General features: G+C 45.1%; 3 protein-coding genes and 2 pseudogenes across 3 annotated transcripts; 2 read left to right on the top strand and 3 right to left on the bottom strand.

Annotated features, from left to right (window-relative positions):
• Positions 1–11,590: 11,590 nt before the first annotated feature.
• LOC129356636 (neurogenin-1-like) lies at positions 11,591–12,235 on the bottom strand (annotated as a pseudogene).
• Positions 12,236–33,520: 21,285 nt separating this feature from the next.
• Positions 33,521–40,125, bottom strand: LOC129356632 (polyadenylate-binding protein-interacting protein 2-like). Its single transcript, XM_055026215.1, has 4 exons — positions 39,991–40,125; positions 39,689–39,830; positions 33,670–33,864; positions 33,521–33,598 (listed from the first exon to the last, which is right to left on the bottom strand). The coding sequence occupies exons 2-4, from the start codon at positions 39,824–39,826 to the stop codon at positions 33,533–33,535; spliced, it is 399 nt and encodes a 132-aa protein (XP_054882190.1). The 5' UTR covers positions 39,827–39,830; positions 39,991–40,125; the 3' UTR covers positions 33,521–33,532.
• On the top strand, positions 35,561–35,925 carry LOC129356633 (40S ribosomal protein S28-like). The gene has a single exon (XM_055026216.1). The coding sequence runs from the start codon at positions 35,602–35,604 to the stop codon at positions 35,809–35,811; it is 210 nt and encodes a 69-aa protein (XP_054882191.1). The 5' UTR covers positions 35,561–35,601; the 3' UTR covers positions 35,812–35,925.
• Positions 40,126–40,422: 297 nt separating the features above from the next.
• Positions 40,423–60,391, top strand: LOC129356638 (matrin-3-like). The gene is given in 25 exon segments (XM_055026220.1): positions 40,423–40,756; positions 42,979–43,314; positions 43,316–43,663; positions 44,011–44,072; positions 48,813–48,839; positions 48,923–49,005; positions 49,076–49,116; positions 49,188–49,304; positions 49,385–49,510; positions 49,584–49,761; positions 51,148–51,271; positions 51,338–51,398; positions 51,400–51,612; positions 52,572–52,688; positions 52,756–52,846; positions 52,938–52,954; positions 53,041–53,162; positions 53,230–53,389; positions 56,359–56,565; positions 57,236–57,364; positions 57,430–57,560; positions 58,112–58,388; positions 58,771–58,876; positions 58,949–59,064; positions 60,199–60,391. Coding segments are annotated over 24 exon segments (3,192 nt in total). The 5' UTR covers positions 40,423–40,756; positions 42,979–43,038; the 3' UTR covers positions 60,262–60,391.
• Positions 60,387–69,122, bottom strand: LOC129356631 (matrin-3-like; annotated as a pseudogene).
• Between the last annotated feature and the right edge of the window lie 55,835 nt (positions 69,123–124,957).

Genomic DNA, 124,957 nt, shown 5'->3' with positions numbered 1-124,957 from the left:
TCTGGCGCAGTGGGTAGCGCTGTTCGATTCCCTTGCACATGCTTTTCCTCCCGGGTCCCTTCCTCCAACAGTCCACAAACATGACAGTTGGGTTGATTGGTCTTTCCACATTCTCCCTAGAACGACCCGTCCGGAACGCAGCTGGAGAGGCAGCAGCTCCTCCCGACCCCGTTAGGGAGAAGGCTGATCAGATGACGGATGTGTTGCAGACTCTGGGTCTGGATCAGCAGCGTTCAGTGTGAATCTTGCATGAAACCTCCATGAGGCGAGCAGCTGGTAGAACCCGGCCTCTGGTGGAACCCGGGCTTCTGGTGGAACCCGGCCTCTGGTGGAACCCGGGCCTTTGGTGGAACCCGGGCCTTTGGTGGAACCCGGGCCTTTGGTGGAACCCGGGCCTTTGGTGGAACCCGGGCCTTTGGTGGAACCCGGCCTCTGGTGGAACCCAGGCCTTTGGTGGAACCCGGCCTCTGGTGGAACCCAGGCCTTTGGTGGAACCCGGCCTCTGATGGAACCCGGGCCTGGTGGAACCCGGGCCTTTGGTGGAACCCGGGCCTCTGGTAGAACCCGGCCTCTGGTGGAACCCGGCCTCTGGTGGAACCCAGGCCTTTGGTGGAACCCGGCCTCTGGTGGAACCCAGGCCTTTGGTGGAACCCGGCCTCTGGTGGAACCCGGCCTCTGATGGAACCCGGGCCTGGTGGAACCCGGGCCTGGTGGAACCCGGGCCTCTGGTAGAACCCGGCCTCTGGTGGAATCCGGGCTTCTGGTGGAACCCGGGCCTTTGGTGGAACCCGGGCCTTTGGTGGAACCCGGCCTCTGGTGGAACCCGGGCCTCTGGTGGAACCCGGGCCTCTGATGGAACCCGGGCCTTTGGTGGAACCCGGCCTCTGGTAGAACCCGGGCCTCTGGTGGAACCCGGGCCTCTGGTAGAACCCGGCTCTGGTGGAATCCGGGCTTCTGGTGGAACCCGGGCCTTTGTGGAACCCGGGCCTTTGGTGGAACCCGGCCTCTGGTGGAAACCCGGGCCTCTGGTAGAACCCGGGCCTCTGGTGGAACCCGGGCCTTTGGTGGAACCCGGGCCTTTGGTGGAACCCGGGCCTTTGGTGGAACCCGGGCCTCTGGTGGAACCCGGGCCTGGTGGAACCCGGGCCTCTGGTGGAACCCGGGCCTTTGGTAGAACCCGGGCCTCTGGTGGAACCCGGGCCTCTGGTGGAACCCGGGCTTCTGGTGGAACCCGGCCTTTGGTAGAACCCGGGCCTGGTAGAACCCGGGCCTGGTGGAACCCGGGCCTGGTGGAACCCGGGCCTCTGGTAGAACCCGGGCCTTTGGTAGAACCCGGGCCTCTGGTGGAACCCGGGCCTCTGGTGGAACCCGGGCTTCTGGTGGAACCCGGCCTTTGGTAGAACCCCGGGCCTTTGGTAAACCCGGCCTTTGGTGGAACCCGGGCCTTTGGTGGAACCCGGCCTCTGGTGGAACCCGGCCTTTGGAAGCAGCGTTCCAACAATCAATAAAACTCTCGCCTGAGTGTTTCAGTGGAAACCAGGAATGTCTGGATTTAAAGATCTCAGCAGCTTTGCAGTTTTCTGGAAGTTTATTCCAGATCTGTGGAGAATAGAAGCTGCTTCTCCCTGTGGATCCACGCCGAGGCTTGGTTTCCACAGCAACATGCTGCTCTGGGTTCTGCTGGTTCTGAGCGGCCCCAACAGAACCTGGAGGGAATGTGTTGGGGAAGTTCTGGTTCTGGTTCTTTGCAGCTTTGGACCACATTGTGTGGCTGGCGGCCCTCGTTGTCATGGAAATGGTTTATCGCTCTGGAAATTGTTCCAGTCTTTTCGGAGCGGCGGAGGTCAAAGGTCGACCCGGGACACAGCGGGCTGACCTGAACTCTGAAGCCGTCCAGCAGCGGGTTGGGGAGGGGCAGCCAGAAGCCCCTCGCCCTCCGGACGACTCGGCGCTGCAACGAGGAGAATGAGCATGTAAGACCGGGGGGTTGAAAGGCAGCGTTGACCTCTGACCCGACAACACCCCACCACCTCGGTGAGGAGGAGGAGGAGGAGGATGAAGGTCATGGAAGCAACAAAGTCCTCAGATCAGAGAATCGTCAGCTGATGGATTTTATGGCACCTCATTATTGCCGTCGGGGGCTTGCCGTACCGGTTCCCCGACCAACGGCTGTTGGTTTGGCAGAGTGCCTTGCTCAAGGGTCACCGAGCTCTCAGCCTAACGATGCCGGGCCATAAACTGGCCCTGAAGTTATCTCAATAAACGATAATCTTATTTATTAGGAGATTATTGATCTTTAAGAACAGGTTCTCAAAGATCAATGAACTTTAGACTCTAAGGAATATTTAACACTTCAAGATATTTTAAATATTCAAAATAAACAAGAGAAAGAAAGAATGAATGAATGAATGAATGATTGAATGAATAAATGATTGAATAAATGAATGAATGAATAAATGATTGAATAAATGAATGAATAAATGAATGAATGAATAAATGATTGAATGAATAAATGATTGAATGAATAAATGAATGAATGAATAAATGAATGAATAAATGATTGAATGAATGAATAAATGATTGAATGAATGAATAAATGATTGAATGAATAAATGAATGAATGAATAAATGAATGAATAAATGATTGAATGAATGAATAAATGATTGAATGAATGAATAAATGATTGAATGAATGAATAAATGATTGAATGAATAAATGAATGAATAAATGATTGAATGAATGAATAAATGATTGAATGAATAAATGAATGAATGAATAAATGATTGAATGAATAAATGAATGAATAAATGAATGAATGAATAAATGATTGAATAAATGAATGAATAAATGATTGAATGAATGAATGAATAAATAAATGAATGAATAAATGATTGAATGAATGAATGAATAAATGAATGAATAAATGATTGAATGAATGAATGAATAAATGATTGAATGAATGAATGAATGAATAATTGAATGAATAAATGAATGAATAAATGATTGAATAAATGATTGAATAAATGATTGAATGAATGAATGAATAAATAATGAATGAATAAATGAATGAATAAATAAATAAATGATTGAATAAATGAATGAATAAATGAATGAATAAATAAATCAATGATTGAATAAATGAATGAATAAATGATTGAATGAATGAATGAATAAATGAATGAATAAATAAATGAATGAATAAATGATTGAATAAATGAATGAATGATTGAAATGAATGAATAAATGAATGAATGAATAAATGATTGATAAATAAATGAATGAATAAATGAATGAATGAATGAATGAATGAATAAATGAATGAATAAATGAATAAATGAATGAATGAATGAATAAATGAATGAATGAATAAATGATTGAATAAATGAATGAATAAATGATTGAATAAATGAATGAATGAATAAATGATTGAATGAATGAATAAATGATTGAATGAATGAATAAATGAATGAATTAATAAATGATTGAATAAATGAATGAATGAATAAATGATTGAATGAATAAATGAATGAATGAATAAATGATTGATAAATCAATGAATGAATAAATGAATGAATAAATGATTGAATGAATGAATAAATGATTGAATGAATAAATGAATGAATGAATAAATGAATGAATAAATGATTGAATGAATAAATGAATGAATTAATAAATGATTGAATAAATGAATGAATGAATAAATGAATGAATGAATAAATGAATGAATGAATAAATGATTGAATAAATGAATGAATGAATAAATGAATGAATAAATGATTGAATGAATGAATAAATGATTGAATGAATAAATGAATGAATAAATGATTGAATGAATAAATGAATGAATAAATGAATGAATGAATAAATGATTGAATAAATGAATGAATAAATGATTGAATGAATGAATGAATAAATGAATGAATAAATGATTGAATGAATGAATGAATAAATGATTGAATGAATGAATGAATGAATAATTGAATGAATAAATGAATGAATAAATGATTGAATAAATGATTGAATAAATGATTGAATGAATGAATGAATAAATAAATGAATGAATAAATGAATGAATAAATAAATAAATGATTGAATAAATGAATGAATAAATGAATGAATAAATAAATCAATGATTGATAAATGAATGAATAAATGATTGAATAAATGATTGAATGAATGAATGAATAAATGAATGAATAAATAAATGAATGAATAAATGATTGAATAAATGAATGAATGATTGAATGAATGAATAATGAATGAATGAATAAATGATTGAATAAATAAATGAATGAATAAATGATTGAATGAATGAATGAATGAATAAATGAATGAATAAATGAATAAATGAATGAATGAATGAATAAATGAATGAATGAATAAATGATTGAATAAATGAATGAATAAATGATTGAATAAATGAATGAATGAATAAATGATTGAATGAATGAATAAATGATTGAATGAATGAATAAATGAATGAATTAATAAATGATTGAATAAATGAATGAATGAATAAATGATTGAATGAAATAAATGAATGAATGAATAAATGATTGAATAAATCAATGAATGAATAAATGAATGAATAAATGATTGAATGAATGAATAAATGATTGAATGAATAAATGAATGAATGAATAAATGAATGAATAAATGATTGAATGAATAAATGAATGAATTAATAAATGATTGAATAAATGAATGAATGAATAAATGATTGAATGAATAAATGAATGAATGAATAAATGATTGAATAAATGAATGAATGAATAAATGAATGAATAAATGATTGAATGAATGAATAAATGATTGAATGAATAAATGAATGAATGAATAAATGATTGAATGAATAAATGAATGAATAAATGAATGAATGAATAAATGATTGAATAAATGAATGAATAAATGATTGAATGAATGAATGAATAAATGAATGAATAAATGATTGAATGAATGAATGAATAAATGATTGAATGAATGAATGAATGAATAATTGAATGAATAAATGAATGAATAAATGATTGAATAAATGATTGAATAAATGATTGAATGAATGAATGAATAAATAAATGAATGAATAAATGAATGAATAAATAAATAAATGATTGAATAAATGAATGAATAAATGAATGAATAAATAAATAAATGATTGAATAAATGAATGAATAAATGATTGAATAAATGATTGAATGAATGAATGAATAAATGAATGAATAAATAAATGAATGAATAAATGATTGAATAAATGAATGAATGATTGAATGAATGAATAAATGAATGAATGAATGAATGAATGAATAAATAAATGAATGAATAAATGATTGAATGAATGAATGAATAAATAAATGAATGAATAAATGATTGAATGAATGAATGAATAAATGAATGAATAATAAATGAATGAATAAATGATTGAATGAATGAATGAATAAATAAATGAATGAATAAATGATTGAATGAATGAATGAATGAATAAATGAATGAATAAATGATTTGAATAAATGAATGAATAAATGAATGAATAAATAAATGAATGAATGAATAATGAATGAATGATTGAATGAATAAATGAAATGAATAAATGAATGAATGAATAAATGATTGAATAAATGAATGAATAAATGATTGAATGAATGAATGAATAAATAAATGAATGAATAAATGATTGAATGAATGAATGAATAAATGAATGAATAAATGATTGAATGAATGAATGAATAAATGATTGAATGAATGAATGAATGAATAATTGAATGAATAAATGAATGAATAAATGATTGAATAAATGATTGAATAAATGATTGAATGAATGAATGAATAAATAAATGAATGAATAAATGAATGAATAAATAAATAAATGATTGAATAAATGAATGAATAAATGAATGAATAAATAAATCAATGATTGAATAAATGAATGAATAAATGATTGAATAAATGATTGAATGAATGAATGAATAAATGAATGAATAAATAAATGAATGAATAAATGATTGAATAAATGAATGAATGATTGAATGAATGAATAAATGAATGAATGAATAAATGATTGAATAAATAAATGAATGAATAAATGAATGAATAAATAAATGAATGAATAAATGAATGAATAAATGAATAAATGAATGAATGAATGAATAAATGAATGAATGAATAAATGATTGAATAAATGAATGAATAAATGATTGAATAAATGAATGAATGAATAAATGATTGAATGAATGAATAAATGATTGAATGAATGAATAAATGAATGAATTAATAAATGATTGAATAAATGAATGAATGAATAAATGATTGAATGAATAAATGAATGAATGAATAAATGATTGATAAATCAATGAATGAATAAATGATGAATGAATAAATGATTGAATGAAATGAATAAATGATTGAATGATATGAATAATAAATGAATAAATGATTTGAATGAATGAATGAATAAATGATTGAATGAATGAATGAATGAATAATTGAATGAATAAATGAATGAATAAATGATTGAATAAATGATTGAATAAATGATTGAATGAATGAATGAATGATTGAATGAATAAATGAATGATGAATAAAGAATGAATAAATGATTGAATGAATAAATGAATGAATTAATAAATGATTGAATAAATGAATGAATGAATAAATGATTGAATGAATAATGAATGAATGAATAAATGATTGAATGAATAAATGAATGAATAAATGAATGAATGAATAAATGATTGAATAAATGAATGAATAAATGATTGAATGAATGAATGAATAAATGATGAATGAATGATTGATGAATGAATGAATAAATGATTGAATGAATGAATGAATGAATAATTGAATGAATAAATGAATGAATAAATGATTGAATAAATGATGAATAAATGATTGAATGAATGAATGAATAAATAAAATGAATAATGAATGAATAATAAATAAATGATTGAATAAATGAATGAATAAATGATTGAATAAATGATTGAATGAATGAATGAATAAATGAATGAATAATAAATGATGAATAAATGATTGAATAAATGAATGATTGAATGAATGAATAAATGAATGAATGAATAAATATTGAATAAATAAATGAATGAATAAATGATTGAATGAAATGAATAAAATGAATGAATAAATGATTGAATGAATGAATATAAATGAATGAATAAATAATGAATGAATAAATATTGAATGAATGAATGAATAAAAATGAATGAATAAATGATTGAATGAATGAATGAATGAAATGAATGATAAATGATTGAATAAATGAATGAATAAATGATGAATAAATAATGAATGAATGAATAAATGAATGAATGTTTGAATGAATGAATAATGAATGAGTGAATGAATGAATAAATGTTGAATAAATAAATGAATGAATGAATGAATGAATGAATGAATGAATGAACAAACTCTGGAGATAAAGTTAAAAAAATAATCAGCTGATGAGACTGAAAACTTTTAACTTTGGTAGAAAGAGAAATGATTAATAAAAAAATAGAAATTATTGATCTGGTTTTAATTAATCATTATTTATTTATTGATATGCAGATCTCGTTACCGGTCCGCTGTGACCCATCAACCCATGGTACCAGAACCAGTTTGAAATGCAGAACTCAGTAAGACTGGCTAACAGGTGCAGCATGAACAGAGGTGTGGGGGTCAAAGGTTATCTGGAAGGCAGGACCTCCATCAGTTTACCTGAGCAGCAGCAGGTTCAGGTTCCTGATCGGTATCTGGGGTCGTTAGCATCGTTAGCATTGCTAGCATCACTAGCAGCGCTAGATAACAGGAGCTGCTTGGTCATGGCTGCTGATGCTTCCTCCATATTTGGTCCATGATGCCTTCAGGGTCCATCACTGACATGCTGATGATGTCATCAGCTGTATTGATCAGGGATATCTCTGCTGAGTCCAGGTTGGGATGAGATCGTGAGCAGCAGATAGGAACCGACTGTCCTGTTGGTCTGACTGGTTCCACTGGTTCTGGACCAGTTTACCAACACAGTCACAGAGAGTGAATTTATTGGGCCTGACGGTTCTGTTTGCAGTTTGCACAAAAATCATTTATCACCTTTGTCAATTTTACATGTCATTACAAATACCAAAGAAATACTTTAATCTCATAGGTGAAAATGGATCAACAGGATGTTTCCTTCTGGAGCCCACAGCAAAGTTACACAATAAAAAACTAATCATAATAATTTGGACATTCATTTCTAATCATAATCTTACCAAGTTATTTATTCACTATAAATGTCACCGTTCAAACTAAGCTTCAAATAATATGTAGCTCAAGTAAATGACATAACTGATTTAGACGTACAAGTTACAAGTTAGCATGCTACCTAAATATTTAGCTTGCTATCTAAAACTGAAATTCTGATTAACTAAAACATCTTGTTGTGTGTGTGTACTGTGTGTGTGTGTGTGTGCGTGTCTGTGTGTGTGTGTGTGTGTGTGTGTGCGTGTGCTTCTGTGTGTGTGTGTGTGTGTGTGTGTGCGTCTGTGTGTGTGTGTGCGTGCGTGTGTGTGTGTGCGTCTGTTTGCGTCTGTGTGTGTGTGTGTGTGTGTGTGTGCGTGCGTGTGTGTGTGTGCGTCTGTGTGCGTCTGTGTGTGTGTGTGTGTGCGTCTGTGTGAGTCGTGTGTGTGTGTGCGTCTGTGTGTGCGTGTGTGTGTGTGTGTGTGTGTGTGTGTGTGGTGTGTGTGTGTGTGTGTGCGTCTGTGTGCGTCTGTGTGTGTGTGTGTGTGTGTGTGTGTGTGTGCGTCTGTGTGGTGTGTGTCTGTGTGTGTGTGTGTGTGGTGTGTGTGTGTGTGTGTGTGTGTGTGTGTGTGTGCGTCTGTGTGTGTGTGTGTGCGTCTGTGTGTGTATGTGTGTGTGTGTGTGTCTGTGTGTGTGCGTCTGTGTGTGTGTGTGTATGTGTGTGTGTGTGTGTGTGCTGCTTCGTGCTCTCCTGATTGACACTTTCCTGTGATTCTCTGTTCTGCCCTGTGGCCTCTTAAACTACCCTCTTTGCCCCAGGCAGGACAATCTTACCCCCTCTGCTCCTCTTCATCTCTACCTGTCGTGAGGCATTCAGGCAGCGTCAGATATTTCCTGCGGGGCTTTGAGCCCTGAACTCTAACAGCAGTGTCCCAATGTGAGAATGGTCATGATGCGTTTACTGACCTGCTGATCTGTAAATCTTCTCTTATTAGTTTTGGTTTCATGACTTATGAGCTGGACTTCCTGCCAGTTTCAGGACGTTTCTGTAACGTCATCTGGAGCGTTTTGGTTCTGAATGAAGATCATGAAGCGTCTCCTTCATCTGAATCTATTTGCTGCTTTGAGGCTCTTCTGTCGATCATTCATGATTCTCAGTTCTTCTCCTCTTCCTGGGAAATGAGGTGATGAGGAATCCCTGTGATTCTTGGGTCAGTCGGCCTCCGGATGGCGCTGCTCCTCTCTTCGCCTCTTTTCGTGGTTTCTTCTCGTTCTGTCTCTCGTTACCTTCATGTAAATCTTGACTCCTGGTTGACTTCAGGTCTGGCTCTCTTCCTCTGAAGATTAGCTCCGCCCACAAACACAATTACAGAATAATTGACCAAGTGGGCGGAGTTAAGACCAAACCATTATTATTATCATTTTTTAAACTGACTGGCGCCAAAGTTAGCACCTATTTCCTGCTAGCGGTTACAGCATGTGACTCACCAAGCGCTCCTCTTCCTCCTCCTCTTCCTCCTCTTCCTCCTTTTCCTCCTCCTCTTCCTGGATGTTCAGGAGGAGGAGAGGAGGAGGAGGAGGAGCAAACTGCAGAGATCTTCAGTCTTCCAAACTGAAAAGAGAGGAGGAACCCCATCCGTCTGCTGCTGGCTCTGGTTCTGATTTCGGTTCTGGTTCCTTTGGGAATCAAACTCCACCAAAAGTGACGCTTTAATTTGAAACCGTTTCTGTTTTCACGGCCTCCCGGCCACGTGACCAGAGCTTGGCGCGCATCCGGCAGCCAATCAGCTGCAGCTGGTTTGGTTCAAAGACGTCCAATGAAAGTCTCTGCAGCTCGTGATGCTGCAGCTGCAGGTGCTGCAGGCGCTGCGGCCGCCTGCCGGACGGCGGTTAATCCCGCTCAATTAGCGCACGCTCCGCGCACAACCACAATGCGGGGCGCGGGAATCGGGAGCGCGCAGGGCCTCCGCGACCAACAGCAAACAGCAATAAACAGAAATTTTAATATTGGAGCAAATTTCTGTTTAAAACAGGAGAGAATGATAATAATTATAATAACTATTATTATTATAACCACAACAATAATGATAATAATAATAACTATTATTATCATTGTTATTATTATTATAATAACAACAATAATATAAATAATAACAGTGACACAGACGAGTCTTTGAGGCTCGATTGGATCCATTCTTCAATGATTAATAAATAAGTAAATTTACCAATACATTTTTTAAAATAATTTTCTTTGAATATTATTGTGACATAATTACATTTTAATGATCTGTAAAAACAGAAAATCTGCAGAAATCCTTTTGCTGTTCATCTTAGTACATTTTTAGCTTTCTGAATTATTAATCAGCGTTTTTTGATAATCCTCTGATATTTCACTGTTTTGGTATTTTGTGATTTTCTGCAGTGAATCAAAGTTTGTTTTATTTTGGGATTAATTATTCAAACTTTTTAATTTGGACTATTCATAATGAAAACAGAATGATAAAGTTATTGGAAAATTAACTTTGTTTCAAAAAGTTTTTACACTATTAGAAAATATTTTTTATTTTAGACCAACATTTATTTATAGTTAATAAATCGGCAGAATTTTTCATGAACAGTAAAACGAACCGATATTAATACTAATGATCATAAATGCTGGTGAAGGCGCGTGCACGTCCGGAGGCCTGTGATTGGCTATAGAAACAGAAACACGTGACTTTTTAATAGAAACGTTAAAACTTTATTCATTCAATAGAAAAACCACAAAACTTCCAGTAAATAGAATAAAAATCTGTTTATGTACAAAATACAAGTTTTGATGTGAGGAATGCAAATAAATACAAACAACAGGTGGGGGAGGGGGGGTGTTCTGTGAAGGGAGGGCATGGGGGGAGGAGGGGGAGGAGGGGGGGGTTCTTTCAACTTTTGTCAGAGCGAAGAAACTGGATTTCCACGCTCAGTTTTCTGCTTCAGCGCTTTACTAATTATAAAGTTGACTCTTCACCTCCAGGAGGAGGAGGAGGAGGAAGAGGAGGAGGAAGAGGAGGACGAGGAGGAGGAAGAGGAGGACGAGGAGGAGGAAGAGGAGGAGGAGGAGAAGAAAGAGGAAGAGGAGGAGGAGGAAGAGGAGGAGGAGAAGAAAGAGGAAGAGGAGGAGGAGAAGGAGGAGGAGGAGGAAGAGGAGGAGGAGGAGGAGGAATAGGAGGAGGAGGAGGAAGAGGAGGAAGAGGAGGAGGAGGTCTGACTGGAATCTGCTCACTGGAGGTTTAAGGGGGGAAAGTGCAAAGATGTTTAGAGTGAAACGCAAAGTGAGACAAATAAAGAAGAAGAACGTTCTTCTCATCCAGTTCAGTTCAGTAAGGCAAAATGCTGCTCCGCTGCGGGACAGGTCTGTCTGCAGGTGTGTCCAGGTGGACAGGTCTGTCTGCAGGTGTGTCCAGGTGTCCTCAGTAGATGCCCGTAGCGAAGCTACGGAAGCCGAACAGCGCGTCCCGCTGCAGCAGGTCGTCCGGCGCGGCGGGACTGCCCGGGCTGGGAGGCGCAGTAGGCCGGGGAGGAGGAGGACAGAGCCGCCGGAGCTCCAGCAGCGGCCTGCGCTGCCGTCGCTGGCCGGGCTGGGGGCGGCCCGCAGTGGGAGCGGCTCCCCGCCGCGGCCCGCCTGCAGGTCCGCGATGCGGATGGTTTCGGACAAAGCCCAGATGTAGTTGTGCGCAAAGCGCAGAGTCTCGATCTTGGTGAGTTTGGTCTCGTCCGGGAATGCGGGCAGCGCCCGCAGCGCGTCCAGCGCGTCGTCAGGTTGTGCATGCGGTTTCCGCTCCGGTCGTTGGCCTTCAGCCGCCGGCTCTCTTCACCCACCTGCGCGCTGGCGTCAGTGCGACCGCGGCCGCGCCGCCGCTTCTTCTGCAGCGGCGGCGACTGGTGGGGCGGCGGGGACGCGCCGCGCATGCTGCCGCCCCGCACGCTATCCTCATCGTCAGTGTGCGGGAACAGGTCGCAGCTGGTATCGGTGTCGGAGAACACGGAGTCCATCTGGGATTCGGTTCGGTTTGAGGAGCGACAGCAGAGTTACATGCAGGTCCTGGTCGTGCGGGTTGCAACAGGAAAGCGCGTTGCGCTGACTCACCTGGTGAGATGAGGAGGGTTGGGTTCCGACCCAGCAGAACCGGGTCTGGATCAGGACTGTTGGCACGCGCCTTTGCTGCACTGGATCAGCTCGTGAGCCTGGCAACGCCCGGCCTCAGCCCGCTTATATACCGGGCCGGACAATGACCGCCCCCCCCAGGTTTCCCCCCAGCGGCAGGTCGGCCCCGTGCCAACCGCCTCATCTGCATAATGACGCCGCAGCGCCCGCACGGAGAAGCGTGCCGCCGGACAGCGGCAGCCAATCAGAGGAGGAGCAGAGCCACGCGAGCGACACGCACAGACCCGCTTCTCCCCCCCACCACCACACACACACACACACACACACACACACACACACACACACACACACACACACACACACACACACACACACTAAAATCTTGACCTGCTTTAAGAGAGAAACTCAAGTCCAGAACCTTTCAGAAGAACCAGAACAGAACCAGCTGAGCTGTTCTGGTTCTGTTCTGTTCTTCTTTTTAATTGGTTTATTAAGTGTATTGATAACGTTTCAATAAACTGATTGATTGATTCAGTTGTGAATTAAAAGGCAAATAAAGTTTGACAAAGATTTCCTAAAGGTGGAACAGCAAGTTGGTTCTGATTGGACCTTCTGCCTGTCTGGACTCCTGACTCCTGACAGAACCGCCAGCTGGACCGGTACCGGTTCGGATCACTCTGGGCAAGGCACATGATGAAGGAAGCTGAAGTCTAACCCGCAACCTTCCTTTGCTCCAACAGGCGGTTTCCTGGTCCTCCAGAACCATGTCTTGTTCTGGACGCACGCAGCCTGGTCATTTTGATTTGTAAAACTGAAATATTTTTTTCTCTTATGTTAGGGTTATTATATATAATAATATATCATTTCTGAACTCAGCAGAACCTTTCTACGGGAACCAAGCCGTTCGGAACCGGACCGTTCTGCTCCGGTCCGGTTCCTCTGGATCAGCTCCAAGAGTTTCAAGAAGAAACAAGAAAAAAGATTGAAAAAAATCCTCTGAGAACCAACAGAACCGGATCCGGTTGATGTGATCTGGGCTGAACTCGCGCACTGTGCGCGCGCGCGCACATTGCGCACTGTGTGCGCGCGCGCGTCCTGTGAAGACATCTTTATGAGACTTTTCCATCAATTATTCCATTTAGATTCGCGGAGCAGCAGAAACCTGCAGAGTCTTTCTGCAGCTTTATCCGGGGGCTCATTTATAAATAATTACACAATGTTTAGAGTCTTCAGGCATGTAAATATATCAAGCGATTATGAGGTGAATTTTCCATTGTGGCGCTGCGCCTCTTTTCACCGCGCTCGCTCGTCCCGCTCCAGATTCGCCTCTTTGTGCCGCTTTCTTTCTGCCTGCGCTTCTCTATTGGGCTTTTCTTATTCTAATGGCCCAGCGGGACAAAACAGAGCCGAGCTGCACACAAAACCAGAGCCGGCCGCACACAAATCATCTCCGGCCGCCCGGCAGGCCGCAGGGCCGGCACAAGCCCCGCGGGGCCCGGGGCAGTGACCCGCATGACCCCAAATCCAACATAGCACTTTATATCAAGAAAAACTAACAAAAAATCTTCATATTTTAATTCAGAAAATGTAAATGTTTAAAATTGTAAATTGCGTTTGATCTTATTTTATTTTCATTTGAACTCCACAAATCTCGTTGGTTTCTATTTCATTTTCAAAAATCTGACAGCCACAGAGGACAGCGGCCTTGAATCTATGTTCTCCATTTTTCTGATTCTTTTCAGGTTTTTCAAAGTGTAGAAGAAGAGCCACTGCTGCTTGTTGTGAATGTGGAGCGCATCACTGCCCCCTATCAGAGACATATGGTACTTTCTGCGTCACTTCACAGATCAGAGATTCAAGATCGGACACATATTTTAATAAATCAGACTGTGTAGAACATGTGTAATTAAACAAACACATTGTTTAAATACTATAAAAAAATACTTTATCTGACTTATTCATGTATTGAACAAGGGATGTGTAAGTTCTGCCATTTTGAACATAAAAAATGTTAACAATAATAAAGACATTTAAATTAGACTCTCTTATTGTTATCAGCTTCTGTTTTATTTCTCATGTACATTTAAAAACAAAATATAAAATCCACCCAGTCCAAAGTTCTGCAACACAGAAAGTCTGAAAACATTCAGACTGGAAACATTCCTCAGTGTTTTGTGTGTGTGTGCATGTGCGTGCGTGTGTGTGTGTGTGCATGTGCGTGCGTGTGTGTGTGCATGTGCGTGTGAGTGCAAGAAGAGGAGATGTGGGTGCTGAGTAAATCGCCCTCTGATTGGTGGAAGCAGCTGCTGTTCTCCTCCTGATCTTCAGGTGGCGCTGATCTGAAATCATCAGAGTCTGAGCCCAAGCTTCCAGCTGGTTTTGGACTCTACTGGACCAGAACCAGCATGGAGATGAAGGACGTCGTCTCTGAAGCATCCCAGGGTTTCCAGAACAACCATCAGTCTCTACATCCCACCTGGTTGTTTGGGAGAAGCTCTCTCTCTCTACTGCCATCACAGACAGAACCAATACTAGAACTGTAACCAAACCCCAACTGGATCTGTTCTCTGTTAGCAGGGTGGAGGATGCATGGTGCTATGGGCCTGTTTCTCTTCTGAAGGTCCTGGTTCAGCTGTAGGAGAACTGGCTCAGTATCTGTTTCATGATCCAGAGCATCAGGTTTCTTTTAGCTTTGGGTCTCAGGTTCTAGACCAGAAACTCAAACTTGTTCTGGAACCAGACCCAGAATCCATCCTGATCTTCCAGGTGCCGCCTTCTCCTCCTCCAGGTATCACCTGCTGAGAAACATCGTCCCTCCAGCGTGTCCTGGTTTCCTCTCCTCCTGGAGGAACATGAACTCCTCACAGGGATCCTCCATCCTGACCAGAAGCCTCACCTGGATCCTCTCAACGTGAAGGAGCAGCGGCTCTAGTCTGAGTCCCTCTAGGATGACTCAGCTTCTGTCTTTAAGGGAGAGCCCAGCCACTCTACGGAAAAAATACATTTCGGCCGCTTATCCGCCATTTTTATCTTTCGCTCACGACCCAAAGCTCATGAGCATAGATGAGGGCAGGAACGTAGATCGATGGGTAAATCGAGATCTTTGCTTTTTGGCTCAACTCTCTCTTCATCGGCGCCGCCGCTTCACGGCGGACGCTGCTCCAATACGCCTGTCGATCTTCATCTCCCTTCTTCCCTCATTCATGAACCCAGAGGTACTTGAACTCCTCCACTGGAGGCAGGACTAGTCAAATTGCTGAATTTTTGCATATTTTCATTAAAATGCTCAGAAGTGCAGCAGGTGAGGCAGCAGGAAGCCGAGCCTCACCTGGACTGATCAGCGTCTCACTAACTGCACTGGCTGCCTGTCGATAGCAGCTCCTCCTGTCTGAACGGCGCCAATTAAATGGCTAAAAAACATTTAATGTATCAACTGATTTTACATCATTTAGCTCAGCTGTGGAGCTAGCCATGGAGTTAGCCATGGAGCTAGTCATGAAGCTAGCCATGGAGCTAGTCATGAAGCTAGTCATGGAGCTAGCCATGGAGCTAGTCATGGAGCTAGCAATGGAGCTAGTCATGAAGCTAGCCATGGAGCTAGTCATGAAGCTAGTCATGGAGCTAGCCATGGAGCTAGTCATGGAGCTAGCCATGGAGCTAGTCATGAAGCTAGTCATGGAGCTAGCCATGGAGCTAGTCATGGAGCTAGCCATGGAGCTAGTCATGAAGCTAGCCATGGAGCTAGTCATGAAGCTAGTCATGGAGCTAGCCATGGAGCTAGTCATGGAGCTAGCCATGGAGCTAGCCATGGAGCTAGCCATGGAGCTAGTCATGGAGCTAGCCATTGAGCTAGTCATGAAGCTAGTCATGGAGCTAGTCATGGAGCTAGTCATGGAGCTAGCAATGGAGCTAGTCATGAAGCTAGCCATGGAGCTAGTCATGAAGCTAGTCATGGAGCTAGCCATGGAGCTAGTCATGAAGCTAGTCATGGAGCTAGCCATGGAGCTAGTCATGGAGCTAGCCATGGAGCTAGTCATGAAGCTAGTCATGGAGCTAGCCAAGGAGCTAGTCATGGAGCTAGCCATGGAGCTAGTCATGAAGCTAGCCATGGAGCTAGTCATGAAGCTAGTCATGGAGCTAGCCATGGAGCTAGTCATGGAGCTAGCCATGGAGCTAGTCATGAAGCTAGTCATGGAGCTAGCCATGGAGCTAGTCATGGAGCTAGCAATGGAGCTCATGAAGCTAGCCATGGAGCTAGTCATGAAGCTAGTCATGGAGCTAGCCATGGAGCTAGTCATGGAGCTAGCCATGGAGCTAGTCATGAAGCTAGTCATGGAGCTAGCCATGGAGCTAGTCATGGAGCTAGCCATGGAGCTAGTCATGAAGCTAGCCATGGAGCTAGTCATGAAGCTAGTCATGGAGATAGCCATGGAGCTAGTCATGGAGCTAGCCATGGAGCTAGCCATGGAGCTAGCCATGGAGCTAGTCATGGAGCTAGCCATTGAGCTAGTCATGAAGCTAGTCATGGAGCTAGTCATGGAGCTAGCCATGGAGCTAGTCATGGAGCTAGCCATGGAGCTAGTCATGGAGCTAGCCATGGAGCTAGCCATGGAGCTAGTCATGGAGCTAGCCATGGAGCTAGTCATGGAGCTAGTCATGGAGCTAGCCATGGAGCTAGTCATGGAGCTAGCCATGGAGCTAGTCATGGAGCTAGCCATGGAGCTAGTCATGAAGCTAGTCATGGAGCTAGCCATGGAGCTAGTCATGGAGCTAGCCATGGAGCTAGCCATGGAGCTAGCCATGGAGCTAGTCATGGAGCTAGCCATTGAGCTAGTCATGAAGCTAGTCATGGAGCTAGTCATGGAGCTAGTCATGGAGCTAGCCATGGAGCTAGCCATGGAGCTAGTCATGGAGCTAGCCATGGAGCTAGTCATGGAGCTAGCCATGTAGCTAGTCATGGAGCTAGTCATGGAGCTAGCCATGGAGCTAGTCATGGAGCTAGTCATGGAGCTAGCCATGGAGCTAGCCATGGAGCTACCATGGAGCTAGTCATGGAGCTAGTCATGGAGCTAGCCATTGAGCTAGTCATGAAGCTAGTCATGGAGCTAGTCATGGAGCTAGTCATGGAGCTAGCCATGGAGCTAGCCATGGAGATAGTCATGGAGCTAGCCATGGAGCTAGTCATGGAGCTAGCCATTGAGCTAGTCATGAAGCTAGTCATGGAGCTAGTCATGGAGCTAGTCATGGAGCTAGCCATGGAGCTAGCTGGAGCTAGCATGGAGCTAGCTAGCATGGAGCTAGCCATGGAGCTAGTCATGGAGCTAGTCATGGAGCTAGCCATGGAGCTAGTCATGGAGCTAGCCATGGAGCTAGTCATGGAGCTAGTCATGGAGCTAGTCATGGAGCTAGTCATGGAGCTAGCCATGGAGCTAGCCATGGAGCTAGTCATGCTAGCCATGGAGCTAGTCATGGAGCTAGCCATGGAGCTAGCCATGTAGCTAGTCATGGAGCTAGCCATGGAGCTAGTCATGAAGCTAGCCATGGAGCTAGTCATGAAGCTAGTCATGGAGCTAGCCATGGAGCTAGCCATGGAGCTAGTCATGAAGCTAGCCATGGAGCTAGTCATGAAGCTAGTCATGGAGCTAGCCATGGAGCTAGTCATGAAGCTAGCCATGGAGCTAGTCATGGAGCTAGTCATGGAGCTAGCTATACAGTGAAGGGCAGCAATATATTTAGTTTCTCCTCTTGTCACATCAATCACTCATTAATAATTGCAAAACAGACATTAAGCCAAAACCAAACTGCTGCAACAGACTGAATGTTCTGCTCTGTGTTTTTGTTTGTTTTGTTGTTGTCAGTTGTTATGCCAACGAGTGCGTTGTATCTGCGTTGACAGAGTGAGAAAGGAAAGGTTTTGAGTTGGACTTTAACGGTGTAGTGGCTAAAATCCTATTTTTCAGGCTGCTGGTGGTTCTGTCTGAAAGTGTGTGTTTTACATGCGCTCAGATTCAGGATGCTTTTAGTTTGACTTATCATGAAATCATTTATTATTCAAACGTTTTCCACTGTTTTACTATTGTCATAGAAATCCATACAAACTCGATATCAAACCTAAACCACGCACAGAAGAAAACGGTTTCCTCTTCTCTTTAAAAACAGCAGGTTATTTAAGGTCAATCATGATTGACCTTAAATAACCTGGTGGGATAAAAACAAGAAAGTATAAATGGCTCTACAATGGATTTCTCAGAATAAAATTAATAATATCGACATGTTCATGTTTGACTGAGTTATTGGAGTTATTCTTTTTGCTCTCCATCGTTATACATTTGTATGTATATATATATATACACATATATGTGTGTGTGTGTGTGTGTGTGTGTGTGTGTGTGTGTGTGTGTGTGTGTGTGTGTGTGTGTGTGTGTGTGTGTGTGTGTAGAGAGGGAGGGATTTGTTTGTTCCTGTTCAGGCTGATTTTCTGACGGGATTAAAAACTCAACGAGATGTGACTGAATTTTAATGAAGTGAAACATGTGAGAAAGTAAGATGAACACCCGACACACACACACACACACACACACACACACACACACACACACACACACACACACACACACACACACACACACACACACGCCCCAGGCTGCTGGTGGAGGGTGATCTGATTTGAAGGAAGAAGTTTAATCTGCTTAGCCTCTGATTAACGGCCTGGTAATCCTGCAGCCCAACGATCTGACAGCAGCACCCCCCCTCATGGAAGGCCTCACCAAGATGGCAGGTGATGAAGATGAGGATGATGATGGTTCCATCATCAGTTCACTGTGAAGTCCTGATCCAGTCCAGGATTATTCTCGCTCTGTCTGGTTCTCCGGGTTTTCCTTCAGTTCTTCAGGATCCAGAGTCTCATTTCTCTGTCCTGGTTCTGACCCAGAACCGGATCAGGGCCAGAGCCAGAACCAGAATCAGAACCAGAAACGTGGATCTGGTCCGTCATCAAACCAAAACCACATTGTTGAAAAAAATAAATTTAATGTGACAAATAAAGTTTTTCAGTTTCAACAATGTAAATCATTTAGGAGAAAATAAAAACTAAAAATAATTTCTGACTGAAGTTAAGCTGTAAAAATGAAAACAAACATTTGTCTGCTAAGCTAATGAAGTCGATTTTATGAATAAACTCAGAACTTTCATCTGCATGATAGTAAATAGATGGAAATATTCTAATGATTCATTTTCACTCAAATTGTCAGATTGTGAATTTAATCCATTTGTGATGAACAGATTTCAAATGAATCATTTTAAAATGATTTTGGAAGAAACGTGTCAGATTCTGTAAAATACTTTTATAAAATATGAAGATGAGAAATGACAAAGATGAGAGCAGATTGTGTGGATTGTTCATTCAGGAGCAAATAAAAGTATTTTCTGAGGCAGATCCGAGAAAATATGATTCAAAAATCAAATCAGAACCTGAGTCTGAAGTATTGATCTGTATCAATATTGTCAATAATTTGATCGATCTCCATTTCTTCATGAGGAACGCCTCAAAATCTGGATCAATGTTTGACTCACCGAAGAACCGGTTCTGACCCGAAGGGTTCTTTCCTTCCTCTGAACGTCGTTTGGATCTCTTCCTCTAAGGTGAAAACATCCGGCCCGGTTCCGGCCCGGTTCCGGCTCCAGGACGGGTCGCTCCGGTTCGGTTCCGGTTCCTTTCTGGCCGTGGCGTTGCCATGGCGCCGGGCCTTTGTGGCGCTAATGTCGGCAAACTGGAGGTAAATTACGAGGCTGAGCAAACAGCCGCTCAGAGAAAGGAAGACGGATGGAGCCGCTGCGTTACATTAAAACCTTCCTGAAGCGGCGGCGGAAACATATCGATAACAGCCGACAGACGAACAATAAACTATTTGATCACCGCGGTCTGTGTGCAGAGCTGAGGAAGAGGAGGAGGAGGAGGAAGAGGAGGACATGGAGGAGGACATGGAGGAGGACATCAGATCGAGATGCTTCTGCTGTTCATGCTGCAAACTTTCAGGACACAAAACAAACTAGAAGTTTAGCATTTCCTGTGGAGCGCAGAGCGAATCCTGGAGCCTGAAGCTAACAGCAGAAACAGGTCAGAACAGAGCAGGTTCATTAATATGAGTATCAGTAGCTAACTCAGTTAGCAGTTAGCTTCTGACTGCTAACTCAGAACGTTAGCAGTTAGCTAGTTCGCAGTCAGTAGCTAACTGCTAACTCCAGTCAGCCGGAGCAGTGACTCTCCAGGCGGTGGGTAAATCTGGACCTGCGGGTTCGGTCTCACACCACCTTACAAAGTCAAATGAGCCAAAAGCTAAAGCTAGCTGAAATATTGACAGTCATGCTAAGGATAGCATGCTGGCCAGCATTAGCATGTCACCCTCCTTTAACTTACAGCGCTGGTAGAAAGTTAACCGCTAACATCAGCGGCCTTTTAGCGGAGCATTGACTGCGGCTCCTGACCCGGTTCTGTTTGGTTGGGTTCGAAACCAGGAGCGGCGGGTTGGGATGTGAGGCGTTCACAGACTCCACTGCTTTCATCACGTCATTATTCTCATTTCCAGACGTTGTTCAGATTTACGGTCAGTCTGCTCAATTGGAACAGATTATTTTTTTTACCAGAACCATTGCTGACCCACAAGAACACAAAGACCCGTCTGCTGTTTATCCAGAAAATGTTCTGTGGACTGAATAGACAAAAAAGACTTTTCTGGAAGGTGCTGAAACCAACAGAACATCCTGGCCAGAGCCAGACAAGGTGGTGGCAGTATGATGGTCTGGGACGCTGCCTTTGTGAGACCAAAACATGAAGCAACACAAAGCACCATCAGCCAATCACAGGCAAGTCGGATGAAAAACAAACCAATCACAACCAACAAGTCCAAATGCTGCTGTTGAAAAACTCAAAAGGAAAATGAAGCAGCTGAACTCTGAAGCCTGATCACCTGGCAAACCTGAGGAACCGGGACCAGGCCCGGAGGAGCGACCTCTGACCCTTAGCGGAGCAGGACACCCCTGGTCACAGGACCCCGGCCGTCTCCAGGCTGAGGACGGAGACGCGTCCTGCAGCAGAGGAGGCCATATGGTCTGCACTGCAATAACTGGGCTCTGCTGCAACAAAGGAGCAATTGAGACTCACACAAGGACTGAGAGTCTTGATTGACAAAGCTGTGAAAACTCTCTTCTTTCAGGCTAATGAAGCCGTCGTCTGGGGGAGTGGTGGAGGCCGGGGGGGACTGGGAGGACTGGGAGGACTGGGAGGAGGCCGAGCCGTCCGGGACGTGATTTGTCATACAATCTGAATCTTTAGGAGGGCAGCAGCAGAGACCTCCTCTCCATATGTCTGCTTCGTTAGCATCTGAAAGCTGCAGGAGGAGGAGGAGGAGGAGGAGGAGGAGGAGGAGGAGGGACACGTCCCTGAAGCTGCATGTCTCTTATTTAGTTGTAGTTGTGCTTTAAACGTCTTCAGGACAGAAAACAAATGCGTTATTCCGATCAGACTTTCCTTCCTGCACATTTCCAAAGTAAAAGCATGTGATGCTGAGCTCTGGTTTGCTGTTCACTGAGGTGATTGTTGGACTTTCAGCAGCAAGTTTCAGATTCTGTTCATATGATCTGAAGAGTGATGGTTAGTTATGTTATGAGCTTTTATTTTGGCGTCATTTTGAAGGAACAGTTCAATAATTACAAGCAGGAAACCGAGAGGAAACATGAAGTTTGACTCTGATGTCCAACCATACGTTGCAGGCGCTCTGGGTTCGCCACAACGAACCTTCTCTAACCCCAACCCTGACCCTGACCCTGACTCCAACCCTAACCCCAACCCTAACCCCAACCCTAACCCCAATCCCAACCCCAACCCTAATCCCAACCCTAACCCCAATCCCAACCCCAACCCTAATCCCGACCCTAACCCTTCTCACCTTGTGTTCAGAAAATCCTCTGGGTTTCTACTGAATCTGAGGGTTAAAAAAATGTGAATACCAGCATGCAAATGTTACAGCTGGCATCATGAAAATGATTTCAATACATGAGCTTTTAAATTCTGCAGAATAAGATGTTAGCATAACTTTAGCGAGGCTAACATGTTACTTTCTGCTGCTTGCTGTTGGACTCGGGCAGTGATGCATTCTGGTCCAGTTAAAACTGGCTTGTTTGAAGTCTGTTATGTTTTCAAGTGAGTTCTTGAAATCCTTTTCCATTTCTCAGAGAAGAAGGTTTCAGGTCCGCTGCAGGCGCCGTTAGATCCAGTGGCTCAGTCAAAGGAAGGTTGCTTAACCTGTCAACAGCGGTAAACAAGATACAGGCGACGTTGATGTTTTTGTTTATGATTCAACCAAAGAACGTTTGGTTTCATAATAAATATGAAGTGACGTTTTACGCCATTTACATTCAGCATTCTCCAAGGCTTCAATCACTTCTCACCAGTAGAGCATTTCTCCACAGAGATTTCTTCCTTCCACACAATCTTCACTTCAATGGAACCTGAAATGGTATCTGAAATGTATGTTGAAAATGATCGGCCAGCTCATCTTCTGACTTACAGCACAGAGAGATTTGAAGTTCCTGCCAGTTTTCCAGGAAATATTTTGTCATAAATGCTTTGCTTCGTGATTCAGCAGATTGAACTTTCAGCGTTGACAGAGAAATGATGAGAGGGAACGACATCAACAGAGATATTAATAATATTGGCAGCCTGACTGCTGATCCGCTCCAGAGTCCTCATGTGTGTTTCCTGCCCCGCATGTTGAGTCGAGGCAAAGCTAGCAGCAATAGCTCAGCTTTTTGCCCCTCTGTCTTCAGCTTGACAGGATGGATGTTGAAATCTCCCTCAATCCTTAAACAGTCATAATCAATAAGATAACAGCTATTAAAGTCATTGGGAAAATTTGCCACATATTTGGGGTTTTTGCATAAAGTTAGTTTCAGAGATTTTAAAGGAGTCAAATTTTCCCAGAAAACTGTTTAGTTTAGTGAATCATAAAGTATTTTAGCTCTCTTATTTTCTCACCTAACTTACTAGGAGTTGCTGATTGGATTAGTACAGATGCTTCGTTATTGTAATCCAACATTTATCAGATCCAGTTTAGGTGACTGTTTATAAATCTTCACAGTTTTCTTTAGACATCGGATCAATTTGAAGTTTGAATTTAAATCTTTATTTTTTATGATTGCTGTTAATTCTCTGTAATTCAGTGATTATCCTCGCCGAGGGCTAATGCTAATGTTTCAATGCTAGTGATGTAGCACTGACCAAATAGCTTTTACCAGAAAGCTTGATGAGAACATTGGACAGTAATAACCCTTCAACAACCGGGGGCCCCATGTATCAAACTGCGTAGTTTTCACACTAAAACTTGCCAGACAGACAAATTTAGAAAAGTGTGATGTACAAAACAATCTGCATGTTTAAAGCCGCGCTGCTTTATACATCATACCTGATTTGGGTCTGCAGCTGATCTAGAAGCTGCTGCTGAAGTTCTGACTAAAACCAGGAAGATAGAGAACAGAAGACCAGTTTTAAATCCCTGTAGCTCAAAGAATAGACTTTAAAATACTTTAAAATCGCTCAACGGTTTAAAGATCTGCTGCTGTTGTATCAACCTGCCAGACCTCTCAGGTTCTGGTTCTGGTTCTGCTCTGCATCAGAACCAGAATCAAACGAGGAGAAGCAGCCTTCAGCATCTGTGCACCACAGATGTGGAACAAACTTCCAGAAAACTGTAAAACAGCAGAAACCCTGACTTCCTTTAAATCTCCACTAAAAACCAGCTGTTTAGTTTGATTTGAAACGTAATCAATTATTCACTTAATGAAGGAACTTGACTTAATGTCATGTTTTGATTGTTGATTCTATGTTGCATGACTCTGTGTTTTTATGTTTGTTAGGATGTAAAGCTGCAGAAATCAAATTTGATTGGTTGAAACGGAGCAGCTGCTGCTCCGCCTGTCGCCTCCATAAGAACATCTTAATGTAAATTGATGTAAAAACCCAGAGGTCTGCCGCCGCGTGAAGACGTAACAAGGCAACGTCCTTGTTTGTAGCGTTATAAGTATTTGTAATAATAATAATTATATATTTTATTTAAAAGTTGCTTTCAGGGCACATAAGGTCACCTTACAATCAAAAATCAAAATAATAGATTTTAAAGAAAAGAAAACCCATATAATAAAAATAAACTAAAGAGATTTAAGTACAGAGGCCTGTTTGAGCAGCAGCGCGTTCAGCCGGGGTTTAAAGACACCGGTACCGGTACCGGTACCTGCTTTAAGTTCTGCTTAGAGCTCCAGGATGATCAGTCTGGATCAATCTAAACGCCAATAAACCAGCAGATCAATATGATCTGCTGGTTAGCTACATGGCTAGCTACATGGCTTACTCTGTGGCTAGCTAGGTGGCTAACTTGGTGGCTAGCTCCTTTGCTAGCACCATGGCTAACTCTCTTGTTAGCTCCGTGGCTAACTCTGTGGCTAGCTCCATGGCTAACTCTGTGGCTAGCTCCACGGCTAACTCTGTGGCTAGTCCCATGGCTTACTCTGTGGCTAGCTCCGTGGCTAACATTGTGGCTAGCTCTGTGGCTAACTTGGTGGCTAGCTCCATGGCTAACTCTGTGGCTAGCTCGATGGCTAACTCTGTGGCTAGCTCCATGGCTAACTCGGTGGCTAGCTCCATGGCTAACTCTGCGGCTAGCTCCATGGCTAACTCTGTGGCTAACTCTGTGGCTAGCTCCGTGGCTAACTCGGTGGCTAGCTACCTGGCTAACTTGGTGGCTAGCTCCATGGCTAACTCTGGGGGTAGCTCCGTGGCTTACTCCCTGGATAACTGTGGCTAGCTCCGTGGCTAACTTTGGCTAGCTCCATGGCTAACTGTGACTAGCTCCCTGGCTAACTTGGTGGCTAGCTCCATGGCTAACTCTGGGGGTAGCTCCGTGGCTTGCTCCCTGGATAACTGTGTCTAGCTCCATGGCTAACTCTGTGGCTAACTGTGGCTAGCTCCCTGGCTAACTTGGTGGCTAGCTCCATGGCTAACTCTGGGGGTAGCTCCGTGGCTTGCTCCCTGGATAACTGTGGCTAGCTCCATGGCTAACTCTGTGGCTAACTGTGGCTAGCCCTGGCTAACTTGTGGCTAGCTCCATGGCTAACTCTGTGGCTAACTGTGGCTAGCTCCCTGGCTAACTTGGTGGCTAGCTCCATGGCTAACTCTGGGGTAGCTCCGTGGCTTGCTCCCTGGATAACTGTGGCTAGCTCCATGGCTAACTCTGTGGCTAACTTTGGCTAGCTCCCTGGATAACTGTGGCTAGCTCCATGGCTAACTCTGTGGCTAACTTTGGCTAGCTCCCTGGATAACTGTGTCTAGCTCCATGGCTAACTGTGACTAGCTCCCTGGCTAACTTGGTGGCTAGCTCCATGGCTAACTCCCTGGATAACTGTGTCTAGCTCCATGGCTAACTCTGTGGCTAACTTTGGCTTGCTCCCTGGATAACTGTGGCTAGCTCCATGGCTAACTCTGTGGCTAACTGTGGCTAGCTCCGTGGCTCATCCTGCGGCGATGAGCCTCAACCCTCAACACGCCATCTTAAGAATGGTAAAGGACAGAGCGGATGAGGTCAAGGTTGACATCAAGGATATTAAAATATCTATTGAGTTCATGTATGCCTGAATTGAAGACCTAAAAAATGAGAACTGAAGAATCAAACTGCAGAATTGGAGGCGCAAATAGAAAGAGCAGCAGGAACATGCTGCAGATGCAGAGCGCTGCAAGCGGAGATGATGCCTCCAGCTCTAGGGACTGGCTGAACAGGAGAATGAAGAGCTGAAAGAGAAGGTTGCAGCCATCCGTCACAAATTGCACCTGATCTCGGATCAAAAGCAGCTGAAGGAATCGACGTGACTCATCGGCTGGGAAACGAATGGACTGTCAGAGCAGAGCCATCTATATCCTGTTTGCTTCGCGTTCAGTGAGGGACGTCATCTGGAGGTGCGAAAAACAACATCGACCTGAGAGAGAACAAAGTTGGTTTCGTTGAAGATTTATCCAAGGAAGACAAGGAAGCCAGGTCTGCTCTGGCCAATCGTTGAGCAGGATCCACGGATGGGAAGAGGGACAACCTCATGGGACAGAAAGCTTCTGGATGGAAAGAAATTCAAAGGGATTCTGGAGAATAGTATCTTTTACTCAGCAGTAAACATTATCATTATTATTTTATTTTAGGACTCATCTTAAATGGGTGACATTTGATGAAATTACTTTAACTTTCATAAAGCCCAGAGCTATTATTTTTATCTGTTAATACCAGAGTCTGCGTAATGATGTAAAATAGTTTTTCCACTCAACTGGACAGACGTCCCTCCAGATTTAGAAATGGACAGAACCGTCTTTTGGACTTCTCCAATTGGCTAAATTTATTAGATATTTGGAGACATCATCATCCTGCTGATACAAAATTCACCTGGAGTAACAAAAGCTTTGCAACTCAATCTAGAATTGACTTCTGGCTCATTTCAGAGGATATGGAGAGTCGACTAATGCAGGTACAATTTGCCCTGCGGTTTTAACTGATCACAAAATCATTTGTTTAAAAGTAAATCTTTCTAATAAGGAGAGTAGAAGAGTGTATAACCACTGGAAAGTTCACAAATCATTATTAAACTACAGAACTTACATCATTTGTTCAATAACTAATCAAACAGAACTGGACAGTCACTCAAGATAATAACCAATTTGGAAAATATTGGGAATTACTGAAGTATGAAATTAGAAGGTATGCAATCCAATTGAGCAAATAAATAAACTCAGACATTCTTACTAACATGTTAGACGATGAAGTAAAAACTACAGAAACATCAAGAGGAATTAGATGAAATAAAAAAAGAAAAACGTTTTTATTCAGTGGAGATGAAATGGGTTGAAGAGGGCGAAAAAAAGGCAACATGGAAAAGAGAGCTGAAAGAAAGTCATTATCTAAATTAGATATAAATAATTATGTAGTAGAAGATTCAGTAATTTCAAAATATAGAACAAATGTTCATAAAAATCTTTCTAAAAATGATAACTGCAGATGGTAGACTTATCGTCGAGGGGATGTGAACAAAGCCAACGACTCTTTAAAAGACGACTGTGATGAAAAACTGAGGAGATAAAATCATCAGAAACCTTAAACCGAACCAGTCAGCAGCCGATCGTGACCGCTGACGCTCACATCCAACTTTTATCACAATGAAACCGACGAATTTCTTCTAGCAGTTTCTAACGAATTCGTTAACAGTGAATAAGACCATTTAATAATAAATAACCTTCACTCTATGAAATAATGTCTATCAAACTTTGGCCTCCATTTTAGCTAAAGACTGAAAAATGGTTTAAATGATTTTATACATGAATCTCAAAATGGACGCAACATTTCTGACTCGATTAGTTTCAGATTTAGTTGATTATAAAGATCTGAAGCCGATTATTCTGTTTCTAGATGATCAACAGGCCTTTGGTTCAGTCAGTCACAACTTTGTTTTTGACACATTGTCCTTTTTTAACTTTGGGACGTTTTCATTAAAACCTTTTAGACGCTTTATAAGAACAGCCAGTTCTATAAAACTTCTATATGGCACATCTAGCCGATTTCAAATCAATAAAGGCTTTTCAGGGACGTCTGGCCTCACCTTACATTTTTCTGCTTGTTGGCCAAATTCTAAATCATTTAATCAGACAGAGCTCATTTGAGGGAATTAACATATTTGATCAAGAAATTAAAAATGTACAACTTGCTGGTGATACTACAGTATTTTAAAGAAAGTCAGTGACGTTCCTGCAGCTTATAGTTAAATTCTCCAGCATTTCAGGATGAAACTCAATCTCAAAAAATGTGAAATCTTTCCATTATATACAACAATATACACATGCTGCTACTGAACCGTGTATATAACACTGACTTACCGAGAGTTTGAATCTCCACTGACCACAATCACATGGCTATTAATGTTAGTCCTGTTTGTGAAGCTATTAAAAAGAAATGTAACAGCAACAACTTTTCGCATGTTAGAGTCGTTCTGTTCTCATCCGGATAAACGTCTCTTCAAGTTTATGTGGAAAAATAAGTCCCATAAATAAAAACTGTAAACTCTTTAGCTGAAGGAGGTTTAAATGTTTTGACTTTTACTGTCTTTAATCAAATGTCAAAAATGAATTGGACAAAAAGATTTCCAAACAATCCAAATTCCATGTGGAATATTTTCCCAAGTCCTGGGTTCAGTAAACCGGAGCGTCTCATTTTTTATTGCGTTTTCTCAGTTGGAAAACTTCCAGTCAAACTTCCTCAGCAGGTTCTGTGATGTTGGATCTTTTTTATAAAACAACTTCTGTCCTCATTGCTGCATCATATGGAACAATGCTGACATAAAAACAAATCATTATAATAATAATAATATTGATTTGCTCGCCAGTAAAGGTGAGTGATTTACCTCTGAGCATTTTATGAACAACAATGACATAGAGATTTCTCACACAGAATGTGAAGTGCTCATTAAAGCTGCTCTGTTGAGCTCAAACCAAACATCCAAACCTTCACGACTCAACTTCAACTGAAGGCACTAAAATAATCAATAAGAAATTTACAAACGGGTTTATCACAACTTTCTCCACTCCCATAAGTAAACATAGATCAATTATTTGAGCAAAACATTGTGGAGTGCAAAATTTTTCCATTCATCCATTTTCTTCAGCTTATCCGGGTCGGGGTCACGGGGTCAGCGTCTTCAGAAAGGAGGCTTCCTGCTGCCAGCCTCTTGCTCCAGCTCCTCTGGGAATGCCGAGGCGTTCCCAGAGGAGCCAGGCGGGATCATCGTCCCTCCAGGAGACCCGGGGCCTCGTCCTCCTCCGGAAGGGGACGTTTATTGCCTCATGAATATATTAAGATTTTACCTACAGGGGCAGCACAGTGGAGCAGTGGGTAGCGCTGTTGCCTTGCAGCAAGAAGGTTCTGGGTTCGATTCCCGGCCCGGGGTCTTTCTGAACAGAATCTGCATGTTCTCTCTGTGCGTGGTGGGTTCTCTCCGGGTTCTCCGGGTTCCTCCCACAGTCCAAAAACATCACAGTTAGGTTGATTGGTCTTTCCAAATTCTCCCTAGGTGTGTCTGTGTGTGTGTGTGTGTGTTGTGTGTGTGTGTGTGTGTGTGTGTGTGTGTGTGTGTGTGTGTGGTAGTTTGTCCTGTTTGTCTCTGCGTTGCCCTGCGACAGACTGGGCGACCCGTCAGGTGACCTGTCCATGTGTCCAGGTGACCCGTCCAGGTGTCCAGGTGACCTGTCCAGGTGACCCGTCCAGGTGTCCAGGTGACCCGTCTCTCGCCCGCCACGCAGCTGGAGAGTCAGCAGCTCCTCCGACCCCGTTAGGGAGGAGGTGATCAGAAATGGATGGATGTATTTTACATACATACTACCCAGTAAAAATAATATTTGCCGCAGCAACAGCTGCTCTTGTTGTCAGTGTGAAGGTGAAATTATTGATCGTTTATTTGTAGAATGTTCTCAGCTGCAATATTTTGGTCGGATTTGCAAAAAGCTCCTTTCAGAAAAAATATTCTTTTATCAAATTTACAAATTTTACTCAGTTTTAACAATTCAACTTTTTCTTTAGATGAAATATATATAGTGAATCTTATTATAATCCTAGCAAAATATATGTCCACAAGATGAAATGAAGTGGAAAAAAATCCCCTTTTAATAATTTTCAAAAAACTGACTTAAAAATGTATATTGGCTTTGTCGGAAAACTTAACTTTAATAATAAGAAAACTGGTAAAAAATTGAACTCTTCTCCAAAAATGTAACTTTATCTCATAAGCAGATCCGCTGTTCTTTTTTTTTTTGCTTTTGTTGTGCTGTTTGCTGTAATATACTCTTCTTCAAATGTATTTGAATATGCTTTTAACACTTTTTGTTATGAAAACCTAAATGAAAAAGTACACATCATTTCATTTAATCAATGTATATATATTTATTTAACTTTGCCTTTCTAGACCTTAACATCAACACCCTCATTGAATGTAATTACTTTTATTTGTTTTTATTATTACAATATTTAAATATTTGTCTTTGAGTTAACATCTGTTTGTATGTCCCTGTTATTTGTTTGAAATAAAGTCAAGAAGACTTACTGTCTCTTCCTCTGCAGTGTGGAGTGTCAATGTCTGGGATCATGAGCGCCCCCTGCCATGAGGCCAGAGAACTGCCTGCCTCACCTCCAGTTCTCGGTTTCTGTCGCTGCTGAGCACGAAACACGTTGCACACACAGTTGGTGACAAGATCAGTGTACATTATATACATGAGCTAAATGATGTAAAATCAGTTGATACATTAAATGTTTTTTAGCCATTTAATTGGCGCCGTTCAGACAGGAGGAGCTGCTATCTGAACAACACCAGTTGCTGGAGACTTCGGATCAAGGAGCCCCTTCCATTAAAATATGATTCTATTCTTTTTCCTATGAATATTTTGTTTTGTTGTTTAAAAGCACCATGTTTGATTGTCCATGTTAAGCTGAACGTTCATTGATATGTTGGTATTTCTTGGGGCTGACAGTGAAATGAGTTTAGAAAGGGACGAGTTTGAAACAGGCGCTGAGGGCAGCCTGGGTCCTAAGCTTCTGTGTTGAAGAACTAAGCTCAGTGGAAACATAGCAGCCAAAGTGTGACGCATGTCGGATTTATGAATGTTGTTTGAATTTCAGATGAAAAGGAAAGAAAAGAAAATTTCCAACCATCACATGTCTCTACATTACTTTTGTTCAAGTGTCCAACAGCAGTTAGTGAGACGCTGATCTGTCCAGGTGAGGCTTGGCTCACTGCTGCATCACTGCTGCATCACCTGCAGCATCACCTGCTGCATCACCTGCTGCACTATGAGCATTTTAATGAAAATATGCAGAAATTCAGCAATTTAAAGAAACATTAATCAAATTGGTTCAGTTAAATATAAAATAAATACTTTATAGTAAAAACCACAGAGTGCAAATTGGAATATAATAATCATTTTTAATAACAATGTTTCCATGAAGACTGGTGAGTCTCTGCCTCTGTCCAGCTCTCCACCTGCTGTTTCTGCAGGGAGAATTGCTGATCAGAACCAGAACCAGAACCAGGTCTCCACGGAGATCTGAACTTCCTGCTGGTTCTGGACCTGATGATGACCATGGTGGTGATGAAGATGATGAGATGCAGCGGGGGAGGCGCCGGGGTCAGAGTCATGACCTGCCCTTCTTTGAGTACATTCTCCAACATCTCCCTCTGACCAATCAGCTGCTTGCAGAGCCCAGAGGTCTCGCCCCTCATCAGAATGCGGCTGCTGGCCGCAGCTGAAAAATGCAACTAACCTGCTGCAGCAAGCAGGAAGGGCTGGGATGGACCGCTGTCAGTCTCAGACCTTATGTGGAAATGGGACCATTGCACTCTGGAAGTGAAGGGGGCGCTGTTTGTAAGTAGATTAGTTGTGTTACCACTCCACGCCACTAGAGGCAGTATCAGGCCTGAAAGATGCAACTCAGGAGCAGATTTAGAAGAACACAGGAAGCTACAGAATTAGTTAAAAACTGTGAGCTGAAGTAAATAATAGAGAGAAGATCAAATACAAGCTGAGAGTGAAAATCTTCCTGAAGGTGAAAATAAATCAGATTTTAAAGGAAAATAAAAACAGGAGGATGATATCGGAAATAGTGTCTCCTTCACTTCTGGAGTGTAATGGTCCCATTTCCATATAAGGTCTGACTAACAGTGGCCTGTCGCCCTTCCTGTTAGCTGCAGCCTGGTTCTTCTCTCTCACACAAACAGCTTCTTCCTCTGGCTCCTCAGAAAAATCTGCATTCTGATCAGCTCTGACACTCTGCTGCCCCCTGCTGGGGATGCGCTCGCTGTCTCACACCTCAAACTAGAAACTAGTAGTGGACTAGATTGAAATATTTTATCAAGTTCATTTCAGGATGTGTAGTTAATTAATCACATCTTGATAAGAAACTGTGACTCGACAAAATAATCAACACATTGGAGCAAAGTGTTTTTCTATCCTTCATAGATCTTCAGAAATCTGGACTGCAGATGCTAACATTAGCATTAGCTAACAGTACTGAATAGCATTGAGGTGCTATTTTGGACTGGCATAGCTTGTTGGCAGGCTAATAAATTTTAGCATAATTTTAACAATAGTCTTTAAGCATGAGATTGTTTAGAAACAGAAACTCGCGAGACGGAGCTTTTTTTTTTTTTTTTTTTACTGTTTTTGCCATGTTTTAGTCCAGATAACTTACTGAGTTTGCAGACTCTGTCTTTGTGATGCTTTGTATGTTCTTACTGTTCTTGTATCTCCTCCTGGAACAAAAGCTTTTTTTCAGAACCATAAGTTCATCTGATCCCACTGAGACCCGGTGAACCAGAGCTGGTTCTGAAGGTCCAGGTCCATCTGCAGCTTCCTGAGGAGAATCATCCAGAGTGAAGACAGTGGGAGAAACCATAGACAACAGCGCCCTCTGCTGGACAGCACTGAAAGCTGCACTCATTATTTTCCCGAACAACTGATGTTGTTAATCAACATCTAATCATTTTGGGCTCTGGACAGAACCGGCAGACAGAACCAGACCAAGCCTCTTTTCCTCAATAAACATTTAATTTCATCACTACCTTAAAAAAAATAGATTTTTTTTTACATGTTTTTCTTTATCAGACTTTTTTTTTTTTTTTTTTTTTTTTACAGAACATTAGAAAAAGTTTAAAGACGTCAGGAAGTAAAGCAGCTGAGCAACACAAAGGATTCTGGGAAAAAACGAGAGGAAAGACTGACAGAACCAGGTGGGACTCTGATTGGACCAGACTGCATCACCCCTGGTCAGGTGAGGAGAGTCAGGACAGAACCTGGACTGGGTTCAAAGGTTCAGGGCAGAACAGGTGAGAGAAACAGGAAGGAGCTGATTTACATTCAGAGAGTTTCCTCAGACAGACAGACAGACAGACAGACAGACAGACACAGGTGACCCAGGGAGGCCGCAAACATGGTGAGAAGAGATGTGAGGCGACAGGAGAACTTTGGCAACACGTGAGGCTGAAGGTCCGAGCGGCGGCTGGAGAACGGTGGACTTCCTGCTCATGATGTCACAGAGCAGGCTGGGGAGGAAGGGCGGGGCTAAGGGTCACAGGTTGTGTTTCTGGATCCCTGGAGTGAACTCCTTGGCGTTTGGATTCAGGCTGCTCCTCACCTGCAGGAGGAAGAGGAGGAAGAGGAGTCGAGCTCCCGAGGCGTTCTCAGCTCCCGATTGGCTCAACTCACCACCACTTCCAGGTCGGAGGCGTCGGGGCGAACGTCCGGGTCCAGAACCAGCAGGCTGATCTGGTCCTGCAGCTGAGCCACGCCGCCGGGGGGGAGGTCTCTGGACGGGATGAACCACTCCCACTGCTCTTCCTCATCCAGCATCTGCTGGAAGCAGCGCTCCATAAACTCCTCCTCCCACAGCTCCTCCTCCACCTGGGCCGGGACCAGTCAGAACCCATCAGAACCCATCAGAACCAGGCAGGCAGAGAGACTGTGTTCAGAGCTCCTGGTTTCTATTCTTCAGATTCAATGATTGTAAAATATCCCCACCCTGAACCGACTAACAAACTAAAACTAACCGGTTGATCCAACTGAAATATATTGAGTTAATTAGTTCATCCAGGTTTATCCCACTTCTTTTATTACGTTTTTCAAGTTGTCAAGTTAAACAAACATAAATAAAGTAAATCTGACTTCATTGACTTCAGGATCTTTAACCAGAACCACAACCAGGTCTTTAAATGGAACTGGGTCAATGCTTCGTTATGCATCAGTTATCTTCAAATGATGCAGCAAAGGATTGTGGGAGAAAGATCTGGCACACAAAATATCGGCCATAACAGCTATATATATATATATATATATATATATTATATATATATAATATATATATAATATATATATATATATATATATATATATATAAGACCAGAAAGCTACTAACCATGCATGGAGGGTTCCATCCCAAATCCAGCACCCTGAGACTGTACACGAGCCGCAAGGAAGGAGGCAGAGGACTAGTGAGTGTGAGAACCACTGTCCAGGACGAAACAACTAAGATCCATAAATACATCAGGGACAAAGCCTCAACAGACAATGTGCTCAGTGAATGTCTCAGACAACAGGGAACGGAGGTTGAGGTGCCAGAGATACCATCATGGGAGGACAAGCCCCTACATGGGATGTACCACCAGCAAATAACCCAAGTGGCTGATATCAGTAAATCCTACCAATGGCTGGAAAAAGCTGGACACAAGGACAGCACAGAGGCCCTCATCCTGGCAGCCCAGGAACAGGCCCTAAACACCAGAGCAATAGAGGCCCAGATCTACCACACCAGACAAGACCCAAGGTGTAGGTTGTGCAAGGAGGCCCCTGAGACAGTCCAGCACATCACAGCAGGGTGCAAGATACTGGCAGGGAAAGCGTACATGGAGCGACATAACCAAGTGGCAGGCATAGTGTACAGAAACATCTGTGCAGAATATGGACTGGAAACCCCGAGATCAAAGTGGGAAACACCCCCAAAGGTGGTGGAGAACGCCAGAGCTAAGATCCTGTGGGACTTCCAGATCCAGACAGACAAAATGGTAATGGCGAACCAACCAGACATTGTCGTAGTGGATAAACATCAGAGGAAAGCCGTTGTGGTAGATGTAGCAATACCAAGTGATTGCAACATCAGGAAAAAGGAGCACGAGAAACTAGAGAAATACCAGGGCCTCAGGGAAGAACTGGAGAGGGCCTGGAAGGTGAAGACCACAGTGGTGCCTGTGGTCATCGGGGCCCTCGGGGCAGTGACCCCCAAACTGGAGCAGTGGCTACAACAGATCCCAGGAACAACATCAGACATCTCAGTCCAGAAATGTGCAGCAGTCCTTGGCACAGCCAAGATACTGCAGGACCCTCAAGCTCCCAGGCCTCTGGTAGAGGACCCGAGCTCAGAGGATAAGAACCACCCGCGGTGGGTGAGAAGGGAATTTATATATATATATATATATATATATATATATATATATATATATATATATATATATATAGGGAATAATTATATATATATATATATATATATATATATATATATATATATATATATATATATATATATATATATATATATATATCCGCTCCTCGCACCACGTCACTTCCTTTCTGGTAAAATCCGACAACATGGACGCCAGCCGCGTGCAGCCGATCAAGCTTGCTAGAGTCACAAAAGTCCTCGGAAGAACCGGCTCTCAGGGCCAGTGTACTCAGGTCCGAGTCGAGTTCATGGACGACAGCAACCGTTCCATCATCAGGAACATGAAGGGCCCCGTCAGAGAAGGAGATGTGCTGACACTTCTGGAGTCTGAGAGAGAAGCCAGGAGGCTGCGATAGTGGAAGATGAAGCTGTGGAACATCCGGTGGCTCCAGCTCCACTCACTGGGACGACAGCTCATGCTCACTATTTCAAAACACGTTCAAATGTTTTGAAATAAATTTGGGTATAAATTAGCTGACTGGATAGCTCAATACATAAGGCATCAGTATATCACCCGAGAGGGCAGGGTTCGAATCCAGTCTGGGTCCTTAGGCAAGACCCTTCAAGCTACTGCCTACCTCATACCATGAGAGATACTAAGTTGCATAACATGCCGGCTCAGACGTCCCGGCCAAACAAGGTCTGCGTCAGGTGTTGGGGAACCAGAGCACCTTGATGACAAATGGGCTACTGGAACAAGACGGAAATGGGCGAGAGATGAAAATGTGGATCTGTTGGAATGCTACTACTCAAGTAACCCTAGTCAGAGGGGTTACATGCAAAGACTGGGGAAGGAATGGTTACTTCGACATCCCCAGTCAACACTAAGCGCTAAACAACTAGTAGCTCAGTGTTCCAACATCCGCAAACGGCAACTGCTATCACAACTTGAGATTGACGAGATACAACACAAAAAATGCTACGGCAAAAGGGAGGAACCCGGATGTCAGGACTGTGGGGACTTAACTACAAGTCCCCACCCAGTGAGGGGATACACGGCCCCAATGAGCGAAACAGAGCTGAACGAGACAGCTGCTGACCCGAGAGAGAGAATCATGACCCGAATGACAACCAGGCCTCCTCGGCGCCAATTACAACGGCTGAGTGAAGTACCATCTGAAAGTCTCATTGAGAATGTGAATGCAGCATTGAGAACGATCCCTACCAACACCATAACAGAAACCAATGAGCTGATCTACAACTCAGCATCAGTGATCATTGAGATACTTGGCTATAAGAGCAACCATGAGACCCAATACCCACCATGGAAAAGACGGTTAGAGGCTAACATCAAGGTAACAAGGAGGGAAGTGAGCCAACTGTCAGAGCTCCACAAGGGTACAATGAAAAGACCAGTACCCAGAAAGTACAGGCAGATGCCCATACCTGAAGCACTCGAGACTGCCAAACAGAGGCTCCAAGCCTTGGCCAGCCGCCTAAAGAGATACACAAGGGAGAATGAATCCAGAAGGATTAACCGGCTCTTCTCCACTCAACCAGCTAAGGTGTACTCTCAATGGCAGGGTAATAACAACAGAGCAGACCCACCAAGGCTGGAGACTGAACAATACTGGAAAGGCATATGGGAAAGGGAGGCGTCCCACAACAGCAATGCACAGTGGCTGATCTCTCTACGAGAGGACCACAGCAACCTCCCTGAGCAAGCCCCGGTAACCATCACTGTGACAGATGTCCAAGAAAGAGTCTCAGGTATGAAAAACTGGACAGCAGCAGGGCCTGACATGATCCATGCCTATTGGCTAAAGAAACTCACTGCTCTCCATGAGCGAATGGCAGCCCAAATGAACCAGCTGCTACAAAGTGGGACTCACCCTGAATGGTTAACTGAAGGGCGGACAATCCTAATCCAGAAGGATCCATCAAAGGGTCCAGTCCCACCAACTACCGACCAATAACCTGCCTCTCCACAACCTGGAAGCTCATGTCAGGCATCATAGCGGCCAAGATAAGCAAACACATGGATAAACACATGAGCACGGCACAGAAGGGTATCGGTGTAAATAGCAGAGGAGCCAAACACCAACTCCTGGTAGACCGCACAGTTGCCCGAGACTGCAAAACCCGACACACCAACCTGTGCATGGCTTGGATCGATTACAAGAAAGCCTATGACTCATAGGATCATTGAATGCCTAGAGATGTATAACATCAACAGGATTCTGAGAGCCTTCATTGCAAACTCGATGAAGCTGTGGAAAACCACGCTTGAAGCCAACTGCAAACCACTTGCACAAGTGTCCATCAAATGTGGCATATACCAAGGAGATGCTCTGTCCCCGCTACTGTTCTGCATAGGCCTGAACCCCCTCAGCCAAATTATCAACAAGACTGGCTACGGATACCGACTCAAAAATGGGGCCAACATCAGTCACCTTCTATACATGGATGACATCAAGCTGTACGCCAAGAGTGAGCGAGACATCGACTCACTGATCCACACCACCAGGATCTACAGCACTGACATTGGGATGTCATTCGGACTAGAGAAGTGTGGTCGGCTGATCACAAAGAGGGGAAGGTGATCCGCACAGAAGGGGTCTCACTCCCACAAGGAACAATAGCAGACATAGAGGACAGTTACAAGTACCTAGGTATACCACAAGCAAATGGCAACCTCGATGAGGTCACAAGGAAAGGAGCCACAGCTAAATACCTCCAACGAATAAGGCAAGTCCTGAGAAGCCAGCTCAATGGCAAGAACAAAATCCGTGCGATAAACAGCTATGCCTTGCCAGTAATCAGATACCCTGCTGGAATAATTAGCTGGCCAAAGGAGGAGATAAAAGCCACAGATATTAAGACTAGAAAGCTACTAACCATGCATGGAGGGTTCCATCCCAAATCCAGCACCCTGAGACTGTACACGAGCCGCAAGGACGGAGGCAGAGGACTAGTGAGTGTGAGAACCACTGTCCAGGACGAAACAACTAAGATCCATAGATACATCAGGGACAAAGCCTCAACAATACATCAGGGACAAAGCCTCAACAGACAATGTGCTCAGTGAATGTCTCAGACAACAGGGAACGGAGGTTGAGGTGCCAGAGATACCATCATGGGAGGACAAGCCCCTACATGGGATGTACCACCAGCAAATAACCCAAGTGGCTGATATCAGTAAATCCTACCAATGGCTGGAAAAAGCTGGACTCAAGGACAGCACAGAGGCCCTCATCCTGGCCGCCCAGGAACAGGCCCTAAACACCAGAGCAATAGAGGCCCAGATCTACCACACCAGACAAGACCCAAGGTGTAGGTTGTGCAAGGAGGCCCCTGAGACAGTCCAGCACATCACAGCAGGGTGCAAGATACTGGCAGGGAAAGCGTACATGGAGCGACATAACCAAGTGGCAGGCATAGTGTACAGAAACATCTGTGCAGAATATGGACTGGAAACCCCGAGATCAAAGTGGGAAACACCCCAAAGTGGTGGAGAATGCCAGAGCTAAGATCCTGTGGGACTTCCAGATCCAGACAGACAAAATGGTAATGGCGAACCAACCAGACATTGTCGTAGTGGATAAACATCAGAGAAAAGCCGTTGTGGTAGATGTAGCAATACCAAGTGATTGCAACATCAGGAAAAAGGAGAAACTGGAGAAATACCAGGGCCTCAGGGAAGAACTGGAGAGGGCCTGGAAGGTGAAGACCACAGTGGTGCCTGTGGTCATCGGGGCCCTCGGGGCAGTGACCCCAAACTGGAGCAGTGGCTACAACAGATCCCAGGAACAACATCAGACATCTCAGTCCAGAAATGTGCAGTCCTTGGCACAGCCAAGATACTGCAGGACCCTCAAGCTCCCAGGCCTCTGGTAGAGGACCCGAGTTCAGAGGATAAGAACCACCCGCGGTGGGTGAGAAGGGAATAATTATATATATATATATATATATATATATATATATATATATATATATATATATATATATATATTGGTGCATGTCTCCAGAACCCTACCATGGTGACTGGGTTGGGTTCTGGATGTGGATCGAATCCGTTAGATTCATCAAGAACGGTGAGGAAAAACTAGGAACCTCTGGAGTCCAGGAGGTTCTGGCGGGACCAGAACCCAAGACTAGACGGTTCTGGATCGGATTTAACACGAGGAAGGCTGCTGGCGCTACCAAATTCCTTCAGAACCTGAACCAGCTAACTGTACCGACTCGGAACCGGAACCGACACCGCCGGTTTAAACAGCGGGTCCAGTTACTCACCTGTCTGTTGAACTCCTCCTCGTTCTCCATCCACATGTACTCCGCAAACGGATCCTCCTCGGAACCGAACTGGCTGCTGAGGACGACCTCTCCGGCACCGGTGGGGGTGGATGTGGTTCCGATGGTCGGGTCCTTCATGTCTCTGCGGTCGGGGTGAAAGAGGTGGCCGTTAGTCAGGCCGCTCAGGGCGGCCAGGCTGGCCGTGAGGGCCGCTGACTCACTAGGAGCAGCGGAGCCACACAGCTCGCATCAGAACACAGAACCAGAACCAGGTCAGAACCGCCACTAACTGCGCTTCTTACCTTTTAACACCCAGCAAAAATAATTTATTCGACGCTAAAATTCCCCAACGCCCAAAGAGCAGGAAAAACTCCTCCGGAACCGAAATGGCTGCTTAGCTTCTGTTTGTTTACATCTTCTGCGTCACTGATGGTTGCCTTCTGATTGGCTGGAGGAGCATGCTGCCTTCATGGTCCGTTTGGTCTAGTAGGAAATAGAATATGGAGTTCATGATAATAAGTTAGAAGAGAACATTTAAATATTTATCGACCAGATCAAATCTTCTCGACGTGTTAAAATATATCTGAGACTGTTTCGGTGATACATGAGGCAGGAAACTGTGGGATGAATGAGCCTACAACCTCAGATTCAAACCCTAACTGGTGCTGGCAAACGCCACGGCAGAAGTAGGTCAATACAACGGCTCCGCACTATTTCACCTCCCGAAAGACAAATGGTGCGGCGGGTGGGCGAGATTGGGACACCGTTTCAAACAGCGCAACAGCCGGGACCCGAACACCTTGAAGAACTGGTGAGATCCACTAGGGGAACCATGATGCGAACGATGTAAAAAGAACCGCTCGGTGCCAAAGTCAACGGCTTCTGATTAAGAATAGGAACAGGTTTAGACTGTTTTAAGAAAATCCTAGCATCCTTAAAGGAGAAAGGAGAAAAGGTCGTTGAGGGAAGACTCCAGCAGGGGCGCTAACCGGAAGTGGTGTAACGCCAAAAGCGAAGAAGAAGTAGCATCAGCCGCGGCTAATCGGGGTCTTTTCTGGACAATTTGCGGTAAGTTGATAAATCCATAAAGGGCATGCATTTACTGTGTTTCTGCTGCAATGACAACGAAGCGGTATTGACACGAAACCATTGGGTTCTGGTTTTTAGAAAGGATTCTTTTTGCCCAAAAGCGGGTAATAATGCCTCGTGTTAGCGTCCAAAGCTAACATTAGCTTCTGTTACTGAAGCTAAACTTTTAGACCAGTTTTATTTAATTTTGTTTTAAATTTTGTTCCACTGTTCGCTGAAGTGTTAGATTTTATGTAATTTAAGAAGAAATGAATCTATGACTTATACATTGTTTTTATTTGCTGTTATGTTTTCCGGACGTTATCTTAGCATGAAGCTAACGGTCAGCTTAAACCAATCAGATTTGCTTTCTGCCGCGGATTTATGGAAGACTGTCAGACTTTATGCACCTTAAAATGAACACATCTGGATTCCAGAGCTGATTTATGAAAACGGTTTTATCCACCGATTATTGAATGTAAGTTTCTATATTGTTGCCAGTGTATATTAGACAAGCGTCTCTTCTGTTGCTGTCTCATTGCTTTTCAATGGCTTTTTACGCAACGCTTTTATTTTATACATTTGTATTCTTTTTAGTACATTGTATTTTGTTTGTTGTACGTTTTTATCTGCTTCTACTGTATAGCAGTTTGGGTAAACAGAGTTAAAAAAGCTGTATGGATTGGATTGTGATTTCCTGGCTGCAGTATTAATATCAGCCTTAGTTACAGACTGGAGTATTTATTTTTATCTCTACTGATATATTTTCATTTAAATGGTGAGTATTAACAGAGAGGATGTACAAAGGTTTATGGACATGGAGAACTGGCAGCAAATAGGTCAAAGGGTCAGATTGACCCAAAGACTTTTGGTTCTGTTGGAGTCTGGTTACCAGTCCTCAGGCCAGAACCAGAACCAAGCCAGTTGTGTTAGAGTTCTATGATAATAATAATAATAACAACAATAATAATAACAGCAGCAGCTTTATGTCTCAACCTGTGATCCTGACTGGAGCAGCAGGAGTTTAACATCTTTCTCCTTCAAAACGCTGCTGGAGATGTTCCAGAGTCCCCAGGTTTAGTTTTTCCACCGGCAGGTCGTCCTCTAACCGGTTAATGTCCGGTCCGGTTTGGTCTGGTCCTACCCCAGGTAGTGGGCGGGCAGTGAGCAGTGGCAGCTGGGGTTGGCTCTGCCTTCTCTCCGGAGTGAAGAACCTTTTGGTTTTGATTGACCCAAATAAATCCAGATGTTTTACTTTACCTTGTAGAAATGCATTTCTGGCCCAGAGATAATGATAAGACCTGGATCAGCTGATAATTTCACAAAACATATAAAGATAATTACTTTCTGCCACTGAATTTTTTTTAACATACAACCTTTACAATTTAGGTAACGTGGTCAAATGATGTAAACCAATAGCCACTCAAGAACTTTATTTTCTTTTTAAATCGATGGAAAAATAAAATTGACATCACAAGTTAATAACATATAGTTCTAGTCTTTCAAACAGCAGCTTCAGCGTTTCTCCATTGCTGTCTGGTCTTCCTAGCGGCTAGCTAATTCATTCTCTGGCTGCAGATGGCAGCATGTCCCCACAGCTAAATGCTGCAGCTAAATGCTGCAGCTAAATGCTGCAGCTTGCAGTGACGTAAATCACGAGCCAATCAGCGAATGCGGCCAGAAGCCAATCAAATTGCCTCGGTGCAGATGGCGCTACCCCTGAAGCAGGAACCACGGTCTGTGTACAGCCAGGCAGAACCGCGCAGGATCTGCTAATGGGAAGTGAATCTGGCCAGGACCAAACTGGTACAGAGCCGGTTAGAGGCGCCCTGAGTCCGGTCCAGTGGAACCAGCCAGGGTTATTCCTCCTGCTTGCTTGTTTTTCTGTGACTTTAGGATTACGACATGTTTAGATTCTCAGTTTGAATTTCTTGATGTTTTCTCGTGTGTCTTGATTCTCTGAGCTGTAACTGTGGTTCTGTAGAGCTGGGTCAGGTGATCCAGGAACTGCCAGATGGGAGCAGGAGTTTTCAGTATTCTAGACATTTCCAGCCGGTTAGCGCTGAGTCGATGCTGAAGACGCGCCGATCGGCGCTGCAGCTGCTGTCTGCAGGGTTTGACCTTGGCTCTGGTTAACTCTTGACCTTGGCGCCGGAGCGTCGGCCCCCAGTCGGTCTCTGGGTCTTTCTGAAGGTTGTCTCTGCTTCGTTGTGTCTCAGCAGAACATCGAGCTTCTTCCGGAGAAGAGGAGTTTCAGCCTTTTGGCCGCTTGGCTTGAGGTCATGGCTCAGCAGGCCGACGGAGCCCAGACCCCGTACTCCGTGGGGCGGGGGCTCAACTTTAACATGGCCGAGCAGGCACCCGGCCGCCAGATGGGGGGCGGGGCTCCGGGTGTTGGGATGGGCGGGATGGAGGGCCTGGATGGCGGCGGTGGCCAGATGACCCGGCGCGGCGATGGGCCTCTTGGGCGCCACATGAAGCTGTTCTCCAGTCTGGGCCTGTCGCCCTCTGACCTGGACGCGCTAGCCCAGATCCCTGATGAGGACATCACCATGGAAAACATTGCCCCGCATCCTGATGCAGCTGAAGAGCCGCAAGGGGGCGGCAGGAGAGCGTGGGGCGGCAGCCTCAGAAGCAGCTTTCCGCGGAGGACGGGACGGTTGGGACCCGTCTCCGGGTCCGTCTCGGAACCAGTCCTCCGGAGACTTTGGCTTCGGCTCCATGCGGGACGGCTACGGCTCCGGGTCAGGGTCTGGCTACGGCATGGGGGCGTCGTCAGACCCTCTGTTCATGCAGAGGAGGATGGGTTCGCCTTCCAGCGGGAAGATCCAGGACTTCCTGGGGGTCGCGCCCCCCATGTTCCCCCATGTGTGCGCTCTTTGTGACTTTGACGTTCATTCCTCCATGGTGAGTACGCCCGCTGCTTCTCTAACTGTTAATGTGTGCTGCCGCGGGGTCTCCCCCCGTGTTTCCAGGGGCTGCAGCTCCAGGTAACTTCATCCGCTCTGGGCTCCTTCATCCCAGTTAGCGCCGGTCGCTCCAGGTTCTGGTCCGGCCCGGTCTGAGTGGCAGCTTCGCCTCAGCCTCTTGTTCTGCCAGGATCCGGACCGACGGAACCACGATCGGCTTTTCCTCCAGAACCCACAGCAGAACCATCCTGCTGCTCTGGGTTCTTCTCATGACCCGGTTCTGTTCAGAGGTTCTGGCCCGTCTGATCTGGGTTCTGATGCTAACGACATTCTCTCTGCCTGCAGGAGTGGAACCATCACACAGCCGGCCTACGCCATGCGGAGAACCGCCGCCGCCTGCTGGACATGTGAGTCAGAACCAGAACCGGGTCCAGGTTCAGAACCAGTACTGGTCCGGTCCCTCCAGGATGTCGGGATCTTTTGCTTCACTTTTGAAATAAAGTTGTATTTTTTTGAAGTTTTATTTTTCTGTAGATTTCGCTCTAAAATGCTAAATCTACAGAATCGATTGTTAATCAGTAAATCAGTTTCTCGTTCCAATGGAAGCGACGTCACTGCGTGTGACGTTTACGTCGCTCGGCGCCATCTTTACAGGCCACAGACCAAAACGAGCGTTATTTCGGCGTTTCATCGTGACACAGCTCCGCAGAGTCAGGGCGTTTAGCTTGACCCGGTTATGAACGCTGATTACGGCCAGCTGTTCTCGAACTGACCCTGACCCGTCCATCTGCACCCAAACTCTCCTGTAAAGAAACGCCTTGTGACCAACTGATGCAAACAGTGGTCATTCATGCTATTACACCAGGAACACTATTAACATTTTAAGTCGTAGTCAATATTTTAAATAATTTTAATATCAAATGTTTTCTTCAGTAGCTTCCAAATCGTGGCCCAGTAACTCAAAATCTGTGAAATTGTTCTACTGTATAGATGAAGCATTTGACCCCTTCTTTATTTATAACGAATTTTATATTTTACGAATATTTTTAAACAATGTTCATAAAATGTAGTGCATCAGACAGTCATCACATTTGTTACCTGTGATGTTCAATGACAGACATTTCTAGGCCAGGATCTATTTCATTCCATATTCACTTCTTCCCTGAAATATGCTAAATATTAAAGTGCGATCTATTTCATAACCTTTATTGTTTACTCTTTCATAACTGTTTAATTACACTGAATATTTAAAGATGGACTCTTTCATCTGGTTTGCTTGTTAAATTAATTGTTTACTGCAAAATGTCAGATTATATATGTTTACTTTAATCACATAAAATGTTTTTCTTTTAAATGTAATTTTTCATTACATGTATGTTTATTACCTGAAACATTTTAAATATCAAATTTTTACCTAAAATGTGATTCATTTCATCACCTGTTTACATGCAACTTGAAGTGCTTGAATCAAACGTTTCATGAATGTTTATCACATTAAATTATGAAAGTAGAGAAAACAGACACTCCCACTGTTCACATGAATGCTTCCTGTTCCTCCTCAGAGTGAGCAGCCTTGCTGAGCTCCTGCTGCGGTTTCCTCCTCAGCCTCTTGCTCCTCTTCTGCAGCCGCTACTGTAACTTGCTACTTGTTGCTCCATCATGGTTTTGCTGTATCGCCTTTACTTGACGCGTGTCGGTCTGATGTTGTGGCGTTTCTCGCAGTGACCCACATTCAGCACTGGAACCCAATCTGGATTGAGCTCATCCATTTCATACGTCAGTTTGCCTTGAAGAGGACATATCAGGACATAAATCCGTATTAATACTGTGCATTTGATAACACTAGTTAAATAGTTTATTAATAATAGAATAACCTCGATGTCCACTGACAAAACTCGGACTATGCTACATAAAAAGTATAAGCCTGACCTAAACAAGGCTGACCCTTGAACTCAGCATAACTGAACATGAGTAATCTGGACAAATCATAGCAAAACATGATGACACAAAACCAAGAAAGCAAATTTAGACACTCGCCAGAATGGACATGTCTGGATCAAACTAGTAGATAACTTGGGATGTTGGAGAACGTGATATCAGGACGTCTCACCACTGATACCAGGACATGCGTCTCATTTTCTTTAGCTCTGTTAGCTTAGCTCTGTTAGCTTAGTTCTGATAGCTTAGCTCTGTTAGCTTAGCTCTGTTAGCTTAGTTCCGATAGCTTAGCTCTGTTAGCTTAACTCCGTTAGCTCTTAGCTCTGATAGCTTAGCCCCCTCGCTTTGTTTACAGACAGGAAACAGTGAAACGAAAGTCAGTTTTCCCTCGTCACTATTTCGGTCGTGTGATCAGACATTTCATCCAATAACGCAGCGAGTTCCAACCATTGCTAAATAATTTGAAGTAACTTGGATTCAAAATGTCTGTGAGACAGTCGGTTCTGTTTATGGCCCCTCAACATGGCGCCCATGTTCCTTCATATCCTTCAATACAGAGTATGTCTACAGAAACAACGTCACAATCCAAAGTTCTATTACATCCAAACAGGAACCAATATATGGAGAGGAAACACAGTTTGGCCACTAATTGTTCCCCCAGCTGATCAGATGAGGCCTGAAGACCCGCAGCATGAGACACAAAATGAGAAAAAACACATCTAGACAATCGCGTTGTCTGATTTCTTTAAAAAAATTCATTTGCAAACAGTTTAGGTTTGATATTGACCTAAACGTATTTCACCAAAGATCTGTGCATCGACGCCAGAGACCCGAACCCAGCAGGCCGGGCCGGCTGGACAGAGCGGCTGAGCAACAACGAGAGAATGGAAGACCGACGCGGATCCCGTCCCTCCGTCCGGCGGCAGTGACCGACCTGCAGAGGGCGTAAGGTCAGAGTTGCTGTCAGCCACGCCTTCATCCCACGCGACCCGACTGGAGCATTCTGGTGATCCAGGAGGGAGAATGTCGGGTTCTCGGATGGAACCAAAGTAAAACAGTTTGGAAGAAACACAATGCATCATGATTGGAGGACAGTGAGTGCCAGTCTCATCATGGAGGTGGCAGCATCATGCTTGGGGCTGCTCCTCTGCAACGGGACCAAGACGACTGATCCATGACAGAACGACCTGAGAAAGACCATGAAGGCTCCGCCGAGGCGTTTCCAGGTCCTGGTTGCCTCGCCAGTCTCCAGATCTCAACCAGTTGACGATCTGTGTTGCCCAGCTAGAGAGCAGCAACGGGCCAACGCACCAGCAGCAGTGTGTAAACCTCCAGAAAACCTCTGACAAAGGAAATGTAACAAAGTCCTGAAAAAAACTTTTTGTTATTCAACAAATACTTGTTTTCCATCGTAATTTGCAAATTCTTTAAAAAATCAGACAATCTGATTTAAGTTTTTAGATGTTTCCTCATTCTGCCTCTTAGTTGAGGTCTACCAATGATTGGGGTGGTCAATCTGCGGCTCTGAAATTTCCCACACCCCTTGAAGGCATCACCAACTAAAGCAGCATGCAGCGCAGGTCGTGAAAGAGGTGAAGCTGGCGCTGCAGTGTTTGTGGCTCCAGGAGGACAGACTGCAGGAAGCCGCTTTCCTCCGCAGCTCCCTGACTTCCTGTCGGCTGCTGCATTTCATTTTGGTGGGTTTTGCGCCGCATCCAAGCTCAGCATTGTGGCGCAGAGTGAAGCAGGATAAGCTGCTGCTGCCCAAATAATAACTAGAAGCAAAAACGTGTCAGTTTGTGCTGCAGGTTCTGGTGCCGCTGAGGGAAAAGCAAACCGGTTCTGATCACGTGAACAGAACCGGTGCTGTGGACATCGCGGTGAGTGGCAGGTTCATGCATTTCAGATATGGAGCGATTTTTAAACAGAAGGAAACCGACTCCTGAGAGTTGACATTATTTATCACAGAGCTCCAGGCCGGCTGCTGAACCTGTGGAGATTTCATTTACTGCTCATGTTCAAAATGTGACAGGGTTATGTTCAATGCCCCACTAAGACTACTGAGCAGGAAGTTGCAATGCAAATGTTAGAAGTTACCATCTGAAATGCATACAAATCTGAGCCATGCGAGTAAATTGCCAACATGCTTCAAAACTGTCCTGTGAGAAACATTTTCCAGGAAGTTTTCTCTGAGTTTTTATTCGTTGTCCCGTCTTCACTCACATGTGGAAAAACCGAACCTCAAGACGTCCCACTGACACGGGGAATAACTTTCAGTGCCATATGAAGCTAATCCTGAAATTGCTGTGCGGCTCTTTCTGGTGTCGATGAGCTGAATTTGGCTCTTGATGCTGAACTGGTTCGTGACCCCTGACCTGCGACGTCAACTTCAGCCTCTCGTGTTTTTACCTGGGAGAACTTGCACAGCTGGTGGCCGACTAAGTTCCCCTCTGTGTGGTGATTCTAGTTGACATGAATGTGCAACTTCCTGTAGAGACTGATTAATAACAGGCAGAGCTTTAGCATTGATGCTAATGCTAGGGGAATATGAAGGTCAAATTGGTGTTTAAAGGGCCGGTGTCAGATAAAACCAACTTTTTGATCTTTCCGTTGTGTTTTTTTCTGCAGTGTTGCTCTGATTCTTTCATGCTTGACACGTCCTTTAATTCAGCTGCTGAATGCCTGGGCGGACCCAGCCCCACCTTCGAGGCACAGCCTCTCCAGACTAGCCAGCAGCAATTAGCAAATACCTGCTGAGCTTGTTATAGGAGCTGCTGCTCTGTAAAAACCTCAAAGGGTTAATAGAGGAGCCATGTTGGATGACTTCCTGGAGGCAGAGCTTCAGAAACAACAGGCGTTTTTAAAGAGACAGGAAGTCAAATTCTTTTTAAATCATATATATATAACAACTGAAGGTGATATAGTTACTGGATTATGATGTAATTGGACACGATGTAGCAGGGAAATCCATCATACTGGCCCTTTAAGACGCTGCTGTTAACAACAACTTCATTCAAATCTATTGATTTCTCAAAAGGTGCATGGATAGATTAGAAATGTCCTCTATTGGCCCTCAGCAGAAACTCACACAAACAGAAAGCATCAAGTACAGAGAGGCTTTTGCCACGGTGATGCCTGGAGCAGTCTGACGGGTTTGGAGGGGGAACTGGGAGCTGTGATGGTCTCTGATGGCTGTTGTGTTGTTTCAGGTATCCAGACTGGGAGCCTGGCAGGAGGTAGGTCTCTCACACACACACAGACTCCACTTTCCCAGTGTCCTAGTCCAAGTCGGTAACGTCTGGCTGTTATTGGGTCGCAGGGACGGCCCCAACCTGTCTGCGGGCCTGCTGGGACCGCCGCCCATGTCCTCTGGGCCGCTAGGCGGGATGTCGTCCGGCTGGGGTGAGACGTCCTGGCGGGAAGCTGGTCTGGTCCCGTCTCCTCGGTTCTGACCGGTTCTGTTTGTCTGCAGGAGGCCGCGGCCGCTCCGAACTCTCCATGGGCCAGAACACGGTGAGTCGGACCTCCAGCGTCCGCCCCGGTTCCGTTCCGGCTCCGTCTGACGGTTCTGGTGTCGTCCTCAGCTCCGCAGCAGGGTGGTGGTGGTGAAGTACGACAGGAAGCCTCTCAGCAACAAGACGCTGTTCGCCTTCACTGAGACGTTCGGCCGCCTGCGGGAGCACCTCATCCTGTCCAACAAGGTACCACAGAGGCCCCGGCCCGGCCCGGCCAGGCCCGGCCCGGCCCGGCCCGGTTGACAGCGCTGCGTTTCGCCCCTCAGGCCTTCCTGGAGATGGAGAGCCACGAAGCGGCGGCCAACATGGTGGCCTTCTACAAGCAGCATCCCACCAAGCTGTACGGGAAGCCCGTCACCTTCTACCTGTCCCAGAGGCTCATGGTCATCGAGGTGACGCCGCCGCCGCCGGGCACGTGGACCGCAGGAATCGCTGGAACCGGACTCATGCCTGTTCTGTGTGCAGAAGTCCCACCGGGGCGCGGACCCAGCGGCGGACCGGCCCTCCAGGGACGTGGTCGGCCATGGCAGCAAGGTGGTGTTCTTTGCCAACCTGCCCAAAGACGACGAGCAGAAGAAGGAGCTGCTGACCATCGCCAGACGCTTCGGCACCGTGGATAAGCACCTGTTCCTCACTGACCAGGTAAACCCATCAGAACCGCCTCGGGACGAAAGAGGGGCGGAGCTTCAGCTGAGGTCCGGGTGTTCCTCCTGAAACTGTCGGCTTTTATTCAGCTCCTCCGTAGACATTTTGGTCTGTAGAATTTTATTGTTTGGAAAAGAATTTTAATGATAAAAAGAAAAAACAGTCAGTGGCTGAAACAATTTAAGATGGCCACCATGGTTATCAAGGAAAATGTACTTTTGCACTAATTTTGCCATTATTTATTGTTGATGAATACGAGTATAACTGGTGTAGAAAACATGTTTAGGCACAGCGAACCAGAACGTTATGCTCCTTTTCCACCGGGTCTACGTCAGCAGCTCGGCCCGGCTTCACTGCGGAGTGACCGCGTTTCCCCCGGCCGACTCGGCTCTGCGGCAGGGTGCCGCCTGCTGGCGGTGGGGGTATGCGCCCCGCCTGCAGGCGCCAACTCCTTCGTTACCATGCGACCGAACGCCAGTTGTTGTTTTTCTGAGACAAAAGAAGAAGAAGAAAAAGCTGAGCTACTGTTTCATAGGCTGATTGTGATTTTTCTGAGACTTGAAGAAAATGCGCGGCAGCTGATCTCTGCCTTGCAGGAGGAAAGCAGGTGGCTCAGACGGTGCAGGTGAGCTAACGATGTTCTTTGTATTAAACTACTATAAAACTTGTAATAGTGCCGAATATAAATGCATTAATGTCAGTCAGGGTGTTGCAAACAGCTTCATAGTGTCCGAATTCATTCCTAATGTGTTTTCAGATGTGGGTAAACTGCAGAGCTTCCTGGTTCGTCCTGCATGAAGGTGTCAAATGCCGCCGCTAACATGAACACAAGAGCCGGTTTTTTCCGGCCAGCCCCGAAAAAACCGGTGGAAAAGCGAGTTGAATGGAGCCGAATGGAAACGAGCCGCTGGATCGTTTCCATTCTTGTTCACCAATTAGCTAAACAAGAATCTTAGCTCTGTTAATACTAAACCGCTAACCATATAAAATGATTTGATAAGCTGCTAAGCACAAAAAATGACTACAAGCTAACGCTAACCATTAAGACTTGCGAACAATAAAGTCCTCAGTTTCTGATTCTGCGGCATTTTAAAGTTGTATCAACATGACGACCGAGAGGAAACCGTGAGACGAAAAGCTAATTCAAAGATGGGGAACATTTATAACAATAATTGTTTAAAAGGCTCAAAAATGATGGCTATTTTGAAAAATGGCTCTCATCCAGAAATTCTAGTGGCTGACAGAAAATGTGAAGGGGGTTAGCATGCTAATGCTAATATTATTGTAGTAAAGATTTTTAAAGTGAATTATCTGCCAGTAATTGGCGCCGGTCCACAATCTGTTCGCTCTGTGACTCCACTGAACCGCCATGTTGCTTTCAGGCGTTTCGTCCAGCTGGGAACCATGGAGGACGCAGAGATGCTGGTGAAGTACTACAGCATGAACCCGCTCATCATCAAAGGACGGCTGATCCGCCTCAACATCTGCACCAAGTACAAAACCCTGAAGTGAGTAAAGCAGGCCGACCTCCTGTCCTGAAAGTGGCGCTTCTGCGTCCTGACTCTGTTTGTCAGTGTGAGCCACAGGCAGGAGGAGAAAGATGCTCCGAGTCGGAGGACCAGCCGGTCGGACGCCCTCCAGGACCTCCAGGGAGACCTCCTCCAGGAGCAGAGAGGAAAAGAAGAAGAAGGACGACAAGGAGAAATCTGCAGCGGTGGAGAGCAAAGAAGAAGAACCATCAGAGAAGAAGAGAGGCGAAGAAGAGGAGGGAGCAGGAGGAGTCTCAGATCAGGAGTCAGAGAGAGCAGAGCCTGAGAAGGAAGAGCAGGAGGAGAGACACCAGGAGGAGGTGAGGAAGAAGTGTGAACAGGTCCCACCAAAGTGGGTCTGTCTGTTGGAACCCAGTGTTCTGATGCTAAACATTAGCATCAATGCTATGCTTAGCTATTAAAATATTACTAGCATAGGGAGAATCACAAGAATGCTGACTAACATAAACTTCTTCCCTCCACGGTGGCGGAGCGCGCCGCCATGGCGTCACACACCTGGCAGATGTTTCTGTGTATGATGAATGAAGGTGTCAAATGCCGTCGCTAACATGAACACAGGAGCTATAAATGTCTGGGCAAGGTCAAAGTTCAGCTATTAAACTGACTGAAGATGAATACAGAAACTAAGATGGAGTATATAATTGTTTTTAATAAGCGAATTTGTATTTGTGGACCTGCCTTTTTATCATTAAATTGAATATACTTTCAGAGTTTTGTATCACTTTTCTTCAGGTTAATTTAGAAAGTGAGCTGTTATTAATTTTCTAGATTACAGGAAAGCAATCTTTCCTGTAATGGATGAAATCTAGTCCACATATGAGTCCACTAGTACTCACAAGTGGACTGGGATGTGAAGTCGTAGTTCATTCGCTGTGGAAGACTCTCTGACAACAGCCTGAGATGAACCTCTATGAAAAGTGATGCTAATGCAGGAAACTGGACTTTTTAAAAGTGGAGAGGAAATCCAGCTCTTGGATTTTAGTCAGATCAGCTAAAAACAGTTTCTGTTGGACGAGGACAAACTGGAAAACAGACAAAAGATGAATTCAGGATCTGAACCCGTTCAGTTAGGAAGCTCCACTGTGAAAAATTGGTCTGATATTGAATGTGATAGTAATACTGCTGTTTTGTTAGATTTACCAATGTTTCATTTCATCTTTTTTATCTGATTACTCAATCGTAAGAATAATCGATAGTTTACTCGATTTCTAAAATATTGGTTTACAACAGCCCTAAATTACATCATTGCTCTGACCAGGATTCTAGTGATGATGACATCACAGAGGACGGGGCTAAGAAGGAGGCTGGAGGTTCTGCAGAGGATCCAGAAACCAAAGAAGAAGACAGCGCTGAAGCACCAGACGATGGAGAGGAGGTGAGGCGGGGTGGAGGTTCTGTTGGGTCGGACCAGCCGGTTCTGATCTGGATTCTCGTGGTTCCAGTTTGACCAGAGCTTCCTGGAAAACATGGAAGACTTTGTGACCCTGGACGAGTTGGACGAAGACGACGGCGACGAGAGCGACGACGGCATCGGTTGGTGATCAGGTCACTGAGGCGTTTCAGCAGCCAATCGGATTAGAGCTGATGTTTGGCTTTTTCTTCCTGTCCTCCTTCTTTTCTGCAGACAACACGAGAAAAGGGGTACGCCTGGTTCGAACTCTTGCTGTCCCGCGACCCCACAGCGCCCCCTTCCTGTCTGAGGTCAACTGTTTCCTGTTTCCCTCCAGGGCATGAGGGTGGTCAACATCCTGGGCTTCAGGCGCGGCTACAACTACCGCAACGAGATGCTGGCGCTCGCCAAGCCGTTCGGGAAGGTGGTCAAACATCTGGTTCTGGATCTGAGACCGAGGTAGGGACGCCCGCCCGCTGCTGGTTCACACTCCGCTCCGGGATCGGAATCCGCTCCGGGATCGGAGTCCGCTCCGGATCGGAATCCGCTCCGGGATCGGAGTCCGCTCCGGATCGGAATCCGCTCCGGGATCGGAATCTGCTCCGGGATCGGAATCCGCTCCGGGATCGGAATCCGCTCCGGGATCGGAATCCGCTCCGGATCGGAATCCGCTCCGGGTTTCTGCTGTGCTCAGATTCTGTGCAGCAGTTTGTGCTGAATAAGATAAATAAGTCATCTCCATGGTGATAAAGGTGTGAAACCTGACTGTAAATACTTTAGTTTTCCTTTCTATGCTTAGCTGCAGTGGAACCGTTAACTAATCAGTGTATGATAAGCCTGGCGGCCCGCCATGCTTTACAATCCTCCCGCCAGGCTAAGTGTTGGTTGTTTTTGTTTTTATGAAAATAATAATTAAAGAAAAAATCTGTTTTTTTTAATTTTTTTATTTTTATTTTATTTTATTTTGCTCTGAGCGTTTCAGTGGGGGAGCAGATTTGCTCCACAAAGATCAGTTTATATTGATGCATCTAAAGCCGATTTCTAAAGAGCTGCCGCAGCTCTGCCGCAGCTCTGCTGCAGCTCTGCCGCAGCTCTGCCGCAGCTAACCCTGACCGGACACAAAGAGGCCTGTACGAATATTTACATCACTCCTTTGAGGAATTGCGTCTCTTTGGCAAACTTAGACTCTTACACATCAAGGTCAGAGTTTAAATCCGCCGCGTTGTAATATTCGGCTTGATTAAAGCAACTCACAAAGAAAACACAAGGGGGATCTTGTTCCAGGTAAAGGTTAAAAGTGTTACCAGAATCAGTTTGATAAAAAACAAATGTTCACCCACTCAGTATGAAATTAAAGGTTTGCACCAGAAATAATTTATTCAGAAACCCAAAATTTGAATAGTTAATCAACCTAAATCAACATCAAAACCCCCCAAATATCAAGAGTCTGATTTGCCTTGTCAGGCCGATTCACAAACCACACTTAAAAAATAGAAAATCCCAAAAGTCCTGTTCCTTTTTTATATTTTTGTCCATAAGGAGTCCCATACTTCCAAATCTAACCACGACCTGGAAGCGTCGCTCCGTATTAATCCCCGTCTTCTTCCCCAAGAAAAATCCAAAACGTCAAAAATGAACCCCAAAAAAGATGAGAAAAAGAAGAGTGGTACCACCCAAAAAAAACCCAAAAGAAATAAAGTCCAGATCTCACCGGGAGCGTCCCTTTTCCCCCCGGTGGTTTCCTCCATGGACTGTCGTCGTCCTTCTGCACCAGGCGGCGTTCCCTCGGTGCACCCTCCGGTCCAGGCTTCCGGGCCCGATCTGTGGCGCTGGGACGAACCTTAATCGAACCTTAATCCATGTTTTATCTTTTTGTTGCTTTTCTTTGGATTAAACAGACAATAAGGATAAGGCCAAAACTCCCGCTGCACAGATCGACACATGAGCGTCTTTCTTACAGATTGCGCCGCGCCTTCTGGCGCACACGCCCCCTTTTTATCTCTAATTCCCACACACCTGGCCCCAAACATGATTTACCCAACATCAGTTTTTTTAACAGTGGAACTTCGACATTTTTTTTTCTTATGTTTATTTATAATGAAATCCACAACTGTTCCACTAGACAGCTTGGCATTTTTAACATTTATTATATTTACTGAGAAAAACAAACATAGTGGTTATGTTACAGCGTTGCTCTATGTGAACCGCAGGAATAACTTGTAGTGGCTTTCAGAGTGTTGAGCAGCTGAGAATGATTTATATTTGTGAACAAAGAATGATGTGGGTCGTTTCCATCTCAACTCGCTGCCCAGCGCCGGCTCTGTCTGCGCTGATAAAGTTCATGTCTGTGTTCTGATTGGCCGGTGACAAAATAAGACATGCTTAGCTTGGTGGAGGCACAGCTAAAGCCTGGTGGCCCGCCAGGCTTATAATATACTGGTGCATATCAGCTACCAATGCAAGGCATCGTTAGCCAGCAGCTTTTGGCCTCCAGCAGGAAGTTGGGGTGGGATCTACTGCACAACGCTGCGCTGCAACGGCTCCATATGAACAAGGTTAAAACAGAGAAATATTCCGCAGTTATCAGAAGTAGAAAATCAAACTGAAGATGTGGATATGTGAGGAATGATCAGAACATTCATATGTTGGAACTCAGGCACTTTACAGTAGCTGGATTATATGAATTAAAGATGAATGATTATTATTATATTCATAGGTATTTTCAGCTCCAACTCTTCACCATCTAAATGTTGAAGTCATCGTAGCTTCCTGAACTTCATGGATCAGTAAATAATAAATATGGCTGCAGTCGCTCAGGAGAAGCAGCTTATCCTCTTCATCACTCCTTCCTCCTAATCTGCAGATAAACTGATCAAAACTTCTCTGAAATCTTCACAGCTTCCTCTGATTCTGCGTTCAGCCTCATTTACGGTTTGACTTACACTGATCGCGCCACCAGATGGCGCCGGCGTTATAGCAGCACTGCATCTCGGATTCTGACACATATTTCCTTAAAGCTTAATGATGGAATGAAAGCAGCAGTATATCTTTTGAAATGATTTCAGTGGTTTTATCGTGGCCGTGAGGTTTTGCTGTGGTGCCGAAGCTAACCACCACCATTCATTTCTTCTTCCTTCATTTTCATGGAAAACGACTCAGAATGAGCAGCTAAAAGTTTTATATTCATAACGATCAGAACAACAAGAACCTAACTCTGTCACTGGAGTCAGGATAAATGACTAGCATGACATAGCAACATGTTGGTCTAACTTAAGCTTTGCTCCTGCTGGTTAGCTTATTGCATAACAATCAAAGCTTCCACAGTATTCAGGTTTTCCAAAACTAATTCAAGTAAACATAAATTCAGTTACTCTTTCTGACACATGCAAACACAAACGCTCATTTGACGTATAAACTGTTTCTTAATGCTTCTTTAGCATAAATGTCTGTTAGCTGCTGCTAGCAAACCTGCTGCTAGCTAGCAAACCTGCTGCTAGCTAGCAAACCTGCTGCTAGCTAGCAAACCTGCTGCTAGCTAGCAAACCTGCTGCTAGCTAGCAAACCTGCTGCTAGCTAGCAAACCTGCTGCTAGCTGAATAAAAGCACAGTTCTCTAAAGCTGCAGTAGGTGGCAGCAACGCTCCACATAAAATCAGATATCCAACCGTCTGAAGGAGAGGGCGGAGTCAGCAACTTTAAATGCTTCTGCTGCTCTTCCTCCTCCTCTTCCTCAGGCCTACATCCAGTTTGAGACGGAGGCAGAAGCCGTCAACATGGCGAAGTTCTACAACGGCAACGTGACGGCGACGGTTTGCGGCCGGCCTGTCAGGATCACTCACTCCTTGAGCTACCCCACCATCCAGGTCAGTCCTCTTCTTCTGTGGTTTCCTGGCCAGTCCTCCAGCTCTTCTTCTGGTTTCCTGGCCAGTCCTCCAGCTCTTCTTCTGTGGTTTCCTGGCTAGTCCTCCAGCTCTTCTTCTGTGGTTTCCTGGCCAGTCCTCCAGCTCTTCTTCTGTGGTTTCCTGGCCAGTCCTCCAGCTCTTCTTCTGTGGTTTCCTGGCCAGTCCTCCAGCTCTTCTTCTGTGGTTCCTGGCCAGTCCTCCAGCTCTTCTTCTGTGGTTTCCTGGCCCCTCTGTGTATCTGGATGTTTCCATCAGCTCTTTGTTTGTCATTTTGACCCTTTAGATGAAACTTGACGTGTCAATAAAACTTTATATATGAGGTTCTGTTCTCCAGGGGGCGGAGCCTCTGTAGCTGCCCTGTTGGGTCGGTCTGTGTTGCAGCGTATCAGAATCCACCCCTGACCAAAGACAGTGCAGTGAAGATGCTCAGGTTTTCCAGACAATAGAAGCTGCAAAAAAACCTGAATAAAAGTACAGCAGTTCCCTGTTGCTGTGGTTACACGCCAAACACGATTAAAACTACACAAACGAGAGAGACGAGCCGCCACGTCGGACCGGCTGTGGATCCGACCGAGTCGCCGGTTTAGAACCTGGTGAAGGTGATGATGATGGTGATCTTCCTCCCCCTCAGTGCGGATCCGGCAGAGTCGTCTACATCGGCCAGATTCCCAACATCCGCTTCTCCGACGAGGAGATTCTGGCGCTGGCCGAGCCGTACGGAAAGATCCGGAAGTACTTCCTGCATCGGATCAAGAGAGAGGTACCGGCCCGGTCCCGGTCCCGGTCCCGGTTCCGGCTGTCTGACCGTTGTGGTTCTGCTTGCAGTGCTTCATCGAGATGGAGAAACCCGAAGCTGCAGAGAAAATGGCCGAAGCCTGCAAAGGGAAGCAGCTCAAGTTCCACGGCAAGCGGCTGACCGTCTACGTGAGCCGCAAGTACAAGCAGCTGAAGCACGGGTGAGGGGCCCCACGACCAGTCCAGGGGCCCCGAGTACCAGGGGCCCCGAGTACCAGGGGCCCCGAGTACCAGGGGCCCCGATTACCAGGGGCCCCGAGTACCCTGAGTACCAGGGGCCCCGAGTACCAGGGGCCCCGAGTACCCTGAGTACCAGGGGCCCCGAGTACCAGGGGCCCCGATTACCAGGGGCCCCGAGTACCCTGAGTACCAGGGGCCCCGAGTACCCTGAGTACCAGGGGCCCCGAGTACCAGGGGCCCCGATTACCAGGGGCCCCGAGTACCCTGAGTACCAGGGGCCCCGAGTACCAGGGGCCCCGATTACCAGGGGCCCCGAGTACCAGGGGCCCCGAGTACCAGGGGCCCCGAGTACCAGGGCCCCCGAGTACCAGGGGCCCCGAGTACCAGGGGCCCCGAGTACCAGGGCCCCCGAGTACCAGGGGCCCCGAGTACCAGGGGCCCCGAGTACCAGGGGCCCCGATTACCAGGGGCCCCGAGTACCAGGGGCCCCGAGTACCAGGGGCCCCGAGTCACTGCAGCTCGTCTCTTCCAGCCATCAGTATCCGGCGCCGTCCAAGAGGGACAAGAGTCCGGAGTGGAGCGGTCGCGGCGCCGAGGAGCCACCGGCCAAGAAGCAGAAACAGGAGGAAGAGGAGGAACGCGAGGAAGAGGAGGATGAGGAGGAGAAAGAGGCCAAGGCCGAGGAGACGGAGGAGGAAGAGCAGGAAGAGCAGGAGGCGGGGCCAAGCTGTGACATCACCAAAGGTTCCACCTTGGACAAAGACTCTGCAGAGAAACTTCCAGAAAGTTCAGACGATACAAAACCAGAGGTGAGTTCTGACCCGGTAACGAACCAGAACCGGCTGTCTGTGATCCGGACTTGTTTCTGTTGGTCACTCTGAAGTCCTGGTTGTCCTCCGACCGGTTCTGACCCGGTTGCACGTCGGACCCGGGTTCTGACTGGGGATGCAAACAATTCATTGACGTACAACCAATGATCAATCAACGCGTCATTAGATGGAAGCGATCGATTATCTAATGACGCCCCTTAGATCCTGTGGATCTTTTATTTTGAAAATCCTTGAAGCGGATTCTCGGCCAACATTGAGCCACAAGCAGGAAAATGAGTAAGAAGCGGATCAGGGGTCTTTGGATCATCTGGACCCGACCAGAACCTCCGACCCGTTTCACCAGCTTCACTTTGTTGTGCAGGAGCAGATGGAGACGTCGACCAATCAGAACGGGCAGACAGAGGCCCCGCCCCCTGCCGAGCCCAGCCTGGCGTCTCTCCCGCCCTACGACCCCGACACGCCCCTCGGTAAGTGCCCTGAAGCTGCTTCCATGGTTACAGACCCGCGGTTAGAACGGTGCGCTGTGATTGGCTGTGCAGGCGTGGAGCATGTGAAGATGGGATTCTACTGCCGCCTCTGCTTCCTGTTTTACTCCAACGAGGAAAAGGCCAAGAAGGCGCACTGCAGCAGCCAGGCGCACTACCACAAGCTGCAGGTGAGCGGCCCGGTTCGGCCCGGTTCGGCCCACAGAACCACACCCGCTTGTGTTGTTGAAGTTATGTATTATACCGGATGTAACTAATATCTACAGGTTTTGAATAGCGCCACCCACTGGCACAGCTCTGAATTGGGGATATACAAAGATATCATGAATTTTCTTGCTTATTGATACAAAATTAGTTTTTTATTTATTTTCAGGATCTTCAGTTTCACAAATGTTTGCTACAAACTAATCCATCAGTCATGAAATGTGACTTGATTGAAGCCGAGATCAAAGCTTCAGAAACCCAAAGGGTTTCTGGTCCAGGTGTGTGCAACCTGGTCCAGGTGTGTGCAACCTGGTCCAGGTGTGTGCAACCTGGTCCAGGTGTGTGCAACCTGGTCCAGGTGTGTGCAACCTGGTCCAGGTCTGTGCAACCTGGTCCAGGTCTGTGCAACCTGGTCCAGGTGTGTGCAACCTGGTCCAGGTCTGTGCAACCTGGTCCAGGTGTGTGCAACCTGGTCCAGGTGTGTGCAACCTGGTCCAGGTGTGTGCAACCTGGTCCAGGTGTGTGCAACCTGGTCCAGGTGTGTGCAACCTGGACCTGCAACTCGGTTGGTTTGGCTCCAATCTGGTTCCGTACCTAAATCCTGAGTCGGATCTGAATTCCTGGAGCCTGTTGGTTCCGACCGGCTTGTTGGAATTCGGTGACCGAATCCCTTCAACACTGAAGGGATTTTCCATTTTACAAACAAGACAATAAAATGGTGGCTAAATGAAAAGTGACTGGAACAAAGATAACGTTAGATTTTTTAAAATGAAAGCTATATTGATCCGCAGAAATTGAATGAGCTTAACTGACGAATCAGAAGAATTAGAAAAATCACCTTATTTACCTGCCAGGTGACCTGAGGAAACATTTAGCCAGTCGGCTTCCTGGTCACATTACCCAGAGTCCCTCACTAGTCACAGGACGTCTGTGCTAAAAGTCAACATTAAACTTCAACTTGTCTTATTTTGAAGGGCCACTTCCTGTTTCATCAGTTCTTGGTTCCAGAAGTTTCAGCTCAGAATAGCTCATGTTTTTGCTTCCAAGTGCTGGTTCTGGTGGTTCTGTAAGGTTCTGTGGCCGTTTCTCTGTCCTTCCAGAAACATCTGGAGAAGGAACGGGCCAAAGCACAGAAGAAGAAGCTGGAGAAGACGGCGGCCTGAAAACAGCTGCAGAAGAGTTTCATGTTTTTTGTTTTTATGTTTTCGATGTTTGTCGACCCTTCAGAACGAACCGGGTCAGGACCGTCTGGATGTGGATCTGCCGTTCAGAACATTTACACAATAAACTGGTTCCTCAGAATCAAACTTGCTTTATTTCAAACTAACATTTACAGCAGCAGGAAGCGAACGGTTCTGATCCGTAACTCAGCTCGTCCGTGGATCGTTGCCAGTTTTCTCCTGCAACAGACAGACGACACGTTAGCTAGCGTAGCGCGTAGCGTACTGCTAATTGGGCTGCTGGTGTCCATGGCGACCTGGTACTTCCTGTAGTGGGCCGGCGTGGCGCAGTGCTGCAGCTTGGCTTCGTCTTCATCGATGAAGATCAGCTCACACAGGTTGCAGAAGTAACCGACGACGGGACGAACGAACTCCGCTCCTGAACACACAGAATGCTGAGGGGTCAGCGAACGCACCGCGGCGTCGGGGTTCTGATCGTCGACCCAAATGTTTCTGATTGGACTCGAAGTAAAACGAGGAATCGGTTCAGGCGTGACGCTTACCGACGGGTTTCTGCGGCTCAGTGGCGCCCTCTGCTGGCGGCGCTTCAGACTCCTGGAAACAGAGGCGGTCACCGATTGGTCCAAACGTTCAAATAATCAGCAGAGCTACAATATTGATCCCTGATCTGAAAACAATTTGACTGCATTCAGTTTAACGTGTCACTTCCTGTCTGCAACAGCTGCGTTTCCATTAAAACCAGTTCAGTCATTGAACGCACCGACAGCCACTTCCTGTTTCGCCAGCAGAACTTCCTGTCCGTCACGTGACGCTGAAATAAATGAATCACCAAACTGATCCGGTTCTGCTCCGAGCAGAACATCGGCCCGGTCCGAAACAATCCGGACCGGGTCACCGGAGCAGCCCGGCTTGGCTTCAGAATCCGACCCGAACAGAACCCTGAGGACGGGTCAGAGACCGGACCTGCTCAGCGGTCCTACCTGTTCACGTGGTTCTGGTTCTCCTGGGTTCTGTTCATCGGTCTTCATTTGCTGCTTTTTCTCTTCGTCAGCCTCTGGTTCGGTCGTGCTCCGGTTCTGATCCGGTTCTGATCCGTTCTCTGTCCTGAGTGTCTTCAGAGGAACGTCGTCGTTCTCAGGAATTGCTTTTCGTTCTTCAGGACCAGGTTCTGGAGCGGTTCTGGTACCATCGTCTCCAGATGACTTCCTGGATTGGGTCTGGGTCTCGGGCTCTGGACCGGATCTGTCTGGTTCTGGTTCCTCCTGGGTTTTGGAGACGGAACCAGGACCTTCATTGTCTCCAGTCGGTTCCGGCCCGGATTCTGCAGAACCCGTCTTCCCGTCCTCCTTGCAGCGACCGTCGGCAGGTGGAGCTTCATCTGGAACGGACCAGAACGTCGTCAAGAACCCAAACAGAACCGAGTCGTCCTGAAGGTTCTGCTTACCTTCGTCGTCCGTCTTCACCTCATCCAGAGTGATGCAGCTCTCCAGATCCACCGGGAATTCTACTTCCTGTTTGGGGAGGAAGAGAACGTCAACCTGAACCAGAACCAGCTAAACGGGTCGCGTTCAGCAACGATTCACTGGAGTCCAGACCATAATAATCAATGTTCCTGTTACTGGTGATCAGCTCAAGTTTAAACCTGATTCCGTATTGACCAGTTATCGATCGATCAGAAATCAATCAGGTATCGATGCCACAAGAGAAACGGCTGGACCAGTTTCTCTGATCCGAGACATTAGAAGGCAGAACGCCCACTGCAATCATCTCTCAGGTCAGAGGTCAACTGGTTTACAGCTGCAGGGACTAAAGCTGTTCTGCCTGGATCTAGAGCTGCAGATCTAGAGCTGCAGATCTAGAGCTGCAGCTGTAAAGGAGGAATGAAATGGCTGCAGCTGAAACTCCATGTTGGTTTTTATTCACTGTTGGCTTTTGGAATCTGATCATTTAATATTTGGCTCATTTTTTATTAAACGTAATTTGATTTTCTGGCTCTAGAGCTAAATCTAGATCTGCTCCAGAGCTATTACTGTGGATCTGTAACTCTGGAACGTTGATCTGTTCTGTTAATGATTGGATGGGTCAAAGGTCACCTGGTGACATTGTCATGTAGAACTCAACCACGTCGCCATGGTAACTGAATCCCATATGTGGTTCTGGTCCAACAGAACCAGAACCATCAGGTGTTTTACCTCCTCCTCTTCCTCAGCTCCGGTCTTCTCCACCTCTTCTCCATCTGGAAAATCATTTCCTGGTTTCAGTTTTTCCCTCCACAGAACTTTCCCTGCAGGTGGTTCCGGTTCCTCCTCTGGTTCCGGTTCCTCCTCTGGTTCCGGTTCCTCCTCTGGTTCCGGTTCCTCCTCGTCCTCCTCGTCCAGGTTCTGTCCGTCCTCGGCGATGACCTCCATGCCCTCGATGTCGCTGTCAAACCTGGAGACGGCAGGACTTTGGGTCAGCAGACGCTCGGCGGTCCGGCAGAGTTCTGCTGCCGATCGGACCCGACTCACTGATCTTCATCACCCAGCTGGTTCTCCTCTTCCTCAGCCACAGGCTGGGCTTCATCATCATCACCACCTTCATCCCTCTGGGTTCAGAAGCCGATCTGGACTCTGGCAGAGACCAGAACCGATCAGAACCCGATCAGACCCGATCAGTTCTGTCCTCTATTATGGGATGTTTGGGCTCTGCTGGTTGCTATGTTAACCAGAATAAGGTCCGGTTGGTACCGGTTCTGGTTGTTTACCTGGGTTCTGTGGTTCTTTGGGCTTTCCCTCCGCCTGGTTCTGGTTCTGCCCCGGCGAACTGATTCCGTGTCGTTCTCTGGACCTGGACCGGGTTCTGGTTCTGGTCTCTGGTCTCTTCCTGTCTCCAGAACCGCTCCGTCTCCGCCGTCCTCCCCTGGACCGGTCTCTGGACCTGGACCGGGTTCTGGTCTCTGGTCTCTTCCTGTCTCCAGAAACCACTCCGTCTCCGCCGTCCTCCCCTGGACCGGTCTCTGGACCTGGACCGGTCTCTGGACCTGGACCGGGTCCTGGACCGTCGGGTTCTGTTGGGCTCCTTGGTCTTGGCCGGCTCGTCTTCGTACTTCTGGGCCGACGGAACCCGCCTGTGGATCAGAACCAGACGGTCGGTGATGGAGAGCTGGTACAGAACCAGCTGTGGGCGGGTTCTACTCACAGCAGGGTCCGGTACTCGGAGGAGAAAGCCACCTGGATGTTGGCGCCGTTGAGCCGCAGGGTGCTGGCCGAGTAGTAGTCCACCAGCTTCTGGGCCTCAGCTGACAGCTTCATCTCTACGAAGGCCTGGACCAGAACCAGAACCCGTCAGAACCGGGCCCTGCCGCCCGTTTGGACGGAAAGGCTCTTCGGACCTCGGACCCGAACTCACCTTGGAGGGCAGGAAGAGCGTGAAGAGAGCTCCCCGAAGCGCTTGGCGATGCCGAGCAGATCGGACCGGCCGTCCTTGCCGCTCGGCGCCGGAGTGAAGCTCACCACCTGGGAGCTCTGAGGAGACACAGAACCATCAGAACCAGCCGGCCCAAACCGCTCAGACCTCTACAGCTCCTCCTAGTCCACCGGTAGGTTCTGGTTCCTGAACTGAAGAACTCTGACCCACCTAACCTTCAGCTAACATGCTAAAGGTCATGGGTTGCTAACTACCAGGTGTAATAAAGTGAAGTTGCTCCATCTAGCATGCTAGCAGCAGCTCATTAGCTTATTAGCTACAATAAGCTAATGAGCTAAAGATAGGTAAAGCACTAATGACAACTGTAGGCTAGCAGTAGTGTGTTTATTAATTAGCCAAAGCCATCAAATGTGTTCATTTGAGCTCTAAGGTTAAAATTAGCTCAAATGTAGCAATGTTAGCCATCCAGGCTAAAATGATCTTAAATGCTTAAGTTACCAAGAGCTCAAATGTAGCATATTGACTAACATGAATTTACTCCATTCTGTGTGCTAGCTTTAGCTATTAGGTTAGGATGATGATGGTGATGATTATTATGCAAATGAGCTGATTGATGTCATGCAACAGCTACAATTAGCTAAATTGCTAATATTCACTAAACACCATCATTAGCACTTGACCAACATTAACTTATTCCATTCATTCCATTAAGTTTAGCTTTAACATCAAATTTAGATGACATGCTAATTGTTGCTAATGCCAACATTAGCATTTACCCAATAATAAGATCCCAAACCTGTTTGCATGGAAACCAAGGGGAATCTCTACAGTATGGATCTGATTCAGTTCTTCACTGCCTCCAGCTCGGTTCTGTTCAAGTCTGGGTCAGAACCGCTCGGTCGCTTCAGGTGTGTGTTCTCAGGTGTTGTACCTGCAGGAAGCTGAAGGCGTTGGAGATGTTGAACTCCACTTTCACCTTCTTGGCTTCCGGGTCAGAACTGCTGTAGAACTTCACCAGGTCCTTGGCCTGATCAGAGGAGCCCATCTCCACGAAGGCCTGGGGAGCACAGCGGTGGTTAACCCCCGAGGCTGTGTGTGGTGTGTGTGTGTGTGTGTGTGTGTGTGTGTGTGTGTGTGTGTGTGTGTGTGTGTGTGTGTGTGAGATGAAGACTCACCAGAGACGGAAACATGAGGATTTTTCCGACCTTTCCAAACGGCTCGATGAGTTTCCTGAGAGACGCCTCGTCCACAGCTTGAGGGGGGAACTTGGCACACACAACCTTCCCTTTATCTAATGCCTGAGACACACACACACACACACACACACACACACACACACACACACACACACACACACACACACACACACACACACACACACACACACACAGTCAGGCCCAGCAGCAGCGGCCTCCTGATGACCTGAGCAGAACCTTTTTACCTTCTGCTGCTTCTTGGACATCTGCGGACCTGCTGAACACAATGGACCCGTTAGAACCATCACAAACCAGAACCAGAGTCATCTCCCCGGGAGGACTTACCTCGGTTCTGATTGGGTCTGGGGGGCGGCGGGGCGGGATTTCCTCCATCTCTCCTTTGGTTTGATTGGTTCTCGTCCCTTTGGCAACAGAAATGATCAGGTTAGCAGGTTCTAATGCGACCCGACCCAGTTCAGCTTCAAACCCACACTGATCGCACAGTGAAGCATTCAGATAATCTGAACTCTGACCCTGGGAGGTGGACCCTCTGCAAGCGTTCATCAAGTATAGAGGACTCCAAAGCTCTTCACCCTCTGCTGGTGAGCTGCAGAGGTGGATGGTTTGTACTGATATGTTGCCTTATCAAAATGATTCACACCCTATTCAGTCATTCACATGCTGATGTTGGCAAGCTACTGTATAGTAGCCCATCTGACTGGCAGAGCTGCCATGCATCCTTTGGGTCCTCTGACCAGCACCAGCAGGTGGGTAAAGTGTCTCGCCCAGGGATTCACCTGGAGGAGTTGGACCAGGAGGGGAGAGGGAAGTCTGGGCCTTCCTACCAGGGCTGCTGCCCCCTGACCCGACCCCGGGTGGGTCAGGGGGATGTTCAAGGTTCTGCTTGGTCTCCTTTCTTGGCCCCCAGAAGCCCAACGAACATGTACCGAGTCGCTGGGAAGGAAACTCAGGACTGGATCAGAGGAATGGATCTGGTAAATGTGATGAAAGTCACTGACCTTCCAGGACTTCCCAGGCGACAGTCCCACCGTGGAAACCTGCAGAGGAGACGAAGGGACGGCTTCAGAGTGAGACCAGGTGTGTGTGACCAGCTGAGACAGGTGTGTGTTCCTCACCGCTGCAGCAGGTTGAGCTGCCCGTCTGCGTGTCCAGTCGTGTTGACGTGCTGAATCCAAACCTGAAGCACAAACAGGAAGTGAGGTCATCAGCCATCTCGCAGTTGACCCGACTCTTCCCGCGATCGTCCGGTGACCCTGGACGCCACCCCACTCACCTGCAGTCCCAGCCTGCAGGAAGACAGGTGACCTTACCTTCTCTGACAGAACGGTGATGTCACACAGCGAGCAGGAGTACGGGAACGCCGGCGGCAAAGTTCCATGGAAGTCCAGAGCTTGTTTCTTGGAGGGCATGGCGCCGGAGGCCGGGTCGCGGCCCCGGTTCAGGATCCGGTCTGGAACCCGGGGCGGGGCGTGGCCACTGAAGGACGACCCGGAGTCGTGGCGGCGCTCCTCAAGAGGAGGAGCCGTCCTGAAATCACCTGACCCGGAGAAATGGGAGGGACGGGTTCTGCCCGCTGACCCCATGAAATAGGACCCGTCCTTACCGTAGACGGGGGGCGTGGCCTGAGGTCTTGGTCCACGGCCCGCCTGGTTGACGAAGAGGACGGTGGTGGGGGGACCTGCCCGACCCGGAGGCCTGCTGACCCTGCCAGCGGTCCGGCCGGGCTGCGGGTACTGGACCGGCTGGCGACGGAGCTGCTCCCAGTCCCTGGGGGCGGGGCCGAAGGCCTTGAATGAGGAGGAGGGGGGTGGCGGAGAGGGCAGCCTGGCAGCTAGAGGCTTGGTGGTCCCCAGGTGGAACGGCTCCTCCGGGCGGGGGGGGTAGCCGGGCGCCGGCGCTTTCTGGCCTTTGATCTGCTTGAGGATCTGAGGAAGCGACTCCACGGTCAGGATGTCCTCAGGAAGCTTGGCCAGCACCGACAGGTCCTCCGGCTCCAGGCCACAGCTGCTCAGCAGGCTCAGGACGCCGCCGTCCTGGGGGGCGGGGCCCGGCGACAAAGACTCCTGCGGGGGGCGGAAAAAGTTCCCCTCCGCTCCAGAACCGTAGCGCCGAGGGTCGGGCCGCAGGTCCGAGTCGGACGGCTGTCGGAACGGGAACATGGCGGGTGCCTGCGGAGAGACCAGGTCAGGAGACAGAGAGAGAGAGAGAGAGTGAAGCTGGGGGCGGGGGAGCAGACAGAAACTCTACCTTTACCTGCAGACAGAACCAGAACACTTCCTGCTCCTGCTGAGACACAGGAAGGAAAACCTGAAAGCAGGAAGCTCCTCCCATGGAGCCCGGCACCATCACAGGTGCATTCTGGGAAGGGAGGCACAGCGTGGCCAAGATCTGATCAACCATGAGAGGACCAACCAAGCTTCGGTCCTGGTGCTGCTGGTTCTGGTCCGGTTCTTCACAGCTTGATGACCCAAAGTCACTCTTACCTCTAGAACCGCGTCAGTCCGGGTTCTGATCGTCCGGGTTCTGATTGTCCGGGTTCTGATCGTCCGGTTCTGATCGTCCGGGTTCTCATCTTCTTGGTTCTGTGGCTCCAGAGGGTAATCATCTTGTTGTGGGTTCGAGTCCTGTCACATGTCGATGCGTCCTGGGGCAAGGCACTTTACCCCAAGCTGCCCACCGAACCGGCGACTCTGGTGTTCGGTCTGTTTACCAATCCAGAACCTCCGCATGAGACAACAAGTCTGTGGGACGCTCCAGTCTTCAGAGACAGCTGGACGTGTTTTTTCAAGGACAAAGGGAAGAGCTGGAGCTAAAGCACAAGATCTTGATCCCAGTCTTCTTGAAACAGCAGCAATGCTTCCTTCTGTCCCCAGAAACAAACATGGCTGAACGACAGATTTTATGAACTTTTCTCAGCTTTAGTATTTATATGAAAGTCCAGAAAAGTCTCCCAAGATGATGTTGGTTGTGAAGTTTGAATATTACCGACCACACGGTGAAAATTCTGCTGCTGAATCAAAAATCATTTGGAGTTTTAAGCCTGAGGAGTTTTTATTAAATACCCAGAAACTTTAAAGTGCGTTCCCTCACTGTAATGTTCTGGTCGTTCATGTGGCCTGGCTGGACACTGAAAGGCTTCCAGATTGTTTCTCCTCGTTGTCAGATATCTGGACATTTGTATCTTTAGGACAGAAATGCATCACAAGTCAAAGGCTTTCCTCTCTTTCCATCCTGCCTAAGATAACAACAGAAACTTCCAGGAAGAAGAAACTTGATAGAATATAGACCAGGGTGTATTTGTTCACCTTCCCTGCAGTAGAGGCACCGTGTGTCAAATGTCACTGATCCTAAAACTTCTGATGCTCTAGAAATAAAATTAAGCTTTTAAAAACATCCATTTCTGTGAAACTCTGTTCATAAACCTGATATATAATGTAATCATTTAAATGATCGTAAATGAGAAATTTCACAAAATATGTTTTTATATGTCAAAATGTTTTTCAAATATGTTTACATTTTGGTGAATTGAACTTAAATTGACAAAAAATATATTTACATTATATTAAAAAAAATTGTTATTCAGCTGAAAAAGTATTTTAAAATCATTTCTCCAAAATAAGCTCAAATTGACTGAAAACTGAATTTGTTCTGATTGATGATGAAGCTGATGATGAAGATGATGATGAAGCTGATGATGAAGCTGGTTCTGCTTCAGCTGAGCAGAACCAGAACCCTCAGAAAAAGATCAGATTTCTTCCCAAATGACCCTGATGCCTGGAAATGTCTGATTTTTATAGAAAATGTTCCTGGAAACTGAACGACATTCATTCAGTGGAATCTTGGTTCTGCAGCAGAACCATAAACCGAGCCATGCCCAGCCGAACCGGAGCCATTTAGCCTTTATGTTGTCTGTCTAAAGTTGTAACACAGACAGCTTTAAGATGATAATTTCTGTCAAATGTCAGTCAGAACCAGCCAGTGTTTATCAGCAGCCAGCTAGCTCCCAGCTAGCTCCCAGTTAGCAGCTAGCTCCACGACTAACAGGCACAGGAATAATCCACAAACTCACCTCAGATCCACTGGAGACACTTTCAGGTGGAACACCGACCTATCTGTAGGTAAAACCCTCACTTTAATACAAAAATATCCGATAATAACGGAAGAATCCGCAGAACATTTGAGCCGCCTGGGAGACGTTAGCACAGCATCTTCTTCCAGCGATGGTTAATTGACAGTTATAAACTACAGTATGGCGCATTACCGCCACCTACTGTAAGAAGCAATCACTACAAGAAGGGCTTTAGCTCCAAGCACGGACAGATGACTAAAGGAACTGCTGAATTATAAAAGACGGGAGTCTTTTCAATGTCTTATGGTTATTATGCAGGATCCTTAGCGATTCTTAGTGTCAAAAGGAAAATGATTCATATTTTCTAAATTATCAGAACCAGATTTATTGGCCCAGATTATAAAACAAAGTAAAAATGTTACTTTTTCAAGCGCTCAGGTAATTTGGTTCTGGGTTTTCGTTTGTTTTGGTTCTGGTTCGTCTGGCGCCTCTCTGTTCATCTTTCCCTCCATCCTGTCTCGTCTGCCACGTCTTGCTGCTACATACCCCATAGCATGATGCTGCCACCACTGTGCTTCACTGTAAGTATGGTGGTGTCATGGTGACCAGGCGGGTTGCATCCACAGCAGAGTTTGATCTTTCAGATTCATAAGAAATATGTGAATATGATTCCTTGCTCTTCTATTTTTAATATTCTGCAAAGCGTTTTCTGCATCATAGTGTAACATAGATAATGTTGCATAGATTTCCACTTGTCATTTGGGTTCATGTGTAATGGGTGAAACAGCGCCCCCTCCTGGTGGTTGGCAGCGTTGAACACAGTGAAGACAGACATCTGGTTGCCAGTTCATGAGATGATGGAGGTTCACTGAGTTTAACGGTCCAGTAAAATGTTGTGTTAGCTTGATGCTAACATGAATGCTAACCTCATAAGGTGCTGCACTGCTGATTATTCTAGATCTGTTTCAGACAGATAAAGCATATTTGATCTCATTCTGTCTCCTGACCCGTATTCCCACAACGTAGAGCTGATGATAAGACATTATAATTAAGAGGTTACAACAGCGAGATATTAATGTGCTTATAATTTAAAAAAATTAAATAATTTAATCTAGAAAAAGACAATAAATGATAAAATCATAAAATTCACAGATGTGTTAAAAAACTAAAATAAAATGATATTTTTATTCTTATTAATGTTTCAATATTGACCGAGGCAAACTTTTCATTTTGCTGTTTTCCAGCTGCAACCATCCATAAAATGAAGCTGAGTTCATCTCTTTAATACAAATGCAGCTGTATTCACACCCCATGAGCCTGCACAGAAAAGCCTGCCACACTTTTCAGATTTTCTTGGTGAAGCGTGTCATCCTTTCCAAACTGAAACCTAAATGTGAAAGTTGGCGCCCTGAACACTCAAATCATCAGCAACAGCAACGACATGAAAATCTTTTGTTTGCTTTATGGACGCATGAAGCTGCTGCCTTCACCAGCAGGTGGCGCTGTGTGATCACTCTCTGGTTTTCTTTGTTCTGTGTTGACTGGAAATGTGAAAAACTGCCTCGAATAAGGATCAAAATGTGATTCATATCAAGACCAATATCACCTTTTCTTTTGATATTGTTTGTTTTCCTCTAATTCATGTAAAGGAGTTTGAAAATGTGCTAAATAAATAAAATGAACTGAAAGATTCACCTGCAAAAATGGCACAAAATGGAACCGATTAGGGGAGAAGATCAAAATATCTACTGTATAAAATTCAATTTTACAGATTAAGTTTTATACAGAAAACAAAAATCTTAAAAAGTCTGGAAAACATTCAATTAAAGTCGTAATTAAAATATAAGATTTAAAACTGATTTGAAACAAGTCTGGTTAAAATGTAAGCAAATAAAATTCAGATCAAGTTTTTTAAAGTTGACTGTAAAATGAATCTGAACAAAATGATCAGAAAACCTGCAGCAACTCAAATTCTTTCAAAATAATCCTTAAAAGGGAAATAAAGTATATTTGGGTCAAATAAATTAGAAGAAGGAGCATAAAATCATCAGTTTATAACCAGCCAGTTTCTTCGTTTCTGTGTAAATATTTTTATCTTTATACTTTTTTTAACAACAGCCTCCATACGGACTCAAAATTTCAACATAAAATATTTTCTAACTTCCAAACATTTAGGTCAAAACTCTGTTCATCTAATAATTATTTCACTATATTGACATTTTCAGCCGATTTCTGTCTGTTGGCAATAAATGAATAACGGACAGCAGGGGGCGCTGCAGCCCACTGTAAAACGGAACTGATAGAAAACAGTTTGTTTTTCTCATCATTAACTAACTGGTTGTTTTTCTGTATGTTGGTAAATAACCAGAAATCTCATCTTCTTCAGCTCAATGAAGTGAAACAGAAATTTCTGAGCAACAGATTTTAAACATCGTAGGAAAACAGATTTTTCAGGAAACTCAACGTTCCTGCAGCAGAAACATTCATTTCATCATTTAATTGGAATAAATTCAGCTTTGTTTTTCCCTTTTGCAGCAGAAATTAGGAATGAATTTTATCATAAAGTTGAACGGTTTAATCCTTGTGGTATTTCTGAATTGAAGCTGTTCCCGGTTTGTCAGTGTGTCGTTTTCTGCGTCGTTTTCTTAATTTCCTTCGTCACATCTGAGAAATGATGGATTGATTATTGGATCGTATTTACTCTGGTGTGTTTCTGCAGAACGTCTGTTTTGTCCAGAAAATGACTGAACTATGAGTTCAGATGAAGGAAAATGTTTGTTTGTCCTGACATGTTTATTACATGTTTATTACTGCAGAGCTCAGATCATGTCTACCTGTGTTATAAAATAACTGCTCATGTTCTCCCTGAATGTTTCTCCTGTGATTTATTGTTATTATTATTATTGTCATTACAATCAGACTGTCAATTATTTTGCTACATGTTTAAAGTTTAGTGTTGTGGCTTATTCGACATTAAAACATGTTTTATTCTTTGACAGATACTAAATTGTTATCACAGAGAAACTCCTATTAACTTTGATAAACTGTGTTGTGGGTCATCACTGCAGCTGCTCTTAATGGTTTATTCCTGTTTTAAAATGTATTAATGCTGTTATATGGAGGAGTGTCCAGAATGTGTGTGGTCTGCACAAAGACGCCTAACTTGGTATTCTGGCTGTTTTATCTTCATGCTAACATTTCATGAGCCACTCCCAGATTTATTTTAGACAAAGAGCATTTGCTTTTCAATACAGAAAACATTATTAAAGTCTTTATTATCCAGATCAATTGGATCCTATTGAACAAGAATCACAAGAAATATTTAGGAATAATTCCAGATGCTCAGTTTAAATTTTAGGAGTCATGTCGATAAAATAAGCAAAACCATCAATATAAACTGTTATACAATTACTAGATTAACAGTCCGCTGTGCAGAGCTGATTTCTCCTGCAGGTCTCAGACCAGCCAAACCCCAAACCTGATATTAGCAAGTCGCTATAATCACCTTCAAAGGCTTTATGTCAAAGCCAATCAGATTCCATCATTCTCACATTTTGGCTAAATTTGGCCTTTCTTAATTAGGCCCGAGCAGCTAAGCGCTGCGAAGGCCTATTGTTTTCCTATTGTTTATTATTAGGCCCGAGCAGCTAAGCGCTGCGAAGGCCTATTGTTTTCCTATTGTTTATTATTAGGCCCGAGCAGCTAAGCGCTGCGAAGGCCTATTGTTTTCCTACTGTTTCTTATTATTATTATTCTGCCCCCCTAAAGAGGGGCCTTTTGGGGGCTTTATCATTTTCAAAAACTCACCAAACTTGGCGGACGCGTAAAGGGAGTTTCAAAATTTTGTATTTTAAGGTCATTGCCAAAATCCCATAAAAAATGGCTCAATAGCGCCACCTACAAATTTTCTAAGGACCCTTTGCTATTCACTTACTTTATCCTAGAGACATGAAATTTGGTACACTTGTAGAGCCCCCCAAGATGCTCAAAATTTACAATTAATGTCATAGTGCAAGTATCACAGGAAGTCAGCCATTTTGGATTGAATGTCCAATTTTGGGGCCATTTTTGCCGTTTACAGCCTTCGTATTTGATCGAACTCCTCCTAGGGATTTCGATTGATCGGCTTCAAACTCGGTCAGTCTGTTCATAAGGCATGTCCCATCTAAAGTTATCAAAACGGTGAGTTTTTGAGTATGCTGAAGGGGGGTTAGCAGGGGTCAAAGTTCACCTACTCGCCATAAAAAAATAAACTGCTATATCTCCTACACAGAAACTCACAGAGGCACCAAAGTTTCTGTGATTGATCATTATCGGGTCTCCTACAATACCCTATGGTCGAATGATGACATCACTTAGGCCACGCCCCATGAGAACAGGAAGTGTAATGTTTTACTGTGGACTGTCGCTATCTGACCCCTTTGACCTCATCAACATGAAACTGTGCGCAGACACAGAAGACATGTTGGTGTGTTGAGGATTCCAACCACGACCAGAGTCGATGGAGCAGGTGGGCGTGGCGGCGTGGCGAAGTGACCTGTAACGCCATCGCCATACGTTTGGCTCTCAATTCCACATTTTCGGGCACAGCTGCTCCAAACTCACAAGGATGGACCCTCATCCACTCCCCAACAGGAATCCATCACAATATTTGTGGGGCGGGGCCTAATTTCTCTATAGCGCCCCTAGAAAATTTTAAATGATCAGCCCAAGCCATGCTTTAACCTACAATTACGAAACGTTGTACACATGTGTACCATGTCAGGACTTACAAAAAAGTCTCTTGGAGCCATGGTCTAAACCCCAGAGGAAGTCGGCCATTTTAGATTGAAGTTCAGATTTTGACCCCATTTTTGCCGTTTACAGCCTCCGTATTTGATCGAACTCCTCCTAGGGATTTTGATTGATCGTCTTCAAACTCGGTCAGTCCGTTAATAAGGCATGTCCCATCTGAAGTTATCAAAACGGTGAGTTTTTGAGTATGCTGAAAGGGGGTTAGCAGGGGTCAAAGTTCACCTACACGCCATAAAACATAAACTGCTATTTCCTACACAGAAACTCACAGAGGCACCAAAGTTACTGTGATTGATCATCATCGGGTGTCCTACAATACCCTATGGTCGAATGATGACATCACTTAGGCCACGCCCCCTGAGAAAAGGAAGTGTCATGTTTTACTCTGAACGGTCGCTATCTGACCCCTTTGACCTCATCAACATGAAACTGTGCCCAGACACAGAAGACATGTTGGTGTGTTGAGGATTCCAACCCCGACCAGCTTCGATGGAGCAGCTGGGCGTGGCGGCGTGGCGAAGTGACCTGTAACGCCATCGCCATACGTTTGGCTCTCAATTCCACATTTTTGGGTGCAGCTGCTCCAAACTCACAAGGATGGATCTTCATCCTCTCCCCGACAGGAATCCATCACAATATTTGTAGGGTGTGGCCTAATTTCTCTATAGCGCCCCCTAGAAAATTTTAAATGATCAGCCCCAAGCCATGCTTTAGCCTACAATTACGAAACTTTGTACACGTGTGTACCATGTCAGGACTTACAAAAAGTCTCTTGGAGCCATGGGTCTAAACCCCAGAGGAAGTCGGCCATTTTAGATTGAAATTCAGATTTGATCCTATTTTTGGTGTTTATAAACCATTTCAGTAATTCGCCACTTGGGGTCAGTATTGCTCCACAAATGAAACAGCAGATAAACAGGATGAGGAACAATATCAGTATTTCGCCAGTAGGTGTCAGTGTTCCTCCACCGATGATAAACAGATCCACGGGCGGATGGGCGCGAAAACTTTGTGAGAGCGTTGCCATGAAATTTCTAAAAGGATAGAAATGTCTCAGATAATTTTTGTTGAATTAAATCATGCAGTAAATGTAGCGTTTTCTACTTCTTACAAACCATTTCAGTAATTCGCCACTCTGAGTAAGAATTACTCCAACAATGAAATAGAGTGCTTTAGAAACACAGCTGAAAATGATGAAAAATGACGAACTGTAGTACTTCGCCATGTGCATATGATCGGCTGTAAATTACACGTGGATCTTCCGACTGACGCCAAATTGGATACATATGACCTTTGTTGACCTCTAAAGAGAACAACAGCATTGAAATATATTTTGGCTCCACTGCGCGTCCTACATTAATCCGCCAGCTATATTTCCTCGCTAAACCAATGAATCTGCACCACATTTTTTGCATCGTCAAGGAGCGCCTCCAAACGCATCAGTGCGTACCGCCTGGTGGACGGGCGTGGAAACTGCGCAACAACTTCTGTGTTAGCACGTGGCCAGCGTTGATGGAAACTGAGCAACAGCTTCCGCGGTGCGGGCGCAGGAGCTGAAAACTGCGTGAGAGCTTCTGTGGTGGCTGACGTGAGGCGACGGTTGCTAGTACCCCGCGGTGGCAATAGGCCGGAGCGGCGCTTGGCTGCGAGGGCCGTTCGAGGCTGCTTGCAGCTTTAATTATTATTATTATTCTTCCACCCAAATGAATTGGCTTTTTGGGGGCTTTATCATATTCAAAAACTCACCAAACTTGGCGGAGGCCTTAAGCCTGTTTAAAATTTACGTATTTTAAAGTCGTCGCAAAAATTGCAACAGAAATGTCTCTACGGCGCCACCTAGAAATTGGAAAAACACCCTTTTTTACCCTCTGCTATTCACTTACTTTATTGTAGAGACATGAAATTTGGTACACTTGTAGAGCTCCCCAAGACGCTCAAAATTTATAATTAATGTCATAGTGCAAGTATCACAGGAAGTCAACCATTTTTGATTGAAGTTCCCATTTTGACCCATTTTTGCCGATTTTTGCCTTTTACAGCCTTTATTTGATCTATCTCCTCTACGGATTTTGATTGATCGACGTCAAACTTGGTCAGTCTGTTCATAAGGCATGTCCCATCTAAAGTTATCTAAACGGTGAGTTTTTGAGTATGCTGAAGGGGGGTTAGCAGGGGTCAAAGTTCACCTACTCGCCATAAATAAATAAACTGCTATATCTCCTACACAGAAACTCACAGAAGCATCAAAGTTGCTGTGATTGATCATCATCGGGTGTCCTACAATACCCTATGGTCGAATGATGACATCACTTAGGCCACGCCCCCTGAGAACAGGAAGTGTAATGTTTTACTGTGAACTGTCGCTATCTGACCCCTTTGACCTCATCAACATGAAACTGTGCCCAGACACAGAAAACATGTTGGTGTATTGAGGATTCCAACCCCGACCAGCTACGATAGAGCAGGTGGGCATGGTGGCGTGGCGAAGTGACCTGTAACGCCATCGCCATACGTTTGGCTCTCAATTCCACATTTTTCGGGCCCAGCTGCTGCAAACTCATAAGGATGGACCCTCATCCACTCCCCAACAGGAATCCATCACAATATTGGTGGGCGTAGCCTAATTTCTCTATAGCGCCCCCTAGAAAACTTTAAATGATCAGCCCCAAGCCATGCTTTAACCTACAAATACGAAACTTTGTACACATGTGTACCTTGTCAGGACGTACAAAAAAGTCTCTTGGAGCCATGGTCTAAACCCCACAGGAAGTCGGCCATTTTGGATTCAAGTTCGGTTTTTGACCCCATTTTTGCCGTTTACAGCCTTCATATTTGATCTATCTCCTCCTAGGGATTTTGATTGATCGGCTTCAAACTCGGTCAGTCTGTTCATAAGGCATGTCTCATCTAAAGTTATCTAAACGGTGAGTTTTTGAGTATGCTGAAGGGGGGTTAGCAGGGGTGAAAGTTCACCTACTCGCCGTAAAAAAATAACTGTTATATCTCCTACACAGAAACTCACACAGGTACCAAAATTACTGTTGTTGATCATCATCGGGTCTACTACAATACCCTATGGTCGATGACATCACTTAGGCCACGCCCCCTGAGAACAGGAAGTGTCATGTTTTACTGTCAATGGTCGCTATCTGACCCCTTTGACCTCATCAACATGAAACTGTGCCCAGACACAGAAGACATGTTGGTGTATTGAGGATTCCAACCCCGACCAGCTTCGATGGAGCAGGTGGGCGTGGCGGCGTGGCGAAGTGACCTGTAACGCCATTGCCATACGTTTGGCTCTCAATTTTATTTTTAAAGTTTTATTTTTTTAATAATTTTGTTTTGTGGGTTAGAGTACAAACATTCATTAATTTTGGCTAGAAATAATACAACATCGTCATTCAGCAAAACCTTTATTGTGTTACCTTTATTGTGTTACTCCGCTGAGTAACACATTCTGGTCAGTGTTGATGGAGTACGACTGGCCCCTGGTGGCGCAATACTGGTACTGCTGGCGCAATACCATTATTGCGCCAGCAGGAGTCACTGGTACTCCATCAATGAGAAAACAAATCAAGTTCGGTTTTCTTCGGACGGCCGTGAAAACGTTTCCAGCGCGTCTGCCGTGAGATTTCCAAAAGGACAGCGATTACATTTAACCTGAAATTTATATGTAAGCCCTAAGATAATTTTGTTGGCTTAAAACACGGAGTAAATGTAGCGTTTTGTTAATGACTGTTATTTCTACCGCAAGTAAATGCATCATTTCCCTCGTCTCTGCCTTAATGGCCAGTCAAGGGCAAAAACAAATTTAAGCAATTTGATTGGTTGAGAAGGACTGCACGTACTGTAGCTGTGCTAATACTTACTGTACGTACTGGCAGTCGGCAGGAGATCGTACATGGTTGAGGTTCGGCGCATTACGCTGTGGACTGTACATTTTTTTTGCTAAACTGTTGGAGCAGCTAAGTTTTCCTGAACATTATGCCTGGTTTATGGAGCCACAGAACCGGACCACGCTAACGTTTTGCTTCGGTTTTGGAGCTGCAGACCCGAATGACGCTCATGAGCCGGAACGGTCTGTTGGAGAGGAGTTTTATTGCCGTTCGTCTTAAAAGTGGTAACTGGAGATGCGGTGAGTGAAGCTCAGTTCACACTACACAATTTTAGAAAAGTCGGCCAATTCTGAAAACGTGAGAGAACACACACTAGCCTATTTAATATCGTAGGTGTAACGGGTTCGTTCTAAGAGTGTGAGGTTTCACTCCAACACATTCTAATACCAGCTACGAAATACCTTCAAAATTAAAATTCTGCACTACCACAGCTGAATTTGGAGTAAACAAACAAACATGGACAACGACGTTGAATTGGTAACTTTAGTTTGCGGACTTATTTTAACCCAAAAAGACGTAACCAAAAATCAAAGCCTTGGATTAAGAACTGGAGATATCGTAAGCAAGGATTATATTTGTTGCATCGCAACATGGAGGTGAGTTTTTTTTTCATAAAAAATACTGTTTTCAATGTTTTTAGAAAATCAAATGGGAGTTATCCTTTCTCCCCAACTGACGCGAAAGCTTAACGTAGCCTATTCCAGCTCCTTTCATTGAAACTTATTATATTGTTTAAAATTGTATTATGACTGCAGAATAAAATCAAATGCGCCATTTCAACCAAGATTGGAATGTGCTTCTCAACCAGATGTACTCTGTGCAATAATTTTATAATTATCTTTCATTAAAAGATAAAAAAAAAAAGTCGGAGGAACACCACAGAGATTGGATGAATGAGCAAAGATGATTAAAGACAGTCAATATCCCCGATTTTAGATCAAAGCGGTCCCGACGTTCCACCGACTGGACCCGATCGGTCGTAACACACCAACACACTACAGGATGATCGGTTACGATTGTTGGGAGCGACAATCTTACAACGTTCTGAGTTCTTAAGACTGATACATTGGGTTGTAATATTTACTTGGACCACTTGCTGTGATTAATACCTAATTATTGAGAGAGATTAAACCTGTGCTTTTGTTCTAATGTACTGAAAGTTAACTGTGCTCTCTGAATGTGCATTGCCCTTGGTTTATTACTGATCAGAAGGGTTTATTAAACTGATATATCTTAACCTTTACCATTTTCCTGACTCATTTTAGGAAAATGTTAAAGTTGCACTGCATTTAGATCTCAGTTGCAGTTAACATCAAAGCATGTGGGTGTGGCTTAGTGTAAAACTTTCACTATTTGCCATGAAACATAAACATTAAAAAACTTCCAAATGCAAGATCACAGCTGCATCACACTTCCTGTGTTTCTCTATAGAACAATCCTGAACACATTTCCATGGTCACTTGATGAAATCACCCTAGCCCCGCCCACTTTTCAAAGGCAATCACCAGTTTTTTTCTCCTGTGAGTTTTACTGTTATTCTATCATATATATGGGTTTCATCATGTGAATACTGACTTAAAACGACAAGATGATGAACTCTGTGAATGCTGGCTGCTGACCAAACCGCATTGGGGTGTAGAAATGGCGAACTGCAGTTCTTCACCATGTGCATATGATAGGCTCTAATGATACGTTGATCATCCGACTGGCGCCAAATTGGATATGTATGACCTTTGTTGACCTCTAAACACCCAACAACATTGAAATGTATTTTGACTCCACTGCGCCAAACTACATTAATACACCAGCTATATCTCCTCGCTATATCAACGAATCTGCACCACATTTTTTGTGCGTCGTCAGGAAGTGCCCCGAACGCATCGATGCGTACCGCCTGGTGGACGGGCGCGGAAACCGCGCAACAACTTCTGTGTTAGAACGTGGGGAGCGTTGATGGAAACGAAGCAACAGTTTCCGCGGTGTGGGCGGAGGTGCTGAAAACTGCTGAGAGTATCTGTGGTGGCTGGCGTGAGGTGGCGGTTGCTAGTACCCTGCGGTGGCAATAGGCCGGAGCGGCGCTTGGCTGCGAGGGCCGCTCGAGGCTGCTTGCAGCTTTAATTATTATTATTATTATTCTTCCACCCAAATGAATTGGCTTTTTGGGGGCTTTATCATATTCAAAAACTCACCAAACTTGGCGGAGGCCTTAAGCCTGTTTAAAATTTACGTATTTTAAAGTCGTAGCAAAAATTGCAACAGAAATGTCTCTACGGCGCCACCTAGAAATTGGAAAAACACCCTTTTTTACCCTCTGCTATTCACTTACTTTATCGTAGACACATGAAATTTGGTACACTTGTAGAACTCCCCAAGACGCTCAAAATTTACAATTAATGTCATAGTGCAAGTATCACAGGAAGTCAGCCATTTTTGATTGAAGTTCCATTTTGACCCCATTTTTGCAGATTTTTGCCGTTTACAGCCTTTGTATTTGATCTATCTCCTCCTAGGGATTTTGATTGATCGACTTCAAACTCGGTCAGTCTGTTCATAAGGTATGTCCCATCTAAAGTTATCTAAACGGTGAGTTTTTGAGTATGCTGAAAGGGGGTTAGCAGGGGTCAAAGTTCACCTACTCGCCATAAAAACATAAACTGCTATATCTCCTACACAGAAACTCACAGAAGCATCGAAGTTTCTATGATTGATCATCATCGGGTCACCTACAATACCCTATGGTCGAATGATGACATCACTTAGGCCACGCCCCCTGAGAAAAGGAAGTGTCATGTTTTACTGTGAACTGTCGCTATCTGACCCCTTTGACCTCATCAACATGAAACTGTGCCCAGACACAGAAAACATGTTGGTGTATTGAGGATTCCAACCCCGACCAGCTTCGATGGAGCAGGTGGGCGTGGCGGCGTGGCGAAGTCACCTGTAACGCCATCGCCATACGTTTGGCTCTCAATTCCACATTTTCGGGCTCAGCTGCTGCAAACTCATAAGGATGGACCCTCATCCACTCCCCAACAGGAATCCATCACAATATTTGGTGGGCGTAGCCTAATTTCTCTATAGCGCCCCCTAGAAAACTTTAAATGATCAGCCCCAAGCCATGCTTTAACCTACAAATACGAAACTTTGTACACATGTGTACCTTGTCAGGACGTACAAAAAGTCTCTTGGAGCCATGGTCTAAACCCCACAGGAAGTCAGCCATTTTGGATTCAAGTTCGGTTTTTGACCCCATTTTTGCAGTTTACAGCCTTCATATTTGATCTATCTCCTCCTAGGGATTTCGATTGATCGGCTTCAAACTCGGTCAGTCTGTTCATAAGGCATGTCTCATCTAAAGTTATCTAAACGGTGAGTTTTTGAGTATGCTGAAGGGGGCTTAGCAGGGGTCAAAGTTCACCTACTCGCTATAAAAACATAAACTGCTATATCTCCTACACAGAAACTCACAGAGGCACCAAAGTTTCTGTGATTGATCATCATCGGGTCTCCTACATTACCCTATGGTCGAATGATGACATCACTTAGGCCACGCCCCCTGAGAACAGGAAGTGTAATGTTTTACTGTGAACGTTCGCTATCCGACCCCTTTGACCTCATCAACATGAAACTGTGCCCAGACACAGAAGACATGTTGGTGTATTGAGGATTCTAATCCCGACCAGCTACAATGGAGCAGGTGGGCGTGGCGGCGTGGCGAAGTGACCTGTAACGCCATCGCCATACGTTTGGCTCTAAATTCCACATTTTCGGGCCCAGCTGCTGCAAACTCACAAGGATGGATCCTCATCCACTCCCCAACAGGAATCCATCACAATATTTGGTGGGCGTGACCTAATTTCTCTATAGCGCCCCCTAGAAAACTTTTAATGATCACCCCCAAGCCATGCTTTAACCTAAAATTACGAAACTTTGTACACATGTGTACCTTGTCAGGACTTACAAAAAAGTCTCTTGGAGCGATGGTCTAAACCCCACAGGAAGTCGGCCATTTTGGATTGAAGTTCAGATTTTGACCCCATTTTTGCCGTTTACAGCCTTCGTATTTGATCGAACTCCTCCTAGGGATTTCGATTGATTGGCTTCAAACTCGGTCAGTTTGCTCATAAGGCATGTCCCATCTAAAGTTATCTAAACGGTGAGTTTTTGAGTGTGTTGAAGGGGGGTTAGCAGGGGTCAAAGTTCACCTACTTGCTGTAAAAAAATAAACTGCTATATCTCCTACACAGAAACTCACAGAGGCACCAAAGTTACTGTGATTGATCATCATCGGGTCTCCTACATTACCCTATGGTCGAATGATGACATCACTTAGGCCACGCCCCCTGAGAACAGGAAGTGTAATGTTTTACTGTGAAAGTTCGCTATCCGACCCCTTTGACCTCATCAACATGAAACTGTGCCCAGACACCGAAGACATGTTGGTGTATTGAGGATTCCAACCCCAACCAGCTACGATAGAGCAGGTGGGCATGGCGGCGTGGCGAAGTTACCTGTAACGCCATCGCCATACGTTTGGCTCTCAATACCACATTTTCGGGCTCAGCTGCTGCAAACTCACAAGGATGAATATTTATCCACTCCCCGACTGGAATCCATCACAATATTTGGTGGGCGTGGCCTAATTTCTCTATAGCGCCCCCTAGAAAACAGCAGCCCATAGGTTATGTTGTTATTAATTATTTAAATATACATTATTATAACTTTTTATATATATATAAGTTTATTTTGTGGTTAAAGTACAAACATTCATTCATTTTTGCTAGAAATAATACAAACAAAGTCATTCAGCAAAACCTATGACACAGCGAAGTAAGAACACACTGGGGTCAGTGTTGATGGAGTACCACTGGCACCTTGTGGAGAAATACTGGTACTGCTAGTGCAATACCAGTATTGCCCCAGCAGGAGGCAGTGGTACTCCATCAATGAGAAAACAGATCAACGCTACGTAATAACAGTCAGCCGGCGACAGCTGGAGCTGCAAAGTTTTCCTGAACATTTTGCTTGCTTTTTGGAGCCACAGAACTGGACTACGCTCAACATTTTGCTTGGATTTTGGAGTTGGAAATACGAACCACGCTTTGGAGCAAGAAGGCTCTGTTGGACCGGAGTTGGAGCAGTTTAATGGGCTCTTTGCACCTCAGCTTACACGTTAGGGAAACACGGCTGAAATGTTTTTCCAAGGTAACAAATAATAATGTATATCGATCCGAAACCCCAACAAGTAAGGCAAAGAAAGGTTTTAAGATGTTCGCCTCTTTATACATTCACAGATATGAAGGTGAGTTTTATTTTCTTTAAACTGCTAGCACAAGCCTGCTAGCTTTCTAGTAAAAATCTGCTATTTAATTATCTAAAGATTTCTCAGCCATTCTAACGGACACTGTTTGTGCCTTATTTTCAAGCATATTACGTGTGTTTATTGTTAACGACAATAAAGCAGCGGGGAGGGGAGGGGGCAGATTACAGTTCAGAGTTTTTGCTTGAAGTATGACGAAGAAAAACGAGCACAGAGCTTACTCTGGTATCGGAGTTCTAGTTCAGCTGACTGTTCAGATTGAGAGTTATTACTTTAAAAAATATGGCCGTGCTGCTTAAGGTTTCTGTGTTATTTTGTTTTATTACTTTTGCATGCTTGTTGTGAAGGGCTCATTAAGACGGTGTTTAGTACGGCGTTAGCTTCAAGTGGTAGCTTTAACTTGTAGCAACGAATATTTACAAGCTGTCTTAATTGAGGATGGCTTGGAAATCCATGAAAACTTAAATAAAGTACATAGTATTGTTTTATTTGTGTCTTAAGTACGACTTTGTCTTTTATAGCAGTCATAGTTTCTGAAAGTGGAATAAAGAGCCGCATTCGGGTATACAGTTGTGACGTCAGCGCAGCAGGTGCAAAGAGCCCATTGCTGTTCGTTTAACTCGCGGTGCGGTGAGTAATTTATTCCTTCCTGCTGGTTCTGGAAGCCGTCATGTTTGGAACAGTTATTCTGAGGAGGATGCTAACCCAATGCCTGAGGCCTGCAACGTTTTTAATGCTAACGAAGCGCTTTACTAATTCAATAAACTGAATAGTGTGTTTGATACATCCAGTTTCATACATTCAGACTTGTTATTATGTATAGAAGATGTTTAAAATGTCGTTTGAAAGAGCTCTGAAAAAATGCTAAGTATCTTTTACCGATCCATTGGGGTTGTAATATTTAGTTGCAGCACTTCCTGTGATTAATACCTAATTAATGGATGGGATTCAGCCTGTGCTATTGTTCTAATGTGCTGAAAGTTAACTGTGCTCTGTTATTGTGCATTGCCCTTGGTTTATTACTGAACAGTACGGTTTATTAAACTGGTACATTTTAACCTTTACCATTTTCCTGACTCATTTCACGATAACGTTAAAGTTGCACTGCATTTAGATCTCAGTTGTAGTTAACATCAAGCATGTGGGTGTGGCTTAGTGTAAAACTTTCACTATTTACCATGAAACATCAACATTAAATGACTTCCAAATGCAAGACCACAGCTGCATCACACTTCCTCTGTCTTTCTAGAGAACAGCCCTGAACACATTTCCATGGTCACTTGATGACCTCACTGTAGCCCCGCCCACTTTTAAGAGGCAGTCATGTTTTTTCTGCTGTATATTTTACTGTTATTCTATAATTTATATGGGTTTCATCATGTGAATACTGACTAAAAACGATAACATGATGAACTCTATGAATGCTGGCTGCTGACCGAACCGCATGGGGTGTAGAAATGACGAAATGCATTACTTCGCCATGTGCATATGATCGGCTGTAAATGACACGTGGATCATCCGACTGACGACAAATTGGATACGTATGACCTTTGTTGACCTCTAAAGAGCAAAACAGCATTGAAAATATTTTGACTCCACTGCGCGTCCTACATTAATCCGCCAGCTATATTTCCTCGCTAAACCAATGAATCTGCACCACATTTTTTGCATCGTCAAGGAGCGACTCCGAACGCATCAGTGCGTACCGCCTGGTGGACGGGCGCGGAAACTGCGCAACAACTTCTGTCTTAGCACGTGCGCAGCGTTGATGGACACTGAGCAACAGCTTCCGCGGTGCGGGCGAAGGCGCTGAAAACAGCGTGAGAGCTTCTGTGGTGGCTGGCGTGAGGCGGCGGTTGCTCGTACCCCGCGGTGGCAATAGGCCGGAGCGGCGCTTGGCTGCGAGGGCCGTTCGAGGCTGCTTGCAGCTTTAATTTTATAATTATAATCTTTTAAAATAGATTTTTAAGTGTTTCAATTCAGTGATTTAGTGATAAATTTAGTCTGACTCACTTCCTGTTGATTTAAAGTCTGTAACCAGTTTCAAAATGTTCAAAAAGCAAACTAAGCTCTGCTTATGTCACTCTGGATATTGTCAACATTATGTTGTTCTATTTTAAATGATTATTTTTAGAGGTACTTGTTTTGACCATTTGTCCAAAACTAATTCCAAAATAAATAAAAAAACTTAAATTTCAAAAGTGATCAAAGCAAAATGAAATAAACTCAAATAGTCAGTACGGTGCATCGTGGCTTCTGGTTTACGCAGTCCAAAACCAAAAGGTCAAAAGGGTCAAAATGCAGCTCTTTGTTTGCTTTATTCAGTTTTTAGCGATAAACAAGTTAAACCTGCCCTGATTCCTGCAGCTGTTCTCACTGATGAAACTGACTGACTGATGACAGACAGGAACAAAACCATAAGATCACCATGTGGCTCCAGACTGAACCTACATATCTATACTGTGAAACTTCCCAAACTGAATCAATTCACTCATTAAGTGAATTACTCACCAGAAAACTTATTTAGAAACAACAAAATAAACATTCTAACTATAAATCAACTAGAAAATAAGCAAAAAAAAAACTCAATAATCTACATTCTAAACTTTAACTGAGAAAATGGAGAAATATCTCCTACAGAACTCTTTAAATGGACTGAACTTACGCAGCACTTTTCTGCTTTTTGACGACACATAGAATGTGACTCGAGCCTCAGACCAGAGTCACATTCACCCATTCACGCACCGATACACAGATCAGGGTTAAGTGCCTTGCTCAGAGGTACATCGACACATGGAAGCTGGAATCAAACCTACAACCTTCCGATCACAAGACGACTCCACCATACAGCCACAGTCGCTACACAAAAGCCCATCCAGGGACAATTTACTGCGATTGCACTATGACGCAAACATGCAACTGTTCTGCTCAGTTGGTCTGTCCCTCGCAAATAAACTTCATAAAAATAAGTATTTTATTTTACCAAGAGTTGATTTTATTTCCAATCTGATTTGAATCGTTTCATACATTAATTGATTTATTAAGATTATTAATTTTTTCTTCTGCATCTGGAAAATGCTAACAGTTCATTATCCTGTTATTTTAAACTTCTTCCCTAATTTATTTCTCTGCAGTCGGTTTAAAACCATTCAAGTTAATTCAGTCATTAATAAAACACATAAACATGTGATGTTGCAGTGACTGCATCTGTCTTTTAGAAGCAGCTAAAAACCGCTAGCTCCATGCTAAACGATAGCATTAACTTTATCTCAGATTAGCTGTTTTAAAATAAACTTTGTAAATTGATTTTAAGAACAGCGAAGCTGTTCAGAATATTCATTTTAATAATATAAAATTAATAGCCTAATCCTAATCCACACAACGTTTCAGATTTAATAAATTAATAATTTTGTTGTTCACATTTTTGAAATATCTGTTTTTATAGTAATATATTTGTAGAGAATAAATGCTTCCTGCAGCTAAACATTCAGACGACTTTCATATTTAAATCACTATAATTAGACGTTTAATCTGTCCCACTACAAGAGTTATGAACACATGAATCAAGTTCTCACTGCACGTCTCTGTTGCTTCTTCTAGTTCAGCAGGAATAAAATCTGATTTCATTTCAAACTGAAGTATTTTGGAGGAAGCTGCACAGAAACTGAAGCAATGTTTCAAATATTTCTGCAGATTTTTATTCTTAAAACTGGAGCAGAATTACAGCTGGAAATGTTCTGAACATATTTCACTCTAACCTGAACATTTCCTGTTTCTGACGTATTTTATCACGCAGAGCAGAAAGTTAACATAATGTTGGATTTAAAAACGTCTTTCTGGACGTCCCATCTGTCCCTGACTGGACGAGTTTCATTTCACATCAGAAAATAATCTTCCAGAATCAGCCGGGAATTTCCTGAGTGAGGCCGGAATGCCGACGGCTCAGCCGCGCTGCAGGAGGAGGAGATGTCCTTCATGTTGTTTTAATTCAAATCGTCCTACTTTAACTGGACCGTTTCTTCTTCGATGAGGACAGACAGACAGTCATCATATTAATAATCTTGTTTAATAAATTATCTTTATATTTTTTACTTTATGGTATCATAAACTGCAGGATGAATGAGAAATGATTTTATTTTAAATGTATCTTAGAGTTGTGATGTGTGAAGGTTCAGCGGTTCCAAGTGTTGATATCAGAGCTGTGCTGCAGGCAGGACCAGGTGGGCGGGGCTAAGATAGTGGGCGGGGCTAAGAGAGTCTAACCTTCGTTGCCTCGTTTCCCCCGGCCGACTCGGCTCTGCGGCAGGGTGCCGCCTGCTGGCGGTGGGGGGTATGGCGCCCCGCCTGCAGGCGCCAACTCCTTCGTTACCATGCGACCGAACGCCAGTTGTGTTTTTCTGAGACAAAAGAAGAAGAAGAAAAAGCTGAGCTACTGTTTCATAGGCTGATTGTGATTTTTCTGAGACTTGAAGAAAATGCGCGGCAGCTGATCTCTGCCTTGCAGGAGGAAAGCAGGTGGCTCAGACGGTGCAGGTGAGCTAACGATGTTCTTTGTATTAAACTACTATAAAACTTGTAATAGTGCCGAATATAAATGCATTAATGTCAGTCAGGGTGTTGCAAACAGCTTCATAGTGTCCGAATTCATTCCTAATGTGTTTTCAGATGTGGGTAAACTGCAGAGCTTCCTGGTTCGTCCTGCAGCGTCTCGTCTGTCCTCCTGGTGTTTCACCTTCAGGACGTCCAGAGACCTTCACCTTTCTGCAGCAGGAATCACATGAGCTCAATGTGCTGATGAAACTTTTATCATTTCAAAATGTTCTTCCAGAGTTGAAGTGCATTAATTAATGATCTGGTGTTTTTAACTCCAATATGTTTTATTATGATTCATCTGATCGAGTTACACTGAGAACGAATAAAGCTGCATTCCTTCCAATCTGACTGCTTCTAGTTTTAATCAAACCTTCATGTTTTCACATTTTGGTATCTAGAGTTAAAACTTCAAACTCAGACTCATCACTAATTAAAGTTCCAGGTTTTGGACCCATTTTCTGACTGTTACACTGAAGATCCTGCAGGCAGTCAGCTGGACAGCCAGTGGACAGAACCATGTTGTATAAAGTAGAAATGAACAGACGTGATTTGTATTTTGGGTTCTTGTCAATAGCAACCCTGACAATAATGTCAAAATGTTTGGTTTGCTGAATAATGTATTAATACTGTCAGTGACATATTTATATCATGTTATTTTCTCTCGGTCGAAAGCTCCTCCCATTTTGGGAGGATTGTATTAGGACCTTGATGCCAAACAAACTGCAGTTTGTCCAATAATGTGTGGAGAGAATATAAAAGAGACTTTGTTGACTTTTATTTTCTGGTCTGCCTGGACTCCATGCAGCTCTGCCATCAGCTGGTCGCTGCTGAAGGAGATCCAGTTGTTGTTCTGTGGGTTCTCCTGGTGGTTCTCCATCATGTCGGCCATGTTCCTCTTCTTCTGGAGAACAAACCAGATGTTACAGCTTGAGGCACATAAACGTAGAGATGACAGAGTTACTGATGTGGAAGTTACACAGAAGGAATTCTTTCAAACTGACATGTTGCTTTATATATGCAAACAATTTTTACCATCCAGACATGCAGAATTATGAATAACTGGAATAGTTGTGTAAATTACAGACAAAAACTTAATTATGTTAGTTTTAGACCAATGCAGACATACATACCACTATTGTTTTCTTCAGGTTTATTGGTTTTATGTCCTCAACAATTAATCATTGATAACCAGTTAATAACTGATATGTAGCCATTTCACAATAATAGGATGTAATATAACATGTTTTATTATCTCACAATGAGGGAAACAAGATGAGAAACAATGGAAGCATTTAGATTCAAGATGAAACATCAAACCACATGAAGGCAACATGATGGACGTGATTTTTAACTGAGGAATGTGAAACTGAGTATCTTCAGAAAATGCTCATGTTGTGTCTGAGCAATAAAAATACTTTGTGTTTCAAAGTCTTTCATGTTTGCAACCTTAAATAGGAATCTAACCATTTATGTTCTGATCTTTTATTGACCTTAAATATAGTAAAAACAAGACAGATAATTCTCCAAACTGCTCACCTGGTGGGCTGCAGCAGGTGATGCAGGGCGGTTTGTTCCCTCCGGTTTATTTGGACTCTGCTGCCGGTTCTGATGGAATCGTAACGTTAATTTGGACCAGAACCGGCGGTCAGGTTCTATCCGGACCGTGGGGATCCGTCCTGGATCAATTCGTCTGGCTGTGAATCCAATGGAGGAGTTATGCTGCGGGCCACTGCAGCAGAACCGGTTTAAAGGAACCGGTTCTGCTCCTCCATGTTTTCAGGGTCGTTATTACCTTGTTGAGGGCTTGTATGCACTTCCTGTGATCCACAGGTCACTTCCTGTGATCCACAGGTCACTTCCTGTGATCCACAGGTCACTTCCTGTGATCCACAGGTCACTCCTGATCCACAGGTCACTTCCATGTCTCTGGCATCCTGAGGGGACGAAGGACAAACGACATGATGATGATGATGGCGGCTCTTCCTCCTCTGATGATGTCAGTCCAACATGGCAGATCCTGCATAATGGATGCAGCTTTTGTCGCAGCGTTCCGCCTCATTTCCTCCTCATCAAACTTTAACTTCCTGTTTCAGCCTGAAATATTCATTAAGACCCAAAGATGAACATCGGACCGGAACCAAGACCAGAATTAGGACTGGAACCGGTTATGACCCAACAGAGCCGGTTCTGTTCCTGCCATAACATTCATTCAGGCTGGGCTTCAGACTTTGACTAGGCCACTCAGCACCTCCACTCTTCTGGTTTTCAGCCATTTTGCTGAGTTCTGAACCCAGTTCTGATGGACCCACAACAAAACCAGGTTCATCCAACCTGGTCCTGCCTGACCCTGTCCAACACCGACGGCCATCTTGGTTCTGTGATGTACCGGCGGCTCCACAGCGTAGAAGCGAGTGAGACGGTGGACGGATTTAAAGGTGCGGTTTAAGGGAGCAGCAGAGGATCATGGGAGCCGAATAATCTGGGATCAATCCCAGATTATTATAAACTCCAGTTTTGCTTCATCCAGGATAAATCCTGGGACCTGCTGGTTCTGATGTTGGGATTCAGATTAAAACAGTTTGATGTTTTCTAGAATTGAGTTCTGGAGGTTCGGGCGGGTTCAGCTGCAGAACCAGCTGAGGTTTTCCTGCCACTTAATTTCCCAACAGAGATCAAGGCTGAAACGTTTATGAGGAGCAGAGACGATGAAGGAGAAACGGCGCTTTACTCCGACAGCATGTGTGTGTGTGTGTGTGTGTGTGTGTGTGTGTGTGTGTGTGTGTCGGAGCAGGAAGCCATGTAACGGCGTGTTTGAGCAGAAACAGGCTGCAGCTTTTTACAGCAGATTGTTCCTCCAGATGTTTCAGAGGGACACACACAATAACACACACTGAGACCAATAACACCACTGAGACACAATAACACACACTGACACACAATAACACACACTGAGACACACACACACACTGAGACACCAATAACACACACTGACACACACACACACACACTGAGACACACACACACTGAGACACACACTGACACACACACACACTGACACACACACACACACTGAGACACACACTGACACACTGAGACACACAATAACACACACTGAGACACACACACACTGAGACACACAATAACACACACTGAGACACACACTGACACACACACACACACACTGACACACACACACACACTGAGACACACACTGACACACTGAGACACACAATAACACACACTGAGACACACACACACACTGAGACACACACACACACTGAGACACACAATAACACACACTGAGACACACACACACTGAGACACACAATAACACACACTGAGACACACAATAACACACACTGAGACACACACACACACTGAGACACACAATAACACACACTGACACACACACACACACACACACACACACACTGACACACACACACTGACACACACACACACACTGAGACACACACTGACACACTGAGACACACAATAACACACACTGAGACACACACACACTGAGACACACAATAACACACTGAGACACACACACACACACTGAGACACACAATAACACACACTGAGACACACAATAACACACACTGAGACACACACAACACACTGAGACACACAATAACACACACTGAGACACACACACACTGAGACACACAATAACACACTGAGACACACACACACACACTGAGACACACAATAACACACACTGAGACACACAATAACACACACTGAGACACACAATAACACACACTGAGACACACACACACACACTGAGACACACACACACTGAGACACAATAACACACACTGAGACACACACACACACTGAGACACACACACACTGAGACACACAATACACACACTGAGACACACACACACACTGAGACACACACACACTGAGACACACAACACACACTGAGACACACAATAACACACACTGAGACACACAATAACACACACTGAGACACACACACACTGAGACACATGTTGGATTTCTATCTTTGTGGGGACTTTCCATTGACTTCCATTCATTTCTTTCCTTTTTTTACTTTATGTTTATTGATTGTTTCATTTATCAATCACATACAGAAACAAAACGGAGCAAAACTGTTGACAAGGAAATTACTGACATTCTGACAGATGAACAGATACAGGCTGAAAACATCAGATTTACTTTCCAGTTTTTGAGCAGCATCTAGTGACAGAATAAATGATTCAGTTGTTCTCTAGAAGTCTAGTCCATTCGCTCCGTCTCTGTATGTAAAGGTCCGATTGCAGCCTCAGCAGGAACGTTAACGTTTCCGTTTTGTGGGTTTCTTCCACCAGTTCCAGCCAGTTCTTTAGTGTTGGTGGGTCAGGTTGAAGCCATTACCAAGTCATCAATGTTTTGGCTGTAGCACCGAAGATTTTTAATAAATGTTTGTCACTCATGTTCAGACGCTCAGGAACGGCTCCGAGCAGCGATAACATGCTAGGCTGTTGAAGTTTAAGACCCCAAATTAATTCAATCTTCTCCAAAACATCCTTCCAATAAGCCTTGATCTTTATGCAGGACCAGAAAACATGGGAGTGATTTGCCTCTGTGTCCTGCATCCTCTCCATCCATCACCCAGAAGCATTTGGGTTTCTGTAACATTAGATCACCAATGTTTCTTGGTGATCTACAGAAACATTACGGTTCACAGCTATTGGTGTGAACTCACACCATCTGTTCCTAACATCGTCTGTTGACATTCCTTTGGATCTCAACAATCCCTGATAAAGTTTGGAAATGTGATTTTGCCAGGTTTGGAGTAAGCTTGTGAAACCAATTGAATTATCTCGTTAGACTCTGAGATGCTGTCTTTTAATATGTTTGAAAAAAATGTGTCTTAAATTGCAAATATCTAAAGAAGTCCCCTTTTTCTAAATCATATTTTTGTTGTAGCGTGTGTAAACTTGGTGGTGTATTTTTGTCCAGTGTCCTGCAATAAGCGGTGATTCCTTTCTGTGACCAGTTTCTAAAACTGGAGTCTAATTGGTTAGGGGTGAAATCTGAGTCAAAGGTCGCCCATTAATATGTACAAATTAACAAACAGACAAAGTAACATGTGGCCTTCCTCAAGGATCAGTTCTTGGACCCAAATTATTTATACTTTATTTAAACGATATTTTTGCAGTATCTAGTATTTTAAAGTTTATAATGTTTGCGGATGATACAAATTTATTTTTTTCGGGAAAAAATATGAATGAAATAATTAAAATAGTACAAAAAGAACTACTAGAGTTGAAACAAGGTTTGACTATAATAAATTGTCGTTAAATGAAGGAAAAACTAAATTTATGCTGTTCTCTGGTAATCGGGTATATAATAATGTACAGTTATGCATAAATGGAGTTGGAATTGAAAGAGTCTATGAGACAAATTTTTAGGAATTATTATAGACAAACTTAGCTGGAAGCCTCATATACAATATAGTAGAAACAAAGTTGCAAAAACTATTAGAATATTGTTTAAAATAAAATATTTAATAAATGCTAAAGGCTTGCATATTATTTATTCTTCTTTGGTTTTGCCTTATTTGTCTTATTGCTCAGAAATCTGGGGAAATGAAACCAAAACAACTATTGAAATATTAGTTAAGCTGCAAAAAAAAAAAGCTGTAAGGCTTATTAATAAAGTGGGATACCGCGAACCAACGGATAAACTTTTTAGTCAAAGTAATATTTTCAAATTTAAAGATATTGTCTATATAACAATAGTGGAAGTAATGTTTAAAGCATTGAACAAAAGTCTCCCTTCAGGTATTCAGAAATTATTTAAGTAAGAGAGAATAAATAATTTGCGAGGTTTGTTTATATTTGAATGATAAAGTCTTGATGTATTTCAGTTATTGGTGGGAAATTGTGGAACGAACTGAATGATGAATTTAAGTTATTTTCTTTTTTAGTAAACTTTAAAAGAGCTTTAAGATGTAAAATTATAAAATCTTACGCTATTATTTAGATTTATATATGTATTGTGAAAATATCCTGGTAGGTTACAGGGTAGAAAAATAGGGTAGGCAAGAATAAGCTTTGCTTCAGCCTATTCCTTTTTTGGTAAATTGTGAGTTATTTATTCTTTATTATTATTTCTTTGTTGTTTCTGGTGATGTGGACAGTTTACCAAAATAAAATAAATTAAATAAATGAATGAATGAATGAAATCTGAGAATTCACATTTGGTTACCTAAGTTTAATTCCTTAACCACTTCAAACCAGGTCAAAAGGGTAAATGACACTCGGGAGTCTAATTTTTTTGCATGCTGCTGCAAGTTTCCAATCCCCAATCAGAGCTTGTATTGGGATGTTTCCACACTTGCTTTCTAATCTGTTCCATCCAGCCTCGTTAGCATGGTCACACCACTGTACTACTGCTTTGAGTTGAGCTGCAAGGTGATAATCATGAAGGAGTGACAACCCCCCTTTTTCTTTCCTAATTGTAAGAGTACTCTATCTAATTCTGGGTTTCTGTCCCTTCCAGATAAAACGAGATATCAATTTGTCCCACTCACAAAACTGAGAATGAGGGGTTCTTAATTACGTCATTCTTGAATTAAAGTCAATTATACATTCAGACCACTGTGTGAGGTCTTGTTTAATTCTCCTGTGTACAGTTTCAAAGTTTTTTGTACAAATCAATCAGAAGGCAAGTCAACCATATACCCAAGTATTTGATTGTTTTCTTAGACCAGTCAATAGGGATTTTATCTTTAAGCACTACCGATGAATAATAGTTAAAACACATAATCTGTGTTTTTTTTCATATTAAGTCTGTATCCTCAGTAGGTGCTACATGTGTCTAGTAACTTTAAATCGGCCAGGATGAATTGCTCCAGGCTCGAGAGATAGAGAAGGATGTCATCAGCATATAGTGCTATTTTATACTGTGAATATCATTGTTCTCCCTAATTGGCTGGCGAGAGGCTCTATATGAAGTGGATCTCCAGCTTTACTGTGTCTGTCAAGCAGCCATTTATCTGGATCCAAGCTGTGGGTGACGCGTATCATGTTTTTATCAGGTTGATTGTGGTATGTGAAAGACCAAATCGTTCCAAAACTAGAGATAAGAACTCCCAACTGACATAATTGAAAGCCTTTTCTGCATCCAAGCTCATCATTACTGCTGTATGATTTTTGTCTGAATATTCTGAATTATGTGAAGCGAGCGTCTTGTATTATCCTGAGTTTGTCGGCCAGAGACAAACCCGGTTCGGTCCCCGTCAATCAGATCTGAGACAGACGCCTTCAACCTATTGGACAAGATAGATGCATATAGTTTATAATCTTGGTTAAGGATGGAAATCGGTCTATATGAGCTGCATAATATTTTGTTTTTCCCCTTTCTTTTTGTATTAGCGTTGTAATTGCTTCAGACCATGATGGCAGTCATTTTTCCTAATGTCCAATTTAATGATTTTAATAATACAGGGGATAGTTCTTCTTCAAATATCTTCTACCATTCGCCTGGAAGACCATCAGGACCGGGTGTTTTTATTATTTTTAAAAAAAAATTTATCTCCTTTATCAGCTCCTTTTCAGTGATGTTCTCAGTTAAACTTTTGTTCTGACATTCTCCAATTGTTGGCAAGTCCAATGACTTGAGAAATCTTTTAACATCTTCTGTTTTGCTTTGTTCTTGTTGTGCATATGATGCTTTATAATATGTTTGAAAAGCTTTGTCAATACCATCCAAACTGTTTCTACTATTCCTGTCTGTGATCAATTATGGAACAAATTGACTGAATCATTAGTTTTTCATTAATTCTTCTTGCCAGTAGCCCAGCTTCATAAAACGATTATTTCAGGAATTTATATATTTTTTCTTCCTCTCTTTTATGTATATCCAAAATTTTGCTCCTTGTCTCCTGGATTTGTGCATTGGTATAATCAAGTTGATTTTTGATTTGCATGTTCTCCACTTGTTTTAATTTAGTCTCCAGTTTGTTTAGTTGAAGCTTTCTTAATAGCAGTACTTGGTGATATAAAGTTGCCTCTCATAATTGCCTTCAATGGGTCCCATGAAATATTAGGACTGAGAAAGAATTACCGTGTGGGATTCAGATCCTCTATGATATACTATTATTACTTACATAAGAATTGAGGATAAACATCAGGAAAGCTATTTTATACTTGCTCTTGCTGAAATCCTCGTTTGGAGAGCGAGGTGCCCCTTTATTCCTGGATAGCTGGTTCTTGGTTTGCGGCGGCAGATGGTGGCGTGTCGACCCGGTATCTTCTCCTCCTCATGTCGGCCGGAGCTTCTGAAGCCCGGGTACAGGTGTCCGTCGTCCCGGTGAATCCTCATCTTAGCTGGGTAAGGTGTTTGGAAACGTATTTTCTCCTCTTTGAGAATCTTTTTGATGTTTTTGTATTCTTTAAGCTTATTGTTTATCTCGGTCTGTAGATCAATTTGCCATCATAATACCTTCTGTCCCCACGCTACTTTTAGGATTTTCTCTTTTATGTCGTATCTGTAAAAGTTGACGAGTAGGGATCTTGAAATTGCTGCATCTCGAGGTTTAGGCCCCAGGGAACGATGCGATCGTTGAATCTGCAGATCTTGGCTGATGGAGAGCTGCTATTTCAGAAAGTTTTCAATGAATATGCATGGGTTACCTTCGGCTTCCTTAATGCCGTAAATGCGGATGTTATTGCGTCGGGATCTTCCTTCTAAATCAGTAACGTTGTTGTTTGAGGCAGTTAGACAAAGAGTCTCTCAGGTCCATATTCACCGTCTCCAGCTCGTTGTTCCACTTCCGTTAGCCTTTAGCTTGGTTTCGGATGTCCGAACTGACTTCCTCCAGTTTCTTATTCATTTCACTCTTAAAGCTGTTCAGGTCTCGCTTGATGTCATTTTTCATAGCAATGATGACCTTTTGCATTTCTTTGATATTGTTGCATTGATTCTGGATAACCCTAGCAGCCATTAGCTCGCATTCCTTACTGTGGTCCTAGGCCTGCATCATGCCAGCAGCATCCCCAGGTCTCTTTCTAACTCCACGCATTATACATCATTTTGAAGAAGAACTGAATCTCCTTATCAAGCTTAGTGGAGTTTTTCTTGTCGTTGACCAGGACCGGTTATGGATTTAACTCGCCATCTTGAAAATGCTCCCAGAAGACTTCCCTTCATTTCTACAACCGAACTTTCATCCTAACTCCAAACCAAAACTCAGTTCACACCTTAGTCCTAAATCTGACCCCGGACCCAAAACAGCGTTTCCCCTTGTGGGGCCTCCAGGCTTCGGTTCCACAAGGGGCAATTGGTCCCCATAAAGTATTATAAACAAACGCGCATACACCCACACACACACACACTGGATGGAAGCCATTTTGTATGGATTCTACTCCATCTCTGTTGGGGAGGAGAAACAGGAAGGTGAATTCAGGGCCCCGTTAAGCCGTTCTCCATCTGTCTGAGCATTGGGCTCGTCGGGTTTCTGCAGAACCAGAGACCAGCAGAAGGTTCTGCCAGGCAGCTGCCCTGATGTTCCTGAAAGCGGTTTCTGCCTCCTCTCTGCGACTCCAACAGCATCGGCAGCCAGGGACTGAACTCTGCTGCTCATTACAGAAGAGCTTTCATAATATTCCCAGAGCTTTTAATGGAAAACATCCAGCAGTCCAGGTTTCCTGTGAGAGCGCCGCTCCCAACAACGAGGACGCTTTGTTCTGGATCTCTGGACGGCGTGGGCGAGGAGAGAAACAACAAGCAGAGAAAAAAGGAAACGGCAGATTGATGAAAAGCCAAACGGGTCCCAGGACGCCATGTTCTTCTTCTGCACATATTAAAAACTCCCACACGTTTCAGGAGAATTAGCCGCACAGCTAGCTTAACGACTCATTAGTTCACCTGATGGAGGCTCTGTGGGCGGCGGGCCGAACCAGAACCTCAGCAGAATCGGGCCAGAACCTCATCGGAACCAGGAGAAGACCGGGTCTGATGAGGTTCTGCAGAGAGAGAAACTGTACAAACATAATGTAGTTGAGTCAAAGTCCAGTTAGTCTGATAACATTTTACTCATAGTAAACTGTTGAAGTAAAAAGTCCCTCTTTAAATATAACTAAAAGGTAATCAGTTTATGAGCAGAAAGTTGAGAGGAAATGAAAACGTTTTGAATTGAACAGGATCTTAATAAATCAAAATTCAACACCAAGTGAATCCTGTGAGCCATCACGAGGATCTGGGATGTTTTCTGTCTATTTTTAATGAGACATAAATTTCTCCTGTCAGCTGCTGTCTGCCAGCTTCTCTCATCTTCCTCAGAACCTGGCAGGTTTCATCTTCGTCCTCTGTCCAGCATGTCCGCTGTCCCTCCTGTCTGACAGTTTTCAGTCACTGACTCCAAACCAAGAGCCTGCAGACAAAGCCAATATTTAAGTTTCTTTTAAATATTATTCAGAATGGTCCTAATGTGGAACATAAACAAAGCCAGGTCTATATTAAACCATTATCTCTGCCACAAGGTCTTAACAATATCACACACACAGAATCAATGTCAGAAAAGTTTTCACCCCCATGAGCCACATGCCGACCCATAGGGGGCAGTGTAGCGCCAAGCTAAAGTCTGTCAGCCAATCAGATTGCTTAAAAACAACCACAACTTCCTGTTAGGACTGAAGCATGGCGGCAGGAGTTTGCTATGTGGGTTGAACTGTGTTTAAGCATCGCATTAGAATATGAAGCTAACAAACGAGGCGATGTCGCAGCGAGACAGAAAATATCGCCGCATTGTTGCAGGCTTTAATGCACAGGACCACATCACAAACACAAATTCAGTTTTCTCAAATTTCCACTTTGGTGGGAATTTTTATAAATAATTGTTTGTATTCAAATTACAAGTATAAGTAAAGTTCAGCTTTTGTAAACAACTTCAGAAAGAACAGGAGGCCAGGCGCTGCAGAACCAGAACCAAGATCAGAACAGAGAGTCCTTTAAAACCTTCAGGAAAACTTTGAGTGGAATGATGCGTGTTTTCCACATCGCTACTCATTTCTCTGCTTCTTGGAGGTCTTTGAGCTCTTTGTCATCCTCGGCTGTTTGGTCAACGTGTTGTTTTGAAAGTGCTCATAAATAAATTTGACTGAAAAGCGGTGCTATCAGTGGAGTCTCGGTTCATGAAAGATTCATGGCTGTGGATGTTCTGACAGAAGCTCCTCCAGGCTTTATGGGCGCTTTTCTTAAAAACAACAATAATTTGAATTTTACCTCAGCTAGAAAACGTTTTCATGGAGCTGAACAGAGTCACCCTCATTTCAAAGGACTAATGAGCCATCGAGCCATAAAGCCACACTGACATTTGGTGTCAAATTTAAACTTTCACCAACATCTTAAAAAAAATTAACATGAAAAGAAGTCAACACCCTAGAGTACGGTAGGTCTTCCCTTCGTTTATCTCATCGTACGGTAGGTCTTCCTTCGTTTATCTCATCGTACGGTAGGTCTTTCCTTCGTTTATCTCATCGTACGGTAGGTCTTTCCTTCGTTTATCCCATCGTACGGTAGGTCTTCCCTTCGTTTATCTCATCGTACGGTAGGTCTTTCCTTCGTTTATCTCATCGTACGGTAGGTCTTCCCTTCGTTTATCTCATCGTACGGTAGGTCTTCCCTTCGTTTATCCCATCGTACGGTAGGTCTTAAAGGGTCTCCAGGAACCCTACAGAGTTGAACATTGAAATGTGAGTGAAATGGATCATCATGGTGTGAAGTGTTCCAGTCTTGATTTATTTCATGTCTTTTTCCAACATCATTTATTCATCACAGCAAATTAACATTAATGTTCAATTGTTGTGGTTTTAAATCTCATTTAGGAAACATGTTCAACTGCCTACAGGAAGAAACAAACCTCCGCTTTCCGTTCAAAATATTCCTGCTCCCTCAGTTCACTTCATCCTCCACGTCACCTCAGGCATGACAGTGACTGAGGGAGGAGTACCCAGAGAAAACCCACGCAGGCATGGAGACAGCATGCAGGCTCCCCACTGACGGGCCCGGCCATGTTTTCTAGTTTTATTAAATTAAAGAATTCATCACCGAGGGAAAGCTGCTTTTAGTTTCATTGTTTTAAATTCCTTTTTTGCAGTTTTGGTGGAGGAGCAGAATCTGGTTGAAACTCCTGAGATGAATCATCTCCAGGTGTCTGGAGGAGAAACCATCTTTGAATCAGAGGCTGTGGGTTTGATTCCCAACCAGCCTCTGCTCATTTACCACTAAATATGGACCGACCGGGCCTTCACCGCTCCAGCGCGGTTTCAGGTCTGAGTCTAGCTGAAACGGGCCGGTTTCTGGAAGACAGACGGGTCCGCCATATCAGAACCAGATCCCCTCCGGGTTTCCCCTCCCGTTTAATTAATTGTCTCTGCAGGAGCAGCTGTCGTCTCTGGAGTCTCAGCGGTTCTGCTGCGATCCGGCAGTGGCGCATTTAATGATGAAGCATCTGGACGGCGGCGCCGCAGAAGAAGCACATCCATCCTGAGCCGTGAAGAGCCGCACTTCACACACGCTGAAGACTCAACATCTGGGTCATCTCTACGTTTCAGGCCGAACCTGAGCGAGCAGCCGCAGCTGCGAGTGATGCTGAACGCTGCAGCTGCACAACTTTATTACATGAAACAGCGACAAATCAAAGCAGCTGCTAGTCTGCTGTTAGCAAGGTTAACATTCACTCAGAGATTATCATTCAGAGATTAAAGTTCACTCAGAGATTATCATTAAGAGATTAATGTTCACTCAGAGATTAAGGTTCACTCAGATTAATGTTCACTCAGAGATTATCATTCAGAGATTAAAGTTCACTCAGAGATTAAAGTTCACTCAGATTAACATTCACTCAGAGATTATCATTAAGAGATTAAAGTTCACTCAGAGATTATCATTAAGAGATTAATGTTCACTCAGAGATTAAAGTTCACTCAGATTAACATTCACTCAGAGATTATCATTAAGAGATTAATGTTCACTCAGAGATTATCATTCAGAGATTAAAGTTCACTCAGAGACTAAGTGACTCCATTGTCCGACGGACGTGTAAACCACGTTCTGATGGGTGGATTAGTGTAAATCTGAGCTAGCTGACCATGTAGTTCACAAAATAATGGTCAACTAATGTGCAAATGCACTTGCCAATAAGCAGAAATGAACTATCAAAATAAAAGCTTGGTCATATGCTGGCGAGTTTGAAGCTCATTTATCTCTGCTGCTGCAGATCTGTCCTTAACATCTCCAGAGCTTCTGGGTTTCAAAACCAAACATTTCCAACAAGGCCTTGGAATGCAACAGGTGCTTTGGGTCTTGCATTCACTTTGATTGTTTGAAAAAATATAGACAAACCCCCCAAAAAAATCCCTAGGATCTTAGTGTAAAATTAAAGTTAACTTAATCTGGTGTTTCAAGTTCAAAAAGTGGTCAACAAAAATCATTTTACAGAAATCTTCCATCATTCCGCCGGACATTTGGCAAACAAAAAGAGGCTAACTGTTACCAACACAAAATTATTCATATTTTGGTTCTTCACCAACCTAAGTGCATTCTTATTGCCCAAAAAAGTTGGTTGAAATTACAATTTACAAAATTAAAATGGCCACAACAAAAGCCTTTAATAACGACTCAGACTTTGTTTAGGACAAAATGTTGGACAAGAAAGGGAAAACTACGATGAAGACATGAGGCGATTTGAATGAAGTTTATAAAGAAGAACAGAAGACCAAGCTTTTATTGTGGTGGTCCATGTCCAGTTACTGACAGGTGAATTTGGATGTTGACATTTAGCTCTGAGCTAGCTAAACACATTTAACTAACTCAGAACCAAATAATTAGTTTGGTGCTCCAAAATAATTATATTACATTTATAAAAGAGTAATAGAATATGACTGTTATTTGCAGAGAACATAATGGCTGAAAAATGCAGGGTTTTCCAAAGTACAAGCCTGGCGGCCCGCCATGCTTGACCAGCCCCCCGCCAGGCTAAGCTTTTGTTTTCCAGAAAATAATAATTAAAAGAGAAAATTGCTTAATTTTATTTTCTTTAAGCCAGATTGAAAAGTGTGTGTGTTGCTAATGTGCAATGTGAGCGTTTCACTGGCAGAATGTGTTAGAGAAATTGATATAATTAATCAAATATTTGTTATTCTCATTGATCTTTATAATGTATCTTTACTTTATATTTTCCTTTAAGTTAATCTCATTATAGGATTAAGAATGTTTCTGTTTGTTGAGTTTCTGGAATGCTGTAAACTGTTACTGTGAAGATTGACTACTTATTCTGTTTAATGTGTCCAGAACGAGATTATCACCTACAAGATAATTGTGTTGCATAGAAGGAGTGAAAAACACAATACACATTCTCAAGGTACTGTCTTTGCATCTCCTGAGGTTACAGTTGTTTGTTGTCTCTGGGGTCGTAAAGTTTCAGTTCCTGAGACTTTGGGTTGTATGTAAACGACCCATTCTTCCTGTCAGGCTGGATGTCGCCATCTCAGGTGACAGACTCGTTGCTTCAAAGATAACAAATGCAGATCGATCCCAGGGGCATTGTATTCTCCTGGTCTTTGTATTTGTATCTAATACTTAGTTAGGAATGAGAACTAGCACTGTAGCTGTGTGATGAATTGTTTACCCAACGCCTTTTAGAGCTACAGCGTCCTTATGATTAGGGATCCTGAAAACAATAAAAGGAGAAGAGCGGACAAATGTGCTTCAGAGCGATAGGAGATTGTGACTGAAGCACATCTCTGTCCGTTCTCCTCGCAAGTAAAACTTAACTGATGTGTTCTGTCTTTCTTTCCAGGTAGTGTTTTACTAATGTTAGAGGTTTAAACCTGACAGAATGCACCAACCACAGCGTTGGTGCCTCAACACGTTGCCTCAATGTGTTGCCTCAATGCATTGCCTCAATGCATTGCCTCAATGAGTTGCCTCAATGCATTGCCTCAATGTGTTGCCTCAATGCATTGCCTCAATGTGTTGCCTCAGCGCATTGCCTCAATGTGTTGCCTCAACGTGTTGCCTCAATGTGTTGCCTCAATGTGTTGCCTCAATGTGTTGCCTCAACGCTGCAGCAGCTTGATCTCTCAGGTTGACCTCTGTGGGGTCGCGCTCCTCCAAACTGGACACAGGCTGACCTGCATGGATATTGATATCAACCCTCTGTGAGGAATCGTGTTTCTGTGGAGAAAGTTGCATCCAGGCCAGAGCAACCAGAGCAACCGCCGCGTTGCTCTGGTTGTGCCGCTCTATGTGAACCGCAGGAATAACTTGTGGCTTTCAGAGAAGTGTTGAGGAGCTGATTTATATCTGGGAACAAAGAACTATGTGAGGCGTTTACGTCTCGCTGCCCAGCAGGTGGCGCTGTCTGCCCTGTAAACTTCATGTGCTCCCGGTTGGCCGGAGCGTTAGCGGTTAGCTAACCAGCGCTAACCTCATCATGCAGGTTCAGCCACTGAGGAGCTTTCAGTTCTCCTGAACAAAAAACGCTGGTTTTATGTTATTTTACTTTTAGTATTATTTTTCCGGTTACATGAAGCTCCAAACCTTGCAAACGTTTTGCCACTTAGAGTTGATGAGCGCAGAGATCTGAGAAACTCGTCCCATAAACTCCCATGAAGAGCCACAGAACAGTTTCTGTGGCTCTTATTAAACGCAAGAGACAGAAATGTTAGAGCTGCTAAACCACATTAGCAGCATTAAATTAAATCTCTGTCTGTTGCTCATCCTGCAGGGCCGGTCCAAAGCTGCATGAGGCCTGGGGCAGCCCTGTGGGGCCCCTCTTGCTGCTAAAACCTCAGAACCTCTAGCAGCTTCTGTTGGATTTAATCTGGGAGATTAAAGTAGCACCCGATTGTTGCTATGGAAACAAAACAATCGAATATTGTTCTTTGATCTTTTACAAAGCAGCTCCTTTAAATCATCCATCTATTTTCTAACATCTTGTCCCTACTGGGATCAGGAGCTGCTGGTTCCTCTCCAGCAAACGTTTCAGGCGAGAGGCGGGGTCATCAGGTCAGGTCACCAGGTCAGGTCAACAGGTCAGGTCATCAGGTCAGGTCATCAGGTCAGGTCAACAGTCAGGTCACCAGGTCAGGTCACCAGGTCAGGTCATCAGGTCAGGTCAAACAGGTCAGGTCACCAGGTCAGGTCATCAGGTCAGGTCACCAGGTCAGGTCAACAGGTCAGGTCAACAGGTCAGGTCACCAGGTCAGGTCATCAGGTCAGGTCAACAGGTCAGGTCACCAGGTCAGGTCACCAGGTCAGGTCATCAGGTCAGGTCAACAGGTCAGGTCACCAGGTCAGGTCACCAGGTCAGGTCACCAGGTCAGGTCATCAGGTCAGGTCACCAGGTCAGGTCACCAGGTCAGGTCACCAGGTCAGGTCATCAGGTCAGGTCATCAGTCAGGTCACCAGGTCAGGTCACCAGGTCAGGTCATCAGGTCAGGTCATCAGTCAGGTCACCAGGTCAGGTCACCAGTCAGGTCACCAGGTCAGGTCATCAGGTCAGGTCATCAGGTCAGGTCATCAGGTCAGGTCAACAGGTCAGGTCACCAGGTCAGGTCAACAGGTCAGGTCACCAGGTCAGGTCACCAGGTCAGGTCACCAGGTCAGGTCATCAGGTCAGGTCACCAGGTCAGGTCACCAGGTCAGGTCACCAGGTCAGGTCATCAGGTCAGTCACCAGGTCAGGTCACCAGGTCAGGTCACCAGGTCAGGTCATCAGGTCAGGTCACCAGGTCAGGTCATCAGGTCAGGTCAACAGGTCAGGTCACCAGGTCAGGTCACCAGGTCAGGTCACCAGGTCAGGTCATCAGGTCAGGTCATCAGGTCAGGTCAACAGGTCAGGTCACCAGGTCAGGTCACCAGGTCAGGTCATCAGGTCAGGTCAACAGGTCAGGTCACCAGGTCAGGTCACCAGGTCAGGTCACCAGGTCAGGTCATCAGGTCAGGTCAACAGGTCAGGTCACCAGGTCAGGTCATCAGGTCAGGTCACCAGGTCAGGTCATCAGGTCAGGTCAACAGGTCAGGTCATCAGGTCAGGTCAACAGGTCAGGTCACCAGGTCAGGTCACCAGGTCAGGTCATCAGGTCAGGTCAACAGGTCAGGTCACCAGGTCAGGTCACCAGGTCAGGTCACCAGGTCAGGTCACCAGGTCAGGTCACCAGGTCAGGTCATCAGGTCAGGTCAACAGGTCAGGTCACCAGGTCAGGTCATCAGGTCAGGTCACCAGGTCAGGTCATCAGGTCAGGTCATCAGGTCAGGTCATCAGGTCAGGTCACCAGGTCAGGTCATCAGGTCAGGTCATCAGGTCAGGTCACCAGGTCAGGTCACCAGGTCAGGTCACCAGGTCAGGTCATCAGGTCAGGTCACCAGGTCAGGTCATCAGGTCAGGTCAACAGGTCAGGTCACCAGGTCAGGTCAACAGGTCAGGTCACCAGGTCAGGTCACCAGGTCATCAGGTCAGGTCATCAGGTCAGGTCACCAGGTCAGGTCACCAGGTCAGGTCATCAGGTCAGGTCACCAGTCGGTTAGTCTTACATTTAAATGTTAAACAATTTAAATCTTTTAATCTATGTATCCTGGAACCATGAAATCAAATTTATCAGCATTGATCAATAAGAAAATGTTACATTTATGTTTCTGTGTTGAAATATGATCATTTACGGCCCCTGACCCCTGGGGGCCCCAAGGAGCCGCTGCCTTAATGTGGATCAAAAGAAGTGCAAATAATTGATGTTCATTTTAATTGTATTTTTTGATTAGTTGTTTTTGTGGTTTAAAGATCTTTTCCAGTAATATGTTTCCATTTCCTGTCAAATATAAAAACATGGAGGAAAACTGGGCTGAGCAGTTTCACTGGGAGAACCCTGAAATGAATATGTCCTCTTATGAGAGGCTGAGTAGGGTTAGTTAGTTAGTTAGTTAGTTAGTTAGTTAGTTAGTTAGTTAGTTAGTTAGTTAGTTAGTTAGTTAGTTAGCTAGTCAGTCAGTTAGTCAGTCAGTTAGTCAATTAGTTAGTTGGTTATTTAGTTAGCTAGTCAGTCAGTTAGTTAGTCAGTTAGTTAGTTGGTTAGTTAGTTAGCTAGTCAGTTAGTTAGTTAGTCAGTTAGTTAGACGATTAGTAAGTTAGTTAGTTAGTTAGTTGATTAGTTAGTTAGCTAGTTAGTCAGTTAGTCGATTAGTTAGTTAGTTTGCTAGTTGGTTAGTTAGTTGGTAAGTTAGTTAGCTAGTCAGTCAGTTAGTTGATTAGTTAGTTAGTCAGTTAGTGAGTTAGTTAGCTAGTCAATCAGTCAGTTAGTCAGTCAGTTAGTTAGTCAATTAGTTAGTTAGTTGGTTAGTTAGTTAGCTAGTCAGTTAGTTAGTTAGTCAGTTAGTTAGACGATTAGTAAGTTAGTTAGTTGATAAGTTAGTTAGCTAGTCAGTCAGTTAGTCGATTAGTTAGTTAGTTTGCTAGTTGGTTAGTTAGTTGGTAAGTTAGTTAGCTAGTCAGTCAGTTAGTCGATTAGTTAGTTAGTCAGTTAGTGAGTTAGTTAGCTAGTCAATCAGGCAGTTAGTTAGTCGGTTAGTTAGTTGGTTAGTTAGCTATTCAGTCAGTTAGTCGGTTAGTTAGCTAGTCAGTTAGTTGATTAGTTAATCAATTAGTTAGTTAGTTGGTTAGTTAGTTAGCTAGTCAGTCTGTCAGTCAGTTAATTAGTCAGTTAGTTGGTTAGTAAATTAGTTGGTTAGCTGTTACTTAGTCAACAGTTAGTCCATACCTCATCATAAGTTGATTTTCACTTTAGTTTGATTTGCAGTTATTTAAGCATTCCTTGTTATATTATGTTCTAACCTTGTCGTGTTTATATGCAGTGAACACATATTAACACTGCAAGGTCAAAATTCAGTTATGCTGTATAAATATTATTTTCTTTGGCTCCCTGGACGGCGAAGGGCCTCAGTGATGAACCACAGGCTTCATGCTTGTTGTGTTCGTTGTCAGCCATTTTGTTTTCCACTATTGTGTCAAAATTGTTTTGTCAATCGTTAGTTGACAATTCGTGTTCATATTTGTTCTGCCTTCTGAACCTAAACGACTGCAGTTGTTTTTTACTGTAACTTTATCCTCTGAGCATCAAAAATACTTTTGAATAAATTCTCCTTCCTTCACTAGGAAGGTCAGGACACTCATCACTAATCCACATTTTACTCCACAGTTCTGGTAACGGCCCGGTCCAAACTCACAGTTACATCTTCTGTCCTTTGAACTCACAGGTTCAAAGTGAAGAAAATATTATTTGGTTAATTTGCAGCCTGAGGAATAAAATCATTGAATCCATGTTTGTGAGACAATCAGGATAAAAAAAACTCTGCGCCCCAAAGGCTCTGATGGTTCTGATGGTTCTGGTGGTTCTGATGGTTCTGATGGTTCTGGTGGTTCTGGTGGTTCTGATGGTTCTGATGGTTCTGGTGGTTCTGATGGTTCTGGTGGTTCTGATTCTTCCTACTGCTCAAACCCAACGTGGTGAACATGAACTTCATGCTTTAATCTGATTTGATGTGCTGCTTTGGTTGCAACTCTGCTCACCTCAGCATGCCGAGTGCTTGAACTGCACTGCTATGTTATTTACTGAACTTTGACCCCCAGATAACCATCTGGGGGTCAAATGATGTCACTGTACAGACAGTGACATCAGCGCGCCGTGTCCAAGGCGAGCAAAGAAAAGTTCATTTTTATGTCTGAGTTGAACCTGAACTCAGGATGAAGAGGAGCCTCTTCCTCTTCCTCCCGCTGGTGCCTTCCTGGGCTGTTTGCTCCGTTCCCCTCCAGCGAACATCAGATGTAACCGAACCGCAGGACAAAACCAGAGCATTACTTTTTAAAGAAGCGGGACGGTGATGCGTGCTGACAGCGGCTGCTAATTGGAGTAAATTAATTTACCTCGGGCGCTGCTGTTCTCACAACGCGCCGCTCGCTGCCTGAATAAGAGATGATGAGCGGCGGCCGCCGCAGCCCCGGCTTTCTGAATCATTTAGCGCCGCAATCTGCTAATTAGCGGGGAGAAAAGCCGCTTTCAGCCACAATTAAGACGGGCCTCTGTCAGTCAGGGGGGAGGAGCGCTTCATTTATTCATCCTCTGAGCAGATGCTGAGTGCTGGGCGGGTGGGACGGAGAGCTGGGGGAGACACAGCTCAACTTTTACTCCTCCTCCTCCTCTTCCTCCTCCAAGGAGCGGAGGGGGGAGGGGGGGCTGAAACAAAGCTCAACAAAAGAGCAGGAACACACACACACACACTAACGCACACACACACACTAACGCACACACACTAACGCACACACACTAACACACACACACACTAACGCACACACACTAACGCACACACACACACTAACGCACACACACACTAACGCACACATACACACACACTAACGCACACACACACTCTAACGCACACACACACACTAACGCACACACACACACTAACGCACACATACACACACACTAACGCACACACACACACTAACGCACACATACACACACACTAACACACACACACACACTAACGCACACACACACACTAACGCACACACACACACACTAACGCACACACACACACTAACGCACACACACACACACACTAACGCACACACACACACACACACACTAACACACACACTAACACACACACTAACGCACACACACACTAACGCACACACACACACTAACGCACACACACACACTAACGCACACACACACACACTAACACACACACACTAACGCACACACACACTAACGCACACACACTAACACACACACTAACACACACACTAACACACACACACACTAACGCACACACACACACTAACGCACACACACACACACTAACGCACACACACACACTAACGCACACACACACACTAACACACACACACTAACACACACACACACTAACGCACACACACTAACACACACACACTAACACACACACTAACACACACACTAACACACACACACACTAACACACACACTAACGCACACACACACACACACTAACACACACACTAACACACACACCACACTAACGCACACACACACTAACGCACACACACACACACTAACGCACACACACACTAACGCACACACACACACTAACGCACACACACACTAACACACACACACTAACACACACACACTAACACACACACACACTAACACACACACACTAACACACACACACTAACACACACACACTAACACACACACTAACGCACACACACACACTAACGCACACACACACTAACGCACACACACACACTAACGCACACACACACTAACACACACACACTAACACACACACACTAACACACACACACACTAACGCACACACTAACACACACACACTAACACACACACACACTAACGCACACACACTAACACACACACACTAACGCACACATACACACACACACTAACGCACACACACACACACACTAACGCACACACACACACTAACGCACACATACACACACACTAACGCACACACACACTCTAACGCACACACACACACACTAACGCACACATACACACACACTAACGCACACATACACACACACTAACGCACACACACACACTAACGCACACATACACACACTAACGCACACACACACTCTAACGCACACACACACTAACGCACACACACACACACTAACGCACACACACACTAACGCACACACACACACACACTAACGCACACACACACACACACACACTAACACACACACTAACACACACACTAACGCACACACACACACTAACGCACACACACACACTAACGCACACACACACACTAACGCACACACACACACACTAACACACACACTAACGCACACACACACTAACGCACACACACTACACACACACACTAACGCACACACTAACACACACACACACTAACGCACACACACACTAACACACACACACACTAACGCACACACACACACTAACGCACACACACACACTAACACACACACACTAACGCACACACACACTAACGCACACACTAACACACACACACTAACACACACACTAACACACACACTAACACACACACACACTAACACACACACTAACGCACACACACACACACACTAACACACACTAACGCACACACACACACTAACGCACACACACACACTAACGCACACACACACACTAACGCACACACACTAACACACACACACTAACACACACACACTAACACACACACACACTAACGCACACACACTAACACACACACACTAACGCACACACACACTAACGCACACACACTAACACACACACACTAACGCACACACACTAACACACACACACTAACACACACACACTAACACACACACACTAACGCACACACACTAACACACACACACTAACACACACACTAACGCACACACACTAACACACACACACTAACACACACACACTAACGCACACACACTAACACACACACTAACACACACTAACACACACACACTAACACACACACTAACACACACACACTAACACACACACTGGAGGGGTGTTCATGTCTGACACACTGAGTGTTAACTGGTTGTACAGCCCAAGGTCAGACCTCCACACACACACTAAACACACTAAACACACACACTAAACACACTAAACACACACTAAACACACACCATCCCAGCAGCCTGGCATCCAGCCATGAAACTGTGCTCAGGATGCATCCCAGCTGAGCGACCGCACACACACACTGACACACACACTGACACACACACTGACACACACTGACACACACACTGACACACACACTGACACACACTGACACACACACTGACACACACACTGACACACACACTGACACACACTGACACACACACTGACACACACTGACACACACACTGACACACACACTGACACACACTGACACACACACTAACACACACACTGACACACACACACTAACACACACTGACACACACACTAACACACACATGACACACACACTGACACACACTCACATCTCTGCAGCAGTTATTGAGGTGACCGAGCTTTTCTCCTGCTGGGAGATTTAAACTAAACTTTCTCAGTTTAACTTGATGAAAGGTCACCTGCAGGAGGTCAAAGTTCACCACCTCCCTGCCAGCTGATTGGTGGAGCCGTCAGTCAGAGGATCTGTGATGTAACAAAACGAGGCTTCAGCTTCTTATACCTTCAATTCAGGAACGACCTGAGGCTCGGCAGGAGGAAACAGGAAGCTGACGGCATTAGCTCTGGGTCCAGAACCCGGGGTCCAGAACCCGGGGTCCAGAACCCGGGGTCCAGAACCCGGGGTCCAGAACCCGGGGTCCAGAACCCGGGGTCCAGAACCCGGGGTCCAGAACCCCGGGTCCAGAACCCGGGGTCCAGAACCCCGGGTCCAGAACCCGGGGTCCAGAACCCCGGGTCCAGAACCCGGGGTCCAGAACCCCGGGTCCAGAACCCGGGGTCCAGAACCCGGGGTCCAGAACCCGGGGTCCGGGATAAACATTCAATCTGAAACAGGAAACTACAGAGGCAACAGAATTGCCATGGTCTAGTCAAAGTCCAGGCCTCTGCCATGAGCGTAACCTCAAGGAACTGAAGCCTCGACAGAGAGTGGAGTTGGACCAGAACCACAGCTGAGATGTTCTGGTTCTGCAGGTTTTCAGGTGAATATTTTCCATGTTTTCCTTCCTGGTAACTGGAACTTGGACGTCCTGCTCTCTGAAGCTTCAGCAACATGGCCGGCCCACGCCCCTCCCCAACTGGTTTCCTTTGATCTGAAAGTCTTTGCCGCCTCATTGACTGTAATGAGATCTGGAGAATCCGTGAGGACGGCGGGGATTTGACGCCGAGCCGAAAAACTCCAGCCGAGGAATCAGCAGTGGGCACAAACAAAATCGAAAAGAGGAGAAGGGAGGAGGAAGATCTCAGATGGCTTGGCAGCGTTCCCCCCCCGTCCCCCCTTGTCCCCCCCCGTCCTCCGTCCCAGCATTAATTTCCCCAACGTCTGAGGTTCCTGCAAGGGGGGGGCGGTTGGCACAGCGATGCTGGATGTTTCTCTTTACTGCGCCGTCCCTCGACGAGGAGACGGCGCCGCTTTAATCTCACCAGCTGACTGCCGTCCAGTCCGCTAATCAGCCCGGCGGGGGCCGGGGGGTTCTGGGTCAAGGAGACAACACTGTCACCTTCCTCACACTCAAACTTTGTTTTCGGGTCCCTGAACGCAACACAATGTCTCCGCTGAACACAGACGTTTCCAATCAGCTCTTCCACCAATCGGTAGCCAATCAGGAGGCAGCAGCCAATCGGTAGCCAATCAGGAGGCAGTGGACTTAAAGTCCAGAGCTGCAGCATCTCTTTCACTTTCAGTTTAGTATTAGCGAAACAAATGTTTTTGTTTTGAGTTTCAGTAAATTTTCTATCTCATTTTTAGCGCTTTAGCATCGCTAAGATTCATATTCAGATTTTTACTGAAACGTTGTAACAAAACCGATTTTGTGCTTCAATGTTTCTCGGATCTCTGTCCTGATTTCCCAGAGACGGACAGAAACCGGACCGGTTCTGAAGCCAGTTCTGGAGTAGAGATTGGCCCGGTTCCACCGAGCTGAGGTTGGCCCGATCTGCTGCAAACATGGATCAGAACTTCCTGGTCAACCCAAAACCTGCAGAGTTCTGGTTCTGCAGAGAACTCTACAGTGCAGCTTTCAGAGGTCAAAGGTCAGAGTCACGCTCCTGCTCACTGAAGCATCCATCTTTAATGCTAAAACGTTTCTCAGAACCGCGGCGGGTCCCGCAGCGCCGGCCCGGCCCGCCCGTCATTAGTCGGAGTCATCATTTTTTGATAAGCTGCGCCGCGGCGCCGCATGTCATTAGCATCATGCTAATGCGCCCGCAGCTGCAGGTCAGGCCCTCACCGTTTTTTCTGATGAGCCGCCCAGAACGAACCGACACGGAACGAACCGACCCAGAACGAACCGACCCAGAACGAACCGACACGGAACGAACCGACCCAGAACGAACCAACAGGGAACGAACCGACAGGGAACGAACCGACAGGGAACGAACCGACAGGGAACGAACCGACCCGGAACGAACCGACCCGGAACGAACCGACCCGGAACGAACCGACCCGGAACGAACCGACACGGAACGAACCGACCCAGACAGGGAACGAACCTACCCGGAACGAACCGACCCAGACAGGGAACGAACCTACCCGGAACGAACCGACCCAGAACGAACCGACACGGAACGAACCGACACGGAACGAACCGACAGGGAACGAACCGACAGGGAACGAACCAACCCGGAACGAACCGACACGGAACAAACCGACAGGGAACGAACCGACAGGGAACGAACCGACAGGGAACGAACCGACCCGGAACGAACCAACCCGGAACGAACCGACAGGGAACGAACCGACAGGGAACGAACCGACACGGAACGAACCGACACGGAACGAACCGACACGGAACAAACCGACAGGGAACGAACCGACAGGGAACGAACCAACCCGGAACGAACCAACCCGGAACGAACCGACAGGGAACAAACCGACAGGGAACAAACCGACAGGGAACGAACCGACCCGGAACGAACCGACCCGGAACGAACCGACCCAGAACGAACCGACACGGAACAAACCGACAGGGAACGAACCGACAGGGAACGAACCGACAGGGAACGAACCACCCCGGAACGAACCAACCCGGAACGAACCGACAGGGAACGAACCAACCCGGAACGAACCGACAGGGAACGAACCAACCCGGAACGAACCAACCCGGAACGAACCAACAGGGAACGAACCGACAGGGAACGAACCAACCCGGAACGAACCGACCCAGAACGAACCGACACGGAACGAACCGACACGGAACGAACCGACACAGAACGAACCGACAGGGAACGAACCGACACGGAACGAACCGACAGGGAACGAACCAACCCAGAACGAACCGACCCGGAACGAACCGACACGGAACGAACCGACACGGAACGAACCGACACGGAACGAACCGACACGGAACGAACCGACACAGAACGAACCGACAGGGAACGAACCGACACGGAACGAACCGACACGGAACGAACCGACACGGAACGAACCGACCCGGAACGAACCGACAGGGAACGAACCGACAGGGAACGAACCGACACGGAACGAACCGACCCGGAACGAACCGACAGGGACGAACCGACAGGGAACGAACCGACCCGGAACGAACCGACCCGGAACGAACCGACACGGAACGAACCGACACGGAACGAACCGACCCGGAACGAACCGACAGGGAACGAACCGACAGGGAACGAACCGACAGGGAACGAACCGACCCGGAACAAACCGACCCAGAACGAACCGACACGGAACAAACCGACCCAGAACAAACCGACACGGAACGAACCAACCCGGAACGAACCGACAGGGAACGAACCGACAGGGAACGAACCGACAGGGAACGAACCGACCCGGAACGAACCAACCCAGAACGAACCGACCCGGAACGAACCGACCCGGAACGAACCGACCCGGAACGAACCGACACGGAACGAACCGACCCGGAACGAACCGACAGGGAACGAACCGACAGGGAACGAACCGACAGGGAACGAACCGACCCGGAACAAACCGACCCAGAACGAACCGACACGGAACAAACCGACCCAGAACAAACCGACACGGAACGAACCAACCCGGAACGAACCGACAGGGAACGAACCGACAGGGAACGAACCGACAGCTCCTCTGATCGGACTCTTTGGTTTTAGTCCCAGAAATGGTTCATCTTCCTTTGTGGTGCAGAAAACAAGAAGGTTCTGATCCTGCTGGACCAGAACCAGCTCGTCCCAGAGTCTGATGCTGCTGCTGCAGGAACCCGCAGGCTGGGGTTCTGCAAGGTTCTGGTGTGGCCCAGTTTGGCCCAGAACCGTGAATCTGCAGGAAATGATTCTTGATCTTCAACATGTAGAAATAAAAATCTGAAAAGTGTGGCACACTTTTACATGTTTGCGGGTCAGAACTCTGGCTCTGAAGGTTCTGATCAGGAAAACGCGGCTCTGGAGTTTCCCGTAAACAAACAGGAAGTTTCTTTAAGCACCACAGTGACACGTTCCCTCCTCTTCCTCCACTGATGAAGACGAGGCAGCTGCTCAGAATACACGATGAGCGTCTGACGCCCGGCGTCCCATTAAACCGGGCCGACGCTCCCCCCGGTTCCGGCCCGGTTCGGCCCGGCTCTTTAGGGCCTTAAGGGGAGCGGCGAGCCGCAGTGCAGCGGGCCAGCTGGCCGCTTTTATGGATGAGCCGCTGTTTACGGCCAGATGCTGGAGCCGGTGGCGCCGCGGGACAGAGAACCGGCGGCGACGCCGCGCTTCATTCGGGGGGACATGAGGAAGAGGAGGGAGGAAGAGGAAGCCGCCAGCAGCAGAGCACCGAGCTCTCCCGCCGGCGCTGCCTGGCTCCAGGGCACAACGGTAGAGGCTCCTCATCCATGATGGGAGACAGAACCGGACCAGGTTCTGGTTCTGGTTCTTTAATCAGGACCCACCAGAACCTGGGTTAATCACCATGGTAACAATGGGTTCTGGCCAGAACCCTGCTGAGAATCTGGAGGAACGATGATCACAAGACCTTCCAGAACCTCAGCAGAACCACGGCTGGATCTCCTGATCAGATCATTATACAATCCTAACCTGCCATAGCTTAGCCTTCTGCATTAGCTAGTGCATCTTGAGAGGGACTGAAGATGGCCGCCATGGTGATGGTGATAAATCAGCAATAGTTATTGGCCACAGTGAATTAGGTTCACTTTTGCTAACCAATCAAAGTTTCACCAATTCTAAGCTGCTAAACACACAAAAAATTAGCGGAACCTAAAGCAATCAAATCAGTTAAATGTAATGCTAGGTAAATAAAACTAGCGGAAGTTATGCTAAACCAAAACCATTTGTGAAACTTGACACTAACTGTCTGAACAAACTCAGCAGAAGCTAATGCTAAAGAAAACAATTATGGAAGCTAACGTTAAAAGGCCAAACAAAAACTAGGGCAAGCTAATGCTACACTGTTAAGCACAAAAATAGTGTAAGTTAATGCTAATCTGCTAAGCACATAAAAATTAGCAGTAGCTAACACTGACAATTTAGTGTTTGCCAACACTAAATCGCTAAGCTAGAGAAAAATAGCACAAGCTAACGGTAAACTTACAATTTATTGGTACAAGAAAATAAACTGACGTTTACCTGACAGCAGGCTAGAATAAATGGTATCCTGGAGGTGCCAGTGAACCCGGCGAGCGGTTCTGATGCGTCACGGAGCCAGTCCAACAGAACCGAGCCGTGTCTGCAGGTTAACCATCAGGCTTAATGTCTCGGATCTGAGCGGATCCTCCTCCTCGGCTGATTTCCCTCCGGTTCTTCCCCTGACCCCTGCAGCTCCATCAGAACCTCATCAGAACATCTTCAGCTCAGCGGGGGTTTGATTAAAAAAGGATAAAGTTAATAAAATCATTTCCCTCCATCTGCTCCAATGAAGCCGCGGCGCCCATAAACTCATCCTCTCACTGGGCGGTGCCGCATTAATGACGCTGCGTCACAGAACGCTGCTCAACATGAGGCCTGGGGGCCAGCGGGGGCCCTGACAGGCCACCAGCTGGACGACAGCGCCCCGATTCGAAACAACTCCACTTTGTTCAGCCGAAGATTCAAAACATCGACCCAGAAAGATTCAATCCTGGAAGAACCTGCAGTCGGGTCCAGAACCAGATTGGGACCCGCTTCATCTCCGGCACAGAGTGTACCTGTAAACACCTGAATCCAAAAATGTGCGTCTGTGTGTTCACAGACTCACATACTCACACACAGAGCTGTTTGTCTTCATAGTGCCAGTCCAATCCGAACCAGAACTTAATTCACACTGGACCTCTTGTCTAACTGGCAGAGCGCAGTAGGACTGAGGAAAGTGATGATCAGGAAAATGTCCTGTTTCCTCAAGGACCTCGCTTTGCGGGTGAAAATGGTGAAAGTGGTCCCCACTATGAAGTAATGCAAGTTCATGAATCTCTGCTGCTGCAGTTTAGGTAGTTGAGAAATGAACTGGGTGTTGGTGAGCAGCCGGGTCATCTTTATGACACAGAACCAGAGTGTTAATGGTTTAATTGGGCCAGGTAATGGTCCTTACTCTGGGACATCTAGGGGGAAGCAGGTTGGGTCCAGCGACCTTCACAGTCGCTCATCTGGACTGAAAAACATTCAAAGAGCTGCGGAGAGGAGGAAATGAGCCTTTTAATGGCAACTTTAATGATGGAGCAGAAGAAGAAAAGGACTGAGTGATGAAGTCAGACACAGTCTTCATCACTTCTGCTCTTTATAAACCAGAACCTGGTGGACCCACTCAGGCAGCAGGTTCTGTAGGGAAAGCACCTGCCCCTCCCCCACCTGGTCCTGACTGAATTTCTTTAGAAATGTGGATGCTGATGTCAGCGCTAGCTTCTCAAGGTTTAGCACTGAAATGCTATTCTAGGCTAGCATGGCTTTGCTAAAAAGCTAACTCCTTTTAGCACCACTTGAAAGTAACAGAAGTGTTTTCCAATCAGATCGTTTAGAAGCAGAAATTAACCGAGACAAGCAGCTTCCAGCGCTGCCGTTAGCGGATGTGCGTCAGGTTTACCGGATCAAACCATTTCAACTATTCGATCAAAATCTTTGAACTCTAATTAACTGAAATTAACGTGTCAAATTCCCGGGCCAAAACAGATATTCTGGTTGTAGGTTCTCTACACTTTAGTCATATTGGTGGACGTTGAGCTGCATTGATTTGAACCTCTAATTTATTTTCTCTCCAGAACCGCTGAGTTGGCCCACTGGGTTCACTTTGGATCTCTGGTGCCGTCACGTTTCGACGGCCAGGTCTGGTTCAGAGGCCGAAGCTTCACCTGGAGATTCTTTACCTGCCGCGGAGGGAGGCGGAGCCTAACACGGCCCCGCCCCGCAGCGTCCTCAGGGCCCGGTTCGGGCTGGCCGGGCTCCCCGTGCCGCTGCAGCATTAATGAGGCGACAGCTCGGCCCGGTTCTGGACTCATTAAGCATCTGCAGTGCCAGATGCGACGAGACGCCACTAGACGCATAAAAACCACTTCCCATCTGGAGGAGAGAGGAAGAGAGGCTGGCTGGTCCCTGTTCACAGCACAACACACACTGACACACACACACACACTGAGACACACACACACACTGACACACTGAGACACACACATAGTGAGACACACACACACTGACACACACACACTGAGACACACACACACTGAGACACACTGAGACACACACACTGACACACACACACTGAGACACACACAGTGAGACACACACACTGAGACACACTGAGACACACACACTGACACACACACACACTGAGACACACAACCACTGAGACACACACACTGACACACACACACTGAGACACACTGAGACACACTGAGACACACTGAGACACACACAGTGAGACACACACAGTGAGACACACACACACTGAGACACACACAGTGAGACACACACACTGAGACACACACACACTGAGACACACACACTGAGACACACACACTGAGACACACAGTGAGACACACACACACTGAGACACACACACACTGAGACACACAGTGAGACACACACACTGAGACACACACACACACTGAGACACACACACACTGAGACACACAGTGAGATACACATAGTGAGACACACACACACACTGAGACACACACTGAGATACACACACTGAGACACACACACACACTGAGACACACACACACTGAGACACACAGTGAGACACACACAGTGAGACACACACACACACTGAGACACACACACTGAGACACACACACTGAGACACACACACTGAGACACACAGACACACACACAGTGAGACACACACACTGAGACACACTGAGACACACACACAGTGAGACACACACACTGAGACACACACACTGAGACACACACACTGAGACACACACACACTGAGACACACAGACACACACACACAGTGAGACACACACACTGAGACACACACACTGAGACACACACACTGAGACACACACACTGAGACACACAGACACACACACAGTGAGACACACACACTGAGACACACTGAGACACACACACACTGAGACACACACACAGTGAGACACACACACTGAGACACACTGAGACACACACACAGTGAGACACACACACTGAGACACACACACTGAGACACACACACTGAGACACACACACACTGAGACACACAGACACACACACACAGTGAGACACACACACTGAGACACACACACTGAGACACACACACACTGAGACACACACACTGAGACACACACACTGAGACACACACACTGAGACACACACACACTGAGACACACACACACTGAGACACACACAGTGAGACACACACACACTGAGACACACTGAGACACACACAGTGAGACACACACACTGAGACACACACACACTGAGACACACACACACTGAGACACACACACTGAGACACACACACACTGAGACACACACACACTGAGACACACACACAGTGAGACACACACACACTGAGACACACTGAGACACACACACACTGAGACACACACACTGAGACACACACACACTGAGACACACACACACTGAGACACACACACACTGAGACACACACACACTGACACACACACTGAGACACACACACAGTGAGACACACACACTGAGACACACACACACTGAGACACACACACACTGAGACACACACACAGTGAGACACACAGACACACACACAGTGAGACACACAGACACACACACAGTGAGACACACACACACTGAGACACACAGACACACACACACTGAGACACACACACAGTGAGACACTCAGACACACACACAGTGAGACACACAGACACACACACAGTGAGACACACACACACTGAGACACACAGACACACACACACTGAGACACACACAGTGAGACACACAGACACACACACAGTGAGACACACACACACTGAGACACACAGACACACACACACTGAGACACACAGACACACACACAGTGACACACACACACTGAGACACACTGAGACACACAGTGAGACACACACACTGAGACACACACACAGTGAGATACACCACACAGTGAGACACACACACACAGTGAGACACACACACACTGAGACACACACACAGTGAGATACACACACACAGTGAGACACACACACACTGAGACACACACACAGTGAGACACACACACACTGAGACACACACACAGTGAGACACACACACAGTGAGACACACACACACAGTGAGACACACACACTGAGACACACACACACTGAGACACACACACATTGAGACACACACACTGAGACACACTGAGACACACAGTGAGATACACACACTGAGACACACACACTGAGACACACACACTGAGACACACTGAGACACACACTGAGACACACACACACTGAGACACACACACACTGAGACACACACACTGAGACACACTGAGACACACAGTGAGACACACACACTGAGACACACACACAGTGAGATACACACACACAGTGAGACACACACACACAGTGAGACACACACACACTGAGACACACACACAGTGAGACACACACACTGAGACACACTGAGACACACAGTGAGATACACACACTGAGACACACACACAGTGAGATACACACACACAGTGAGACACACACACAGTGAGACACACACACACTGAGACACACACACACTGAGACACACACACAGTGAGACACACACACACTGAGACACACACACAGTGAGACACACACACACTGAGACACACACACAGTGAGACACACACACAGTGAGACACACACACACAGTGAGACACACACACTGAGACACACACACACTGAGACACACACACACTGAGACACACACACACTGAGACACACACACACAGTGAGACACACACACTGAGACACACACACACTGAGACACACACACACTGAGACACACACACACTGAGACACACACACACTGAGACACACACACACTGAGACACACACACACTGAGACACACACACTGAGACACACACACACTGAGACACACACACTGAGACACACACACACTGAGACACACACAGTGAGACACACACACACACTGAGACACACACACTGAGACACACACTGAGACACACACACTGAGACACACACTGAGACACACACACACACTGAGACACACACACTGAGACACACACACTGAGACACACACACTGAGACACACAGAGACACACACAGTGAGACACACACACAGTGAGACACACACACACAGTGAGACACACACACTGAGACACACACACACTGAGACACACACACACTGAGACACACACACACTGAGACACACACACAGTGAGACACACACACTGAGACACACACACACTGAGACACACACACTGAGACACACACACACTGAGACACACACACTGAGACACACACACACTGAGACACACACAGTGAGACACACACACACTGAGACACACAGTGAGACACACACACTGAGACACACACATAGTGAGACACACACACACACTGAGACACACACACTGAGACACACACACTGAGACACACACACTGAGACACACAGACACACACACACTGAGACACACACAGTGAGATACACACACACAGTGAGACACACACACACAGTGAGACACACACACTGAGACACACACACACTGAGACACACACACAGTGAGACACACACACACTGAGACACACACACAGTGAGACACACACACACTGAGACACACACACAGTGAGACACACACACTGAGACACACACACACTGAGACACACACACACTGAGACACACACACACTGAGACACACACACACTGAGACACACACACACTGAGACACACACACTGAGACACACACACTGAGACACACACTGAGACACACACACACACTGAGACACACACACACTGAGACACACACTGAGACACACACTGAGACACACACACACTGAGACACACACACACACTGAGACACACACACTGAGACACACACACTGAGACACACACACACTGACACACTGAGACACACACACACTGAGACACACACACTGAGACACACACACTGAGACACACACACACTGAGACACACACACTGAGACACACACACACTGAGACACACACACACTGAGACACACACACACTGAGACACACACACACTGAGACACACACACACTGAGACACACACACAGTGAGACACACACACTGAGACACACTGAGACACACACACACTGAGACACACACACTGAGACACACACACAGTGAGATACACACACTGAGACACACACACACTGAGACACACACACACTGAGACACACACACTGAGACACACACACAGTGAGATACACACACTGAGACACACACACACTGAAACACACACACTGAGACACACTGAGACACACACACTGAGACACACACACACGGAGACACACACACACAGTGAGACACACACACTGAGACACACTGAGACATTGAGGGATGAGCGGCAGAAACCTCAAAGTGTTTCTCTGAGATTAGATTTTGCTTGGAAGATCAGAAAAGGTTCTGGTTCTGTTCAGGTTCTGGTTCTGTTCAGGTTCTGTTGGTCTCCTGAAGAACTTCCTGGGCCCGGCCCACTTGAGACAAACTGCAGGTTCTCAAAGGAAGTCCTGGATGTTTACTGACTCTGTACTGACCCACCCGGTCAGCATCCAGAACCAAACCGCTTTCATTACTGATCCGATCAGAACAATGAAAAACTACAACCATCTGTCCTCATGCTGACGTTTGTTCAATGTGTTCAGGGAGAGATTTGAAGAAATTTAAACCAACAACCAGCAAAACCATATTACCAGCGACCAGTTAACCCAGCAACTAGATAATCCAACCAGCAAATAACCAACAAACCAACCAGTTAACATCTAACAAGTTAACTAACAAGTTAACCGGCTAACTAATACAGTAACCACAAGCAAACAATGGAGCAACTGCTGCTCCTCAGTATCTAACCCACTGAAATAACTAATGAACAACGAGCTAACAACCAGAAAACTGATCTGCTGAACCAGCTGATTGATTAGCTGATCAACCCTAACCCGGGTCCAAACCCGGGTCCAAACCCGGTCCCTAACCCGGGTCCAAACCCGGTCCCTAACCCGGTCCCTAACCCGGGTCCAAACCCGGTTCCACGCTGCTCAACAGAACCCCGAGGCTCCTCATGGTTTCCCTGGTGACTAGCAGGTATCTGAACCAATTTGCAGTGAATTGATGAGCTGAAGCCGATCAGCTGCGTTCCACCTGCTGCAGGTCTGTCACGTCAGGCTGCAGCTCATTAACACGGCGACACCTGGGGCGGCGGCGGCAGCGGCAGGAGCAGGAGCGGCGGGCGGCCCAGACGCCGGTTCTGGTCGTTCAGCTGGTTCTGGTGATATTATATTGATATTGTGGATCGGACTGAAACGATTCCTGGCGTGATTCCAGAACCTCGATTATTAAAACGGATCTGCCTCGAAGCCGCGCGACGTTTTATTGTTTAGCGCACCGTGTTGACTTGATTTGACCCGAGTGAAGTCGGACCCCCTCCTGCAAATCAGACAAAATCGGCGTCAAGCGTTTGTGCTGGTTTGGCTTTGAAGACATTAATTAAAGTTTAAAGGTCAAAAGGTCAACCAGTCCTTTCATAAAATCAAACAAAATTGGTGTCAAATGTTTGTGCAGGAAAAACTTTTGTTTGTGTTGCTATCATTCTAAGAATGATGTTTCTAAAAATGTTTCTAGAGGTCATCAAAGGTCAATGAACATCAGTTCATTCTGGATCTGCGAGTTTCATTTCTAATTGTTTGGTGCTGACCAAACTGGTCATTTAAACATGAATAATTTAATTGTAACATTGATGAAATTCACTTGGATCCAAGTCTTAGAATGAACTAATACAGAACCTCCCACAACACTCATGTATTTCAGTTTGTGATCACCAGAGGGCGCTATTAGACAAACTGTACTGTTGAAATACGAAAAGTAGGACTAGAGCAAAACAAGCTATCTAATCTCAATTTCATGATCAACTGTCATCATCAACACTTATTTTCACAACTTCAAATTAGTGACCAAAATGTTTATAAACAGTTTGTTTAAAACTGTTTAACCCTTTGATGAAACATCTAGAAACATTTTTCTTAGTATCTTTACAACAATAACAGCACAAATGAACATTTCAGCTGCACAAATGTAGCACAAACGTTTCACACCAATTTTGTCTGATTTGAAGAAGGTGGGGGCCAAATTCACTCAGGTCTTTATTTGCGCTCTCAGCTGTTGACAAAAGCTAAGTGTTAGCAGCATAATGTCCAATTTTCAAGTTCAGGAGGATTTTATTGATTCATGATTATGTCCGGGTTTTTGTCGTTTTTGGGGGACCAATAAAAATCCTTAGAATGTTGGGGCCACGCCTGCAGTACAGCAGCTTTTCTCTCCGGAGCTGCTGGTTCAGAGCGAACAGCACAGATGAACACGGTGGGCGGCGAAGCTTTAGACGCGTAGCTTTCATCAAAATACAGTAAAATACATTTCCTATCATCCCGGTAGCCACTAATGGGTGACGTTACACACCTGGCAGATGTTTCTGTGTGTGACGAACGAAGGTGTTAAATCCCGTCGCTAACAAAGCTATAAACGTCTGGGTGAGAGTTCAGCTATTAAACTGACTGAGCAGAAAAACAGAAACCAAAAGCTGGAGTAAAGAATTTTTTTAGAATAGCTTTCTGACAAATAGGCCGGCTATTTATTATTACACTGAATGTTGCTTTTTGTATAACTTTTCTTCAGGTTAACTTAGAAAGTGAGCAACGTTTGTTTCAGGTTAATTTTCTAGATTACAGAAAAGTTATTGTGACAGAAGCTCAAATGTGAAAAATTGGACTGATGTTGAAATGGGACAGTAAAACTGCCGTGATGTTAGATTTACCAATGCTTTGTCTTTGTTTTATCTGATTAATCTTAAGAATAATCGATAGATTACAACATTAGTTCATCCTATTGTGAATATTTTATGAAGTGCAGCAGCAGAAGGAATCGACCGTCCGGGTCGATTCAGACTCAGAGGTCAGAGGTCAGGCTGGACTATCCTGGTTGAGTTAGCCAGCTAGCAGTTAGCTAGCTGGCAACATGAGTGGCAGCGGGGTTGCTGGTGCAAATGCTGAGTCTGTCCTGCAGGAGGGACCAGATTTCTCATCATTTATAGATTTATATATTTTATCAGTAATGTATCTGAG

This window comes from Poeciliopsis prolifica, unplaced genomic scaffold (assembly GCF_027474105.1).
Source record: "Poeciliopsis prolifica strain line A6 unplaced genomic scaffold, Auburn_PproV2 SCAFFOLD182, whole genome shotgun sequence".
Lineage (NCBI taxonomy): Eukaryota > Metazoa > Chordata > Actinopteri > Cyprinodontiformes > Poeciliidae > Poeciliopsis > Poeciliopsis prolifica.
The sequence above is the reverse complement of the archived record's forward strand: the minus strand, read 5'-3'. Positions and strand labels throughout refer to the sequence as shown.

Excerpts from the sequence above, each read along its gene's own strand:
- LOC129356633 (XM_055026216.1), top strand. The coding sequence starts at position 35,602 with ATGGACGCCAGCCGCGTGCAGCCGATCAAGCTTGCTAGAGTCACAAAA.
- LOC129356632 (XM_055026215.1), bottom strand. The coding sequence starts at position 39,826 with ATGAAGGACCCGACCATCGGAACCACATCCACCCCCACCGGTGCCGGA. Across the intron at positions 33,865-39,688 it reads AGGAGGAGTTCAACAGACAG|GTGGAGGAGGAGCTGTGGGA; the intron begins GTGAGTAACTGG and ends GTCCCGGCCCAG. Across the intron at positions 33,599-33,669 it reads CCTCCGACCTGGAAGTGGTG|GTGAGGAGCAGCCTGAATCC; the intron begins GTGAGTTGAGCC and ends TTCCTCCTGCAG.